The sequence below is a fragment of the Panicum virgatum genome, chromosome 6N (genome assembly GCF_016808335.1).
Source record: "Panicum virgatum strain AP13 chromosome 6N, P.virgatum_v5, whole genome shotgun sequence".
NCBI lineage: Eukaryota > Viridiplantae > Streptophyta > Magnoliopsida > Poales > Poaceae > Panicum > Panicum virgatum.
The window spans coordinates 38,822,809-38,962,189 of record NC_053150.1 but is presented as its reverse complement, the minus strand read 5'-3'; the positions used below and the strand labels follow the sequence as shown (position 1 = coordinate 38,962,189).

Here is a 139,381-nt window from a genome sequence, read left to right as displayed (position 1 = left end):
GATCAAATCCGAGCAGGCTGTGCTGTTCTTCACCGATATAATCTTCAGATTCGGGGTTCCGAACTCGATCATCACTGACAATGGCACTCAGTTCACAGGCAAGAAATTCTTAGCGTTCTGCGACAACTATCACATACGTGTGGATTGGTCAGCTGTGGCACACCCACAAACAAATGGCCAAGTGGAGCATTCTAATGGCATGATACTACAAGGCCTGAAGCCAAGGATCTTCAACAAGCTAAACAAGTTTGGCCGGAGGTGGCTCACAGAGCTACCCTCGGTTATCTGGAGCTTGAGGATGACCCCAAGCAGAGCCACGGGCTTCACCCCATTCTTCCTCGTCTATGGCGCCGAGGCCATCCTCCCCACGGACTTGGAGTACGGATCGCCAAGGCTCAAGGCTTACCAGGAGCAGCAAAACAAGCAAGTCCGCGAGGACTCGCTAGACCAAGTCGACGAGGCTCGAGACGTGGTGCTCCTTCACTCAGCACATTATCAGCAGTCCCTGCAAAGATATCGAGCGTGGAGAGTTCGACGCCGAGACCTCAACAAGGGCGACTTGGTACTAAGGCTTCGACAAGACAGTAGGGGATGCCACAAGCTCTCACCGCCATGGGAGGGCCCATATATCGTCGCTGAGGTGCTCAAGCCCGGCACGTACAAGCTGGCGAACAAGAACGGCGAAGTTTTCACCAATCCTTGGAACATTCAGCAGCTATGTTGCTTCTATCTTTGAATTTCCAAGCCACTTGTACATAGTTTGTACTTGCAATTAAATCTCCAAAAGCAATAAAGAGTATTCTTCACTTATTTATTTTTTGGGAACTTTTCGGACTCTCGGGGGCTTGGATGCGCATGAACACTGAAGTACGCTTAGCTTTACCCTCGGGGGCTACTACGGGGGGGGGGACCCCCAAACGTCCCCGAAAATGCCAACTTTTTTTTCGAAAAATTTCCATATCCAAGTTTCTCGTATACTTAGAAAGGTAGACGCAAGGCGCGAACGACTAAGGAACGGGATCGGCCAAGCCGCGGGACCGCCTAAGTCTCCGGGATACGGCATCCCCACTCACCTTCCTACGCCTAAGGCATTTGTGAATGCAAACCACCTCGCTGAAAACTATCTAAGACGCATACGAGAACACGGAAGTTAAGTAGGAAAAACAAGGGCTCGAACGCACAAGGCCTCGATCGGCCACACTATCAATATACATTAGCAAATTTCTTAATTCAAAGGTATGATTACGACAAGTACTAACTTATTTACAAGGGCTCCGAGGCCCAGATTCCCTACAGGTTGCCTTCTCACCCAAGTGGATCTTCAATGACATCAAATTCGGTAATGGGAGGGATGTCATCCTCGAGCTTCTTGGCCAAGATGGTGGTGAACTCCTCGATGGTGGCATCGGCGTCACTCATGGCAGCCGACGTGGCGTCCGCATCGAGACCAGACACAACGACGTACCCCGACGACACCAGCTTGAGGTCCATGTCGTAGTGCGTCGAGGCCATGGCGAGGGCTCGTTGAACGCCGAGACAGAAGGTGCTCTTGGCATGCTCAGCAACCCGACCGTCTAGCGCCCGCAGGCGGCTGGTCACCGAGCTACCAGATAAGGCCCCCTCCCCCTCGAGCTCTTGGCACACGGCCACAGCGGTCTGCTCCAGCTCTACGTGCTCGTCGTGCGCCGCCATGAGCGCGGGGTTGACAGCCTCCTTCGCCGCGGTCTCACTCGCCACCGCTTTCTTCAGCTCTGAATGAGGGAACAAAGATAAGTTGCAGCAAACTATAATCAAACAAAAACAAAATCTCGGATGCTTACCCGCGATAAACTCTTGTGCCTCTTCCTGCTGGGCCAGCGCGGCTTCCTGGAGCGCGGACAAGGAGTCCTCCTTCTCTGTAAGGGCAGCCTCTGCGTTCCGGATCGTGGTGAGCGTGGCGACAGTCGCCTTCTCGCATTGGAGTTCGGTCTCCTTGCGCTGGAGCTCGGACTTCTTCGCCTCGAGGGCTTGTTCCTTCTGCTCAAGCGCCGCTCTAGCTCGCTGAAGGACCCTCGAAACGCCATCACATCAAGCACAGGGGACGGTACCCTCTACAGGAGCCACCATGCCACCCGCTGGAGTTGCCAGGACGCCGGCGTGATCTCCGCAAGACCAAGGACGACTCCTAGGACAACCGCCACACCCGGCACCATGCTCTTCAGTGCCCCACAGTGTACTTTTTACAGTAGTCACCCATTGCGCGCGCCCGATTCAGGGAGAAGACGACGACTTTAGATCTCCCCGTACATGTACCCCGCCCCTCCTTGTGTCTATAAAAGGGGGAGGCAGGCACCATCTTCTAGAGGACGATCTCATCATTTGCACACACGTAACTCGCAGAACACACACACCCACTCTCTTGAGCCCCGATATTGGCACTTGCCTCAATCATCTTCTCCTCCAGCAGAGACATGGTGTAACATCCAGTATTTTTATGGAATGTTATATAGTGCAAAAATGTGATATTTCAAAAACTTTTTGTGTGCATGTGCTAATAGGTGGAAACAACATAAGGTTGAACTCTCCTCCATCTTAAATTCCTAGTAAATTAAAAGCAAAACAAATATAAGGATATAAATGCTAGTGTGCTATATTTGGAGTTGGGTTTTATTTGAATCTCCCTTGTTTAAAAATTTGGTTTGGTTTCCTTTTGTTTGAATTGTGTGGTATTTTATTTGAAAGGGCCATTCAAATAAAATACAAAAGCTAAAAAACCCTAACCCTAGCTGGACCCAAACCTTCTAACCTGACCAACCCAGCCGGCCCACACGGCCCGCACGACCGGCCTGTTTCGGCCTAACTTCCACGCGACTCAACCCACTCGCCCGGCCTGCCCCGCCAGCCTCGCTCGGCCCAGCGCGTCGCACAGCCCAGCACACGCCACCCTCACCTCTCCTTGATGCGCGCCACGTACCCCCGCGCTGCGGCCGTCCCATCCTAGCCCTCGGCATCCGTGCCGCCGTGGAGCACAAACCCTAGCTCCAGAGCTCCTATAGAACCCCCCCCCCCCAATCGGTTGCTGCAAACCCTAGACGCCTCCCCCTTCTCCCCAATCGGCACCGCCGCCGCCACCATCGATAAACAGAGGAGGCACTCCAAGCCAAGGAAGAGGGGGAGAAACCAGGAGGAGAAACAAGGAAGGGAAGGAGGAGCTTGAAGCCACCGTCACGCCAAGCAAGGAGGATCCGGCACCACGCACACGAAGAAGAGGAAGGAGCTCGACCGCCGCCACGCCAAGGGAGAAATCGAGGAGGAAGAGCACCACGACGCTGCGCCATCGCCACGGACCTCCACCACGCCGGCGCCCCCGTATGACTCCGTCGGCCAAACAACGCTGCATGGCACTGCTTCGAATCGTCGCGGCTGCACCTCGCCACGGCCCCGAGCCCTTCCTCCACGAGCCCGTCGGTGAGCCATCATCGCGCTGCCCTTTCTCCGCCTCTGTTCTGCTGTCTGGCCGCTGTACGCCGCCGATGAGCCTCCGTAGTAGCCCAGGTGCCCCGTCCCACCTTCGTGTTCTTGCAGGCCGCGCGAACACGCCACCCGCCGCGAGCCCTTGCCCAGTCCTGCCCGGCCTTGCCTCGCCGCCACCTCGCCATGCCCTCGCCGCGCGCGGACACCGCAGCCAACACCGCGACATCGCGTGCGCGACGCACCCCAGCCTCCCTTAGCCGTGGCCCGATCCAGCAAACTGAGCCGGCCCGACGAGCCGTGGACCAAGACGGACCGAGAAGCTGAGCCGAGCTTCTTGGGCCAACCCGAGCCGGCCTTTTCCTCTTTCAGCCCAGTAGACCAAGCCGCCACTCCCTTTTTCCTTTTTACCCAAAAGACACGCGGGTCCCACGCGTCAGCCTCAGGGTGAGGCTGACAGGTGGGACCACTGACACGTGGACCCTGCGGACCTGGACGTCGACGTTGACCAGTCAACGCTGACGTCATGGTGATGTCAGCAAGACACATGGCATTCTCCCGTCGTGCCACATGTCGGCCCTGTGTGTTTTCTTTTTCTGAAAATCATTTGTTATTTTTAGAAATAGATTTAGGCTTAAAAAATTGATAATAAATTAACCAGAGCTCCGAAAATTATGAAACCAGTTTCATAATTTTTCGAAAATCATGATCTACCCGTTAGAGTAGGTTTTGGTGTGATTTGGATCTTATTTGGATACTTTTGTGCACTTTTGCACTTTGGCCCCCTTAGTAATTTGTAACTGCGAATATGCCCTTAGCGAGGAGGAGCTGATCGACGCCCCAGATGACCAGAGGACCCAGGAGGACGTCCCGGACAATGGGAAGACTCTGAAGACCTAAGACAACTATGAGAAGTCTCAGGTTCACGCCTATCTATTATTTGATTACCTATTAGGCATTGCTTGCTAGAACTTTTATCGCTTTATTACTGTTATGAGATGAACCTGCATAGCCAATTATGTGCCCTTATTCCTTGAACTCCTAATATAAACCATGTTTGAATGGTTGATATGCTTGCATGTGTATGTGTGGGATTTCCTCGTGATATGATAGTCTTGGCGTGAGTGGAGATCCACCATATTTGGAGTTGGTGACTAGGGCTTTTAGCAGGGGGCAAGCAAGTTGACTTTGCTGGGGGTGTGTGTTGGGCACACCCTGCGAGCACCTATTGCGGGTGCATGTTTGTGTCGTTGGACACGGTTGGACTTTTGAGGTGTTTTGTGGGCCTTACCTGTAATGGGTGCCAGTCGCAGACCACTGTGGCGGATACGCATGAGGACGGAGATGCTCGCCCCGGCATATAAGGAACCAGTTGGTGTAACTATGATTAGTGGGACTTTGTGAGCGTGCACACCACTTATCCACTATGCGGGTGGATCCAGTCCAAGGCTAGTAAGCATGGAGCCAAGCCTGTAGGTGGATGTAGTATCGGTGCAGGGGGAGCAGGTGTGGACCTGACGTTCCCCGATTCGCGGGATTCATGGGAATCCTATTCTAGATGGCTTCACAGTCCCGGGGCGACCTCTTGCGAGAGAACGTGCCCAAACCCAGGAAAGCAGGATGGTGCCATGGCTGCTAGTTCTTGTTCTTAGTAGATCGGTGTCTCGATGTCAGTCGGCTGGCCTCCGGCTGGCAGCGATTCGAGTGGGTACAGGTGTACAACCCCTGCAGGGTGAAAACTATACGTATAGCCGTGTACTCGGTCATGTACATTCCTACTCTTCTGTTACTACCATTAGTTAGTGTGACTTGATACTTTTCTACCTCCCTCTAGTCTACTTTACTTCTTGGATAGCAGCTGAGGTGCGAGGAGAGGGAGTTCTCGCACCGACTTGGTTATCAGGGACTTGGGTGAGTCTCGGAGGTGTGAGTTGACCGGGAGTCCGGGATGCCGGAATGGCCAGCGTCAGGTGACTTGGCAGATGCTATACTTTGTAGATGCTACGCATAGTAAACCCTAGCCTTGTCCTTTGACTATTTCTTATACCTTAATGCATCCACTTAAAGCTTGCATACGGATGGTGACTTGAACCTATCCCGTCCTTGGGGATAGTTTGGTAGATGCAGGATCTGACTCGAAGATCGACGATGACTTTGAAGGAAGGACTAAGGATGACTCGTGCTTCGCTCAAGTTTGCCTGTGGATGAAAGAAGACGTCAAGATGAAGGATGCCCCAGAAGTCTAGCTACCGCTTTCATTTTTTGGTTGTTCCCTTTTAGCCCAATGGGCTTGTATCAGATGTTTTCGTACCACAATCCGCTGGATTATGTAATAATTAAGCCTTTGTCGTGTTTTATCGCGAAGTATGACTGTGATATGTAATTGAAATGAGTTTTGTATGTGATAGCTACTGATCCAGGGACTATCACGACGATACAGGGAGTCGGGTTGTCCGTTCGACATCCCAGTTCGTTTCAGTTGGTATCAGAGCCATACTTGACCGTAGCACGAGCCATAGCAATGGTCGTTAGATTTAGGACTCTCTAAACGCTTCCATCTACTTTATATACCCCCTTGAACTATAAATTCTATCTTTTTGATACTTTTCCTCTCTTCTGACTCATTCTCTTACCTGCGCTTATCGAATTTCTCACGAAGCCCTTAGGATGAGATCGAGACGATCTTGTCGACAGATAAGTAACCCTGAGTTCCTTAAAGTAGAGACTACCCTTTCAAAGAGTCCGTGCACTAATACCTGTGCGAAATAGTCTTCATAGGATGTTTGATTGTTTGAGTGCCTGATTCTTGATTGGATTTTGTCTGTTTCTATGGTTCTTACTACTGAGTGTAGGTTTTAGAATGTGTGCTCTTTTTGGTGAGTGACATACGTTAAATAGTACATCCTTTCATCTATCCTTCGCAGAAGATGTCAGATCAAAGAATCAGCCGCTTGATGGCACATTTCGAGGAAACCGCTCAAGAGGAAGCTAACGCCGCAGCACCCAGACGTGCTCAGGTACCTATTCCACCCCCGGAGCAAAGTAGGGGCACAGACCTGTCTGCTGGAGCTCCTAACAGTCCTAATGGACAGGTGGACGAAAGAGAAGACGAGGAAGGAGTCAACATGGAGATCAACGCAGATCCACCACCGCCACCGGACATCACTGAGAGCATAGTTGCACAGACTCAGTTACTTCGGCGCCTGACCGAGGTGACCGAGCAGCAGATCAATGTGGATCATCACCCAGACCTACAAGCAGAGAGTCTACCTCGCAAGATCGAGACGTTTATTCGTCTGAAGCCACCGACCTTCAGCTACTCTCAGGATCCTATGGATGCCAACGATTGGCTAAGAGTGATTGAGTCCAAGCTGGATTTGACTGACTGCACTGACGAGGTGTGTGTTGCACTAGCAGTACACCAACTCGAAGGGACCGCTAGATCTTGGTGGGATAGTTACTGTAACTCTCACGCCAACCCAACGAGCATCACTTGGGAGGAGTTTGCCAGGGCATTTCGTGACCATCACGTGCCCCGACAACTTCTCATTCGGAAGGCTAAAGAGTTTCGCACCATGACCCAAGGAACGATGAAGGTTCAGGAGTATGAACGCCACTTCACTAAGATGATGAGATACGCCCTCGAGGATGTGAACACCGATGAGAAGAAGCAGTTCTGGTTTCACCGCGGTCTACACCACGTGATTCGTCAGATTTTGGCAGGAAGCATCCATCAGTCGTATCACGATCTAGTCAACTGCGCTATCGCCGTGGAGACTGAAAGGTTAGCATGGGAGGATCGCAAGCGCAAGAAGAAGAGAAAGGCCGATCACCAGCCTCGCAACCGAATTCTTCAGAAGCCCAGAAGTGTACCACCACTCCCACCAAGGAACAGTTTCCGCTTTGGCCCCATCCAGCCGAGCAGGAACATCAGTGAAGGAGGTAACCAGCTCACCGACGACAGAGATCATTTAGAACAAACCCAAGATGGTGAAGACCACAACCAACCGCTGATGCAAGAAACTAATGCTGAAACTCCGACAGTCATTTGTTTCACTTGCAACCAACCCGGGCACAAGTCCTACAAGTGCCCCGAGAAGAAGACGCAGACCAAAGTTCAAGCTTCCGACTCTACAAGCAAGACACCATGCACCACTGATCGTGCTCGTCTCGCACACATCACAGAAGAAGAAGCTCGTGATGCACCTGATGTTGTGACAGGTAAGTATCTTATCAATGGCTCTAACGCCTTGGTTTTGTTTGACTCAGGAGCTACTGGCTCCTATGTTTCTACTAAGTTTGTTGCATAGGATGCACTCCCGATGACTCTCAGAAGTCGTCCCATTATCACTAGCTCCCCGTTGGGAGATCTCCGATGCACTCATGCTTGCAAAGGAGTGAAGATCATGATACATGGGTTACCATTCCTAGCTGATTTGACAGTGCTGAAATCAGATGGGATAGATGTCATTTTGGGTATGGACTGGTTGACTGCACACAAAGGGGTGATTTCGTGTTCACCCAGACTGGTGACTCTAGAACACCCCAGTGGGAAGAAGAAATAAGTAGAGCCTTCGAAGTCACAAGATGTACCTCAGGTGTGCAATTTGAGCAACCTGAAGGGGAGGACACCCTCAGGTGTGCAATTTGAGCAACCTGAAGGGGAGGACACCCTTTGATGTACCAGTAGTGTGTGAGTACCCGGATGTGTTTCCGGAAGAGTTGCCAGGACTACCGCCTGACAGGGACATCGAGTTTGTGATCGACCTAGTACCAGGTACAGCTCCGATCGCTAAACGGCCCTATCGGATGTCGGTGGAAGAACTGGTAGAACTAAAGAAGTAGCTGAAGGATTTGCTAGATAAGTGTTATATCCGACCTAGTGCTTCACCATGGGGATCACCAGTTTTGTTCGTGAAGAAGAAAGACGGATCTATGAGACTCTGTATCGACTACCGTTCTTTGAACGCAGTAACCATCAAGAACAAGTACACTTTGCCTAGAATCGATGACTTACTACTATACCAATTAAGGAAGGCCAAATTTTTCAGCAAGATTGACTTGAGATCTGGCTATCATCAGATGAAGATTCGACCGAGTGACATCCCGAAGACAGCTTTTGTGACAAGATATGGGCAGTATGAGTTCACAGTTGTGTCATTTGGACTGACCAATGCACCTGCATACTTCATGAATATGATGAACAAGGTGGTCATGGAAGAGTTAGACAAGTTTGTCGTGGTTTTCATCGACGATATCTTGATCTACTCCGAGACTGCTGAAGAACATGACGAGCATTTGAGGATTGTTCTCCAGAAGCTGAGGCACAACCAATTGTATGCAAAGTTCAACAAGTGTGAGTTCTGGCTAGAGAAGGTTGCCTTTCTAGGACATGTGTTGACAGCTGATGGAGTTGCAGTGGATCCAGCAAAGATCGAAGCCGTATCAGAATGGCAGCAGCCGAAGAACGTCACTGACATCAGAAGTTTCTTGGGATTGGCAGGATATTACAGGCGTTTCATCGAGAATTTCTCCAAGATTGCTAAGCCAATGACTGAACTGCTCAAGAATGGAGTACTGTTTGTTTGGTCAGCAAAGTGTGAAGCAAGCTTCCAAGAGCTCAAGTCCAAACTCACCACCACCCCAATTTTCACACTTCCAGACATCCGAAAAGATTTCGTGGTATATTGTGAAGCTTCTCGTCAAGGACTTGGATGTGTACTGATGCAAGAAGGCAAAGTTGTTGCATATGCTTCTCGATAGTTGAGGAAGCACGAAGAGAACTACCCTACTCATGACCTCGAGCTAGCGCAGTTGTGCATGCCTTGAAGATTTGGAGGCACTACTTGATTGGCAACAAGTGCGATATCTACACCGACCACAAGAGTCTCAAGTACTTCTTCACTCAGGCAGAGTTGAACATGAGACAAAGAAGATGGCTAGAGCAGATCAAGGATTATGACTTGAACATCCAGTATCACCCCGGGAAGGCCAACGTAGTGGCAGATGCCTTGAGCAGGAGAAGCTATTGCAGCAATTTGATGGTTCGCAAAGAACAACCTGAGTTGTGTGACGAAATGGAGAAGCTGAAGCTTGAGATTGTTGAGCAACGACAGCTGAATGAACTGATGATCAAGTACAATCTTGAAGATCGAATCAGACAGGCTCAGATGCAGTGCCCAGAAAATCGGAAATTGAGAAGGTTAATGAGAAACGGAAAGGCCCCCGACTACCGAGTCGACGACCAAGGTACCACCTGGCTAAACAACCGTATATGTGTACCCCGAGATCAGAAGATTCGAATGGAGATCCTGAATGAGGCCCATAACTCCAAGTACTCGATACACCCAGGATGTACGAAGATGTACCATGATCTAAAGGATCATTTTTGGAGGAGAGACATGAGAAAGGACATAGCCGAGTATGTGGCTAAATGCGACATTTGTAGGAGAATCAAGGCTGAACACCAGCGCCCTGCGGGATTATTGAAGCCGTTGGATATACCCGTTTGGAAATGGGATGAGATTAGCATGGATTTCATCTTGGGGTTACCCCGAACTCAGGAAGGACATGATGCTATTTGGGTGATCGTCGATCATTTGCCCAAAGTTGCTCATTTCATACCAGTCAAGACAACTTTCACAGTGAGTAAGCTAGCAGAGCTTTATATAGATAATATCCTGAAGCTTCACGGAGCTCCGCGAAGTATTATTTCAGATCGAGGACCACAGTTCACTGCTAAATTCTGGCAGAGTTTGCAAAAGTCCATTGGGACTAATCTTGAGTACAGCTCTGCTTATCACCCTCAGACAGATGGTCAGACTGAAAGAGTGAACCAGATATTAGAAGATTTGTTGAGAGCATGTGTACTGACCTATGGATCTGACTGGGAGAAAAGTCTATCATATGCCGAGTTCACGTACAACAACAGCTTTCAGGCCAGCTTGAAGATGTCACCGTTTGAAGCTCTTTACGGCAGAAAGTGCAGAACACCGCTAATGTGGTCAGAAACTGGAGAAAGGTTGTATTTCGGACCAGATGCCATTATTGAAGCCGAGGAGAATGTGGCCAAGATCAGAGAGAACTTAAAAATCGCCTAGAGCAGGTAGAAGAGCTACGCCGACAAAGGAAGAAGAGAACTCTCGTTTAGAGTTGGAGATCATGTGTATTTGAAGGTATCACCACTCCGAGGTACCAAGAGGTTTCATGTGAAGGGGAAGCTTGCCCCTAGGTACATTGGACCGTATCCAATCATTCAGAGAATCGGGAAATTGGCATACAAGCTGAAGCTACCTGAAGAACTTGCTGGAGTGCACCCTGTTTTCCACGTGTCTCAGTTACGCAAGTGCTTGCGAGTACCAGCAAAGATAGTTCCGACTGAGGCAGTAGATTTGCAAGAAACTCTTGAATATGTGGAATATCCTGTGAAGATACTGGACCGAGCAGTGAAAGAAACTAAAAGGACCACCATTCCGTACTGCAAGGTATTATGGAGTAATCACACAGAACGAGAAGCCACTTGGGAGAAGGAAGCTGATCAGAAGGAGAAGTACCCTCACCTCTTCGAAACCCAGGTAAACTTTTAATCTCGGGGATGAGATTCTTGTGAGGGGGGTAGACTATAACATCCCGTATTTTTACGGAATGTTATATAGTGCAAAAATGTGGTATTTCAAAAACTTTTTGTGTGCATGTGGTAATAGGTTTTTTTGAACTCTCCTCCATCTTAAATTCCTAGTAAATTAAAAGCAAAAAAAATATAAGGATATAAATGCTAGTGTGCTACATTTGGAGTTTGGTTTTATTTGAATCTCCCTTGTTTAAAAATTTGGTTTGGTTTCCTTTTGTTTGAATTATGTGGCATTTTATTTGAAAGGGCCCTTCAAATAAAATACAAAAGCTAACAAACCCCTAACCCTAGCTGGACCCAAACCTTCTAACCTGACCAACCCAGCCGGCCCACACGGCCCGCACAACCAGCCTATTTCGGCCTGACTTCCACGCGACTCAACCCACTCGATCGGCCTGCCCCGCCAGCCTCGCCCGCCCCAGCGCGTCGCACAGCCCAGCACACGCCACCCTCACCTATCCTTTCCTCCCGTGCCACTGACACCCCGGGCCCACACGTCAGCGCGTCCTGTACCTTTTTCCCCTTCCTCCCGACGCCTCTGCTTTTCGCGGACAACGCCGCTCGCCCCGCGCTCCCCACCTGCTCCCGCGCAGCCGCCCCCGCTCCGCGACAACCGAGCGAAACTGCCTCGCTCGCGTCGTCCGCCGGCCTCACCTGCCCTGTCCCCCTCTTGCTTGCGCGCGAAGCCCCCACCGCGGACCTCCTTGATGCGCGCCACGTACCCCCGCGCCACGGCCGTCCCATCCTAGCCATCGGTATTCGTGCCGTCGTGGAGAACAAGCCCTAGCTCCAGAGCTCCTATATAAGCCCCCAATCAGTTGCTGCAAACCCTAGATGCCTCCCCCTTCTCCCCAATCGGCTCCGCCGCCACCACCATCGAGAAACAGAGGAGGCACTCCAAGCCAAGGAAGAGGGGGAGAAGCTAGGAGGAGAAACAAGGAAGGGAAGGAGGAGCTTGAAGCCGCCGTCACGCCAAGCAAGGAGGATCCGGCACCACGCACACGAAGAAGAGGACGGAGCTCGACCGCCACCGCGCCAAGGAAGAAATCGAGGAGGAAGAGTGCCACGACGCCGCGCCATTGCCACGGACCTCCACCACGCCGGCGCCCCCGTACGACTCCGTCGGCGAAGCAGCTCTGCACGGCACTGCTTCGAGTCGTCGCGGCTGCACCTCGCCACGGCAGCGAGCCCTTCCTCCACGAGCCCGCCGGTGAGCCATCATCGCGCTGCCCTTTCTTCGCCTCTGTTCTGCTGTCCGGCCGCCGTACGCCGCCGATGAGCCTCCGTAGTAGCCCAGGTGCCCCGTCCCACCTTCGTGTTCTTGCAGGAGCCCAATGCGCCGAGCCTCGATCGTGCCACCCGTGCCCGGCCACGTCGTCGCCTAGATGCCCCGTTCCGCCGCGCCGTGGCCACGCCACGATGCGCACGACCGTATTGCACGAACCCGAACCTTGCCGTGGCCCCGTCCGCGAGGACACGCCACCCGCCGCGAGCCTTTGCCCAGTCCTGCCCGGCCTTGCCTCGCCGCCACCTCGCCACGCCCTCGCCGCGCGCGGACACCGCGGCCAACACCGCGACGTCGCGTGCGCGACGCACCCCAGCCTCCCTTAGCCGGCCTCAAACACACACACGGCCACACAGCTCTGCAGCCACACCGGATCCGGTCCTGCCACACTGGATCCGCCGCCTCACTAACGGGCGGGCCCCGCCTGTCAGTGGAAGGCGCTGAACCGCCCCGCGGGCCCAGCCTGTAAGAGAGCGAGAGTGAGAGGCAGCCGATGGGCCGTGGCCCAATCCAACAAACTGAACCGGCCCGACGAGTCATGGACCAAGCCGGACCGAGAAGCCGAGCCGAGCTTCTTGGGCCAACCCAAGCCGGCCTTTTCCTCTTTCAGCCCAGTAGACCAAGCCGCCACTCCCTTTTTCCTTTTTACCCAACTGACACGCGGGTCCCACGCGTCAGCCTCAGGTTGAGGCTGACAGGTGGGACCACTGACACGTGGACCCCGCGGACCTGGACGTTGACCGTTGACTGGTCAACGTTGACCAGTCAACGCTGACGTCAGCTTTGACCCCGCTGACGTCAGCAGGAACCGACCCTGCGCTGACGTCATGGTGACATCAGCAAGCCACGTGGCATTCCCTCGTCCTGCCACGTGTCGGCCCTGTGTGTTTTCTTTTTTCGAAAATCATTTGTTATTTTCAGAAATAGATTTAGGCTTCAAAAATTGATAATAAATTAACCGGAGCTCCGAAAATTATGAAACCAGTTTCATAATTTTTCTAAAATCATGATCTACCCGTTAGAGTAGGTTTTGGTGTGATTTGGATCTTATTTGGATACTTTTGTGCACTTTTGCACTTTGGCCCCCTTAGTAATTCGTAATTGCGAATAGGCCCTTAGCGAGGAGGAGCTGATCGACGCCCCGGACGACCAGAGGACCCAGGAGGACATCCCGGACAACGGGAAGACTCTAAAGACCTAGGACGACTACGAGAAGTCTCAGGTTCACGCCCATCTATGATTTGATTACCTATTAGGCATTGCTTGCTAGAACTGCTATCGCTTTAGTACTGCTATGAGATGAACCTGCATAGACAATTGTGTGCCCTTATTCCTTGAACTCCTAATATAAACCATGTTTGAATGGTTGCTATGCTTGCATGTGTATGTGTGGGATTTCCTTGTGATATGATAGTCTTGGTGTGAGTGGAGATCCACCATATCAGGAGTTGGTGACTAGGACTTTTAGCAGGGGGCGAGCAAGTTGACTTTGCTGGGGGTGTGTGTTGGGCACACCCTGCGAGCACCTGTTGCGGGTGCATGTTTGTGTCGTTTGACACGGTTGGACTTTTGAGGTGTTTTGTGGGCCTTACCTGTAATGGTGCCAGTCGCGGACCACTGTGGCGGATACGCATGAGGACGGAGATGCTCGCCCCGGCATATAAGGAACCGGTTGGTGTAACTATGATTAGTGGGACTTTGTGAGCGTGCACTCCATTTATCCACTATGCGGGTGGATCCGGTCCGAGGCTAGTAAGCGTGGTGCCAAGCCTGTAGGTGGATGTACTATCGGTGCAGGGGGAGCAGGTGGGGACCTGACGTTCCCCGATTCGCAGGATTCATGGGAATCCTATTCTAGATGGCTTCACAGTCCCGGGGCGACCTCTTGTGAGAGAACGCACCCAAACCCGAGAAAGCAGGATGGTGCCATGGCTGCTAGTTCTTGTTCTCGGTAGACCGGTGTCTCGATGTCAGTTGGCTGGCCTCCGGCTGGCAGCGATTCGAGTGGGTACATGTGTACAACCCCTGCAGGGTGAAAACTATATGTATAGCCGCGTACTCGGTCATGTACATTCCTACTCTTCTGTTACTACCATTAGTTAGTGTGACTTGATACTTTTCTACCTCCCTCTAGTCTACTTTCTTGCTTGGATAGCAGCTGAGGTGCGAGGAGAGTGAGTTCTCGCACCGACTTGGTTATCAGGGACTTGGGTGAGTCTCGGTGGTGTGAGTTGACCGGGAGTCCGGGATGCCAGAATGGCCCGCGTCAAGTGACTTGGCAGATGCTATACTTTGTTGATGCTACGCATAGAAAACCCAAGCCTTGTCCTTTGACTATTTCTTATACCTTAATGCATCCACTTAAAGCTTGCATACGGATGGTGACTTGAACCTATCCCATCCTTGGGGATAGTTTGGTAGATGCAGGATCCGACTCGAAGATAGACGATGACTTTGAAGGAAGGACTAAGGACGACTCGTGCTTCGCTCAAGTTTGCCTGTGGATGAAAGAAGACGTCAAGATGAAGGATGCCCCAGAAGTCTAGCTACCGCTTTCGTTTTCTGGTTGTTCCCTTTTAGCCCAATGGGCTTGTATCAGATGTTTTCGTACCACAATCCGCTGGATTATGTAATAATTAAACATTTGTCATGTTTTATCGCGAAGTATGACTGTGATATGTAATTGAAATGAGTTTTGTATGTGATAGCTACGGATCCAGGGACTACCACGACGATACAGGGAGTGGGGTTGTCTGTTCGACAACCCGGTTCGTTTCACTTGGGAGCTTCCCTCCCTCTCTCGCCTCACTTGTACCCCTACTACAAGCACCCCCGGTGCGGAATAGTGCAGTGCACTCGCACACCCATGCTGGACGTACGGCCCCGCAGCTGGAACCAGAATAAATCTGTGTGTTCCTGTATTACCTTCCGCATCAACCATTTAGGAAGAGAGGTCACGCAGCATCTTACTAGTTGGTGCCGGACTGCCCGGTCTGGACACCGACAAGTACAAAGGAAACTACCTGATTGTGTTGTAGAGGGATTCCAACTGTACTCGGTTAGGACTTTCCATGTAATGCTGTCTCTCCGGATATATAAGGGCGGGCAGGGACCCCCTCAAAACAATCAACACTTAAGGTAATACAAACAACCACACAGGACGTAGGGTATTACGCAACTCGCGGCCCGAACCTGTCTAAATCTTTGTGTTCCTTGCACCATCGAGTTCCAGAGCAGTCGATCCCTACCTACAAACTTTACTGCTAAGGGTATCTCTGAGCAGGCTTGGCGGTAAACACCGACACTCTACAAATGATTTTTTGTAGTAGTGAGTAATGCAATAAAAGAGATATCTAGCTAGCTTTTCCACAAATACCAATTCAACCAAAAAATGACAGTCAACAGCAATCACGGAGTGATTTTTCTAGTAGGAGATCGGAGATAGAAAGAAGGCAATTTACAACGTTGATCTTCTCCAACGTGATCCTAGCTGGATATACGGCCTTCTTGCTAAAGGACTACTGTCATCATATTGTCTGAGCCGACCCACCACTTTGCACATTTCAATTAAAAATGGTGAAAAAGTCCTATCATAATATATTTTATTTTGGGAATAAAAAACACACTTTTCGTAGTTCTATTTTTTTTAAGAATCAGCATTAGTTATTTCAATTAAAAATAGCTCACATTCCGAAATTATAGGACGCATTAGAAATCCATATCTTAACTCACCATTAAGAGGTACCTAATTCCTTAAAAGAAATGCCCCAACCTACCTTTAAGTTCTGAGTTATCCATTTATTTCAGGTGGTCATTTTAGACTTGATTTAATGAGGGATACATGCGTCTTCTTCTACCCTCCTTAATCTATCCTAGAATGCTTACGATCTCCTATATTCCAAATATACGCACCTCCTAAAAAGGATTTACTAATGTTGATTCTCGCTCTGCTCCCCTGGCTCAACCCCCCATCATGTACACAGTTAGCACTATACCACAGCCCCAAGATAGATAGATATTGCTAATAATTAGCATGTACGACTTGCCCCCAAATTATCCTATTACCAGTGCATAAACATGCATCACAAGATACTTTAGAAATAGAAAAATAGACATCTCGAATCATTCAAAATCAGCATGCACAAACATTGATATTATTAAGTCATCTATACATGATCTAGTCCAATGTAATGTCACATAGATCACTAAAACAAACTGACCTAGCTCACAGCCATAAAGTTTGCAGATGGCCAAGGAATCCACATTTCTACGTCTATCATTGTGAGCAAGATATCAAACACTTAAGACCAAAATATCACGGTTCACTACAACCAATGCAAGCTCGCAGCAGCCCATAAGGTTGTGGGCAAAAGATTTCATATCTAGGAAGTAGGAAGTTCAAAACAAAACAAACACATATGCTTCAACGAACATTGTGATCATCTTGCAACTATCTTCATCAACCGTCCCACCTGACACTTCTCCCTGAAAGTCAATTTGAACATGTGAGTAATAATTTTCAGCAATTTCAGGAAAGGGAATGGCAAAACAAACACATAACATGCTGCTATTGTAAAATATTATTGGATGGCAAAACTAGCTATCTGGTATAGTGTTGTTTTTCACTTATAGGTACACAGTACACTAATATGTTTAATAATTAGAGCATGCAGCAACTAACTTAGCACTAGGCATGCATTTGAGCAAACAAAACAATTACCATTTTGTCCACATGCTCATCTTGAGTTCGTATGCTAAATAAATGACTTTTTGAATAAGCAATAAAACTTTAAAGATATAATTTACCATTTATTACCTGCTGTTTTTCTTGATCATTATTCCTGTACTTTAGTTTGCAAACAAAACTGTGCCTACCTCATACTATACTATTACCCAAAGTAAACCGAATTTAAAAAAAAACATGTTGACAGTGACATGTTTTGCTCCCTTGTTTGCTTGAAATTAAGCAATAATCTTCCATTTTTAGTTTTTTTTGAAGAAATACTTCCATATACAGTACACACCGCTAGATGGTGTACTGATCCCTGAATCTTAGTCGTCAGCTAACACGCCTACATGCATGTGTAAAACAAGAGTACTACTCATGTAATGCCTGCATGAACGAGCGTGCACTGGGTACATTATTACACATACGCTGCCTCTGACTAACAAAACCTCGCAAAAAAAAACGAAAAAAAAAGAGATCACATGGCAGGTACATCTCCTATGCATGCACGCACGCATTGGCAGTATCGGGGCGACGCGACTTGCTTTCCAGCCCTCCTTTTTTTAGGTCGCATCGCATGGCCGCCTGCCTCTCGATCAGCTAGCTGCCTGCGTCGTCGACCGGTTCGATCGTCGATCCGTGACAGTTCCTCCTCCCCTCTCCTGCAGGCAGGTCCTTGACAATGCCTTCTCACGCACCTGACGGATGCGTCTCGACGCGGCAGCGAGGAGGCCTCTCCAGTCGCCAGTCACGTAGCACAGCAGCACCACATAGCAGTAGAGTAGTATATTGCTAGCCAGCTACCCCCTGCCAATAATCTTGCTCTAGGGCTGAGCACTAGGACAGACCTTTGAGCTAGGCACATACTCATTCTGTCCCTATTTAACGTCACCATCGGTGTGCGTGTCACAAATTTAACTCAATTTATAAAAAAAACATAAAACATTTATATCTCCAAATAAATTTATTAAAAAACTGAATTAAAAGATCTAATGATATTAATTATGTATCATAAAAATTAATATTTTTTAATATAAAATTAATTAAAGTTATTTTTTGAAAAACGGAAGCGACAGTTATTTAGGGACGAAGAAAGAAGTATACATCCATAATATATATATCTATATAAATATAAAAGTTACACATATATGAATATATATAATAAGTAGGACACAGGCGTGTGTGCATCCTACGCAGAAGTATGCAAGAAAGAGACAGGGGCCCGGGCAGCTAAGCGCCTGAGCGGCGTCGGCTCAGCGTCACGTCGGCGCGCTCCCCTGCCCCTGCCCCTGCCCCGCCGCACGCACGCCCGCGCAGACGACGACGCGACGGGCGCCGGGCGCGTCGGAACTCGGAACAATCCCGCGTGTGATTGCGTGTCGCTTTTCCTCATTCAGGGCCCCCGCGGGGCACCACCTCCGCTGCCGGCCGGCCGGCTTTGCTCCTGTACTTCGAGTTCAGATGAGGCGCACGCCGAGTGTCCGCCGTGCAAGCCAGTGCTCCCTGGGCGGGCAATAGGGTGGGTCGATCGCCCCCTCCGCCCAACGTTGTCAAGGGCATATAAATGGATGGATGGAGCCTCGGGCTACCGGATAGCTAATACTAACCTCCGTTCACAAATAATTGATAACTTTGACTTTATTATTTAAAGTTTGATCTTTAATTTTTTCATAAATTCATTGTTATGCCATTTTAAACATATGTCATACTTAAATTATTCTTGACATAAAATACAATGATACTCTAAGTGTTCTCATTAACTAGATATTTTTTAAATAATTAGTGATCAAAATAACAATGGTAAAAGTGAAAATTGAGGAGTATTCGTAAATAGAGGTTAGTACTAGCTAGCTAGGCCGTAGTACAGGAGCTCGCTGTACATCTGGCAGCAAAGCAAAGCCCAAGGCCGGGTAGACTGGTGGCTAGAAGCCTAGAACCAGCGAGCTTTGCTTGCTAGGCCGTCCAATCCGACGGACACAGTGCGTGAAGGGACAGGCAGTTTTGGATTCGTTCCAACAGCCATCCGATCATCCAAGGGACACTCTGTTCCTAAGGAAACTCCTTCCCCCTATTTTTCAACAAGATCAAAACACACAAATCAGTGTAGTTTAATCACTTGGTTTAATTTCTCTTCTTTCTTTCGATTTATACTGTTAAAGTTCATTCTCTTATAGAGCACTATTGAATCAGTCGAAATCATCTGACTTATCCAACCAGCCCAACAGAGTGAATAAGATTACCAACCCCAGAGCAGCTAATCAAAACACACATCGGCTAGTAGTAGCTCAACCGTGCATGCTGGATGAAAAACACTCCGTCTCCGTGCTCCTCATATGGAAACATGGAAACCGAGTAGCGGGCTCTCTTTTGGCACAGTTCGGGCCGGCCAGGCGGCCACCGCTGGCGCTGCCTTGCTGGCCGCTGGCGGCGAACGCGCGTGCCCGCCGGTCCGTGGGATGCGCGTGCGTACGCGCTCTGGCGCCGGGCGGCTGCGGCCCGGCTGCTGCAGCTCAAGCTGCGTGCCCACGATCGACGACGACCGCGCGCGCACGTACGTGACGTGCGGTGCGCGTGGAGCCGTGCCAGGTGCTGTCGTACACGCGCGCGCGGGTGAAACAGAAAAGGTTCAGTTACGTGCTGGCGGACATGCACGCAGTCACGCAGGCTGTACTAGTGTACTCCTCCGTCTTTATCGTTCTCGCTTTCTAGGAAATAACTTTAATTAATTTATTAAAAATATTAATATTGTCGTGGTGCTGCAAACCACAGCCGGGTGGCGGAAGGCACCCACTCTAGCCCAAAGGGTGTGTACTCGGGGTTAGCTAGTCCTATTTAGATCTCACTCAAGAACACGATGAACACAGCAAGATTTAGAGTGGTTCGGGCCGCCGGAGCGTAATACCCTACGTCCACTGTGTGTTGTATTGCCTTCCCACGAGAGTGAGAGAGTTCGCGAGAGCTTGTGTGTCTGGAGCGAGTCCGAGGATCTGTGTTCTAGCGGGCGTGCTCTCCCTTTTATATGTCTAAGGGGAGCACGTACACTGAGCGGGGCCCCGACATGTGGACCCGGCGATGTATTATAAACTACACTTTGGCCTTCAATGCCTCAGATTCGGAGATCTTGTCGTTGGCTTCCGTGCGTAGCTTCTGACCAGGGATGGTCTTGAGCTGTCCTGTCAGAGTAGAGTTTAGCCTCTGCAGCCGCGCGTCGATGTCATGATGAAGCGCCGAACTACCGACTCAGTCCACTATAGCAGTGTGCACTGTTGCTCCAGTCAGTAGCTGGTCATCATGACTCGTCGCCCATGCGCACGGCGCTGAGTCTTTAATGCTTGTCTTGGTAAATGACGAGCCGCCTCGGTAACTGGCGATCCATAGTGTGTGGCGATCCATAGTGTGGACTGACAAAAGCTGCCCCGTGCCCAGAGGCAGCAGAGCCTGCCTCAACCACTCGCACTTAATGCGGATGGGTGAGGGAGCTTCCAGCGGAAGGCTGGCGCCCACGCCCGCGTCTGTGTGACACATGGCGGCTCCGGACCCCTCCCGAGCAGCTAGCTGAGCCGAGAGCTCACGGGGTCCGGATAGTCACGTGGAGGTCCAGGACCCATCTGCGGGAGTCCGGATGGCACGTGGAGGTCCCGGACCCACCTGCGGGGGTCCGGGTCCGCGGCCACAGGTACTGAGCATTTCCACCTCTAGGACACGTGGTGACACCGAATCCGTCCCCGAGCAGGAAGCGGGTCCGGGACCGTTGGTCCGGTGAGATGGAGTCAGACCCCAGGGGTTCGGCTGCTCAGCTCCTTAGGGCGTAGTTACGGATAACTACGCGAGTCTTGGCACAGTAGGAGTGGGTACCCCAGTTACAGGGTACCGACAAATATGTATAACACATAGTAATTGATACCATTAGGTAGATTTTTTAATCTAATTTTTTTAATAAATTTATTTGAAGAGATAAATGTTGTATATATTTTCTACAAATCTAGTAAGAATTGGAGCACGAAAATAAAATATGACAATTAATAAAATACACCGGGAGTAGCACTTTGTTTCACCTTGCAACGGCTGCAACAGCTTAGGTCAGTCTCAATAGAGTTTCATGGAGAAATTTCATGATATTAAATATCATCAATTTTGCTGACACGGCAAGAAGAAAAAATGATGGAGTTTTATGGGATGTGATGTGAGGAGAGTTTCATCACGATGAAATTCAATCGGCCCAATTGACTAGTTCTCAGCCTAGCTAACTATGTCATCAAATTGTGCACTAGAATTAACCTAACCTACCCACCTAGCTATAACACCCCGGTGTTAATTTTTATGCTAATATCGTGCTTAATCGCTAATCGAGACTAATCACCGTCGTTAGCGCTAATCGAGTTTGCATAGTAACTTTCGACTTAGCTACGTTCGACCCCGTTTTTCTCAATGATCCGAGCTTCGAATCAACTTTCGCCCAAAACAAAAGTTGTATATCTTCTTTTTCTCTACAATTTCTATTTTTACCAAATTTCAAGTTGTTATATAAAATTTGGAGTTTCAACTAGTCAAAATCGTTCAAACGTGTATTGTTCCTCCCCTGTTCGGCACTGTGCACGCCCGACGCCCATACCGGCGCCTGGACGCCGGCGAGTTCCTCCACACGTCGTTCATCCCGGTGATCCTCGTTCTCCGTGCGCCGCCCTTATCCTCGCGCAGGCACGGGAAACTATTCCTCCCTTCCATCCCTTCTCCTTCCTTACGCTCGTGTCGTGCAGAGCTCGAGCAAGCCGCCGCCGAGCCTTGCACCGGCCATCTCCTCGCCGCCCCGCTTGAATCCTTCGTGCGAGAGCCTCCCTCGTCTCGCCCTTTGCCTTCTCCACTCGTTCCCGAGCTCGGCCATGCCCAAACCCGCCGGAATCGGGCCCACAGACCGCCGGCCGCCATTGCCGCCACCGGAGCTCCGCCCCTCTCCGTTGAGCCCCCTCTCCCGGCCCTCCTCTGCCCGAATCGAGCCCTCGGTGAGCTTCCCCACAACCCCCTCGACCTTCTCGAACCCTTTCCCTCCCGAATCCAGCGCCGCAGTCGCCGGAGCGCCGTCGCGTCGCCACCGCTGCACGCACGCCGAGGGTCTGCCCTGCGCAAGCGTGCGGGCCACCGCCGCGTGCCCCGAGGCCGCCGAGGCTCCCTCAATGTCGTGCTGCTCCCTCCTGCGGCTGCCCTGCTCCGCGACGGCCAGAACGGTCCGGCCACTGCCGCTCTGGCCTTACGCGCTGCTAAAAATTTGGTTTGTGCTTAATCTTGTTTATTTAATACCGGTTGTTCAGTTGCTCTAAAAATTATGAAATTTATTCAGTAGATTACTCTTTGTATGTGTAGTGCACTGAAAAATTTTCAGGTGCATGGCCTATGTGCATGTTTGTAGATCTATTGTTGTTTGATTTTCTTTGCTAGGGTTAAAGTAAATACTTTTCTATATCAATAAATGTTGGTAATTTATTTATGCACTCCTTATCAGTAGTTTTTCATGATAGAAAAGTTGTGCTACTAGATCCTTGTGGCGTGTTAAGTTTTGATCTTTAATTAGTTCCTAGCTTCGGTTTTTATCCCCGATTCTCGTGGTTAGTTAAATTTTAAGTCCGTAGTTTATGTTTTCCTTGTGCTCTAGAGGTGCGATTAGTCGTCCTAAGTAAGTTTAATAGCTTTGCTTGATAGGAAACACTTGAGGCCAAACTAAGTTGGAAATTAAACTTGCCTAGCAGCGCCAAGTCGTTTCCTTTATTGCTTAGTTTCTTTGTTGTTCGTTAAAGGGTTGCCAGTCATGTCATCTTTTAATCGCATTGCATTGCATCTTGGCTGCCATGCATCGTTTAAGTTAGTGTATGACATTCTTTTTCATATGTGTAGACGCCACGAACGAAGCCGTCTATGAGCTGGCTGCTGAGCTGATCCCGGAGCCGCAAGCAGGGGAACCGCAAGCTGAAGCAACCGCCGAGCCAGATCCAGAAGACCTCGTTAACCCTGCTGACCTACAAGGCAAGCCCAGGAGCATAACCCTAATTTAAGTATTCAATGTTTAATTAAGTAATTGTGCATTTATGTTCTAGGAGTTGTATGGAAATCTAGTATGCATGTTCTCCCTAGGTACCCGAGGGTCAATACTAGTATGCAGATGTCGATAGAAATGCTTTGCTAAGTAGGATCTCGGTAGAAGTCGAGTGTTTCCTGTCGCTCGCAAGATTTAGGATCTTGTTGCTTGTGGCAATGTGGTTTGAGAGTGAATCAAAGAGGAAAAAGAAATGGAGACCGGGCGGAGATGAAATGGGTTCTGGATATAAAATGGATGGAATTTAGCCTCCGCCTGTGTCGATTGAGGACCGTACTGTTGTTGGCATTGTTGATCGAGGATTGAACAGTACTAACGACATGACGGAAGTAGGAGGTAGTCGAAACCGGTAAGCTGTGTACCGCTTTACAACGATAGTTTGAATTCCGACCAGCTACGCTGGGCGTGGGAGTTGGCGGGTGTTGGATAGGATGCCGCCTTCGGGTTCTCTGGGAGTTCACCGGGAGGGGCCCATCACCTGGGTTTTAGCAGGCGTGGTTCAGATGTCGTGGTAATGATGGAAACAGTTGACGCGCGTGGCTCGACGGGGCTTACATGTGTCATGTTGGTTAGGTCCACCTTGCAAGGTTAAATCGGATCGATTCGCCGTGACTCGCGGATATGAGAGCCTTGGTCACTGTGTCACATAAGAAAGTGGAATGAGAACGGAATGGAAAAGGTTGGTTTGTGAGTTACTGAAGGATAACCTGATCTACCATGTGTGCTCTAGATACTTAAGCGAATTTAGTTAATACTTGCTATACTAAATGGAGCTAAAATATTGAAAGTAAGGATTCACTGCTACCAGACTTTCTGCAAAAGAACTCCAGAGCCAAAAAGCTTTGCATGTCTAGGTAATGGGCTAAGTATACCCAGAGTCGGGTAAGCCTTGCTGAGTATTAGTATACTCAGGGTTGTTGTTGTAACCCTTCTGAGCAGATTGTGTTCCCACTGACTTCAAGGAGGTATGTGCGTCCTGGATTGGACAACCGCTTCCTCCAGGTTGGACCGTCGAGTGGGCCCCGTCTTCCCTGTGAAGATCGGGCAGGTTGGCATCACATCGGTGGGCGGGATGTGGAGCTCACCTTGTATCGTCGTCGTGGTTACCGTATTGTATTTCGAACTCGGGTTTTAAACTTCCGCTGTGTTTTTGAACTCTGTCGTTTGTATTTAAACCTTTTATGTAAAACTCGTGTTGTAAATTAATTTGAGGTTTTCTGTATGCTTGTATCACCTGTGCTCGTCTTCGTACGGGTCTACTAGTGCAATTGTGATCCTGGAGTACAGTAGTTAATCGGGATTTACCCGACAGCCTGTCAGATTACACTGTTTTAAGTGCACAGTAACTTAATTAAGTATTAAGATGATGGTTAGTGCATTTAAGCCGGTCTAATTTAGGCGGTGCTGCTACACTAGCACAATGCACAAGATTCACATGCCCCCTCATGCCCCCTGAGGCATGGATTTCAGGGTTTTGTTTTAAACACAGCACAAATATGCTTCCATGAAGAGAAGCGTGCAAATGGAAAAAAAAAGAATGGTCATTCAAACTAGCCGGAGATCAATGCAAACGCTTAGAGAAATGACTCGATTTTTTTTCACTCTTCGAAATACATGTACGTACGTACGCATACGCATCCTTAGAACCCTTAGTGTATTATACAGTATATAACCCTACCTCTATAATTATCTCTTGAAAACCGGATGAATAGATTTTAAGATCAACAAAATTATATTATCGAAGACACCTTTATGGAGCACAACTGACACAGTCAGTGAGGCAGAAAACCTTGTTCTATGCCAACCTTTTTCTGAAGAAAAAGTGGCCTTTGCTCTCTTTTAGATGGAAAAAAACAAAGCTCCAGGACCAGATAAAATTCCAATTGAATTCTACCAAGAATGTTGGGATATTATCAAGAAAGATGTTTTGGATCTCTTTGATGCATTTCATAAAGGGGAACTGGCTGTATGCAGATTGAACTATGGGGTGATCACCCTTCTACCCAAAGTACAAGATGCCACAAGGATTCATCAGTTTAGACCTATTTGCCTCTTGAATTGTCTTTTACAAGTGGATTACCAAAACCCTAACTTTGAGGCTTGAGAAATTGGCTAACAAACTGATCTTGCAGACTCAGTCAGCCTTTCTCAAGGGGAGAAATATCATGAATGGTGTTCTGGCTTTGCATGAAGTCCTTCATGAGACAAAAAGAAAGAGAGATATTGGTGTAGTTCTTGAAATTGATTTTGAAAAAGCATATGATAAAGTCAACTGGAATTACCTTTTTGACTGTCTCAAATTATGGGGCTTTTGTGAGACATGGGTTAACTGGATCAAGGCAGTGGTTACTGGTGGAACAGTGTGTGTTAAATTGAATAATGTGGAGGGCCCATACTTTGTGAGTCACAAAGGGGTCAGACAGGGAGACTCTGTTTCTCCAATTCTATTTAACTTTGTGGTTGACTGTCTAGCTAGAATGGTCAGGAAAGCTCAAGAGAATGGTTTGATTTGTGGGCTGGCAGATAATCTGATTCAGAATGGCATTGCCATTCTACAGTACGCTGATGATACCATTATCTGTCTCAAAGATGATATTGAGGTAGCTAGAAATATGAAACTCTTGTTATATCTTTATGAGATCATGTCAGGACTCAAAATTAATTTTGCCAAGAGTGAAGTTTACATGATTAATGGAGATAATGAGAAACACATAGTTTATGCTGAGCTTTTTAACTGTCAAACTGGCATGTTCCCTATCAAATACTTGGGGGTTCCAGTTAGCCCTGGAAGATTGCATGTTAAGGACTGGACTCCCTTGATAGAGAAGAACAAAAAAAACTCTATTCATGGAAAGGAAATTCCTTATCCATAGCAGGAAGAATAATTCTGATAAACTCCAGTCTTTCTAGTACTTTCATTTATCATATGTCTATGTATCAGCTTCCCAAAAATATAACTGATGCTCTTGACAAACAAAGAAGAATCTTTTTGTGGCAAAGCAATGGTCCCAAAAAGAAATACCATTTGATCAAGTGGACTGTGGTTTGCAAAACAAAATGTAGAGGTGGTTTGGGCATCAAAAATATCAGGAAGATGAATATTAGCCTGCTATGTAAATGGTGGTGGAAATTAGAACACGAGGTTGGTTTATGGCAAACAATTGTTAAAGCTAAATATATGGGTGGGAACAGTCTTATTGCTTCCATTAAAAACAGAATTGATGATTCCCCTATTTGGTCTGATCTTCACAAAGTTAGACACATTTATTTGAGAGGAAGATCCACAAAAGTAAAGAATGGTAAATGTACTTGGTTTTGGGAGGAAGCATGGTTTAAACAAAAACCTTTGTGTACCTTGCATCCAGTTCTCTATGATCTCTGTTTAGATAAGCACATAACTGTCCATCATTTTGTGCTGAAACATGCCCAGCTGCAATTTTCGAGGTGGTTACCCCCACTCCTGTTCTCTTCTTGGATCTCTCTGGTGGGTGAGATTTATTCTTATCCATTTGAAAACGAAAATGATGTTATTTTCTGGAAATTAAGTAGAAATGGCAAGTTTTCTACTAGATCAATCTATGATTTGTTAACCAGTGGTGACTCGGGCTTCTCTTTTACATCTATTTGGAAAGCTAGAATACCTCACAGAATAAAGGTTTTCCTATGGCTATTAGAGAATGGAGTTGTTTTGACTAAGGATCATTTGTTGAAAAGAAACTGAACGGGTGATCCATCTTGTTACTTTTGCTCCTCTAATGAATGTATTGACCACTTGTTCTTCCTCTGCCCAGTTGCAAAAGTTACCTGGGGCTTGATTGCTCTTTGCATAGGAGCTAACAATATCCTTGGAAACATCACACAATACAAATCCTGGATTGAACATTGGCTTCCAGGAGGACAAGCTGTTTACACCATGTAATGAACATGGCACCATTTAGGCCATTGTTTGTGATTTTGGTGATTGAGTAACAACATAATCAATGGGACTAATGAGTTTATGAGATCACACTTGTAGGAGTTTTTAGGTCCCATGGATATGAGTCAACCTGTCTAATTCATCGTCAAGACACAATGTCCAAATCTATCGTCGAGACGCCAAGTCCAATCCACCATCAAGATGACAGGTCCAATTGATCGCTGCGATGCATTGGACGAATTCGGCAGAAAACAGAGGCACCGGTTTAACCGATGCATGAGCATCGGTGCATCCGATAGTTGTCGGAAGATCCGATGCCCTGTCATCAGTGCAAGTCTGAGCGCCTCTGGAGATCAAGAAAAGATCAACTGAAGAAAGAGTGTAGCACCAGTTGAACCGACAGTCCATTCAGAGGCATCGGTGCAATCGATATACCAAGTTCCAGAGACGATGTCAAGCGCGCAGGAGGCAAGTCTTCAGCACCGGTTGAACCGGTGATGCATCGGAGCATAGCACCGGTGTAATGACGTCAGCAGAAGAGGGAGGCCCAACGGCTAGTCCAGTTGCTGTGTGTGACCGGTTGAACCGACACCCTAAGCATCGGTTCAACCGATGGTCCCTGGAACTGCTGCAACTGTGTCAGAGAAGCCAACGGCTACTTCGGGTCTGAGAGTGACCAGATGAACCGACGGTACCCCATGCAGAGACATCGGTTCATCTGATGGTACGCAGATTTTTGCTGACCGTTGGAGCAACGGCTCCACGACTTGGAGGCCTATATATATGGCATCCCCCTGCCATTTGAAGTTTGCTGGAGTTGCTAGAAGTCACACACACACACCCAAGATCATCTCCAAGCCATACAAGAGCTCATTGATCATATCCTTAGCCTTTAGCACTAGCCTTGTAAAGTGTGAGTGCTAGATTAGCTCTTAGTGAGTGAGATTGCAAGGCCTTGAGCCTTTGTGCTGTGGTTCTTTAGTAAACCAAAAGAAGAGCTTGGTGCGCCGGCCCCTTGGAGCTGTGAAGCTCGCCGGCAACGTCATCGACCCTCCGACTTAGTGTGGAGCGGCGACGACACTTTGTGCGGGGGATGTGGAGACCCCATCCTTTGTGGAGAAGCTCCTTAGTGAAACCCGGGGTCAAGGTGACCGTGATTGTGTTTACGGAAGAGACTTGGTGGCCGAGTAGCAATACTCTTAGTGAGTGCTACAACAACGTGGATGTAGGTGTGCCTTTATGGCTAACCGAACCACGGGATAAACACCCGCGTCAAGAGTTTGCTATCTCCTATCCCGCTCATTAAGCTTCCGCATTTTATACTAGTAATTTGTATGCCTTTACTTTCATAGAGTAGTTTCTTGATAGGAAAGGCTATAGGTTGCTAAACTCTTTTGGGATAGGGGTTTCACACTAGAACAACCATAGTTGCACATCTAGATAGCTTGTTTTAGTTTAAGTTTTGTGCAAACTAGTTGGAGCCATAGGTCAAAGTTTTTTTGAATGCCTAATTCACCCCCTCACCCTCTTAGGCTAGAGCACCTGATCCTTTCACACCTTTTGAGCCCGTTTAGTTACCAACAATTTTGACCCAAAATTTTTTGCCTCACCTTTAGACACATGCATGGAGCATTAAATATAGTTAAAAAATAAAATTAATTACACAGTTTAGATGTACACGACGAGACGAATCTTTTGAGTCTATTTAGTGCATGATTAGTCATAAGTGCTACATTAACTCATATGTGCTAATTATGCGGTCAAAGGCCTCAAAAGATTCGTTTCGCGGTTTCCAAGCTAGTTCTGAAATTAGTTTTTTAATTAGTGCCCGAAAATCACTCCCGACATCTGATCAAACATTTGATGTGACCTTTGTACCAAAAATTTTCATCTAACTAAACACCCCCGCAGCTGTTTGCTGGGTCATCTGGAAAGGGCGGAATGAGGCTTGCTTTGACCAAAAAATCATCCTACTGATGTCCTGCTATTTGCTTGTGCGCTCATGTCTTTCTGGACAAGTTTGTATGGGGGCAGACATGCAGGGTGAGATCCTGGAAGGTGCGAAGATCCTTGCTTCGTGTGTCCACAAAGTGATGGCCCATCAGAGGCACTCACCAAACCGCCTGCTGTTGGAAGACGCTGCTGGCGCCCAGGATACAGCTGATCCTACATCTGATGAAGAAGCCTGATTCTGTGTTTGTCTTTTGAGTAGCTCTAGTTTTAAACTGTTGTCTCGGATGCTGTTTTTACCTTGTCCTAAACTTCCCTGGGTTTCCTAGCTCTTGAACCTCGTTTTGTAGCTGGTCTGAGAATGAATGTCATTCTCCAGATCTATTTCCCCCATTTTTGTAATCTGGGCTCTTGTGACGCACTTGTCCTAACTGGTATTTCTGTTTGTTAATGGAAATGGGGTTATCCTCGATTCAAAAAAAATATTATCGAAGACACAGATACTTATCGTCGGGTGCGTTCTCTGTCAGTGAAAAAAATACCATCCTCTGTCACCGAAAAAAATAGCACCGTTAACCTCTAGAATATAGATTCATAAAAGTGTGAACAAGCATACGGAACTGCGAGCTCAACGGTCGCCGTGGAGGGGTTTCACTTTCAACCCAGCAGAATCCGGGAGTAGCAGCGGTGTCCTAGCCAAGGTTTTTTTTCCGACCGGTTAACTCAAACCGCCGGCCACCGGTTCCGGTTTACTGGACCGGTTGGACCGGTAACCGGTGGGAACCGGTTGTATTCAAATCCAAATTCAAAAGCTCCCGTGCAACCGGTTCCGGCCGGTTAGACCGGTTTATCGGCCGGTTTGGCCCGGTATACCGGTGACTTGGATGGTCCGGTTCCTAGCGGTATACCAGCCGATTATTCCGGTTTACCGGCCGGTTTGGCCGGTATACCGGTAGTTTCGAGCAGTTTTCCGACGCTTAAAAAATGGATCTCCAGTGTGAAATAAAAGGAAATTTCGGCATTAGCTATGCACGTTTTAATGTAAATGACCTTACCAAAGCAATAATTTATAATCATTCATACAAATACAATAGTAATAAGCGTGCATACAAATACGGAGTCATACACATATACACATGAAATGAAAGTTCAACGTAGGAATGGGAAGACCCCCATTTGGGACGCAGTTTGGTATTCGGCGGGGGACATCAAAGCGATACCTCGCACTCTAAGCAGCTCAGCCTTGTAGTGTTGCCAAGTTTGGCCCGTCCACGCCGATGTTGTCTGCCATTCCTGAACTAACATAGTATAAAAATGGGGGTCTTCCCATTCGTACACCCATCTCGTCGGTGGCTGCATGCTGATGTCAGGAATGGGGTAGTGAAAAGATTGCCTGGAATCGCTGTAGGAGGAAGAAGAGTGCTGTGGACTGTTATAGTCCGTCGGTCCACCTGTTCTCCTCTGCGAGTGCGGTACTCCATGGTCGGTGTCCTGAGTAGCATGTGTGAACTGAGTCTTCCCTGCAATCAACCAAATTTCATAATTAGTAGTCAATACTCATAGTCAGAAATATGTGTATATTTATATGTGCAATGTATACCTGTGAAACGAACACCACGAGCACCACCACTACCACCAGCAGCAGCATGAGCACCACTACCACCACCTCCAGCATCAGGATCAGCACCGTCACCATCATCACCATCATCGGCCGAGCTGCTATCCTCGGACTCCTGATACGGAGGACTACGCTCACCTTCACCATCATCAGTCTCGGTGTCGCTGCTCACTGGTTTTGCTATTTCTTTGCCTTTTCGACGCTTCAGGTCACCCTTCTTAGGCCCCTTCTGCAACTTTCTCTTCCCTAGGTGAGTGTCACCTATATTTTGACGTGCCCAATCGCTGATGGAATCATTCCCCGTAGCCTCACGTAGATCTGACACGTTTATTTGATCTCTGACAATATGCGACGGGAGAGGGATGTCGCCGTCATCATCATCCTCGTCCAGAATTGGAGCCCGGTTAGATCTACTATATTCCATCCATTCCTGCACCGGATTATTCCTCTTCTCCCACCAGCTGCCAAGTTATAGTCCTCCACCACAGGATTCTCCCTCTGCGAAGTGAACCTTCAAAACATCCTCTACATAACATTCTCCCTCGTCGAACCACTACCCCCTCCACGCTCATATGCACCTCCTCTCTGTTCAACCCCCTGTCGGAACTCTGCTTCCGCTCTCGATAGATCCATGGCACGCTGCACCTGAGCCTCCTCATCTTCTTCATTAGCGGGATAGTTTCCCTCCGCTGCAGCCTTCTCCCGTCTCAACCTCTCTCGGGCCCGGTCAGCAGTTGCCTTCTTTGCCCTATCCAACTCACGCTGAAAGAAGTCCCGCACATTAGGTGGCACATTCCTGCAATGGACCACCTCCGCCCCGCGGTGAGCTAAATGTTGCTTCAATCTTGTTGCACCACCTCCTCCTTTCTGCGTACGACAATAGTTGCATCACCATCCGGGATAAAGATTTTCACCATGTTCCCACACAACATCTGTATCTCTCCCAGACATTTTCTACCTGCATAAATGGACAACAAAAACATCTCAATCAGATAAATAGAATCATAAATCCTACACCTAAATCTTACCTAAATCCTAAATTAGTACACCTAAATCTTACCTAAAACCTATAACTTTTCAGCCATACACCTAAATGTAACCTAAATCCTAAAACAAATCATCTAATATTCTAAATCATACACCTAAATATGCCCTAACCAAGCATTCTACTCAAAAATTTTGAGCTCTTACCTTCTCTCCCGGTCGGGTCGGTAACCGGCGACACCGACCGGTAAACCGCTCCGCCCGGACGGTAAGCCGGCCACGCGCACCGGTATGCGCCGGATCCGGGGGGGCGCCGGTAAGCCGGCCAAACCGGGCGGCCAACCGGGCGCGTAGCACGGCTAACCGGCCGCGGGCGCCAGTCGCCACCTGGGGGACAGGCGGGGTGGCGGACAGAGAGCGGCTGCGGGCAGGGGCGGAGACAGGGGGGCGGGCAGGGGCCTGGCCCCCTATCATCCCCAAATTTCCATTGTAAATTTAAATTTTGATTAAATTTGTATGGTTGGCCCCTCCTAACAATGAAAAAATTGCCATCCTGGCTCCGCCCCTGGCTGCGGGCGGATAGGGAGCGTACGACGCGGATAGGGAGTGAGTGTGGGGCGCGACCCCCTGGTGACACCGAACCCTATCTAAGCATGCAGACCACCATGGGTCTTATTGGGCCTTGGTGTTTTTTCTTTTTCTTTTTTGAATTTACTTCAAAATTCCTCAAACTAGGCTAAATGAACGAATTTTTGAGAAAGTTTTACATCATTAGATTCTTCGCACCGTGTAGTATTTTTAGGAATTTTCTGAAATTTTTTCATTTTTTAAAATTCAAATTTGAATTTTGAATTATGACCGGTTTCATGCCAGCCGGTTCACAAACCGGGCCGGTCTGGTTTGATCGGTTCCCAACGGTTTCGCAAACCCTGGTCCTGGCCAGGATGGGATTTGGGGTCCGGACGACGAGACGAATCCGAGCGTGCGTGCGCGCGCGCGTGGCCGCTGGCCCGGGTCACAGGCCGGGCCAGGGCGCACAGTGCGCGCGGGGCCGGGCCCCCTAGCTCTGTCCCTGCCCTGCGCTGCCCCCCGTGTGCAGTTGACAAGAAAGGTGCCTGTAGCGGCCGCAGGGGCTCATTCAGGAGGAGGAGGAGGGCATGCATGTTCTGCCACGCCATCAGGGGCACTCGGCCAGGGAGGTCGATCCATCGATCGCCTGGAGTAGCTAGCTGCATGCATGGCCAAGCCGGCCTGCTCACTGTTGGCATCGTACGAGCACCCAGCTGCAGCTAGCTCCATCAACCGGCCGGCCTTAGTAGTATTTTTGTCATCAGAAAAAATCCTTTGGCGAACCGGAAACCGGCGTCTGGGTGGTTCTGGCCTCCCCCTACCACTTGGCGATCGTACTTGCGAGAGATCCCTGCGAGGAGATCGCGATCTCCTTTAAAAAAAGCTCGATGAGCGCGTACTTTGGCCTGGTACAGTGCAGTGCAGAAATATCTGTTCAGTGGTCAATGGGAAAAGGCGGCACAAGTGTTCCTGTTCCTGTTTGTGTTCAAGGAAGCGTGTACGTTTTTTCCCTAGTATGAACAGTGGCTCGGTTACTTCTGGGTCCGGACTTGACTTCTGGTACGCTGAGGGCTGGATTCAGCTCACCATGTACTTAGGTTAGGATCGAGATTCAGCGATCAACGTACGCGCTTAGGATGGTTGGGATTCAGGCAACAGCACTGCAGCAGACACCGCCTCCCTCCTTCCTGCTAGTCCTCTCTTTCAAGTGCGGTGTCTCCGTGGCGGTCAAGACGATCAACCACTTGCTTAACTTTTCGTACAGCTTCTGGAAAGCTCAAAGCTTAAAAAAATTAATATATCAAGTTTAGTTCGTGAAATTGTTTTGATTTGGATACTGTAGTGCTTTTGTTGTTATTTGGTAATTAATGTCTAATCATAAGCTTAGGCTTAAAAGATTTGCCTCGTCATTTACAATTGAACTGTGTAATTAATTATTTTTTCAACTATATTTAATGTGTTTGAAAATTCGATGTGATAGAAAAATTTTGGAAACTAAAGGACTAAGTGAAACCATCGTCTTCGATATCAGATCTCCCTGAAAATAGCATAAGAGGAGGTAGATCGAGCTACCATCTTCTAATATACTCCCCTCTGTTCTAGAATATATATGTACTATCTAAAAAAACTAAAACGAGTAATAATTTAATGAGGTAGGACGTTAGTTTTTTAGACTAGATCTACTTCGTAAAACGGAATAGATCATCCGTTATCTTCTAAAAATGCACTATGGTAAAGCTCTTGCCGTCCTCTGTGGAGAGAGTTGGTAACAGAGCGCCGTGCGAGAAGCCTGGGACGTACCACTGTTGGGCGCATGTACGCCTACATTCGGACGTACTCGTACCGATCCACTGTGGTCTGTGGAGAGTGAGGAATGCATGAGAGAGAAGCAGCCTGTCCTCGCAAAGCCACACACATGTGGTGAGATGACACCTACACGTGCGGTGGGGCCGCCCGGTAGTGTGTGCTTTGCTAAACTCGGTGAAAGAAAGGAAAAGCCACGGGCGGTGGCAGCAGCGGCCGTGCCGCGGTGGCCGGCCGGCCGGCGGACAGGACAGGCTGGGACAGTGACAAGCCTTGCGTGCAGTGCGGTAAGATCTCCTGCGCCGCACCTCCCTCGCCAGTTTTACCGCGCGCGCCCCGGCAACTCCGTTTCCCTTGCCGTCTTGCCGTTGCCAATCGATCCGTCGGACCAGGTTTGCCGCGAAGATGAGAGGGTACGGCGGCGTCCCGGCCCCACCGCACGCCGGGCCGGCCGGCGCGCCCCCACAGCGCGACGTCGCCCTCCGTGGCGCCGAGCCCTGGTGATCCCCGACCCGGAGCAGCCACCACCGCCGCGCATAAATGGGTGCCGGCGACCCGCGAGCCAGCGGCGCAGACGGTCCCCTCCTCTCCCCCTCCTCTCGGCCTCTCTCCCAGTCCCCAGCGGCGGCTAGCCTATCCAACAGTGAAAAGCGCACGCGCTCCCGCCGCCCGGCCGGGCTTCCTTCCTTCCTCCTCGGTCTTTAGCGGCAGGGAGCGCGTGCGGGTGCGGCCGAGCTGAGCAAGTGAGGAGTGATCCGTTTGTCGAGAGACTAGGGAGGGTGACCGAGCGACCGTCTGCTTTGGCCCGGGGCGTACGACGACGGCGATGCCGTGCTCTTCGCCGGCGCCGACGTGGCTGCTGCGCGTGGGGCCCGCGACCGACCAGGCCTCGTCCTACTCCTCGTCCAAGGGCGGCGGCCGCGTGCTCACGGCCGGCACCAGCACCATGGACACGGGCACCACCGCGGGGGCGGCCCGGTGCGGAGGCGGCGGCGGCGGCAATGCGCACGCGTCCGACCACCAGGAGAGCAGCAGCAGCGGGCAGTCCCGGCTCGCGGCGCGCGGCCACTGGCGCCCCGCCGAGGACGCCAAGCTCCGGGAGCTCGTCGCGCTCTACGGGCCCCAGAACTGGAACCTCATCGCCGAGAAGCTCGACGGCAGATCCGGTACGGTACATCCATCTTACTCGCTAGCTAGCTCGAGCGATCGGACGGTGAGCAAGAAGAAGGTTACCTGACTGACTGACGCGTGCGGCTTGATGCGCATGCAGGGAAGAGCTGCCGGCTCCGGTGGTTCAACCAGCTGGACCCGCGGATCAGCAAGCGCCCCTTCAGCGACGAGGAGGAGGAGCGCCTCATGGCGGCGCACCGCTTCTACGGAAACAAGTGGGCCATGATCGCGCGCCTCTTCCCCGGCCGCACCGACAACGCCGTCAAGAACCACTGGCACGTCATCATGGCGCGCAAGTACCGCGAGCAGTCCACCGCCTACCGCCGCCGCAAGCTCAACCAGGTCGTCCAGCGCAAGCTCGAGGCCGCCACCGCCGCCGTCGCGGCAATGCCGCCGGCCGCCGGCCCCGGCGGGGACGCCGGACACCACCACCACCACCTCCTGGCCGCGGCGCACGACGCCGCCTACGGCTTTGCCGACCCCTACGGCTTCAGCTTCCGCCATTACTGCAGCTACCCGTTCCCGCCAGGCGCCGCCGCGGCGGCCGAGGACCCGCCGCCGCCGCCTCCCTTCTGCTTCTTCCCCGGTGAGCGCCAACCCCTCAACTCCGCCGCCGCCGCCGCCATTACCGTTGCCATTTCCTTGCACGGCATCGCGTTCTTCGCAGACCGCAGACCCTGGCAGGCAGGCTAGCTAGTAGCTAGCTCGCGTCGCACTCCGGCTGATGTTCCTGTCCCCACGCGCGCGGCGGCTGGCGGACGAGCCCCATCGGAGCTCGCTGCTCGCCGGCGCCCACCTGTCAGCGAGTGTCACGGAACTGTTCTCTTCTCCCAGCCGGCCGGCCGGCCGGGCGCAGGGAGTGAATCATGAGGCGTGGATTTTTACTGTGCCTAGCCAGGTCTCGTTACAGTGCCCGTGTGACGGGACGAGACCTCTCGATCCACTGAGAGGGACTGGTACGGTTGGGGCAGCAGCGCCTCCACTGTGGAGGACGGACGGAGGAGGAGGCGGGCACGGCTCGGCACACAGTACATTCAGGCATGCAGGCGCACAGCATCGAAGCGCCATGATTCCATGATAGGCACCACACACGCGCACGAGAAGGCGAATCAATGGGGTCCGGGCGGCCGGCCGATCCGGAGCGCATGGCGCTTGCTAGCGGGCGGCGCACGACGCCGCCTACGGCTTTGCCGACCCCTACGGCTTCAGCTTCCGCCATTACTGCAGCTACCCGTTCCCGCCAGGCGCCGCCGCGGCGGCCGAGGACCCGCCGCCGCCGCCTCCCTTCTGCTTCTTCCCCGGTGAGCGCCAACCCCTCAACTCCGCCGCCGCCGCCGCCATTACCGTTGCCATCGCGTTCTTCGCAGACCGCAGACCCTGGCAGGCAGGCTAGCTAGTAGCTAGCTCGCGTCGCACTCCGGCTGATTGTTCCTGTTCCCCCACCGCGCGCGGCGGCTGGCGGACGAGCCCCATCGGAGCTCGCTGCTCGCCGGCGCCCACCTGTCAGCGAGTGTCACGGAACTGTTCTCTTCTCCCAGCCGGCCGGCCGGCCGGGCGCAGGGAGTGAATCATGAGGCGTGGATTTTTACTGTGCCCTAGCCAGGTCTCGTTACAGTGCCCGTGTGACGGGACGAGACCTCTCGATCCACCTGAGAGGGACTGGTACGGTTGGGGCAGCAGCGCCTCCACTGTGGAGGACGGACGGAGGAGGAGGCGGGCACGGCTCGGCACACAGTACATTCAGGCAGGCAGGCGCACAGCATCGAAGCGCCATGATTCCATGATAGGCACCACACACGCGCACGAGAAGGCGAATCAATGGGGTCCGGGCGGCCGGCCGATCCGGAGCGCACTGGCGCTTGCTAGCGGCCGTGCGCCGGGCCACCGGTGGCGTAAATGCCATGGCCTGGCTTTGCTCGAAATAGGAAGCGCGGCGGCGGCCAGCGGCGCCTGGCGGGGATCCCGGCCGGCCGTCGGCATCGGAGACCAGGCAGGCACTGGCCGGCCGGCTGGGACGGGACCGACTTGGACTTTGAAGCGCGGCGAAACAGTGACGCGCACTGCATGTCGCAGTGGCGCGCACACGGGAGCAGGGAGGGAGGGAGGGAGAGAGGGACAGGGAGTCGCACAGCGGCAGCGAGCAGGGAGAGGCTCTGGAGGCGACGTGCCAAGGCGATGCCGCCCCGCCATCAATGCTTCCTGCTTCTCCTGTTCACCACACACATCGCTCTTTCTCGTGGCCCTTTCGTTGTTTGTTTCTGTTCCTTTTCTGTCCTGATGGAGCTGTGCATCTCTAATGCTTTCTTGATTGCGGCTTGCGCCATGGCGACGACGACGTCGCTTTCCGGTCCCCTAACTCCGAGCTTCCCTGACGCGCAGCGCAACCGCTTCGGTTAAATCGGTCGATCGATCGCTAGCACGCTGCAGTACGTCCTGCCTCTCACGCGAGCTGCGAATAATCTGTGTGTTTTGATCCGTGAGCAGGGCCCGGCGGCGCGGCGGCGCACGCCGACATGCGCCTCCCCTGGGTGCCGTCGTCGGACGGCGCCGGCGGCGGCGGTCGGAACGGGGAGCCGCCGCCGCTCCTGCTGCCCGTTCCGGGCGGCGGCTGGGTCGAGGGCGTCGGCGTCGGGGGCGCCGCGGCTGCGTTCCAAGCCACGGCGACAAGACAGGGCGGCGGCGGCGCTCACTTCGACGCCGCCGCGGCGCCGTCACCGGCATTCATAGACTTCCTCGGGGTCGGAGCCACATGAATGCATGCACGAACGGTCGGTTTGAGCATGCAGTTTGCTTGGGAGTTGCAATTGCAGTTGCAGGTGGATCAAGGACGACTAGCTCGAGCTCTCTAGCCTCTAGCTTTGCCTGCCATATAGGAGTATATGAGTACATGCATCCATGGCTTAGCTTATGTAGTAGCACCATGTAATCTGCTAGCTAGCTAGGAAGTGGTCAGGCGATTCTCTTGAGCTCATTTCCATGGGGGCTTTGTAGAGGTGGGGAAGAAGGATGATGCTTGGACTTTGATCATTTGGGGATTCAGGTTACTTGATTAGCCCCCGGCCACATGAATGTATGCAGCGCACAGCGCAGGCAAGGAGACACTGATGATGGGGAAGTGGAGAGCGAGCTTACTCTGCCAGTGATTCTTTGATTAGCCGAGTGTAGATGAGGGAGGGGGGTACTGAAAGCCTAGCTAGATGGAGTAGCCAAGTATGGTATAGTTTTGTTTTTGTTACTTTGTCCTTGTACTGCAACACTATACTACCTATATGCATGTTTTTAGTCGTCCCACCAGTTGAGTTGACATTGGTTCATCTTAATTATTTTGTTGTCCTAATAATGCATTGGACATCTTATGTTCTATATGAAAGGTAATGCCTCTTCGTAGGTGGACAAAAATTGGAAGACATGAAAGTTGGGTTCTCCGTTATTTACCGTTTTTAGTAGTAGAGAAGATGACATTTGGTCGTTATTGCAACTCCTTAATACTACAAAATCAAGAATACATGAGGACCCAACCCTGTAAATTCAATATATACTTGGGAGTTTAAGACAAGAATTATTCTTAATATTTTGTTTTGTGATATTATTGGTACAAGTTTTTTGGATATAAATCGAATGGCATCAAATTTGTGTCACAAGGGTGGGTACTATGTTAAGGCCGTGTTTAGTTCCAACGCAAAAAAAATTTGCGATGGAATCTTACTAATTTGAAGTACTAAATGAAGTCTATTTACAAAATTTTTTGCACAGATGGGTTGTAAATCGCGAGACAAATCTAATGATGCTAATTAATTCATAATTAGTGGATGTTTACTGTAGTATCACTGTTGCAAATCATGGATTAAGTAGGCTTATTAGATTCGTCTCGCGATTTACAGCCCATCCATGCAAAAAGTTTTGTAAATAGACTTCATTTAGTACTCCATGTATGTGTTAAAATATTCGATGTGACATTTTTTTTGCGTTTACGGGGTTTAAGGGTAAAGATCTAAATAGAGCCTAAATGGAGAAACTGTTGATCAAAGACTTGTACAAACGAAAATGAACAGAGGGAGTGTACCCTAGCTAGTCTAGTAGGGTATTGAACTTTCATGGAGCTATGCAGATGTAGATCGATGGCCAAAGCAGAACTCATTAAGGAGCAGTACCAGCTACATTAGTTAGCCGGAGGACCGGTTCAATACGCCCCTTGTTCACCTAGCTCACTGTCTCATGATGAGTAACACAATTAATCTCTCCTAATGAGCTAGGGCTGGCCAGCATCTTCTAGTACCGCCACAACTACAACTACACAGTGTTGTAAAGGTAAGAGTAAAAATTGTTTTAAAAAAATAATTGTGTCACTAGAAGATGCTGGGTAGTACGGTTAAATCAATTGCCAAAGCAGAACTCATTAAGGGTACGGCTGGGTTTGTCTACACGTGCTGCTAATAGTTTCAGAGCAAGAATTATAACAGATTGTAAACAGACTGAATGATGGGATAAAGAGGAGATATAGAGACTAAGCCGCGAACTATAAACTTACAGCAGGCTTCTACTAGTACAGACCAGACCATGAGTGGGCTTAGAGATGCGTTCGTTACAGCAGCCGGGCTGCTCAAAGCCGCTTGTCCGTCCACCCTCCACACACAGTGATCGAGTGAAGGCAATCAGCGAGAGCGAAGGTAGCTTGCCAGCAGGCAGGCACATAGTAACTGGGAGGAAAGGGACTGGTCGGTCGAGTCAGTTGAGACGTCCTACGTCTCAGATCGCACTTTGGTCCTCCGCGGCGTAAATGCCCTTGTCTCTCCGGCCATGAACGCAGAGAGGGGAGCACGCGCCGTGCTAGGCCTTTACTTTGTTTTTTTTTTCCGGCGCTGACTGTGCGCGCGCGTGCTGTTCCAACTGATTCCATGTTATTTTGGAGTGCTTGGCTCGGTTTGATTTAGCAGCGCCTGTAGCTAATTTTGACCATTAATTACGAGTATTAAATAAAGACAGTTTACAAAACTGACTTCACAATTCCTGCGCTATTTTGCGAGACGAATTTAATGAAACCTTTGACGCACGATAGAGGATGATTACTGTAGCATTAATGTAGCTAACAATGCATTAATTAGGCTCATTAGATTCGTTGCAAAAAATTACACACATCCATAAAAAGATTTTACAAATAAATTTTGTTTAATACTCCATACATGCAAGAGTCTCTTTTCGCGCTAGGTAGTGCTTGAGAACCAAACAAGGCTCGGTACAGTTCAAACCTTTTTCTTTGCAATATGTGTGAAACACGTACCTCCGGAGTCGCATTAGTCTAGGTAAACTTGATCAAATTAAGATAGTTTGACTTAGAACAAAATTATAATATTTTTTATGATAGACAGATAATTAAAGGTAAGAGTAAAAATTGTTTAAAAAAAATAATGGCACTTGACCATTAAGATAAATTGTTACCAACAAAGAGCTGCAATAATGTACAACTTTGATTTACAAGTATTACAAAAATATGTTGTTATTAAACAGAAAATCTAAAGTTTGCTTAGGAATTTTTACCCTCCCACACCTGAGTTTCTGGCTTTCGGATCTTGCTTTGAGATTCATGTTTTTGACTGGCCAACTATCTTTGGAAGCAAATTTCGGGTGCGCCTACTAAGGTATCTACTCCTAAATTTGTAATATAGTCAGTTTATAAAGGGGTAAATTCTTTGTATGGACTTAAAAAATAGCAGTTGTTTCTTTGGTCCTCAAAAGTTCAAATGCCCTTCTTTGACCCCGTGAAGGATCGAGGCCCGAGAAAAGGGGGTTGAATTGGGACTTTTTCGAATTTCTATCGAGTCCTTAACCTAGACTAGTGTTGCCCAATCTACAAGTTTGATTCTTATCAACTAGAGGACACTAGCATCATCAAACTAGGTAGGAAAACACACTAACATGTCCATCATCTTTAAGAAAGATCACACTAACAAATATGCAACCTAGTCAAGAGAGCAAACTAGCAAGTAGAAAATCTAGGCAATGAGCAACCAAGCAAGCACAAAAACAAGCTCTAGAGATATGAAATGCTAGTAAGGGAAATGAGAGGGACACGGGACAACCAGATTTTTTTTCCCGTGGTATCGAGGAGTTTACGCTCCCCCCTAATCCACGTTGGAGCACCCACTAAGGGTATCGCTCCCTTGCATCACCAAGAAGCAAATTTTCACTAAGAATGCTCTTTCTCCATCTCCGAAATGGCGAGCTTCACACCATGTACAATCTCCTTCTCTTTGGGCTCCCACAAACCCCAAGATCTCACCAAGAATCACCCGATCACCAAGATTGTCTAGGTGCCATCAAACACTAAGAGTAACAAGCTCTCAAGGCTTCACTTGACCCTCACTAAGATGGCCCTAAGCACTAGCACACTTGCTACTCAAGGAATGGTTGATTTCTTCTTGTTTGAATCACCTGCAATCACTAGATCTTCATTCAATGGCTCCAAACACTTCTCTTCTCTTCTCTAGGGTGGCCTCAGGTATTCAATGCGTCAAAAGCATCATAAATAAGCCAGGGGGTCGACTTATATAGAGTGGAGAAGCACCCCTAGCCGTTGGAAAGAAACTACCCAGAAAGTCGTAGGCACCGGATAGACCGTTGAGGTAGCACCGGTGCAACCGGTCACACTAAAACCAAATAGTAGCCGTTGACAATTTGACACTGTGACAGTCTGACAGAAATACATCGATGCATGCTCCTAAGAGGCACCGGTGTAACCGGTGTTGAAGAGTTTCTTGAATTCCAACTGCATAGTCTCTGATCAATACCACTGTGAATGCACCGGTGGTCCAAATTCAAGGCACCGGTGTAACCGGTGAAGTAGGGAATTTCTCACGCCCGAAAACATGCCCTCTAAAGGATAACATGGTGAATAGACCGGTGCTTGGTCATGGGGGAACCGGTGCAACTAATATTTTTCACTCTGGTCCTTGTAGCACTGTCCGAATGAACCGGAGCTAAGGCACCGGTGTAACCGGTCGCCTTCGGATGCACCGGTGCTTTAGAAGCGGTGTAACCGGTGCAACTAAATTTGCCTGTTTTCAGCTGAGTTGATTTGGAGTTGTTTCTTTCTTCGATCTTTTGTTCTTCCAAGTATTTTTCTTGAGTTCTTTTGAGTTGTCTTGGACTGAGTTGAGCACGTGTGCATCATTTTTAAGGCCAAATCGATACGAGTCAAACTACTAACCCGACAACCCCTCTTAATAGTACGATCACTAACTTAAGTCTGTAAAACTCAAACTAAATCAAGTGTCCTTCATCTTCTTATGACACTTGAATCTAGAATAGTCTTTGGTCTTGAAAAATTGAGTCTGTGAATCGTTTGATCATGATTTTTGAGGGGTCTCCTTTCATATTTCATATGAGACTTAACTTATAAAGATTATTTCCTTCAAAACACACGTTAGTCGCATACGGTCGTCATTAATCACCGAAACTTACCGAAAACATCTACGGGCCTAGATGCGCTTCACCCTGTTTTAATCTTCCATCTCTTCTTTGGCCCTAACGCCAAGTGTGTCAGCTAACTCACATGAACAGTAACCTTATGGTTTTCACCCCTCTTTTCTTGACCAAAATGACCTCCAAATCACCTCCATAATTTATATGACTTTCTACAGTGACACAACCAATGCAGATGAATCCATTTTTGCAAAAAAAACAAATTTATCATTGACGATCTAAAAACTAAAATTCACAAAATTAGAACCACCTTTTAAGATTATCTTATTGTTATGGTACAGAACTACTAATCAAAGATTGAGAATAATAATAATATTACTAAGATGATATTTTAATTTATAAAATTATTTTGTATCATATGTTACTTAGAGAATTTTGAGGTTCTACAAAAAAAATATTTTTGATAGAAAAGTTTAATTTTGTTTTGTTAAAGAATTTAAAAATTATGTAAGTAACATATAGTGTAAAATAATTTTATAAATTAATAAATTTTATCTTATACATATTAGGTATTTTCTTTCAGATTTTGAACAATAATTTTGTGCCATAAAACATCAGACAATCTTAAAGTAGCCTAATTTGGTGAACTTTAATTTTAAGATCATAAATGCTACATATGTTTTTTTTTTGCAAAATAGGTTCAGCTCCATCATTAGTATCACTGTAAAAAGTTTTATGCATTGTGGAGGTGATTTGGAGGTTGTTTTAGTCAAGAAATTAGGGGTGAAAACCACAGTTACTGTTTGTGGGAGTTAACTGACACACTCGACGGTAGGGCCAAAGAAGGGATAGGAGATAAAAATAGGGTCAAAGAAGAGAGTTTGAACTTTTTAGGGCCAAAGAAGAGCCAACATGTAGTTACAATGACTTTTTTTGTAAAATGTAGGCAAAATTGGAGTGACAAAAAATTTGGGCATAGATCTCATCTAAAACACCTGAATTTTACTCCTTGGATCTGGATGTGAAACTCTCCTAAAAAAGAAGAAAATCACAGCGAAGTTTCAAGTATATATGCTCACAAACTTCGAGTGTGGCTAGTACACCCAATACTTGAGTGACCAGTTTTCATGATAAATTCATGAAAATAAATCTTATTTTGTCAATACCGTACCATGTCGGCATTACCATGTCAATACCATACCCAACCCTAGCTTTCTTCTCCACCATGCCATCTCCCTTTGGTCTCTTAGCTGGCCAGTTTTTCCACTGACGGCGTATAGATGGTGCTCGTGCGCCCGCCATGTTCAGCCATGTTCGGTCACCTTGTTGGCGCGCTTGTGGTCATGGTGCCCATGAACTGCCAATGACCCTTCTTTGGTCCCGGTCACCCATAGATGGTGCTCGTGCGCCCGCCATGTTCGGTCACCTTGTTGGCACGCTTGTGGTCATGGTGCCCATGAACTGCCAATGACCCTTCTTTGGTCCCGGTCACCCGAAATTTTTTTGCGCTAAGTGGGAGTTGAACCCAAGACGTCTTGCGTCCCGCACATATTCCTTACCACCTCACCTATGTATGACATATGGCTCTATATGAGATTCCTTCATTTTATACAAACCTGTATAGACCCCTTTGGTCTGGGTTGGTATCATCAACCGAGCCCAAATGGTCCTTTAGTCCCGGGTGGTACCACCAACCGGGACCAAAGGGGTACCCTTTGGTCCGAGTTGGTGGTATCATCCGGGGCAAAAGAGTTGGACCTTTTGTCTCGGTTGGAGCCACCAACCGGGACCAAAGAAGAGTCTTCAGTTCCGGTTGGTGGCTCCAACCGGGATAAAAGACCCCTGTACTCCCCGCCTACCCGGCTAGCCATTGGACCCGGGACAAAAGCCTCTACTGGTCCTGGGTCCAACGGCAATCGAGACAAATATAGGGATCAAAGGTCTGTTCTGTAGTAGTGAATGTACATTCGGAGTTGACAGATCTACATGACACACCCTCATAAATTTAGACACCTTTGACGTATTTTACTCTTGTTTTTCTATAATGCAGATGTACAAAAGCGTTGTGACTTTGTAACCGGAGAAATTAAAAAAGACCCGTTTTGTTGGGTCTTAGGACAAAATTTGCTCTATCCACTTTCATGTTGTCCTAAAAAAAAGTAGAAATCAAAGCTAAGGTTCAAATCCTAACAGAAAACAGAAGAAAACAGTTCCATTAAATTCTGAAAATAATAAAGGAAAAACAGAGGACAAGTTCGCAACTCATGTAAATACACGTACTTTTAAAGCAACATAAGATTCTCTCACAAGAAAAGCATTGAATATTCAGTTACGCCCGATCGCATTCCAGTTGGATCGATATATACCATCAACTTGTTCTGTCGGGGCTCGTAGCGTCCACCTCCCGGCTGCTAGCTCTCCGCCGGACACACGGCCGCCACTTCGCCACCGGCATGATGAGCGGCTGTCACCGCCGATTGGACCTGTCGGCCACATGCGCGCGCGCGCGCACATCGTACCGGCCGGCGGCATGCCGGCGGCCAATTCGCACGATCAGCGCGCGCCCGGCCAGCCGGCCGAGCACGCGTACACGGCGGAGCAAAGGCGACGACGTTGATCTCTAAGCTCTAGCTGCTATACGTGTGTATCGGTAGTTAGGACGTAGTCGTACGTAGCAGGGGCACGTAGCATTCATTCATTCACAACTGCTGCATGCATGGGTATAAATTAAATGTATATGTATACGTCGCTCGTGCACCGGTGAGGGTGCTCGTCCGGGGGTCGCCTCGTCGGCGCCGGTGGTGGTGGGTTGCCGACGGCGACGGGCTCTGTGCCGCGTCCGGCCGGGGGAGTCAGGTCTTTGCTCCGACCGTTCACGCTCAAAGACCACCGTTTGATGGGCCGCCAGGATCTTGGGCTGGAACAAGCCAGTGTTCGAGCCCGAACTTGGGAGCGTCTACTGCATCCATTGGTGAAGACAATGAGCAACTGAGCATGCTTTCCTCGAAGCTTGCTAGAAGAGCTGTGATTCCTCATAAAAAAAGGAGGGGGGTCATATACGGGCTGTCACGGGTTCTGTACTAGTTACAAAATCAGTTGGGCTAACATTTTTTCAGTAAGATTCGTATATTTCTTCTCAACAACAGTAACAAAGATCCAACACTATTACCATCAAATTAATTTTACCATATCATATAGATATAGTATCTAAGAACTATCCTCATCCAACTTTATGTTTGTCCCGAAACCGAGCCTTGGTACTGCTTTACTCATTCAGCACTCGACGCCTACATCCATTTTGGAAATGATGATCCGGATCTGCACACGGTACAAGGTAGCTAGTGTCATTCTCTGCTCTCAGGTGCAACCCTCAGTGTCAGGTGCATTCTGTTCGCTTGGCTGTGACAGGTGGTTGATACTAATTTGTTATGAAAAAAAATTCTGCTGGTTGACTGGTGGCTAGTGCTGATTTGGTGTGAGAAAAAAAACTACCGGTTGGTTGGCTGACTAGGCAAGTGAATAGAGTGAATGGAGACGTGTCCATCCAGGCTGCGCCATTTCATGAGCGTTGAGGTCCGTGCACGCCGGCGTACGCGGCCGTGGCCGAGGCTCCGAGCGACCGGCCGTCCGTCGATCCCCATCGCGCAACTAGATCAAATGCCCACACCTAGCAACATGGGACGGGGATCAGAGGAACGACGCGACGCGAGAACGACGGGTGCCGCCGGCCTCTGCCGGCCGGGAGGGTCGCCGGAGTCTGGGCCGCTCCTACTCGAACAGTTGTTTCGCGGTCGTCGTCGTCGTTCGTACCACCCGGCCAGCCCTGCTTCCCCTCCGCCCAGCTCGGTCCAGACATGACCTTGTAGCATCGTGGGGCGCCAACTTGATTTTTTTGAATATATAAGCCGGATTCCTTTATATAATTCTGTACTTCCTCCAACACTAATTAAGATAGATTAATTATAAAACTAATTACTAAGATGGACGGGAAAATCGCGAATCTATTAAGTCTAATTAATCTGTTATTAGATATTGTTTACATAATTAGATTCATTAGATCTGTTTCGTGATTTCACCCGAGGGTTATGGAATGAGTTTTATCGGTTATCAATATTTAATACTCATAATTAGTAGTCAAACGTTCGAAGTTGCTGTAGCGTATAAAAAATTTTAGGAACTAAACGGGTCTAAGAAAAATAACTATCGCTCGGGACGCATGTTTAAGCGACAATTAGCGACCCTTCCTCGGCATAGACGATAACTAGCGGGTCATGTCGCGATCCGTACTCCCTCCATCTCAAAATAAATACATTTCTAGAGTTCAAAATTTCATCTAAAATAAATGCACCTTTATAATAGGACAAACTAGTGCTAATTGTCTTTTATACTTTCTTTTCTTTCAAGATGCAATGAGTATATTTTTGTATATGGGTATATATTTCTCACTAATATTTATCTCTGTATCCATATTTTAAAAATGCACTTATTAAGAGTTTCCACACCGCCCCCGCGTCGCCCCCCTCCCTCCCCAGGCAACTCGGGAGGCGAATCCTAGCGCCGCCACCCCCCCTCCCCTTCCCTCCTCTACCTCGCTGCTGCCAGAGGGGCCGTCGCCGGAAGCTCGTGCGAGCCCCGAGAAAGCCGGCGGTGGGGTTTTCCCCTGGAGCTCGCGGATCTCGTGCGGGTGGCGAGGTCTTCAGACCGGGTGGCGCCACAGGTTGGGTGAGGCGGCGGCGGCCGTGCGGACCTGGGCGTGGTGAGGTGGGCGGCAACATGGTGGGGCTGTGGACGAGATGCCCGGTAGGTGGAAGGGGATGGCGAGCGGCGGCAGGCCTCCTTCGGCAGCGGCGACGGCGAGATCTGGTAGTGCGGCAGCGCCGCTGGGTCTCGTCGGGAAGGTGTTTGGGGCGCCAGATCCGTCGCCCAGGTGGGCAGATCTAGTGCCCCCGATGAAGCGCCCCGACCCAAAGATCAAGGCTAAACCATATATTAATTATCGAATAAGGTCTCCGGCATAATACATGTTACATCAAGTGGAATCCAGAGTCATACATAGCTTTATTTAACACATACACGAGGAGTAAAGTGACAACACAAAACTACACAGAACAACCATAGGATAACAACTAGCATAGCGACATGCAGGACTAGCTCTTCATCCATCACGGCTCCGCTCGATCAGCTTGGGTGCGGACACGATCTACTCGTAGTCTTCTGACACAAAGTCAGGATCATCTGGAGAAAAATCAACAGGGGTGAGTACAAAAGTACTCAGCAAGCTCCACCTCGCCCTACGGGAGGGGAAATGACATGCACGACGCACATTGAGCACAATGCATTAGCAATGCAACTAATGGTATGCAACTCTTCCCGACACACCCACAGTAGGTAGCTCACTAGTTGTCAGGACCACACCGTAGCCTGCCCATACCGTGGGCACGGACCATTCGAATCGATTATACACTCTGCAGAGGTCGTACACTGTACCCACACGCTCGACTGCCCGAACGGACAACCGACATAGCCGACACCCAGCCGTGGTCACGCCCCAGCCCGGCCGCACAAACCCTCGGGCCCTGACCCCAATGGTCTATACCCGTAAAACATCCATGCGACCGTCAGGCTAACCAGTGGGATTAGGCTAAGTCCGACCCATACCGGAACCTGTGGTCGTACTAAAGTAAGCTAGGTGAGAAGTCAAAACAACTCGGTCCTTATGGTTCACCAGGGTAGCAACCATCCCTCAACATATCAACTCGAGCCTACCACCACGGTAGCACTCACCTGCCAGTCTACCACCACGGTAGCGCCGGCTCCAGCATACCCAGATGCCATGGTCTCAGTCAGATCCCTTCGTATCCTATTCTCAGCTCTGGATATGCATGACTACTCAGATGCAAGCATGAGCACACTCAATCACTCAAGTACTGGTATATGTAATCGATCCTAGACCCAGGCTACAGCTAAACGTCCTCACATGGATGCAACCGCTCACGTAGGGGTCGATGAAACTTGCCTTCGCTTGCGTACGCGTCGGCGGCAGCGGCTTCCTGCTCGTGGTACGGGTCTTCTGGCTCTTTGGCAGGCTCCTCCTCGGTCACTCCGTGATCTACGGGTGAAAACGGCACAACCGGCAAACAAACACAAGCAAGCAATAAAATAAGCTCAAATGGAGATGAAAATAGGAGGAATAGATAGTATATGATTTGAGGAGAGTTAAGGAAAAAGAGTTACGTGAAAATGAGTTGATATGAAGGGGATATTGAGTTTACAGTATTGATTGGTAGAATGATTTGGATTAAGTGCTCACGGTCTGGTGGGTGTTTTGGGCCTTTATTAGTGTTGTGGAGTTAATGGTCGGGGGAGCTGCCTGCCATCTCACCTTGGTGCGGAACAGCTCGAGGAAGAGGGCCAATTGTTGGAGCTTCGTCTTGTGAGTGAGCTGGTCTCGGGAGGAGTGGTTCAGCTAGCGGAGCGAAGCGGCTCGGTGTGCTTGGGCTGGTGACGGGGCTCGTCACAGCCTTTCTCCTTTTATAGGCGAGGAGAGCAGCAGTGGCGTCGCGCAGGGACGGCGACGGCGTGGGCTGCGGCAGCTCGTCGTCAACGCGAATAGTGGCAGCACTGAAGGCGCGAGCGCCGAGGCGGCAAAGCCGGCGAGGGCGCTACAGCGGTGTGGGCGAGGTAGGGACGTGGGGTGGGCGGCACGGCGTGGTGCCGGAGGCAGTGCGCGGTCCCGTCGTGGGGCCGGCGTGTCGCGCGTGCGCGAGCGAGAGCGAGCAGGTGAGGCGGTTCGGCGGAAAAAATCTCGGCCGGCACTGTGCGTGGTGACCCCGATTTATAGCGAGGTGGGTGCTGCCATGATGGGTCATTTCAAGGTCAATGGTGTGGGTACTCTATGATGAAGTTATGGCAAAGGAGGTAGGCGCTGTCATGATTGTCTGGGAATTATGGCATGGTACGGTGACTCGAGAGGCTTTTATGGAGACGAGATGATTTTTGTCGTAGGTGCAAGCATGCGTATGCTGGTTGCTGGAGGGAACGAATGTACTAACGCAAGGCAAGAGTATAAAATAGTTTGCCTAGTAATTATGTAATACCTCATATGACGTTAGTATTATTTGACGTTACTAGTTTAATTGCAACATAAGTTTTATTTTAGTGATTGTTGGAAATTGAGGTGGCCCTACTAAGTTGAGGATCTACACCAACTCACTTCAGAGTCGGTCAGCTTCTAGTTACTTAGTGTACCGGGTCCTTTTTGACGGCAGAGCCGCCTTTTGCTTCCGGGAGGCGGAGCCTACCAACAGATGAAGCTGGCTTCCGGGTGGCAGAGCCAACCTTCGATGAAGCCCAGACCCTTTTGTGATCCCGGGTGACAGAGCCAACCTTCGATGGATCAAAACTTATACACTAAGTACTAAGGTTAACCGGAAGACTAACACTTATAAAGACACTTATCTTATTGGAGCAACAAAGTTACAAAGGAACACACACCTTGTGGTGGCTAACCTTGCACACCCTACCTATGCTCACTTCTACCATGCCCTTGGATGTATGTGGGATGGAGTGGAGTAGTATGGCATGGCAAGGGGTGGCACCCTCCTCCTTATATAGGCACCCATACCCTCTTGGATGAGTGACACATGTCACACTCTAAGAAGTTCCCTACAAATATCTAAGTTCCCTACAAATATCTAAGTTCTCTACAAATATCTATTTCTAGAAAATTCTAAATTTTACCATGACAAGAAAATATCCAAGCTTCATGTCTTCTTATGATTCTTGTGGAACATTCTAGAACCTTGTCATGGTGAACAAAATTATGCCATTGGTTTATCCTTATTTTTATAGAACCCTCTAGAAGTTTGCATTATATATTTCAACACTCCCCCTTAATCGTGATGAAAACTGGGATGTTACACCCGAGCACCGATCTGCGTGTGTAGGCTGCGGTGGCTTGCGGCATCAGCGCGGCGGATGGCGGGCGGGGGGTGGTGGGGGAAGGCCGGGCGGTGCTGCAACACTAGTGCCCCCCATTTTTCACTTCTTGTCTTCCTCGGTGCTGCTGGTGCAGCGGCCACGGCCGGTGGCGCGGCGGCGGGGACACCGGGGTTTCGACGGCGGAGGCTTGGGGTGCTAGATCCGCCGCCCAGGTCGGCAGATCTGGTGCCCGCGAGCCCCGATCTATGCGTTCCGACTGTGCTCCGGCCAGGCTGCGGCGGCGGCACAACAGGCAGCGGGTCTCCAGCTGTTGTTCGGCTCCGCCATGGTGGTGGGGCAAGGGTGAACTGGCTACACTCCGAGGCACCATGGCGGTGCCTGTCGCCGGCTTCGTCCGCCGGCTCGCTGCCGCAGCGGGCTAATTTGTGGTGCTGGCTGGGGTGTGCTCCGGGCAAAAGCCATGGTGACGCCGCCCTCAGGCGTTGTTCTCCCCGTTGGGGGCGCCAGTGGAGCCACTCCACCTGTTGCATGAGAGATTTCTGGGTGGAAACCTTATCCACTTGTGGATGAGCGTCGACGGCGTTATTGGCGTTGCTTCCTTCTGGAAGGCGTCGCTTCTTGAGACCGGGTCTGGACTTACGGCAGTGCTTCACCAATGGTGGGGGATGGCGGCTTTGGGTGGGTGTGGTCCGGTGGGTGGTGGTGGCTCGTTCGTGGTTGTGTTGGGAGGTGTTGAAGGCCCATTGTTGCTGTTGACTGTGGGTTTTGTGGTGCGGTGGTGATCCTGGTGGTGGCAAATTTATTTTTAAGCCATAGTGGCTTAGTAAATCTTGGCAAAGAAGTGTCCAGTGGCGGTGTGTCGCTTCAAGGTGGTTGCTTCTGTGTTGCGAGGAGGTGGATGTGGCGAGGCCCCCACGAGTTTGAGGAGTTGAGGTGTCTTGGAGGGTCAAGATTTGGTTTTGCTTAGCGGTGGTGGCCGGGAGATCGATGAATATGGGCGTGTGGCTTCGGGTTGACAGCGCTATGGTGGAGGAGTTGTGAGTCTCAACTCAAGCTTGCAGCGGATTGTGTCAGTTTTGGCGTTGAATAGTATTGCATGACGGCGCTTGTTTTGGTAGATTCTTGTTGGGTCCTTTCCTAAGGTGTGATGGTGTGGCATCGTGTTGAATTTTCGCTCAGTTTTCCATAATTAACTGAGCAATATATAGTTTGGCATCGTTTATATTTTTTCTATAATATTAGACATTTTCTTATATGACATGGTATTGCTCCTGTTTTTATTTTTTTTTAAAATGCACTCTTGGGAACGGAGGAAGTAGCCAGATAGGCCATCGATTCCGGCCGCGACTCGGCTGGTCCTGCCCGCACGGCGTCCGCGGCGGCGGAGGCGGCCATGAGACGTCCTCATCCAGCTCCCGGCGACCCTGCCTCGCGTCGCGCCACGCCCTGCACGAGGATTATTCGACCTTGCGCGTGCAGCTCGCGGCACACCACCTGCCGCGTGGAGCCATGCGTGCGTCGCCGTCGCGGCCGCGTGCTACCTCTTGCCGGCCGGCCGGGCCGGGAGGGCCGCCGCGCGGTCGGGGTCCTGGTACAGTGGTTTCGTGTATCCCGTGGTCGCCCCGCCGGCGCCGGCGCCGGCAAGGTATCTATGCTAGCCGGGCGTGACCGCGACGGCACATGTCCCTCGGTCGGACCACTCGTCCGTGCGCCAACAGGAACCTGGTCCGGGTCGGTCCCCCGCCCGGCGCCGGCAAGGTATCTATGCTAGCCGGGCGTGACCGCGACGGCACATGTCCCTCGGTCGGACCACTCGTCCGTGCGCCAACAGGAACCTGGTCCGGGTCGGTCCCCCGCCTCTGGAGGTCGACCTGCTTTGCTCGTGCGCGCTCCGAACGTGTGCGCACGGCGCGACGGCCGCCGGCGATGGAGCTGCGTGGCGCGTGGCGCGCGGCAGCGACGGGCGACACGTCCGACCCTTTTCTTTCCTGCGCGGGCGTCGCGCGGTCGCACGTGGCGGCGATCGAAGCGAACGGCGGGCTCGCTGTGGGTGGCAGTGGCAGCCGGCCGGCGCGAGGCACGAGCAGCTCAGCGGCAACCGGCAGGCAGTGGAGATCTGGCAGAGGATTCTCCCGTCTCATCCCTCGTGCAGCTCACCCGCACGCACGCAGGCGCAGGCCACCACATTGCCGGCGCTGGCTGCCAGGCGCCCGCCAGCCCTGGTGTCCGGCGAGGCGGACGTGACGGGCGCCGCGGGGCCCGCCCCGCCGCAGCGCCTGTCGGGCGTCCGGGATCCTCTACGGCCGTCGCCGGCGCCGTGCGCGCCCCCGCCGCCGCTGTAGCCGCGTTCGTGCATGACGCCTGGTCCTGGCCCGGCAGGTGCGGCGCGGCGCGGCGCGGCGGTGCCAGTCACCCGCGCACCACGCACGCAACACGCCACTGTGCCGGCGTCATGGTAGTACGGGAGGACGGAGACGGTGGTGCCATGCCTCCTCGTGGGGGAACGGGGTTGTCGGCACCAGTTCAGTTTCCAGAATCGATTGCTCGGGCACTCCGTTATCTACCAGTGAATACAACAATGTTTCCAGGAGCGTGTTCTCATAGGTAAGGTAAGGTAAGGTAAGGTAGAGTAGCACGTACAAGAAACAAATCAAGCTACTACTACAAACGGTGGATCACTGACAAGGGCACAAATTTGTCCTGGTTTACCGTTCCAATATAGCTTCCAATCACAGCAAATAAATGCGCAAAATTGCTCGGAATAAGCTGTAGCAAAGTCAGTGGTTCCGTGTGCCACTCACCGACGATCGCTTCCAGATTTCACAGCAGAAAAGAGTTCACTGTAATCATGATCATGCCTCTTCGGCTTTCTGTACTCTAAGGGAGGATTCTTTGGAGGAAACAATTTCCTCTAGGTCTTGTTCAGACAAGAGCTTTGTTGAAGGCGAGAAATCTTCGACGGTAGAAAGCGCTGTTTCCAAGTCTGTGGGTTGGACTGAGAAGTGTTCTCCCAGGGCCGTGATGACCCCGTCGGTGAAGACTGACCGCGAAGGCAGATACTCCTTCATGCGGCACAGGAAATCTGTGTGGTTTCTTGCCTGAAAAGAGAATGAGAGATGCACACTAAGTTGAGAATTGCCAATTGTAAACCTAATCTGTAGAAAATGAGTGGCTCATTCAAGTGTAAATCATACACAACCAGGAACATGTGTGATACTGTTTCTGAAATGGGTACAGTTCTTAAAAGGGATTGTTCAACAGCTTGAGACCAAACCTACACAGGCAGAGTTCAACATTTTTAAAAACCAAATTCAGCTCATTCCCAGCCAAAATCCATGGACATCGCACCATTTCCATGTAAATACAGGTGCAAGAATCAAGACAGTCAACAAACAGTGGTGAAACCAATATCAGTTTGCAGTATATTACCACCTGGTTCTCAGCAACTTGATTACAGTTCACATGTGCTCAGAAAATTCTTATAGCGAATGAGCTCTACTTCTTCAGGTATGGTAATGGAAGTTACATGATAAAACAGTACTGCTGGACTCTGGTATAGACCCAAGCACAATAGTGAAGCTAAGTCGCTATTTGAAACAGCTTGGCTTTATTGCACTATTTTGGGCAATGCTATATCCTCGCATCAAGTAATTGATAAAAGGCCAGTTTACTTTATTTCTACCCAGTGCTTTGCTTGACATCGAGATCATTGTTCAAGTACAACAATAGAGCATTTCCAGTAGAACTCATCAAACTTTCCATGTTTCAGTATTAGTACTGCTAAACCCTTTGGTCTAGCAATCACTCTAGAAACTTTTGCTTACACAATACAAATGGATGATTCTTTTTAGTCGAGTAATCACTAATGTTGGTAAAATAAGCCATGATTAATCAACTACCACCAGTTCTTGGACCTTATCAGATCAAGGATTGCAACAACTACTGGCAGTTCACACCAATTAGGGCCAAAAGTTCACTTCAGGTGGTTTTGGAAACAAAATTAACATAGACTTGTACAAGCTGTTCAGTGTTTTACAGCTCAATGTACGATACTCATGAAGTGAATAACCAGTCAACATGATAGCATGTGCGCTACTCATGTACGAGTTTCCTACCCAGTTATATCTGCGCGGATATAAATGAAAACTAAAGATGCTCAAATTTGATAATCTGATTGGAGATGTCAATAGCTGAACATTATTCTCAATTTCAATATGCAAGGATGCTGCAAATCAGATCAAGGCATAAGCAGTTAGAGTCATACCAGTCGATATTCAGGTGCACGCTTCGGGATTTTGAGATAATCCATATTTTTTACATCATAATCCCACAAGAATGATGTGTGATGAACCCAACGATTTTTTGTTATTGACTGAGCATTTCCGCCAAACTTGCGATGACTAAATGCATAGTCTGAAAAACAAATGCATAACAAGTTAATCTCTTGGACAGTATTGCAGATATTGAACATAGCAAATCAGTTATTTGGGATACATATTGGTGCCAAGGTAATTTTGTAACAAAGTGAATTCAAATTTAGAAGGACATTACGTTAATTGGAGGATAATACTTAATATAATGAAAAATGCCTACAATTCTGATCCATAAAAAATACACAATAATACACTGCAATAAAACCTGGCATTTTTGCTCGCTACAAGCAGTTCACTGTTAAGCTCGAAAAAAGGTGAAATTTTGTGCTGATCTTCCATACCATTCTCACGCAGATGAAATTCACCAAATCTGTCAAACACTTTGCCATATAACTGTCCACTCCATGACATGATGTCCCTCGGGAAGGGTTGCAACCCTTCGACGGCACTCCTGTTGCATATGAATGTCACAAACACCGTCCCCTGATCAACAATGACGGTGCCACCTCCACTGAACCTCCTGACGACAGGCACCCGGTCCCGGAGGACCGGTTCTATCTCGACAAGCTCCGAGACTCTCCTGCCATCACGACAACCGCATTAGCAACTCGACAGAGGTCACAAGGGGGCGAAATGCTGGACAGGATCCATCCTTCCTAGAACAATTCGAGAGGAAGTTATTTTTTTTTTACCCGGAGACACCCATGACGATGGTGGGGGGCGCCGTGCCGTCGTTGATGACGCACCAGTTGTCCTCCGTGCAGCGCAGTAGCCGCTCCTCCAGGTGCAGCTGCCGCAGGATCGGCGCGCCGCTCATGGTGACCAACCGCATGAGCGGACGAGCCGCGCCGCGCCCTGCGGCAGACCCGGTAACGGACATTGCTGGCTGAACCGACAGGATACGTGTCTCAGCGACGCATTCCGTCGAACAGGCGGGGTACGGCTCCTCCCGAACGAGCTTTCAGGCTTCGACGGCAGGGGAGGCGGAGGCGGCGCTATTTGGGTGCTACCCGGAGTCCGTAGGCGCGACGGAGACGGCCGCGCGGGGCGGGCGCTGGGCGGCGGCGGAACGATTCGGCGGCGTCAGGGGAGGGAGGACGACGAGGAGCTTTGACTTTGGTAGACTTCCTTCTATTCTGGCCTTGTTTGGTTCTTTGTAGCACAAGTAGTACAAAAATTTTGATTAATAATTAGGGTTACTAACTTCACGAGGAAATTTATAGAACTAACTCCACAACCCTGCGCTACTTCGCGAGACGAACCTAATGAGGCTTTTGACCGCACGATTAGAGGATGGTTACTATAGCCAATCATTAATTAATTATTGTTATTAGATTCGTCGTGAAAAGTTACACCCATCAGTGAAAATGTTTTACAAATAAACTTCGTTTAGTACTCTATACATTTGAGATTTTTTTTCTCGAGAATGATGTGCGCTACTGGTGCTATGGAAACAAACAGGGCCTCTACTAGTATCTCGCTGGGAGAGTGCAAACAAACAGGGCCTCTACTAGTATCTCGCTGGGAGAGTGCAAGTCCCAGCCTCCCAGGGTCGCATACTCGCATTCTTTTGAGCCGAACAGGGAAGGGTCCGCTGGCCCACACTGTCGAAGGAGGCAGGCCGAATAACATGTGCGAGAAAACGAGCCAGACGATGTTCTGTATGGGCCTAATGAATATATAGGCTGGCAGGCCGAGCCCAGTTAGTGCTACGGGAGTGAAAGGCCTTTCCTCTCAGCACTCTGGCCCGTTTGGATCCTCTCAGTTAATTCATTAATCAATTCGTCCTGAAATATAAGTTATTTTAGTTTATTCCAAACCAAAATAATCTAAGTTATATAAAATTTATAGAAAAATGTGTTCTATAATAGCTTTAATTCTTCTTATTTGGTATTCAAAATATTATTACTATTTTCTATAAATTTAGTTAAACTTAGAACAGTTCGACTTAGAACAAACTGAAATACCTTATATTCACAATGGAGGGATTAGCTGTAATTATCTAGGTTGAACAGCTAATTGGATATTTGCTATTTAGAAAAGGTTTATCTGCGCATTAGCTGATCCCATTTGGATCCACCATCGCTAAAATTAGCTACCTACCAATTAGCTGGTGGATCTAAAGAGGCTCCACAAGTAAGTCAATTAAGACATCGACATGATTCCCTTCCAATATGACCTTGAATATATTATGTTTACAAGGTTCTTGTAACTATAAATGTGCTTCATCACCAACGAATGTTGAACTTTTTTCTCTTTTATTGTGATTTTTGGCACTGTTGCGACGTTAATATGTATTGTATGTATCTGTTTAATTCCACACAGAATTAAGCACTTACGGACAAGCAAATAATAAAAGGCACAGAACGGATATATACTGATCAAACAATCTCTACCCTTAACCTCCCCTGTCATTAATGTACATACCAATCACTCCTCACACTCTCCTCCTCACCATGCGTACACATCATTACAACACGCCCTGAATTCTCCTCTCCAGACTGAACACTGCACACATCACATACTGATGATCGATCCACAGGAAGGAACTCACATCGATCGACTCGACCGCGTCTCAATGTTTGTCTCCCAATCGATCCCCATCAGCTAGCACCACCGCCAAATTGACGATCGCTCTCCGTCATCGACTCAACCGGAGATGTTTTGGATGATGGTGTTGTGCCATGGGTCGGACAGGTGCTGCAGCAGGTTGTCGAAGGGCCCCTTGCCGGTGACGTTGTGCTGGATCAGGAACGCCAGGAACGCCAGCATCGCCAGCCTCCCTGCAACACGCGCACATGCACGGCAGAGCCGCCCGGGATGCGGTTAGTAGCATGCATTTCGCCAGGGTGAGAAGGTGCCGGAATTAGTTCGCCGGCGGGCGGCGGCGGCGCTATGGTACGGCACTCACCGTTGGCGAGCTCCTTCTCCTTGGCCTCGAGCGTGGGGGCGAAGTTGAGGGGGTTGAAGACGCTGCCGGGGTAGCCGCACTCGTGGGGCGGCAGGCTGTAGCTCTTGAAGATGGGGTCCTGGTTGACGCTGCCGGGGTTCTTGATGTCCTGCCACCGCCGGATCTCGACGTAGTGGAAGAGGATGAACTCGATGACGAACAGCGTGGACGACGACGCGAAGTACTCCGACTTGCCGGCGTCGTACCACTGCGGCGCGTTGATGAGCCCAGCCTTGGTCAGCACCTCCGGGATCAGCATCCCGGCCACGCCCAGCATCGCCCACCGCCCGTTCACCAGCTCCGCCTGCACGAACCACCGCAGGTTCTCCGGGTCCTCCGCCAGGCCCAGCGGGTCGAACCCATTGTCGCCCGGCAGGCTGCACGCGCGCAACCACCAGTCAGCAGCCGTCGCCGGCCGGAGCTAGCTAGAAAGGTTTTAATTTGCCACGCGTTGTCGGAAGATCGAACACTGACCTGCCGTCGAGGTAGGCGGGTGAGGGGAGGCCGGGGAGCCACTCGCCCTTGGCCTCGGCCTTGAGGCTGCGCCTCGTCGACGACGCCGCGGCGGCGCGGCCGAGGCGGCTGGAGTGGCCGAGGAAGGCCGACGACGACCTGAGCGACGCCGACGACGGGCGCAGGGCCGCGACCGGGGCGCGGGCGGTGACGGACGCCATGCTTCGCAGCTTTCCCGGGGTGGAGTGGCAGAGGGGGAAGAGAGCACGTTCGTTTTAGCCAGCCGGCAGGAGCAGCCTGGTTTGTATTAAGGGTACTGCCGGGCCGGGGCTCCCCGGCGGTTGTGGCCAGGAGGCGCCGGCTGCTCCGGACGGCGGCGATCGGCCGCGCGCCAGGATCGGACGGGCGGGACGCCGCCGGGGATGGGTGTGGCCAATGAGGAGCCGCGCCTCTTATCCAGCGTTATCCGGATGCCGGGATACGGGGGAATCAAACGGTGTGTTGCCATTGGATGCCAGTGTGAGCCATGGCTGGTGCTGGCTGCCACGTCGGACGGCCAGGCGTGCCGACTGGCTGGTGCAGATCGTTTGACGTTTGGTGCCTAGATTTTATGGTTACTCATCAGTCGTGACTGCGCTGTGGCGCCGTAGGGAAAAAAAAATCTAGATGACACTTGAGGGACCGACAGAAAGTGTCTTCTTGCACGATGTAAGTTTTGGATTAGTGGGTTGACTTGAAGCACGACAATAGCCTGTTCACATTCAGTACAAACTGTGAAAAGATTCTACTTCACATTTAACATTCAGATTTATGGTTAGAAAAATTAGTACTCATGTTAATGTTTCCATAGTGTTTGTCGAAAAGTTTTGACTAGATTCTAGAGAGACAAAAAAAAAAAGAATCCACGTCCAATCGATCAATGTTTACTGGAGACGGAAACAACAGGGTAACCATCTTGTTCTCAGCACTGCGCACAAACATCAGCATCTGCCTCCAACAAATCGCTTACTAGCGAGGCATAAAAATAACTCGAGGTTGAGCTTAACAATACACAATGCAGGCTTATAGATTAACATTTCTATTTTTGGTGGGCAGTTTTACAGACACAACCAGCGCAGAGGTATGTATACTTGCGATGCGTGATCGCAAGTTACAAAGAGCTACATGAAGAGTTACAATGCACTTCCAAAATTTCAAAGGGGCATATGCAGACCACAAATGGCTGCAGGTAGCACGCAATTGCTCCCTAAATATCGTCGAATGGAACGGCCTTATTTCGGGAAGTACATTGGCTGGCCAGCTGGTGGTGCATGCGGCGGAGCACCACCAGGGGGGATGCCGTACTGGGGCATCTGCTGTGATGCCTGAAATGGTGCCGGTGGGGCGCCTGAGCTGGTTCCAATAGCAGGATAGTGAGGCATGGAGTTTGCCATCATTGGTTGGCTCGGGTACGGGGCGGATGCAGATGCAAAAGCCCCTGCCTGCATGTTAGGATTCCAAGCAGGCACTTGTCCAACTCCAGCAGGAGTTGATGCTGCTGGGCTTGCATAAAACGGAGCAGCTGGTGCAGCGGTGTTCTGCCATGCCACTCCTGGAGTGCTTAGAGCTGGTGGTTGTGCAGCAGCTTGCAGTTGAGCATTAGGGTCTGAAAGAGTGTAATCCCTGCTTCTCTCATCATGCGCCTGAATGCAAACAAATAGGCCACCAGTTAGAACAGGGTGAAAGCAGGAAACAGGAACAAGGAAAACAATGTTGAGAAAGCGTACTTTGTCAAATTGAATGCACAGCAATAGGTATTTTGTTTTACTAATTGAGTCAAATTCATCATTATTAGCCCACAAGGGTATTTAATTCAATCAATTGTTTGCTAATTTACACAGCCTGAAACTACTATTTATACCTTTACATTGAGATCAGTATGACGAGAGTATGACAGATGAAGCTTACAGTAACCACCATCATATATGCAGTGTCCCTCCAGGGCTTGTTTAGCAACTGCTGCAGTTGTTATATCTGCAAATTTAGCTATTTTCATTCAATGAATCTATGTATATATATTAAATAAATATTAATGCTATTGTGTCAAGGCAAGGGGGGAAACAGATTTATAGCAATTCAATGCAAACAAGAAAGAATTTACAGTTTGCTCAGGATCCAAGGACATGATGTCAAAAGTGTGCGCAGAAGGGTATTTAAACCTTCTTTTTGTTCCAAAGCAGTTCAATTACAACTATAGACCACTAAATAGTGCAAACAGTACCGAGCACTCAATGTCATTTCAATTGCCACACTTCTAAAAATGTGTCTTGATAAGTTAGAGAAAAGGACCACAAATCAGATGGGAAGACTATTTTCAACAGCAGAAGCGCTGCTCAGACATGTTGACAACAGACGTGCTGACTACTATAATCCCCAAAAGGTAAACAGGCAACGCGTCTAAAGCGGGACAGCTCTTGAGGAAAGTGTAATGATGACAGAACGAAAGTTGTAGCAAGCCTCTGGTAAGAAAGAGAGTATGCTTACAGCAAAAGGTAAAACATGATCAAGAAATTACTAAAGGCAACTTTATAGCTGTGGAAAGCTGCAGATGTCCATTCTATGCCTTCACGAACTCCGACACCTCTCTGCTGAAGTTCCGAAACTTAGAAACTTATGATGCAAAAAGGGAGAGAATAACAGTGTGACTGGTTACTCATAAATGCTACGAGGGAAAGAGTAAGAGGATATAAATCAGGGAAAAACTGAAAAAATCGTCATAAAATTTGCATACACACGATATATTTTGGAACAAGTTTGAAAAAACTCCAGGCCTCAATACTTTCAAACAGAGGGTTCCATGAAGCATGACTATATACACAATTTATAACTACATGCCAATGCAATAATTACAGCCAAACATTTATCTCAGGGTTCACCAAGACTAGAGCATATATCTTGTTGGGTGCAATTGAGTTAGCACATACCTGGATATTGAATTAAAGCCTGCATTCCACCATTCTTCTCAAACATTGCAATTTTTTGAACAGTACCAAAAGCAGAAAACACCTGAAATTATTGCATTATTGTAATTATACAGCCTGCCTTCAAATAAGTCCTTTATGTTGAATAAACACAGGATTATTCTTACAGTGTGCAGAACATCGACTGTCACAGCATATTGCATGTTCTCAATTGATGCTAAAAGTACATTGCTCTCAGGCTCCTTTATCTTTCCATCAGGGCCTACTGTGGGCTGCAAATTTACCTTTGTGTCAGGAACAATGTAAAAAGGGCAAAAGAAACGAGATATAATGAGATTAGTAAATGAAACAAACCTGCACAATCCCCTCAATTGCAGTTTGATTCACAGGAAGGTAAGGATTAGTGTAATCCCTGCTCAACCAACAAAATCATGTCAAAAGGGGGCTAGACGATTAATAAACAGCATAGCACTAAAGCAGGTAGTAATGTTTTTTAAAACATTATCAACAGGACATGGCAAGCCTTCGCTTTTGTGGCCATTTTTATTCAGGAAAGGATCAAGACAAGCAAGTGCCCGTCATACAAATAGGAACAGGGAGAGGGAAAAGAAAAGCACCAGACTTGCATAAAGTACATGCCATATATTTAAGAACGAGATTGCCAAAACTCTATGCCTTTAAAATTGATATGGAGGGAGTACACAATATACAAAAGAGAATTTTAGATTAGATTGACAGTTTATGCCACTTTCTTGTACCTGCTGCGGTGTGACTGAAACTTGATATTCAAATCCTTGTGCGCAGAAAAGGTTATGCGCATGTGGCAGGCACTGATATGTTCTGGAAGTAAATATCTGAAAGAGAAAAATAACATTAGTAAAAACTTTGTATGGAAGCTCTGTAATCAACAATATCAACTGGGAAAATTGTAAAGCTCATTACTTTGGTATGCTTCTTCCATCCAATGAGTTTTTAGCTTCAAGAGCAGTTGGGGCATCAGTATACTGGATAAGTGCCTGTGAAAAGTCCAACTGTTAAGCTAAATGTAGGGATGGCAACGGGTCGGGTAAGGTGCGGGTAGAGCAAATATCCGCCCACGACAATACCCGAAACTATAAGGCATACCCGTACCCGCGAAGTCTAGCGGGTAAAATTTTATACCCGTACCCATACCCACCGGGTACGGGTCGGGTTTCGGGTACCCATCAGGTATTTTAATAATAGCATATGTAACATATCATTTGGTCGTATTGACTAGCATATTTTGAATTTATCATTCATATAAGCGAACGCAAAGCATTAGTAGAAGTAAACGGATCATCTTGCACCAATTTTTTTTTGTTTTCAACATCTATTTTGTAGTTGTATGTAAGTATATGCGTTCAATTCTAGTTATGTATTTCATCTAAAAAATGTAACAATGATCATATGCTTCATTACAAATAATAAGCAAAATGTCAATATCATTATCACATCTATTAGTTCATACAATCTCACTATCCATCTATTTAGTTCATACAATCACAACAAAATGAGACATAAAATTTGTGAATGATAAGAGTTCACTAGATTATTTTTTGTATTTCGGGTACCCATCGGGTACCCGCGGGTAAAAATATTTACCCGCGCTCTACCCGCGGGTGAAATTTTATACCCATACTCATACTCGCGGGTAAAATTTCATATCCATACCCTCACCCGTCGGGTCGGATACCCACGGGTAAAATTGCCATCCCTAGCTAAATGTCCAATGGAGATGTGTAGGCAACTTGACAGAACAACTACCTTACCTGGAAACCAGCTGCTTTCTCAAAAGTAGCTATCTTGTGAACAAATCCAAATGCTGAAAATACCTAAATTATCGGCACTAACAATTGTTAGCAAGCTTGAGAATAGTAGCCTAACAAAATGGCAGAATAGCAAGCACAAAGTTAAGCAGAGAATAGGTTGAGGACATCCGTGAATCATACTGGAGGCTCATTCACAAGGTAGCTACTATACATCATTAAATATGTCATAGACAGAGGAGTCCTACACTAAAGAAGCAGAATTTGACGAATATTGAACATATTAGAAACAGAAGTAATTTTCTGAATCTATTGACTTTTGTAATTTAACAGAGTATGATTAACAGAAATGTTGAACACTTGAATGCAGAATTCACTGAGCTTGTCAACCAACAGGAAGATATCATAAGTCATATTAAGCCCAGACAAGCTGATGCAGAAAGTTCAATAAGAAACAGCTCAATTGATGCAGAAACTGCTCTAGCAGCTAAGTGAATACATACAAACATAAATATACTTACCAAATGAATGACTTCGATGGTAACATCATTAGGCTGAACACCTTCAAAAGTGACAAGCAGGACATTGCCAGTAGAATCACCAGTGCCTTTATTGTTGGTAATTTCTTGCCGGTTTGAATATTGGATATATACAGTTTTACCACGAACTTGAGCAGGCTCTGAAGATGAAGCATAATAGGAAACCATTGAAATTGCCTGGTTTTGATCCGCCTGAAAATGAAGTTCAAGGGTAAACAATAAGGAACCCATTGATAAAGCTGGAAATTTCCTATTATATACAACAAAATCTACCAGTCCACAACTTCAAATCTTCTCATAAAACAATTTTTGAAAAATAAATTCTGCAACTACAGAAGTATTTCCATGGTGTTGACTTTTGCATAAAATCAAATACATCAATATGAGCTGCCTTTTCCTGAGGCCCCTTGCCCTGTTATTAAAACGACGTTTTCACGACGTGAAAACGACGTTTTCACGAGAAAACGTTCTTGTGAAACGGACGTTTAAACGTTAAAACGTCCGTTTAAACGTTAAAACGTCCAACGTTTCATTAAAATCTACCCTCCATTCGTTTCGTCGTTTTATCGTTTTAATAAGCCTGGCCCCTTGAGAAATTCAACAAATCTTACATCGAACCATCTTAAAACTAAACTCTCAGAAAAGAGAGTTTCCATTTGCTAGTAGTTACCCTAACAGTTGATGCTGCAAAATACATATATCAACGAGACAGTCATGTCATCCCTGATTCCAGACAACCATACCCATGTACAGGACGATGAACAAAAATCACTTAGCAATTACAACCCTTTCCAGACCATATAATTGTGTTGTGAAGCAAGCGGGAACTTCAGATAAAAAGGTTTCTTAGCAGAGATTGTAACCATCCAAGTCCCATCCACTCCGCTTTACTTCACGTCACTCATGGCGCGATACGATAGCTATGCACAACTTGACTACTCACAGGGAGAAATGCTAAAACAGCTATCATCACCACACTGTGTATGCAATTGATTATGTTAACGAACAAAATCAATTTTTCCTATAAAATATCAACATATCATGTGTTCCATGGGGCATGATTCTGTCAATTACAATGAGCAGAGAAAACACCAAAAGAGCTTACATTCTATTGGACAGACTATAATTATTGAAAATCCATGTGACATTATCATACTAAACCACATCAAACGAAAACAAGGCTGCATGGACCTTTTTCAACCTCTAGTAAGAACAAACAGGAATCATAAAGCTGGTGCATCTCATCCACTAGTAGTGTGTCATTCTGGACATAAGTACTCCCTTGCAGTGCAGCAGAAAGCACAAGACGAGCTAGTCCCTTAAATCATAATTTAGCACATGTTCCACAAAAAATCCAGTACCCAACCAGCTAAATACCATAGAGCAGTCTCACCACTAGATTCTGCATGTATAACCGCTAAATCGCTCTGATAATCGCTAAATCCTCCTAATCCCAATCATCCCTGCAACAGCCATGGGGCGCGAATTGGTACCGCACTACCGCCCCACCGAGATCGCAACCTTATACGAGAGAGTAGAGCAGGGGAGGAGGGGCTTACAAACTCGACGAAGGCCTGGTTGCGGTTGGCGCCGACGTTGCACATGGTGTTGACGACCCTGCCGAAGGGCTTGCAGAGCTCGACGAGCTCCTCCTCGGTGCACTCCCACGGCATGTTCCGCAGGTGCAGCACCTTGGACGGCGTCTGCGTGTAGCGGAACTGCGTCGCCGACCCCGACGGCATCCTCGCGCGCTGGCTCGGGACCCTCCGGCGGGCGGTGGCGCCGCAGCTAGGGTTAGGGTTTGGTGGGTTTTCTTGTCGCGCCGCGCCGCGGGGGCGGGGTGGAGCCGAGTCGAGTCGAGAGGGGGAGGAACCGCGCGCCGCTGTTGAGAGAGGGGAGAGGCTTTCTGGCTTTGGTTGATGGGATTGCGACTGGTCTGGCTGGCTGGCTGGCTGGGCTTTGATTGGGTGGTTCAAGGAGACGATGCGGATTGAGGAGGCAGGCGCGATCCGGCGAACGGGTTGTGGCGTGTGGAGCAGGCCCGCATGTGGACCCAGCTCCTGGTCATAAGATCTGCTCCAAATATGTCATAAGATATGCTTCAAATATTATGCTGTCCGTACTCGTCGTACTCTATTTCCATCATCTAAAAAGAATATTTCTTCCTAGTTATCAAAATTCCCTCCTCTATATCCAGTTTTTCCACGTCCGTTTTAGTAAAACAGTTTTACTCTATATGCATCATCTATTCCAACTATCGCGTGAGGCCCACATGTCAGAATACCCCTCCTCCGGCCCTCTCTCCCACGATCTCTCTGCCTCGCTCCCTCCGCCTCCTCCACCCTCGCCGGGCCCGAGCGCTGCCTCTCCTCCCTCGCCGGCCCTCCGCTGGGGCCCGGAGCAGCGCGCGTCGGCCGAAGGCCAAGCCGTGGCCGGCACGCGGAGGTCCAGATGCGGACGGAGTGCGGCCGGCACGGTAGGTCCAAGCGCGGCGCGGCAGAGCCCTGTCGGGCCGGCCGGCCTCGAGCGGATTCGGCGGTGGCAGAGCTCAGCCGGCCTCGAGCTCGGCCGGCCTGGGCGGATCCGCGCATGGCGGAGTTAGCTTGGCCGGCCTCGAGCTCGGCCGGCCATGGCGGATCCGCGCGCGACAGAGCTCCGGCCATGGCGGTTGGATCCGGCTCCCCCTCTCTCGGCCGGCGCGAGGGAGGAGTTGGGGCTTGGACCGGCCGGCAGCGGAGGGGCTAGGGCCTGGACCGGCCGGCGGTGAAGGAGCTGGGGGCGCAAGGCCGGCGGCGGAGGAGCTTGGGCCACGAGGCCGGCGGCTGAAGGTCGGAGCGGCGGGGCGGGACGGACTAGGACGGCGCGAGGCTGGCCGCGGCGGGTCGGAGTCGAGCTCGACCTCTTCCCTGCGCCGCTAGGTCGGTCGGCCTTGACCTCGGCGGCATGGAGCTCCACCACGCCGAGCTCGACGTCCTCCCTGCGCCGCGAGCTCGGTCTGCCTAGATCTTGGCAGCTCTCAGCGGCGGCTGTGGCCCGGGCAGCGCGGCGGTGGAGCAAGAGCAGGGGAAGGAGTTCAAGAAGAAGCAGGGGCGAACGCTGAGCAAGCGCGGTGGCCGGCGGCGCTGCTCTGCCCACGGGGGCCGGCGACACTGCCCCCTTCCATTCCGAGGACCGGCGCGAAGGCAGGGTCGTTGGGAGCGGCGATGGGGGTAGGCCGACGTGGCGTGTACTGTCCATCCGCTCCCTCCCAAGTATTTGCCGTTCATGTGCCCAAACGCCAAAGTCTAGTACCATTTAGCGTCCCCCGCTGCAGGGAAAAAATACTAAACGTGTACTGGAGCACCGGGTACCGGATGGTTTCCAGTACCCGGTGCAGACAGCCTTAGACTTTTACAGTAACTCTAACAAATTAGCAGTAATCTTAACTAAGAGTCAGTGTGGTTCATAAAATTTTTGTATAAGTCCCTGGGACTTTAGGGGCTAAAGAACCAAACAGGAGGGATTTTGGGGGCTAAAATGTTGTTTGGGGTTAAAAAATGAGAAATTGCTCTTGAGGAGTTTTTTTGGGACTTTTAGCTTACATGATACCTACTATTCCACCCCTACCCACGATCCCCACCTCTTGAATGCTTGCAGATTAGAGGTAATATGGTACTTTGTGCACTAATTTAATAACCTCTAGTCCCTTTTAATCCTTAAAACCAAACAGATGGGACTAAAGTTTTTAATCAATGGACTAAAATTAGTCTAGAGACTTTTTGCAACTAAACACCACCTAAAATTAGCTAGTTAAGATCTATTGAAAAATAGAAAGATTCAAAGAGAGAAAACCAACATACTAGGTACAATCTGGACTTCATTTACTTACTAAAATACATCAACATCATCTTCTCAGTCCTCCCTCCCCACTCCTATTATCCTGAGCACGCACGGCCCATCCCCTCCTAATCCCCGTCGCTGCCGGCAGACATCCACAGCGGCGCTGGCCAGTCCATCCCCCACCCCTGTCGCCTCCCTCGACCCTCACCGCCTCCATCCGTCTTCAACGCCGCCAAATCTATCTGGATATATTCTTTAATGTACACTTTATTGGTATTCAAATTAGTTTTATTTTCTTTTGTATCTGGTACTATTTTTGCAACGGCTGTAAGTTGAGTGATTTAAATCGCAACGGATATGTCCAATGGTTGTGTTGCAAACAGCACTAAGCAACGACTCAACTCTAGCAACCAAATATTTGAATCAGCATCCAGCATCCAAAATACAGCAAATAAATCAAAGAAACTAGCATCACGTACTCGCCTCCATCCATTGACAGCAGCAAAGGGAGAGTGGGGAATAGCAACATTTGCTAGGGGACTGGTTGACCGGTCAACGGAATTGTGGTGAGACGGACAGAACAAAAAGTGTTATAAAATAAACGCGTGCAGAATTCTCAAAGCGGTCTATTAGCTCAGTTGGTTAGAGCGTCGTGCTAATACTGACTTCAGCAGCGCGATGCAAAGCCATTTTTGCATCTCGGCGGGCACTGTGCCGCACGAAACTCATCTCTAACAGATAAGGCATCGCAGCATGCATTTTGCATTGTGAGGAGAGAGGTGAGGTAAAAATGGATTCCCTCTCTCCTCCAACGCAAATCCGGAGGCGCCGCGGCTGCTCTGGCGCGCGGGACGGAGGCAGAGGCGGAGGCGTGGCGAGCGGCGGACCGACGAACGGAGGCGGCCGGCGAGGAGGAAGACTGGAGAGAGAGAGGGCCGCCGCACCGTAGCAGGAAGGGAGAGAGAGAGGGCCTGCCGGATCTCTGCTCGAGCCGCCGCCGCCGCCGGACCTCCATGGCCTAAGGTTGAGCCGCCGCACTCCGCCCCTGATTTGGCCGTGGCCCGCGCGGATCCGGCCGGGAGGGAGCTCCGGGGCCGCGGCCTCTGCTCCGCCATGGCCCCGCGCGGCCTCCACACAGGGGCACGCGAGCGCCGCCGTGCAAAGGGCCGCCGTCCCAGGCGTCCGCCGCCGTGCAGAGGGCCACCGGGGAGGGAGCCATCGGGTGGAGGGAACCGCCGGTGGGGAGGGAGCCGCCAGTGGGGAGGGAACCGCCGTGCAGAGACCGCCGGTGGGGAGTTGCCGTGGCCCGCGGGGGAGCAGCGGAGGCCGTCGGGGAGGAGGGACGCGGTGGCGGAGGGAGAGAGGAGCGAGGGAGGCCAGAGATGGGGCGCACTGGCGAGGGAGCTCGAGCTCAAGCTGGGCTGCGCGCCATGGCCGGAGCTCGAGGGCCGCGCACCCGCCGCCGTGCCGCGCGACCGCCCCTGGAGCTCGATATCGATCCTGTTCGAATCAATCGGCTGGACTCCGGAGCCAATCGGTCTCCGCCAATGCCACTGTTGGGTTGACCATGACCACTTCAACCCAAACCGAGGCAATAGTGCTCGCGAAGAATATGTTCACACGAGCAGCCACAGTTCGGAGTGCAACGGCACGGCGTGAAATGGGCAGGACCAGTCGATGACGCCGCGTTAACGCGACGCGACGCGCCATTGTGACAGAACCGCCAAATTAAATGGCTTAATTAAGCATAATGGCCATCATCTGAATACATCAGGCGCATTAGCTTAATTAAGTGTAACATGACAGTCTGTTTCCAACCCATAGGCCGATCGAAACATCACCAGTAGTCTCGCATGATGACGAGCGCAGACAGTACCAGCATGATATAATTTCACAAATATAGATAACAACATAAAAATTTACAAAAATATCTACAAATTTAGAATTTATTTACAATAATTGAGAGCAGGGGAAGTGAATACAACCTGAGAGAAGGGAGTTTGACTGAGAACTAGTAAAACAAAACGACAACTACGAAAACGTGAGGACGTCACATCGAACCCACCGATGTTAATTCTGGTTAGCTTCTATATCTGAAACAGGGTAAACAACAAACCCTGAGTATACTAATATTCAGTAAGACTTATCCGACTATGGGTATACTTAGCCCACATATTTAGACATACAAGAATTTTGGCTGTTGGTTTGCTTTGCGGAAAAACAGCTAAAAGTGAGTCCTTATTTTCAATATTTTAGCTCAAAATTATCTTTAATCTAACCATCAGCTAACATTTGCATAACAATTAGAGCAAACATGGTGGAGCATTAAATAATAATTCAAAATAATCATCATCATATATCTTTTATATTCCATCTCATTACTACGAGGCGACAAAGAGACCAAGACCCTTGTATCCGCGAGACACGGCGAATCGATCCGATTTAACCTTGCAAGGTGGACCTAACCAACACGACACGTATTGGCCCCGTCGGACTATACGAGCCAACCATTCCCCTCCGCGCCTCGAACTACAGAACCGCCCCACTTGCGTATAGTCAGCCAAGCCCTACGAGAGACCACCAAAAATAAACACATGCATCCCAATTCTCCGCGGCCACTCGACTGCCCTAAGGGGTGGGTAGAAGTTCTGTACTTTCGACGTGGGGTAGTACTCGGCTTACCAGTTTCGACTACCTCCTACTCCCGGCATGCGGTTAGTACAGTTCAATCCCCGATCAGCACTGCCGACAACGACCGGTCCTTAATTGACACAGACGGACTAAGACACACAGAAACTCTGTCCTGCTGCCATACCTATATATCATCATCATTCTCCGTTCGGTCTCAAGTTTCCATCATTTCCATATTTGCATTCCATATCTCAAATACTGAAGTATAAAGATAATTATACGTCTCGCGAGTAACCGGCAATTACTCGACTTCTATAATATCTTATATCTCGCGAGTGACAAGAAATCACTCGGCTTCTACTGAGACCTATTAAGCATGGCATCGCTATCGACCTATACATACTAGTATAAACTCAAGAAAACCTAGGGATCATGCAACTAGGGTTCCAAATAATTTCTAAAACGTAATGCACAAGTAGTAAATAAACATATATATAGTGAGTCATAATTTAAAATAATAGGACATGCACCGGGGCTTGCCTTCGGGTTGCTGCTCTGCACTGGGGTGCTCTGGGTCTTGGGCCGGGGTCTCACGCCTCTCCTCCTGCTGGGCCTGCTCTAGCGGCTCCTGTGGCTCCGCAACCACCTCATACACCACCTCCTCTGCCGCGGCTGCTACACGTGTGCATATGCTATGAGAAAATGCATATATGATTTGTAGTTTAAAATAGTGGTTGACCGAGTATACTACTAATGACCTATACAAACTGCTTTCATTCCATAAAAATTGCCCAAAACCCAGAGTATCTGGACAGATACCCAGAGTATCTGGACCACAACACCCGGAGTATCCAGATGCATGGCCGGAGTCTCTGGACAGAACAAACCAGTGGCACCGGATTACTAAAACCGGCGGTACCGGTTTTGGCACCGGCCCGGCTAAAACCGGTGGCACTGGTTTCAGGCACCGGTCAAACCAAAACCAGTGGTACTGGTTTTCCAAAATCGGTGGCACCGGTTTCGTCATGCGGCGCACAACTTGGCGCGCTGCGCCCAGATCGGAAGAAGGGAGGGCTCGGGAAGGTCGAGGGGGATGCCGTGATGCTTACCCCATGCTCAGTTGGTGCGGCAAAGACCGGAGAATGGAGATCGACGCGTGAGGCGGAGCTTCATGCGGTGGCGGCCGTGGGGGAGCCGATTTTGGCCGGTGAACCGCTCAAATGGGCTCATGGATGGGTGGAGGATGTGGTGTGGCAGGTGCTCGTGGGAGGAATTGAAGAACAGCGGCCGGAGACAGTCGGGGCGGCGGTGGGGGCGGCTTAGCTCGCCAGGGCACGGGAGGAAGAAGAAGAAGAAAAAGGCAAATCGAGGACGACGGCGCATGGGGATAAGGAAGGCGAGGGAGGGCGAACGGGGCCCAACCCAGCACAGGCAGCTCGCCGGCACCGGCGCTCGACGCGCGGACGCCAAGATGCGTGCCATGCACTGCAGACCGGCAGTGAAATCCGGTGGCACCGGATTTCAAAACCGGTGGCACCGGTTTTGGCCGGGTGAAGCCAATTTTGACAAAATTTTCGGTTACACTTGAATTTCCCAAATTGGTTCAGTGATTGATGATCATATATTTGTTCAAAGGTTTTTTTGCGAATTCAAATTTCTATATTTACTTACAAACCATAGTGTTTTTAAAATAGAATTTATCGATATATAGGTTAAAAATACTTGAAACATTTAGTTGATGGTTTATTCATGCAAACTTAATGCTAATGACCTTATTAATTATATAGTTAATTTTAATTGCAAGGGATTAACACTTGTGTGTTACAGCCATCTTCTACTCTAGCCATACGATTCACCCCGTACGCCTACGCTAGGTAGCGAGCGGTTGCAAGTGCGGAGGGGCGCACTGCACCGACAGCGAGAGTACTAAGGGTGTGTTTGGTTGGAGAGTGATAGAATGGAGTGGCTCCATCCCTGATTCTAAGGATGGAATGGTTCCTATGCATCTGTTTGGTTGGAGGGATGGAGTTGTTCCATTTATTGTTTGGTGGGAGGGATGAGAAGTAATGGAATGACAGATTATTTCCACTCCGTTAGCCTTCGTTTATGGGTCCCGTATGTCAGCCACCCACCCAATGTCTTCTTCCCTGCAGCATTCTCGATTAGCCTCTCCCTCGTGCTCCTAGCGTGCCCATCTAAGATGGCCCTTGCTGGCACCATCCCCAGCTCCGGTCGCCCTTGTCCTCGTCGAGCTGCTACCACTTATGTCCCTCCGAGCTACAACACCCCCATCCATCCATCAATAGCTCCACCGCCGTACCCATGGCTCCCCACAGCCACAACCCTTGCTGCTCGTCCGCGAGCTCCAGCCTGCGAGCCGCCGCTCCGCGCCATGCCGCTCGCCTGGGGCCTCGAATCGATGGAGCTGCTGCGCCACGCCGCTTGTCCCGGGCATGATGAATCATTGGAGCGACTCACCCTTTGGTTTGAGTGGCCGCACTGCTGAGCTGCCGCTGCCTCACCGAGCAGCAACTGCCGCCGCAGTTTGGAGGTGTTGCCTACCGCCGTCGAGCTGCGCCACCTACGAGCACGTTGGAGCAAGGTAGAAGAGACGGAGAGTTGACGCCGTTCAAATGGGATGGATGCGTTCGGTCGGATTTTTTGGGATGGAGCGGTGCAGCATATTGGAGGAATATTCTTGCCTGGGAGCCGCTCCATTCTCACACTCTTCAACCAAACGAGTAACGGGACGGCTCTATCCCACTTGCCTCCTCAACCAAACACTACCTAAATGAAGATCCGCGCACATGTTCATGTGTTCACACGTACGATACGATCACAATTCGCAATTCACAAGAAACATCTTCTTAAACATAAGATGAAGTGATTCGTGACCTGGTTTACTCACCGGGTTCAACGTCACGTGAAAAGAAGAGCACCATCAGCCTCACGGGTCTCACGGGTTAAACATAAGATGTTCATTTTGAATATGTATGTATGGCTATATAAGTAATTTAGATGTCATGTGAAAACAATGCCGATCCGTTCGACGACTGACTTTAGGATTTGGCTCACTCGATTAAAAGAAGAGCACAATCAGCCTCACGGGTCTCACATCCGTCCGCCTCGCCGCCCCCCTCGATCCCAGATTTCCCGGAGCCCCGGCGCCCATGGGGGCCGCCACGGCGGCGCGCCGGCGCGGGGTGCTGGACCTGGAGGCGCAGTTCGCCTTCTTCCGGTCGCAGCACCGGCACCCCGTGAACGCGGCGGCGCACGCGCTGCTCACCTGGCCCATCCTCTTCACCAACCTCCTCATCCTCCGCTTCCTGCCGCTGCCGCCGCCGCCGCCGCTCGACCCCGCGCTCGCGCTCGCCCTCGCCTACGCCGCCGCCTACCTCGCCGTCGACCGCCGCGCCGGCGCGCTCGCGGGGCTGCTCTTCCTCGCCGCCTGGGCCGCCAGCCGCGCCCTCGCCGCCCGCCTCGGCTTCGCAGCCTCCTGGAGGCTCGTCCTCGCCACGCAGCTCTTCTGCTGGACCTGGCAGTTCCTCGGCCACGGCCTCTTCGAGGTACGGTCGGGAACACACACGATCCGACACCTCTCCCTCGCCGCCATCCCCACCCGTTCCCTGTCATTAAGCTCTCGCGAATCTAGACGACGCCTCCGCTGCTGTGTGATCTGGTATCCTGCTTGTTTAATTTCTCTCGTACATTTTTTTTTTGTTGCAGAAGAAGGGGCCGACCGTGAGTGAGCTCCCTGAGGTGTTCTTGATGGAGCCATTCCTCATCTTCCTGCAGGCAAGCACAACCACAATTCGCATGCGCTAATCCTTAAGTCATCTGCATGCGTTGAACTGAAATTGCTTCGAGCTATGCTAACTCTTCAGTCTCTGCTGGTTCTTTGTGTGCACAGATACTGAACAAGCTGTTTGGCTACGAGCCATACCCTGGGTTCTGCAAGAACGTGGACAAGAAGATGGAGGCGGATCTCAGGGAGAGCAGAGAGCTCGAGCAAAGGAAGATCAACTGATTGATCATAATTTGGTCTTGATCGACCGGGTTCTGCGCCCGAGTTGTATCATCTATACATGTAGCATGGTGGTGCTTAGCATCTGTGTTTTTTTTTTGAACAATTAGCATCTGTGTTGTTGTCTACTTGTCTGTCATACCATTGTAGAATGGTAAACACTAAACAGGGCATAGCAGCCATGTGCGTTGTGTTCATTTTACATATTGGCTTGAAGAAGATACATAGTGGCTTTAGATGCTCTGCGTATTCGTCCAAGAATCTTTGCCAGGCATTTCATTGAACATATTGTGAACAATCAAACCCAATTTGGCTGCTGTGGTTGCTGGTTTTAGGTCGAGTTGATGGTCTATTGTCTTTTTTTTGAGTTGTACATGATCCGGATCCAGCACCAACCCTGCTCCAATCGTGTGAAGTTAGGGAGTGAATCCAATCCTTATTCAAGTATATAATCCCCAATTGGTTTGTTGTATCCAATCCAATCCATGCTAACCCAGCCTTGATCTTGTTGGAACCCACTGGTCAATCCATTTACATTAAACAATCACAACCCGCAGGTTGTCACTACTCACTTCTACAACTACAAGTTCGCAAGCAAGCATAACCTTGCTGGTGTTCCAACAATGAAGCCAGGCGGCTACCGCCCATCAGACAGTTCACAGTCCACACCCGTCAGATAGATGACAGTTCATCGATAACACTAACGGATTAAAATGTGTAAATAAGAGCAACTCCAGCAATGATCCCTACTTAAAGCCCATAATTTGTCAAGTATGAACTCCTCCTACTTAGGGACTTTCAGTTTTACACTCAACTCCAGCTGTAGCTACTGTTTCTCAGCACCTACTTCTCATTGATATATAGGGCCCACATGTCATTGTCTTATCATTTTTCCTTTCTCTTTTTTTTTCATTCTTGCACACCTCTATATCTCCTTTCTCCAGCACCGCTAGTCTGCTCCTGCTCTTCCGCCGCTGCGCGCTCTCCAACTCGCCCACCACCGCACACTCCTCCAACTCGCCCACCGATGCGCTTCCCGGCTCGCTGCTGCGCACTCCTCCAGCTCACCCGCCAAAGCACTCCTCCAAGTCGCCCGCTGCGCGTGCTCCTCCAAGATCCGCCGCTCTCTCTCTCCCCCACCTCACTCCTCTGCCACAGCCCAAGATCCGCCGCGTAGGGGTGCTGCTCTGACCGAGCAGGCGGGCAGGAGCTCCGCCGCGTGCGCGTGCGGCTCCGGCCAGCGGCGTGGGCAGGAGCTCCGCCGCGGGCGCACGGGCGGGAGCTCCGCCGCGGGCGCGGACGGCTCCGGCCGGTCGGCCGGCGGGAGCTCTGCCACAAGCGCGGGCGGATCCGGCCGAGCGCGTCGGAGCTTCGCCTCGTGCGGGCAGGAGCTCCTCCACGGGCACGGGCAGATCGGGCCAGCTGGGCAGGCAGGAGCTCCACCACCGGCGAGACGAGGTGCGCATGGGAGGCTGCCAGGCGGCGCACCAGAGAGGAAAAGCTGCGGATCCTCTGGCGGCCACGCAGACACGGCGGTAGCGCTGCCAACCCGGCCCTCAGCAGACGCGCGGAGGGGCAAGGGTGGCGCCGCCGGTCCCGTCCCCTGGCGGCTCCACGGAGCATCAGGGCGCCGCCAGTCCTCGTCGTTGCCGCCATCACGGCCCCTGCTGCGCCGGTCCTCTACGCGGGTCTTTGTCGTCTTCCTCTGCGCGATCCTCGTCTCCACGGAGTTCCTCGCCAGATCCGCCCTCGCGCAGGCCCGAGCTCGCCACCATGGCGCAAGGACCAGGGCGACACCTCGAGCCTGGCCTGTGGCGGCAGCGCGGAGGAGCGAGAACAACGCTGCGAGCCTGGTCGACGGAGGCGGTGTGGAGCTAGGATGGTGCTGTTGGCCTAGTCGGCGGCGGCGGTGCGCAGGAGCAGTGGCAGCGGCGGCGGCGGCGGCGTGTGCACGGGAGGGATGGGAGGCTGGATCGGACCCTCCTATTCCTAGGGACTTGGATGGTAATTTGAGAGCCCATTTAAAATAGCAGCTCATTTAGAATTCCTGTTGGAGTTTATTTTCTCTCTAGACTCTCAAAATTTAGAGTAGAGGCCCAAATAAGAGTCTGGGCTGGAGATGTTCTAAGAAATTGGAAATTACATCGACCAAGTTTTCACTGCTAGGAAAAAATTGTCATTTTTTCTTGAGATACAGCGAAGATGACCATGATCTACGCTTGAGGTTGACAGCAGGTTGTTGCAAACGGTTGGAGCCTCCAGAGTTAGTTTCCCTGAGAAACATTGGAGACTTCACTCAAACTTTGCAGTGGCCATACCCTACTGAAATATTCGCCAAAGCAGCTGATCAGATTAGGAAAAACAAAAATCTTTACTGGAATTCAACCTGCTAATGGTGTGAGATCCGGACCATAACCACATCAAATTATTTATTACTTTGTTCACTGATCCAACACCACCACTCCAAACTACATGCCTCAAAAACTGAGCCAAACCAAATTGTTTGTTGTTTCAAACCAAACCTAAACCGAGCCATATATATTAGCTGGTTCCAACACTACACAGCTACACTGCCAGCAAACACTTGCACACCGAAGCCTCGTCAGTTTGGGTCTGCGAGTGGCTGCCAAACACTCTGCGCTGCCACTGGTCGCCGACCTCATCCTCCTTATCGACAGGCTACGCCTTTGCGCCGACCACCTGCACACCGGGAAGGGTCGGTGTGAGAAACACTCAATTTGCACTCGGTTTAGGTGAAACTATTGATTATTTTTTCAAGAAGAGGGCTAGCACGTGTCCGTCTCTCGACACGCCACGTGCTAATCCACACCTTAGAGGCACTTAATCAACACAATTCATCTAGAACGAGAGCAAACCCGAAAATCCCGGTACGTGTTTGCCACATGCACAGGATTAAGCACACGTACCGTTATACAAGCACGTACATTGCCGATGATCCACAAAGAGCAATTTTACACACTTAATATTACAAGTTCGATATAGGAGGGTTCAACTAACTTCTATTACAAGCCTTGGGCTCACGAAAGTCATATTAAACAGAAACATAAAGTTTATTGCATTTACATGCTCTCACGAAGCTCGATTACGATAAATACATACTAAAATAATGATGCCTTGCTCAAGGACATCATCACAGCCACAACGACCTACTCCCACCGCATTTGGATCGGCAGGGTAGAAGTGGCCGAACACCACTTCCGGCTCACCTGCAACTAGGTTTAGAAAGCAACCTGAGTACAAAAGGTACTCACAAGACATACACGATTGAATAAACAAGGATCATGCAATGGCTCAAGTAAAAACTTTAAGGTTAAGTAATTATTGCATCAGCACTAGCTCTCTACACTATCACCTATCACAATTAATTAATATTGCCCAAACCCCCATTAAATTTTAGTTAGTTACGAGTATAACATATAAAGTGACACAGAGGTGTCATGAACCATTTCCACCGTAACCGAATTTCTACGAGGAGTTCATGGGATAATGAGCTTGCTCATAACCGAGAGCGCGGCAATTCGAATTGATTATAACCTTGCAAGGGTGTACTACTTTACCCACACGACGCAAGGACCATGCGACTCACCCAACCCGCTAAAGTTGGATAAGAGAGTACTCGCGTCAATCGTTCCCAACAAGGCTCAACCGTTGAGGGTACGCCCAGCTTGCGCGTGGAGACTTAGTTCCACCGGGAACATCTCTAAACTTTTCTACACATAGTTCCACCCGGGGACACACTAAGCCTCCCTGCATAGCCCTTGGCCACATATCTGGGACCGGGCCCTAATGATCAAGTCAAAGAAGTTAATTGGCTCATCCGTACCATTATATTGGATATGTGGTGGCACGGAAAGGTGCTCAAAACCGATGTCGTCCACTCGGTCCTTAATTGATCCAAGCGGACTATGCCCATGTGACTTCATTCTCTAGGCTCTACCATTCCGCTCGAATCTCGATACTACCAAACCCTTACCACTAAACCGAACCAGTGCGATCAAGGGTAACCGGTAAGTGTCATACTCCAACTATCCTTTGTAGTAAGCGAAAAGATTATTCTAAGCATAGCTCAGCATCTAGTCAAGTTAAGTGAGTAACTGACTAATGTGTGGCAAGGACATGATTGAACAATTCAAGGAAGGATAGTGCATCAAAGTAGGTACAAGAATGTAATACATACATAATATATATAACCCAACATTACCCAAGTGAGATAACTAAGCTAGTCAAATTAGATAGGTGCAAGGAATTATGCTTAGCTGTTTGCCTGGGTTAACTTCAGACTCGACCACGAACTGGACTCCGGGTACAGGCTCAACGGACTCGGTGGGCTCCACGGGTTCGACCTCCGACGGCTCGGTCACTATAATGCATGAATGCGATGCAAGAATCAAGAAATGAACATATACAGCAAGCATAAATCACCATTTAAAATGAACATGCAGAGAACGTTACAAGGAACTCAAAAAAATTGGATTTGCAGTAAAAGGATTTTTCTATAATTAATCATAAATAGATCAATTTTCAGCCACTCTAAGCAAGTAAATTCAGAAAAGGCTTGCAAACTTAACTAAACAAAACTAAGAAAATTATCATAGAAACTAGGCATGAACTCAAGGCTAACAAAACTGGTTTTTGCCATTTTATCACTTTCTAGCAAGAAGTTCTACCCTAAACCATTTTCAGATAGATTAAACGGAAACAGACTAAAACCCTAACAAATAGCAGTGAAACATACAAAACAACATTTTTCCTAAGTATATCTCAGCTAGAGGAATCCAACAAAATAAGTTTCATATTTTTCTAAGCTACACACGAATTTCTATGGATTTTACAAGATTGCAGACAAATAAAACCTAACGAAACCCTAGCAAAATTGCTAGGTGCACCCGGATCCGGCCACACCCGTCAGGCCAGAGGCCGACCGGTGGGCCCCATGGGCAGGCGCCCTACCCAGGCCGGGTCAAGGCAAGGTCGGGCCTTGACCGCGGCGTGGACGCGGCCACAGCACGCGTGGCGCGTCGCGCGCGCGCACGCCGTGCGCGACGACGGCGGCGCCGGCGAAGCGGAGCCAGAGCGGGGCAAGGGGCAGGGGCATGGCGTGTTCTAGGGCGAGGCATAGCTCACCTCGCAAGCGGACGGCGAGGAAAAGCGACGGGAAGGCGGCGCGACGGCAGCGGGCGGCGGCGGACGGCGAGCTCCGCCGGGGAGGCCCTGCGGAAGGGGAGGGAGCCGGGTGAAGAGGGGAATGGGTCGAGGACGACGAGGGGGTGCTCCCCATGCAAGGAATCGACGAGAAGCTTCACCGGAACGGGCGAATCGATGGCGGCCGACGAAGCTCCTCGCGGCGGCGTCAATGGCGGCCGGCCGTTGCGAGATGGATTCCGGCCGGGGTAGGGCTCGGCCGGGCTTGAGGAGGAATGGCAGGGGTGGAGGAAGAGGAAAGGAACGCTTGGGCGCGAGGAATCGGAGAGAGGCGCGGCCAGGGACAGACGGGGCGGCGGCGGCACGACTGCTCGGCTCGAGATCGAGGAAGAAGAAAAGGCGAAGAGGAACATGGCACTCCACCGGGAATAAGGCCGGCGGCGAGATAGCGGATAAGGACGTCTGCAGAGTGAGGATGGCCGGCACGTGGAACGAGGATTGCCGGCGGCAATGTCTGACACGAGGCACGCCGCGATGCGGGCACTGCACGCCGGAGCAGAGCACCGGGCAGACCATCCGGGCCTAGAACCGGACCGTCCGATAAATTTGGGGTCGTGACAGTCGGAGCGACATGGGAGAAGCAGAGAAGGGGAGGAGGAGCCATGAGAGAAGGGGAGGAGTACCTCGCGGATCATGGACAACCAGACGGGGGTGCAACGATGCGAGCACCCAGGTGCCAGCGTCGCCGATCGAGCCCCCATGAGCGAACGACAGAAGCTGCTGCTGCGTCGCCATCGCCGCCGCTGATGACGAGCGGAGCGGATAAGGGCGACCGGGATCCACGACAAACCAGACCAACCCAAACCGACCCACCTAAATTGCCAATCCCAACCAAACCAGCCCACAAGATATCTGAGCCCGATTATCACCAAACCAAGTCAGCCCAAACAGAAAAAAAACAAACCACAAAGACTGGTTTCGGCCCATACCACTAGCAGATTGAACTGGAATCAGTTGAGTAGAGCTCACAGGAAAAAGAAACAGACAAGGAAAAGAAGCATGCTGATGATATGTGCCGTGTTAGCCATGGTGAGTTGGTGGATTTCATGTTTACAAGGCCATATGATATGAGGCACCCATTGTGCGATGGACTGATGAGAATTTATTTGAACTCATCAGTGCTAATTGGCAGTTAACTAATTTTTAACTGTAGTGGATCCAAACGAGATTTAGCTAATAATGCTTAGCTAAGTCTTTCTATGTACCTGATAGTAACTATCCAATTAACTGGCTCAGCCCAACTAATTTGAGCTAGCCAGCTAATGGATTAGCTAGGTGGATCCAAACATGCCCTAAATTGGTTGGTAATGTGCAAGCCAATGCTTATCCAATATTCTTAACTGACATTTTTCTTCTAAGCAATTTGAAAAATAGACTCATAGTATTTTGAGTCATGTCCAAGAGTGCAGATAGTGTGCTGTGTGCACTCAGACTGGCTACTGGCAACATCATGAGTCAAGCAATGATATGAGAAAAGAAAGTGAAAGTTGTGATAAAATTTCCTAACCTAAACTACTAAGCAATGCGACAAAACTGATGTTCGAGATTGAGGAGTCAAAGATTGCGGAGTCCGAGATGCTCCGATGGCGTATTTTGTGGAGTCCGCTATCAGAGGCCGAAGGCGCCTAGTGCCAACCGAAACGATGCACGAGGTTGAAGGTTCCAACTTCCAAGCGGCAAAGCGTCCCACCCAAAGCCCTCCTACTCCTGCAACGCGGCACGGCTTCACCCCGCCCGCCAATCGCCATGCTCCCCGCCGCCCTCGTCCCCTCGCCGCCGGGCCGCCTGCTCGCCCCCGGCCCTCTCCGCTGCCACGCCCCGACCCAGCACACCTCCGCCGCCGCCGCCGGGGCCGCGGCCCGCGGCCTCCTCCTCCGCGGCGCGGGCTCCCCCGTCGTCAAGCGCGCCCCAGACGGCGGCGGGTGGCTCCTCTGGCACCAGTCCGGCGCGCGCGTGGCGCTCGCCACCTCCCAGGACGGGCTCCGCTGGAGCGCTCCCGTCTCCCCGGACCCGCTGCTGCCCTCCGAGGACTGGTGGGCGTTCGACACCGCCGCCGTCCGCCCCTCCGACGTCCTCCTCATCTCCGGCCCCGCCGCGTCCTCGCGCCGCTTCCCGTCCTCCGCGGTCTACTGGCTCTACTACGCGGGCTCCACCGACGGGCGGTTCGGCTCCGCGTTCCCCGCCGCGGACGTCCCCGTGCTGCCCGGGCTCGCCATCAGCCAGGACGGCCGCAACTGGGCGCGCATCGAGGGGGCCCACCACACCGGCGCGCTGCTCGGCGTCGGGGAGGAGGGGGTGGAACCCCGCGGGTGGGAGGCGCGCTGCATTGCCGCGCCCAAGGTGGTGATGCACGCAGACGGGGACCTGCGGATGTACTACCACTCGTTCGATGAAATGTCGCAGCAGCACGCGATCGGTCTGGCGAGATCCAGGGATGGCATCCGGTGGACCAAGATGGGGAAGGTGCTCGAGGGGGGCCGTGCTGGATCGTTTGATGAGTGCGGGGTGCGGCACGGACACGTTGTCCGTGACCGTGCCGCCGGGCGGTATGTCATGGTGTATGAGGGTGTTGATGCGGATGGGAGGGTGAGCATTGGAATGGCCGTGTCGGAGGACGGCTTGAAAGGCTGGAGGCGGTCCAGCGAGATGCCAGTGCTGTGCCCGTCTGAGGAGGACGAAGGGTGGGATGGTGCTGGGGTTGGTTCACCGTACTTGGTGCAAATGGATGGGGCCTATGACTGGAGACTGTATTACATGGGTGTTGGGGGGGATGGCGAGGCTTCGATCGGGATGGCGTATTCAGAGGGCCAGGCTCTTCAGAAATTCGAGAAGTGTGATGCTGTTCTCATGTAAGGTGAGGTCGAGGGATGTACATGTGGAGCTGTTCTGGCCCTTCTGGGGGTGTTCAATTCACTTCAGACAAAATTTTGTTAGATTAGAAACTCCCACCTTGGGTTGTGCATGAATGATTTCCATAACAGCATTGACTTTATTCAACAGGTTGTACCCTTAGTTTCTGCTGGCTCTTTTGCACCAGATGCAATAGCTCGTAGCTGATGTTTTTTCACATTAATGGTGACGTTCCACCTTGAAAGCCTGAAAAAGAAAAGGAATTTTTACATCATGTGAACTTGTAGCATATGCAAGCAGTGTGGTTGAAGCGCTCGCGGATTTCTGGCGACTACTACTATGGGTAGTAGTTAGTTCAACTGAAAGTGTCTTAATCTGTACCCACAGTTTTTCGTATATAAGGTACGGTTTTTGTGGCAGCTAAAATTAGTGCACCAACTTCTAGTTTCTAATGTTATTTTTTTCCTCGTGCACTAACCATACTCCTATTTTGGTAGAAAAACTAACATCATTTGGTTGTGTGCATTGTGGTATTCACCATGAGCTAGGTGTCTGTTGTCACTTTTCACCTTATGTACCTTTTTCTTAAGTCTTTTTTGGCTATTTAGTTTATTTGATTATGTCTTCTATTTTCCATGGACGATTAGCAAAGAATTTAGATGTAAGCCGGGTGTATTTTCTTTTTAAAAAAAAGGTGAATTACATTCTATGCAACTGATCGATTGTAGGTACTTTTGCGTTTTGATTTTTCTTAACATATAAGTTGGTATAGTGCTGTCCTGCTGTTTTGAACACTGTAGGACATGTACTTCCAAATTCATGCAAAATTACCACTTAATACTTTTCATACAATTGCTAGTTAATCTTCATGCCTCTATAAAATTGCTCACATGAACAAAGCAATAGACATGCAGAGTGTCTGGTTGATCATAGAAGACCTGCACTATACTGAATTTCACATCACATGTAATTTCATTGTGTTCACATCAGTATTTCTCGCTTTCTTCAAATTACAGATGGTCAGTTCGTAAAAGTAGAAGCACATTTGAAACAAAAAATTATCACAATCAAAAGTATTGATTGAAATCTGCAATATGGAATTCTAATTGCAGTGGTTCTTGAGGCAAAAGGGCAATTTTGTAGAATTATGATGACTACTAAGTGTTTTCAGGGATCCAATGAAGCTGTTGAACAAAGTGGTACAGTCTTCCTCTGGCTCAAGAGGTTGATCTGTTTTGAGAGGCCATGTGCAGAGGGAAGGACCTGTACTGTAGTCTCAATAATGCAATGTTGCATAGTTATTTCAACTGGGTCATGGTTGTCCTTTCTTCCTTCGTTGCGAGGTCAGTGTTTTGTCTTTTGCCTTCATGTTCAGTCGGTGTGTCTACATGTTTCCAGTTTTACATAACCCCATAACAAATCAACAGGGGCAATATATCACAATGTTTATTCTCAATCTCCCACGAAACAGTTTAAATATCTCTCTTTTCTTGCCCCTGCACTTTAGCTGAGGCACTTCTGTGTCCTTATTTACTGAAATTGCTTGTAACTCCACTTTTGAACTAAGGTGATACTCTAACTTATGGTAATAGTGCTGGTTTAATCATTCTAGTTTGGATTCCAAAGAGGGGGAGACAAGACAACTTGGGCGTTGAACTAACAACTGTAAAGTCCGTGGGTCATTAATATAGTGTCCCTGCTGGGGTCCTGGTGGCTATCATACAGTTATTTCCAGCACTAGGCCAACAAAAGATAAACTGACATAAAGTACTATAATTTATTTACTGCATCCACACAATGGCTAATTATTTCACTTTCACATGCATGGAGAAAAAACTTCATTCTGTTGCAGCAGTTGTAGCATTTATTTGTAGCGCTCTTTCTGCGTCCCTTTTGACTTTTGATGATCCAATAGGTGTTGCTCAGAAGCCCTTGAAAAAAAACTGGAGGTGACTATTCTAGACCAATGGGGGCGACTGGGGTGGCAGCTCTGAGTTCACCATCCCGAGGACGCCATTCCAATAATTCTTGTCATCCTCATCTGATGCTTGGTTGCTGTGATCAGTTTGGCCATTGCTGGACTCACCCCAGCATTCTGATGCGTCATGCTCATTGGATCCATCAAGCAGCATGCCTGTGAAGCCAGCTCCAACCCCAGCCATTCCTGTGAACCACGCCTCCTCACAGCCGATGAAGTCCTCTTCCTTCTCCTTGCCTTCCAGTCCCAGCACTTGCTGGTGCTTGCTGAAGAACTGCCAATCGCTTTCTTCACCCTCAAGCTCATCACTCCTCTGCCACATTGCAGACTTGCTTTCCGATACCTCTAGTCTGTTGGTCCTGGGGGTTGGCAGCATGCCACTATTGCTCCCTGTAAACGTCAGTGTGGAGGTAGGTGAATCCAGGTCTACCTTTGCAACTTGCCATGCATGCAACACGTCAAGGCATGGAGAAGCAGTGGAGGCAGGGACATTTGTTTGCTGCGAATGGAGTGAGGTTGGTGTCGGTGCTGCAATTCGCATCTTCGATTCTCGAGCCAGCCGTGCCTCAGCCTCGAGGCGGGCGCTCTCCCACTGAGCCATGTGGCTGAGGCTTGCTGCTGCCTTAGCTGATTTGTCATCTGCGGTGCTGGTGAGAGTGCCACTGATGGATTTGTGGGTGACAGGGTCGATCCCCATCTTGGCCAGCCTCTTCTTGAGGTGTGTGTTCCAGTAGTTCTTGATCTCATTGTCTGTGCGCTTTGGTAGATGTGTTGCAATGGCCGACCATCTGAACAGTTCCAGAAAACAAAACAAAATTGTGATTTAAAATTGATATTTTGTTTTCATCTATCGCATATGCCGACATTCTTTACTAGAGTACATAAATTAAGAGGTTTATGAATATGTAAAAACTGATGGAAGGGGACATGAGGTGACATAAATAGTACAGATGCCATGGCATAACTTGGTACATGCAGCAGAATAAGTTGGTGCACTCAGATGCTGCACACAGAAAATGCACTAGAAAGGAAGATCTTTATTAAGTTAAAACGATAGCATTCAGAATTCAGAATTTTCTTGTTTTAAATGCCAAAATCTGGATTGTGCCTTTATTTCATTGACCATCACTTTCTAATTCAATATGGTTGATGTGTATGCTTTGTTAATTGTCTCTAAATGGCAGGCAGCAGTCTGACAAGAACAGACAGTGCACTTCATCTTGGCAGAAAGAAGTCACAGAAGATACTTATGGTGTTGCAGCAAAAGGATCGCTAATACTCTGAACACTTCAGAGGATATCATCTACTGCAACAATCTGGAGCTGACTAATTTCATTGGTACTCACCTGTTACCAAGAAGAGCATGAAGTTGGATGATGGTCTGCTCTTCCTGCAAGCTGAACTTGCCCCTCTTGATGTCCGGCCTCAGGTAGTTTGTCCACCTCAATCTGCAGCTCTTCCCGCACCTCTGCAAGCCTGGAGGATGTTGGTGGAGTTCTCACTACCTTTGTTCATTTGGAAGATGGTGGGATTCAGGTTTATCCACACTCACCTGCCTTCGCAGGCAGTGATCGCCAGCTCCCATGGCCGTGCTCCTCAATGTAGACAAGCAGCTTCTGATCCTCCTCTGGCGTCCATGGACCTTTCTTCAGGCCAATCTTCTCACAGCATGGTGATCGCCCCATTAAAGCAGTGTGGTGTGTTATCGTTCTGAATTCAAGCTGACAGCTGAGCTGAGTGCAGAGGGGCTGGAGGATATATAGAGCAGGATGAGAAGAAGGCAAGATGCACTGCTACTACTATAAATCATTAGCATGATAGGAGGTATGACACTGAATTTTCCATGTCTTATCATGACATAAATGTCCTTATGTTGGTTTGCTTCAGTTTGGCTACGAGGTACATGTAGACGTACAGGTCCTTGTTGATCTACTTGAACGTAAGAATACAGTAACAAACAATTTCCTTCATTTGAGGGTCAGTTTAACACTGAGGTCCAGTTCACTATGGCCCATGAATTAATAATCGCAATGACTCCATGGTGATTGGGCCCCATATGTGACACCAAGTCCAGGTTGGTGTAGGGGTAAGGCAAAGAAATGATTCATTTCTTCGGGTGAGATGGGTCAAGGTTATGGTACATTGTTTGATTGAGAGGAACCTTAAAGTCGTTTGGACTTGGGCTTGGATGTTTCCTCACCCCAACCCTAATCGAACCTGCTCTGATTCCATGTTACCGTGGATGAAGATGACTGAAGATAGTGAAAGAAGAGTCTGGATGTGTATATGTACAGAGTCGAATATGGGTCATGGGCCTAATATAGACATGCTGCTTAACAAATATAATGGTAAAAACCAGTCATTTAATCTTGTGGAGAGGTAGTTATAGTTTGATTTATAGTCTGATGTGAACCAATACGATGATTATCTTGGAGTGCCTAAAAATGATTCGGAATGAGGATTTCATCATGGCGAGTCTCTATCACTATGCAGTTCTGGTGAGCAGCTATAATTGGAACCGAAGTATTTTTAGCTATGCAATCAGTCTGGTGCAGCTTTAGTTAGAATGGAAGTCGTTTTCAGTAATCCCATTTGCCTATATCATATATGATTGTTGTGACGGAACCACCAAATTAAAACTCTAATTAAGCGTAATGGCCGTCATTTGAACACATCGGGCTCATTAGCTTAACGGTTTAATTTGGCGATCCTTTCTCAACCCACGTCCCGATCGAAACATCACCGATAGTCCAACGCGAAGGTGGGCGCAGATGGTACAAGCACGACACATATTTGAAAATACAACAAAAATACATATGACTTTACCTTAAGTTTTACAAACCAAGTTTGAGTAAATACATAATTTACAAACTCTGCATCACTGAAATCCGGGTTCGTCTAGAGGGAAGGGGCCTACAACTACCAAAAGTGTGCCCTAGGGAGATCCCTAACTAAACGTCTGGCTCCACAACCTCCCATCCATCTGCGTCCCGACGAATGAACTTGACGCAGCAGGGACAGAAGTCTACGTCCGCGTGTCCTGAAATAATTGTGGCAACAAACCCTGAGTATACTAATACTCAGCAAGGCTTACCCGACCAGTGGGTATAACTTAACCCACATATCTAGACATGCAAAGCTTTTGGCTGGTAGTTATTTTGCAGAAAACAGCGACTAAGGTAATTCCTTACTTTCCTTATTTTAGCCAAGTTCTATATAATTAACCTAGTCTAATATTTGCATAACCAAATTAGAGCAAACATTGTGGAACAATAAATAATAATTCATAGGTTCATCAACATGGGTATAATCATTTTTTCCATCACAACACTACGCTGCGACGCAGAGACCAAGGTGCTCATATCCGAGAGCGACTGACGGCGAATCGATTCGATTTAACCTTGCAAGGTGGATCTAACCAACACGGCACGCGTATGCCCCGTCGGACCACACGCACCAACCCTTCCCCTCCCCGCCTCGAACTACAGAACTGCCCCACCTTCATATAGTCAGCCGAGCTCAACGAGAGACCACCAAAAGTAAACATATGCATCCCATTTCTCCGCGACTACTCGACTCGCCCTAAGGGGTGGTGATGAAGTTCTGTACTTTCGAAGAGAGACAGTACTAGGCTTACCGGTTTCGACTACCTCCTACTCCCGGCATGCGGTTAGTACAGTTCAAACATGATCAGCAGGGCCAACAACGGCTCGGTCCTTAACCGACACAGGCGGAACTACGCTTCTCCCGCCCGGTCTCATATTCTATTCTTTCTTTCATTCCAAAACTTTCACCCATAATTAGTAACTCTCATCTGGAAACGTAATACAATTCCTATATCTCGCGAGTAAACCAAGAATTACTCGACTTCTACCGAACCCTTTCTAGCATAGCATTTCTATCGTCCTATAGATACTAGTGCAACTTAAGGACACCTAGGGTTCATGCAACTAAGGTTTCAAACAACTCCTAAACGTAATGCATAAGTAATAACTACATATATAGGTGTCATAATTTAAATTAATAGGATGTGCACCGGGGCTTGCCTTCGGGCTACTGCACAGAACTGAGGTCAGACGGGCCTTGGGCCGGGTGCTCACACCTCTCCTCCTGGGCTTGTGCCGGCTGCTCCTGCAGTGCCGCAATCACCTCAAATATGGCGCCCTCAGCTGCGGATGCTACACGTATGCATATGAAATAAATGAGTGCAGCCCAAAATTGTAACGATTTTTCTTCAACTGGAATACCCTGCGGACTGTCCGCGCCCAAGTGGCGAACCGTCCGCCGTATTACTCTACCGACGCCAGAACTAAGTACCTCTCTGGACAAACTTCAACCTAAATGGCGGACTGTCCACTAACCCTTAGCGGACTGTCCGCAATACTCCTACGCCAACCCACCAGAGACAACAACGTCTCTGGAACAATTTCCAATCCTACCTGTGGACTGTCCGGCCCCCCTTGGTGGACCGTCCGCAGTTCACGTATCCAATTCACCAGAGACGGCAACGTCTCTGGACAAAATACTAAACTCTACTGCGGACTGTCCGCTCTCCAATAGCGGACCGTCCGCAGCTAAATTCTGCGAACCCCACCAGAGACATCGTCTCTGGACAAGTTTCAAGTTTCAACGGCGGACCGTCCGCCCTCCTATAGCGGACCGTCTGGAGTTCAGTCCCGCTAAACCACCAGAGACGACATCATCTCTGGACGAAATCTATCTGACCGGTGGACTGTCCGCACCTCCCAAGCGGACCGTCCGCGATACATAACTTCTGACCCGCGCCACAGGCGGCAGCAAGTGCGGCGGCGACGGCGGCGGCCGTTCACCGGCGCCGGCGACACACCACGGAAGGGGAAAGAGACCGGAAAGCACAAGGAACTCACCACGAATCCATTCCCGCGGTCGGTTCGAGCGGAGGATGACCGGAGAGGCGGATCGATGGTGGAGCAAAGCTTCGAGTAACTCCAATGGCGTCCGGCGGTGGCGGGGATGATTCCGGCCGTAAGAAGCCGGTCTAGGGGTTGGGGAAGGTGGAGGAGGTGCCGAGGAAGGTTCCCGCACGAGGAATCGAGGTTTGGTGGCCGGAGGAGGGAGATCGATGGAAAGGGGCGACGACGGCGCGAGCGCTCGAGCTCCGCTCGGCTCTGGACGAAGTGAGGAGGAAGAGAGAAATGACAAGTGGGTCCCACATCCATCCAGATAAATATCTGGGCGATGCCTGGCGGACTGTCCGCCGGCCCCGAGCGGACTGTCCGCGAGGCAGGTGTTACAATCGTACCCCCTAAAAGAAATCTCGCCCCGAGATTTAATGAACGGCAAAAAGGGAGAGTTAGAAATTGGCGTGTACCTCGATAGGCTTGTAGCAATTCCGGACATTTAGTCCGAACAAATTCTTCCGTCTCCCAAGTAGCTTCCCGCTCGGAGTGATTACTCCATTGCACCTTATAGAAGTCACTGGTCTGATTCCGAGTGACCCTGGTCTTGTGATCCACAATTTTGATTGGATACTCCGGATAGACAAGATCGGGCTCCAGTTGCAATTTTTCTATATCAATCACCTTTTCTGGAACACGGAGGCATTTCCGGAGCTGAGAGACATGGAAAATATTGTGAACCGCAGATATTTGGGCAGGAAGTTCCAGGCTATATGCTACTGGCCCACACCGCTCAATGATAGGAAAATGCCTAACATAGCGAGGGGCGAGCTTTCCCTTCACTCCGAATCGCTGGACTCCTTTCATTGGAGATACCCGCAAATATACATGGTCTCCCACTTGGAATGTGACGGATTGACGTTTCTTGTCCGCATAACTCTTCTGTCGAGACTGGACTATTTTCAAATTCTCCTGTATGAATCGGACTTGTTCTTCTGCCTCACTGACCATCTCAGGGCCGAACACACTTCTTTCTCCGGCTTCTGACCAATTCACTGGAGTTCTGCACCTTCGCCCATACAACGCCTCAAAAGGAGCAATTTTGATGCTTTCCTGATAACTGTTGTTATACGAGAATTCTGTTAGAGGTAGGCATTCATCCCATTTCTTGCTATAAGAGAGCACACAGGATCTAAGCATATCCTCCAGAATTTGATTGATTCGCTCAGTTTGGCCATCGGTCTGAGGATGATAGGCTGAGCTGCGAATAAGCTGAGTACCCAGAGATGCATGCAACTGTTCCCAGAAACGGGCAACAAACTGTGAGCCTCTGTCGGAAATAATTGTCTTGGGTACACCATGGAGATTCACAATCCGAGCCATATATATCTCAGCATATTGATGAGATGAATAACGTGTCTTGACTGGAAGAAAATGAGCGGACTTAGTCAGGCGGTCAACGATAACCCAAATAGAATCATATCCTTTTGATGTGGGAGGCAAACCAACAATGAAGTCCATACTAATATCCTCCCACTTCCACGAAGGAATATCCAAAGGCTGTAGCATACCAGCAGATTTGAGATGACTTGCCTTGACTCTTCGACAGACATCGCACTCGGACACATATTTGGCGACCTCACGTTTCATCCTGGTCCACCAGAACCGCTGCCTGAGATCTTGATACACTTTGTTACTGCCCGGGTGAATGGAATACCTTGAAAGGTGAGCCTCATCAAGAATTTATTTCCGGAGCTCAAAGTATTAGGCACTACTAACCGATCTTTAAACCAAAGAACCCCCTCACTATCTCGATGGAAGTATTGCACCTAAGGATCATCCTCACTGAGCCGTTGCCTAATCTTATCCATGCCCACATCATTTTTCTGAGCCTCCACAATTTGATCTCTGAGTGTAGGTGTGAGGGTAAGATTAGTAAGTGTGCCTTCAGATACAATAGCCAGATTTAATTTTTCCATTTCTTGGCACAAGATTTCATGCACCACTGAGGCTGAGGTGCAACTGCAACTTGTCTTACGACTCAGTGCATCCGCAACGACATTCGGCTTACCCGGGTGATAATGAATCTCCAAATCATAATCCTTTATCAACTCCAACCACCGCCTCTGGCGTAAATTGAGCTCACTCTGGGTAAAAATATACTTAAGACTCTTGTGGTCCGAGTATATGTGAACAGGATTGCCCAGAAGATAATGGCGCCAGATCTTTAATGCATGTACTACTGCTGCTAGCTCCAGATCATGAGTGGCATAATTCTCCTCATGTCGTCTGAGGGCTCTGGAGGCATAAGCAATCACTTGCTGGTCCTGCATAAGGACGCAGCCTAGGCCCGTACCTGATGCATTACAACAAGTATTAATGGCCGAATAATATCCGGCGAAAACAAACAGGGATGAGAACGTAGTCGGGATCCGTACCTGATGCATCACAGTACACATCAAAAGGCCGGATAATATCTGGCTGAGCGAGGATAGGGGCAGACGTCAGAAGCTTTATCAAAGTCTGGAAGGCTTGCTCGCATTTGTTGTCCCAACTAAATCTCACCCCTTTCTTGAGTAACTCAGTCATGGGCCTAGCAATTTTTGAGAACTCCGGTACAAACCGGCGATAATAGCCTGCTAGCCCAAGGAAACTCCGGATCTCTGAAATAGACTCTGGAGTCTTCCAATTCAGGACATCCTGAATCTTGTTAGGATCAACAGAAATCCCCTTGTCTGAGATGATGTGGCCCAAGAACTAGACTTCCTTGAGCCAGAAATCACATTTACTGAATTTGGCGTAAACCTTGTGCTCCCGCAGGCACTGAAGCACAATGCGGAGATGCTCCGCATGTTCTTCTTCATTCTTGGAAAATATCAGGATGTCGTCAATGAAAATCACGACGAACTTATCTAGCTCGGGCATGAACACCGAGTTCATGAGATACATGAAATGAGCAGGGGCATTCGTTAGCCCGAAAGACATGACCAGATATTCAAAAAGTCCGTATCTGGTGGAAAAAGTTGTCTTGGGAATATCCTCAGCTCTAATCTTTATCTGATAATAGCCAGAGCAGAGATCGATCTTGGAAAATACTTTGGCCCCGAATAGCTGATCAAACAGAATATCAATCCGGGGAAGGGGATATTTATTTTTGATTGTGACGGCATTCAGAAGTCTATAGTCCACACCCAACCTGAGGCTTTCATCTTTCTTTTTCACAAAGAGTGCAGGACAGCCCCAAGGTGACGTGCTAGGACGGATATAGCGCTTATCAAGCGATTCCTACAATTGTTTCTTTAACTCCGCCAGCTCATTGGGTGGCATACGATAGGGTCTTCTAGAGATGGGTGCCGTGCCCGGTTGCAACTCAATAGCAAACTCCACAGCACGGTCAGGTGGCATGCCCGGCAATTCATCCGAAAAAACATCCGGGTATTCACATACCACTGGTATATCCTCTACCTTCTTGTCCTTAACCTGATTCATCGTATGAGTCAACGGTGCGGGACTCATAAGACACAGGGTCATAGGACCATGAATAGGAGAATTTACGTGCACCGCACGTGATGAGGTGTCGAGAATAATCCCATGAAATTTCATCCAATTCATACCGAGAATGATATCCACTTTTTGGGTTGGCAACATGATCAGATGGGTCATAAAAATTTTCCCCTGAAGCCGTAGAGGCACTTGCTTGGTAGTCTGATTGGTTATCAATTGACCCCCGGGTGAATGAATATAATACAGCTTCGACATGGTTTCTATACCCAGCCCAAGTCTAGTAGCACACTCTTTACTAATAAAGGTGTGAGATGCCCCCGAGTCAAACAACACAGTAACGGGTTGATTATTTATGGAGAACATACCCGTCATCACTGGAGCTCCCTCAGAAATATCCTCAAGGGTGGTGTAGTGCACCTGCCCCGGCTTGAAGTGAGCCACTTGCTGCTTCTGGTTCTGCTGGCTCGACTGCTGGCCTTGCTTTGGTGGCATTGGGCAGTTACGGGCGAAGTGTCCCGATTGCCCACAGTTGTAACAAGGGAACAAATTGGGGCGCACCCCCGTCTACTGCACCCAGACCTTCTGCTCATTCTGCTGAGGGGCGGGAGGCCTGACTGTCCCCTGTGGCTAAGTGTACTGAGGGGGCTTGTATCCCCACTGCTGCGGTGGCTGGTGCTGAAAGGGGGCTCGCTGTGGGCCTGACTGCACCAAGCGAAACCCCTGAGGGGCACTGCTAGAAGATCCCGCTGCCGGCGCCTTTCTCTTCTTTTCTTCCTTGTGAGCTAGGTGGGCGTCCTCCTATATGATAGCCCCATTGACCTGCTCACTGAAACTGTCAAACTTGACCATTGCCAAGCGATCCTAGAGCTTACTACTGAGCCCCTGCCTGAAGCAAGCCTGCTTCTTCTCATCGGTGTCTACATCGTACCCCGCATATTGTGCCAGTGTGTTGAAGGCCTGGGAATACTGTAGCACACTGTTATTGCACTGCTTCAGGGCCAAGAACTCTGTGAGCTTCCTTCTAATCACCCCTGCTGGAATGTGACGTGCCCTGAAGGCTTCCCTGAACTGTGCCCAAGTGAACCAGGTGTCCGCGAGGAACATTGCCACATGATTGTCCCACCATGTGCGTGCTGGGCACCTAAGCTGCTGAGCGGCAAATCCTGCCTTGTCCCCATCATTGTACGGGTGCAGGGTGAATTTCGACTCGATAGTCCGAAGCCAGCTGTCTGCCTCCAGTGGTTCATCCGCCTTATGGAAGAGCAGTGGTTGAGTAGCCAGGAACTCTGGATATCCAGGAGCAGGCGGCTGGTGGTGATGCTCAGGCTGCGGCGCTCTGCCCTGCGCCACAAGCTCACGGAGGAGTGCCGTCTGCTCATCGCACCCAGTGAGCATGGCCGCGATGGCCTGGGCCAACTCAGGAGGGTTTGGTGGTTCTCCCATTCTGCATTCAACCATGATTGGGTTAGTTCCATCATTCAGATAAATTGAAACCAAAACTAATAGTAACTAATCCTTTCTATTCATGGCACAATGCAGAATGTAGAGCTTCAAAACAATTCTGTATGATGCTTGCAGGCGGGGGCGATCGATTGGCGCAACCAGTTGGTCTAACCGATCTGCCTTGGTCCAGCCGAAAATAGTATGGCGGACCGTCCGCAGTACATGGGCGGACCATTCGCTTTACCAAAATTAAAGCTGACCGGACCGTCCGCTGAGATTCTGCGGACCGTCCGCTGTACACAATGTCAACCCAACTCAGTTTCAACCGGTTCTGGAACATTTTCCTTAATGTCCGGCGGACCGTCCGCTTGTCACAACCGGACTGTCCGCGCAACACATTTGAACTGCCCGACAGTGTTCTCCGGTTCGACCGACACGCTTTCACAACCCATTCGCGCCGCGCCTATAAAACCTTACGACCCGAACGTCACCTACAATGGTCCTTAAGACCTTAAACTCACCCCCATCACTTCTATGGAAAAATCTCAAAAACACTATAAAACGAGATGCATGCTCGCCCTACGTTCTTTCTAATAAATTTTTTTAATACTTTTGAACAACTTTGAAACTAGTCATGCCCGTACCACCCTCAGTGCGTTTCGGCTCTGATACCAGCTGTGACGGAACCGCCAAATTAAAACTCTAATTAAGCGTAATGGCCGTCATTTGAACACATCGGGCTCATTAGCTTGACGGCTTAATTTGGCAATCCTTTCTCAACCCACGTCCCGATCGAAACATCACCGATAGTCCCACGCGAAGGTGAGCGCAGATGGTACAAGCACGACCCATATTTAAAAATACAACAAAAATACATATGACTTTACCTTAAGTTTTACAAACCAAGTTTGAGTAAATACATAATTTACAAACTCTGCATCACTGAAATCCGGGTTCGTCTAGAGGGAAGGGGCCTACAACTACAAAAAGTGTGCCCTAGGGAGATCCCTAACTAAACGTCTGGCTCCACAACCTCCCATCCATCTGCGTCCCGACGAATGAACTTGACGCAGCAAGGACAGAAGTCTACGTCCGCGTGTCCTGAAATAATTGTGGCAACAAACCCTGAGTATACTAATACTCAGCAAGGCTTACCCGACCAATGGGTATAACTTAGCCCACATATCTAGACATGCAAAGCTTTTGGCTGGTGGTTATTTTGCAGAAAACAGCGACTAAGGTAATTCCTTACTTTCCTTATTTTAGCCAAGTTCTATATAATTAACCTAGTCTAATATTTGCATAACCAAATCTAGAGCAAACATTGTGGAACAATAAATAATAATACATAGGTTCATCAACATGGGTATAATCATTTTTTCCATCACAACACTACGCTGCGACGCAGTGACCAAGGTGCTCATATCCGAGAGCGACTGACGGCGAATCAATTCGATTTAACCTTGCAAGGTAGACCTAACCAACACGGCACACGTATGCCCCGTCGGACCACACGCACCAACCCTTCCCCTCCCCGCCTCGAACTACAGAACCGCCCCACCTTCATATAGTCAGCCGAGCTCAATGAGAGACCACCAAAAGTAAATATATGCATCCCATTTCTCCGCGACTACTCGACTCGCCCTAAGGGGTGGTGATGAAGTTCTGTACTTTCGAAGAGAGACAGTACTAGGCTTACCGGTTTCGACTACCTCCTACTCCCGGCATGCGGTTAGTACAGTTCAAACATGATCAGCAGGGCCAACAACGGCTCGGTCCTTAACCGACACAGGCGGAACTACGCTTCTCCCGCCCGGTCTCATATTCTATTCTTTCTTTCATTCCAAGACTTTCACCCATAATTAGTAACTCTTATCTGGAAACAAAATACAATTCCTATATCTCGCGAGTAAACCAAGAATTACTCGACTTCTACCGAACCCTTTCTAGCATAGCATTTCTATCGTCCTATATATACTAGTGCAACTTAAGGACACATAGGGTTCATGCAACTAAGGTTTCAAACAACTCCTAAACGTAATGCATAAGTAATAAATACATATATAGGTGTCATAATTTAAATTAATAGGATGTGCACCGGGGCTTGCCTTCGGACTGCTGCACAGAACTGAGGTCAGACGGGCCTTGGGCCGGGTGCTCACACCTCTCCTCCTGGGCTTGCGCCGGCTGCTCCTGCGGTGCCGCAATCACCTCAAATACGGCGCCCTCAGCTGCGGATGCTACACGTATGCATATGAAATAAATGAGTGCAGCCCAAAATTGTAACAATTTTTCTTCAACTGGAATACCCTACGGACTGTCCGCGCCCAATTGGCGAACCGTCCGCCGTATTACTCTACCGACCCCAGAACTAAGTACCTCTCTGGACAAACTTCAACCTAAATGGCGGACTGTCCACTAACCCTTAGCGGACTGTCCGCAATACTCTTACGCCAACCCACCAGAGACAACAACGTCTCTGGAACAATTTCCAATCCTACCTGTGGACTGTCCGGCCCCCCTTGGTGGACCGTCCGCAGTTCACGTATCCAACTCACCAGAGACGGCAACGTCTCTGGACAAAATACTAAACTCTACTGCAGACTGTCCGCTCTCCAATAGCGGACCGTCCGCAGCTAAATTCTGCGAACCCCACCAGAGACATCGTCTCTGGACAAGTTTCAAGTTTCAACGGCGGACCGTCCGCCCTCCTATAGCGGACCGTCTGCAGTTCAGTCCCGCTAAACCACCAGAGACGACATCATCTCTGGACGAAATCTATCTGACCAGCGGACTGTCCGCACCTCCCAGGCGGACCGTCCGCGATACATAACTTCTGACCCGCGCCACAGGCGGCAGCAAGTGCGGCGGCGATGGCGGCGGCCGTTCACCGGCGCCGGCGACACACCACGGAAGGGGAAAGAGACCGGAAAGCACAAGGAACTCACCACGAATCCATTCCCGCGGTCGGTTCGAGCGGAGGACGACCGGAGAGGCGGATCGATGGTGGAGCAAAGCTTCGAGCAACTCCAATGGCTTCCGGCGGTGGCGGGGATGATTCCGGCCGTAAGAAGCCGGTCTAGGGGTTGGGGAAGGTGGAGGAGGTGCCGAGGAAGGTTCCCGCACGAGGAATCGAGGTTTGGTGGCCGGAGGAGGGAGATCGATGGAAAGGGGCGACGACGGCGCGAGCGCTCGCGCCCCGCTCGGCTCTGGACGAAGTGAGGAGGAAGAGAGAAATGACAAGTGGGTCCCACATCCATCCAGATAAATATCTGGGCGATGCCTGGCGGACTGTCCGCCGGCCCCGAGCGGACTGTCCGCGAGGCAGGTGTTACAATTGTCATCTTGGTAAGGCTGAGATTAAAGGACGAAATAACTGAACCTATAGAGTAGGGAACAACTTTAGAACTGTTGATGCCTAGCAGGGTACCAAAGTCATTGCTTCTTTGACATGTAGGAGGCCTGTCATTGCAGTGTCACTTTTCTGAAGAAAGGAAAGGAAAAGGGATGAATATGGTTGCAGCCTTTCCCAGTGAACTTTGCTATTGATACTGTTTGCAGGTAGCGTTCAACGGAGCAGTAAAAAAGGAGTTCTTGGCCATGTTTGGTTTAGGCGTGAAAATGTTTTCATGAGAGAGAAACGATGCTTTGACCACTAATTAGGGGTATTAAATAAAGTCTAATTACAAAATTACCTCCACAACTATGGCACTGTAGCACTTATTCTAACTAATGAGGTCTTTGACCGTACGATTAGTAAATAATTGAGCACGGTCACTGTAGCATCACTGTCGCTAATCAAGACGGAACTTGAGTCATTAGATTCGTCTCGAAAAGTTACACTCATCCCTAAAAAAGTTTTGCAAATAGACTTCATTTAGTACTCCATGCGGACATTCGTTTTTTTGTGAAATTGTGATGTGATGTGTAGCCAAACATGGCCCTTTCCAAAGTCCTAAACACGGGCACAAACAAAATTCAGAAATTGATACAGTAATTAAAATACTAGAACTTAGAATTACTTGTTCCCATCCCATGTCAGAAGACCAGTATTTGGTGGTGTGAGGAACTACTGTTAGGTCTCGTTACCTTGAGTTCTTAGGTCTGTCAGTGAGATGCGTTAAGGCCTTGGGAGTAATGGGTCTGTTTTGGTTTAGAGAAAATTCCCTGTAAGGCCCTGAGACAAATCACACTTCCTTCTATGGCCCTGGAAAGTTCAAACTCCCTTCTTTAGCCCTATTTTTATCTTGCATCCCTTATATGGCCCTGCCGTGAGATCTCTAGTTAAATCTCAGTTAAATGGCTGTGAAAAGACAAAAATACCCCTAACTCCCTCTGAAGCTACCGCGCCTCTCCCCCGCTGGTGGAGCTCCGGCCGGCCGCCGCGCTCTCCCCAGTTCTCCCCCGCGCCCTGCTCGCCCTGCTCTCCCCCACGCCGACTGCCACGGGCCCCTCCCTCTTCCCAGCGGCGGAGCTCCGGGGGCGTCCCGAGGCCGCCGGCGTTCAACCACTTATCCCCTTATCTCTCCCTTATCCCCTCACGTTCACACAAGAACAGGGGAGGAGGTAGCCGCATGGTTCCCGGGCGCTCGACGTCGACTGGAGCTCGGCACTCGCGCCGGCAGCTGCGCGCCTGGCCATGGGCGCACCGCGCGGGGCCTGTGGCCGGGGGCTTCCGCGGCGGTGGCCGAAGCTGCGCCTGTGGCGGAGCGGGCGGCGCTCCGCGCGGGGCCGACGGCCGGGGGCGCCAGAGGCGGTGGCCCGCGTGCCCGAGCGCCGCAGCCTGCAGAGCACGCGGTGGCGGCGCGGCGGCCTGCTCGCCCGCGGTCCGCAGCCGGGGGGGGGGGCGCCGGCAGCTGCGCCCGTGCCACGCCAGGGCGGAGGCCGGGGCCGGCGGCTGCGCCTACGCGGCAGGGCAGCGGCCCGATCTGTGCCGCGCGGGTGGCCTGCGCCGCATCAGCGGCCGGACTGGTGGCTGCGCCCTCGCCGGCGGACGGTGCCACCTGAACGCGAGCTGCCGCCATCAGCGCGTGTCTGCTCCAAGCGCGAGCCGCCGTCCGCGCTAGATCGGGGGCGCCGCTGTCCTGTTGTCTGCTCCGCCGCCGTGCGGGATCCGGACGGGCGATGTGGGGCCTGGGCGCTCGCGGGTGATGGGGGGCCTGCTGGCCTGGGGGCTCTGCTCGGGGTGTGCCCGTGGATTATAGGGGTTGGTGCTCTCCAATATCTGTTCTCCATGAGATCTTAATATCTGTTGTTTGTGCGCTAGGGGTACTATTGTCTTTTCACAGTCACTTAACTGGGAGTTAACTGCAGATGTAACGGCAGGGCCATGGAAGGGAAGGAAAATGAAATCAGGGTCAAATAAGGAAGTTGCAATTTTGCAGGGTCATAGAAGGAAGCGTGATTTGTTTGAGGGCCTTGCACGGAATTTCCCCTTTGGTTTATCATGACTTTCTGATTTGGTTTGTCATAACTTTTTGATATCCTTGTGTGCTCCCTATCTAATATATCAATTTTCTAGTTCTCCAGTATGTCCTATCAAAACATTCAGATGCGTCAGATTTGATTCGTAGATGTAAGGAACGAAATAAAGACCCAATCAAGCCATCAAGGAGAAGTGAATGCCCAAACTGTACCTGTTACCTTCCACTGAAAGGTTCCGAGATTGTTTGTTTACCAAGGCAGTGTTTAGATCCACCAAAAACCCCCACAAAAACATCACTTTCCATCACATCTCCATCACATCGAAACATTAAATGTAGCAAATGACCCATGCATGGAGTACTAAATGTAGGTAAATAAAAAAATAATTGCATAGTTTTGATGTACGTTGCGAGACGAATCTTTTGAGCCTAGTTAGATCATGGTAGGACAATATCTACCACAAACAAACGAAACGTGGTACAGTGTGCTACAGTTGTTTTTCCTGTCGCTACAGTGCTTTCCAGGGAAACTAAACACAGCCCAAGGTATGAAGTGGAGTGGAGAGTCAAAGGTCGTATTAACATATTTACCCCTCCCTCCGGATCTTACTTCAGAAAGCACAAGATTTTCTGAGATCACTCATCACTGCAGTGGGAGGCTATGGAAGAAGCAGGAATAAACTAACCAGCAGATATCTCAAAAGTCAAACTCATAGTATTGGCTGATAACATGTCCCGACTCCTGAGTGCTTACTGTGAACATGCACGGCCTATTAATGGCACCAAATCGTTTGTCTTTGTCTCCTCCAATTACCTTTTCTTGAGGTACGTCTTGTGCATCTCAGACAGCACTTTTAAGGCACTCATATGACTCTAGTCCTGTATTGAAAGCGGTCCAAACTACACAAGCTGTCAGCACCCCCCACTGATGAACTAGAAGTTAACCTACAGCTTCAGGGTCACTCCATTAGCACTGCAGCAAATATATTTTGATTTGTCCATGGATTGGAGCATGATGGTAGGTGAGAATATTCCCATAGTTGGATGAACAACCATAGGCAACCATAATGTGTGATTCTATCCATAGTCAAAGTACTTTCTTGATGATCAATTGGTTCACTTAAATTGTATATTTTGCCTTGACTTTTGTGTGATCGTGTGCAAAAATGCCTCCACCTGCAAGTTGCATTTCCTGATTGCTCTCTAGCTAGCTAGTCACACCATTCAATATCTTTGATTTGGTCTTTTGGTGAGCAGAGCTAATTCTTTCTTGTGCTACGCTTGCACCTTTCAAGTGATCTAAGCCCTCGTGTAGGTATATAATCAATTACTTATTCACCCTATATTAGGTATACAATAACCTTTCTTGAGTCTTCTGTACTAGGAATTCAAGGAAACAGAGGTTGGAGTCAAATGATCATATAGAGAGCATATAATAAAACCTGCACATGCAGCGATATCAGTTTAACCAGTACTGTTGTCAGGTATTATCAATCTGACATAACTGGAATTTCAGATCTTGACATTAGGTCTAATAATCTTAAGGCGTGACTCATTAAGCAACGTCTACAGGAAGTTTTGTCCACACCATTTTACTAAATTATTCTTACATACTGTTGGCAATAGGAGGTTTAAGAACATTTAATTACTCCATCACTGATTCACTGTTGACTGTTAGGCTTGTTTCACACATTTTTCCCTGACTTGTCTCACACATGATAAACTAAAGGTAGTTCTTTCGTGGAAGCTTTAGGCATTTGCTTAGTTTCTTTATGTCAATTGTCACGTACTTTTCCGAAACACAATATCAAGCACACATCAATGTTTTGCTGCCATTTTGGCAATGGAAGATGAAAGGCGTGAAATAGGACAGGTATAACTGTATGTCAGATTACTTCGTGTGTCTTATACAATTAGATTATTTTTCTGTGTGAAAATCATGATATTACCATTTTTTTCAAATTCATAGAGCATGTAAGAAGCAGTGATTTACCGAGACTAGAGGTAATCAATATTGGTTCTACTACGCTTTTGACTAGGGTTTGCCAATGCATGACGACCCATCAAACATATATGGCAATTTTTTATATTAAAACTGAACGCTGCCAAGTAGGCCAATTTTTTTTCGTTGATATTCAAATTGAATGACCAACTAAACCAAATCCTCAGTCATCTTGGCACATTGACTTGCTCTCTGGTTTATAATAAAGTGTGCCAATTAATTTAAGATCAAGATTACAAGGCAGGATATCCTTTTGTTTCTTTGTTGCAACTAGCCACTTCCGTACTGATGGCACATCAAAAGTTGGTCAGTAACCGGGCATGTCTACCTGACATCACTTTCCTTCGGTCATAAGTGTCCAAACGTCATTTTATTTTAACAACATAAGAGCTGTCCTTTTAGCTTCAGTTTATCAGGAACAGCTAGCCATCAATCATATGAGATGCTAAACTACTCGTGGTTGGCTGGTCATTTCGTTTTCTAACTTGATCCTTCTCCTCTTGTAGTGATGCAAGCTCCCAAGTAAGTGAAAGAGCTAATCTTGATAAACAATCTGGCTATCAATGATCGTATCACCATTAACAAGTCAATTAACAAGTCCTGGCCCGCTTATGCATGCACAAAGACAATTATCTTAGTAGATTGATGAACATTCCTGAGAAGTATTTACACAGCATGGAACGAGGTAATAGCTCATGGTATTTAGGGCACTCCCAACCCAGACTTCATCATAGAGTCTATCCCTATTAATTACACTGCCACGTAGATGTTTTGCTGATGTGGCAAGCAATTTAATGTGGAGAGAGATGCAAAAACGAAGAAACCGAGTCTAAGACGGACTCGACGTCTACGCTGGCTTCGATGCACAAGACTCTACCCTTTCTCCGCGTTGCGAAGTCAGCCATCGTTTCCATGGCCGGCGGACAGATCCCGTGCGGCACCTCCCCGCCCCACCCGCTCCTTCCCACATGAAATTTGCCACAGCTGATCCTTGTTTATTTGTGTTGCATACATGTGTTCATTAAATCCACATCCTTATAGAAACTACTTGTAAAATCTTGCACTGGGATGGATAGTTTCTAGTAATAGAGTCTTGAAGCTATGAAAACCGTGATACAGTCTAGCATTGGGACTGCCCTTACAAGCACTACTTTATTTCTGGTACAATCTATACTACTGCTTATTTGTGCCAACCCTAATGTTCTTTACACCCATCAACCTGCACTCAAAATGTCAACTCATACATTGTAAATGCTTTGGAGTATTGTTCAGAAGAAATCAGAATTTATGTCTAATGCACACACATATACCCTATTGAATCACAAGCATTGAATATGTTTGCTTTCAGAAACCAAAGTTCCAGTAGAGACAATCGAGGTGAAGTGGGTCAATGGCGGCGGAGGTGATCATCTCAGCATGTCGGGTCACTTCACCACCGGTGTCAAGCAACCCCGACCCAGCATCGTTCGGTAAGTCGTCACAGCCATCGGACTCCAGCAACGCCGGCAGGTAATAATCTGCATCGTCGGACTGCATCTGCATGACTGGCAACGCGGAGCAATGCGTTCCCAGCTGGTCATCATGGTTGAACAAGTCATCATGGTTGAACCAGGACGGCGAGGCGCCGCTCCAACCATGATGATCTATCATCAGCAACTCCTCATGGACCATTTGTTGTTGTTGTTGACGATGATCCTTCTCATTACCCTCCATGACATGGGCACCGGAGCGGCTGATCGTGTGCTGTGAGTCAGTGGCTGCAGCTGGTGGCGCCACCTCCTGCTCATGACCGTCGCAACCGTCCGGTACCGATACCATTGGAAGGAGATGGCCTGGAGTGGAGTCCTGATCATGCACTGTCTCCTCCGTTGTCACCTTCCTTTCGTTGCCCCTCGGATGCTTCCTCATGAACACCTTGCATATGACCCACTCACTCTGCATATGATGGCCAGAACAGATCGATCATAATCGGACATCACAGAAACATAGCTTCAACGTGTCAGAGAGCTCAAGATGGATCCTCCATGGAAGCACACATGCAAGTACCAAAGACAAAGAACAAAGAAAGTATAAGTCATCTTCATTTGGGGTTGGTGCGCACCTGTGCTCCTCCGAGGAGGGCGCTGCTGCTCCTCTCGCCCATTGCGTACTCGTGCATGGCCCAGCCGGTCTTCTCCCCTCTCGGTGCCCTGCCGCGGTAGAACACCAGCGTCTTCCTCCTCCCGACGAGGCGGCCGTCCCTGCCGTGCACGGCCTTGTCCTTCCCCGTCGACTTCCAGTACCCGCACCGCGTCGCGCGGCGGGCGCGCACGCCGGAGAGGTACTTGCTGCCCCTGGTGCAGAAGAAGTAGCCCTCCTGCAGGTCGCCTGGGAACATCAACTGACATCAATGAGCAGCTAGAGCTAACTTGCTTTGGATGCCTGGATGAATAGCAAGGCTCATACTGCTACGTACATGGCAGGTAATCCCACGGCTCGGACTTGTAGAGGTCGACGTCGCGGATGGCCGGCGAGGTGAAGCTGCCATCCATGGCCTTCCTAGCGAGGTAGCAGGTGATGAGTTCCTCGTCCGTCGGGAAGAAGCGGAAGCCCGCCGGCAGGAGCTGATCCATCCGCCGCCGCTCTGCTCCGCTGGCAACCGCGGCAAACAGATCGTGCTTAGCAACAAGGCTACCTAGTGAACGAAGGTGACTGACGCACACCAGCAGCGTAGACATGCCCCTCGCTCGTTTTATAGTGGCGAAGGGAACCGTGTGTTATGCAGTTTATTTGCCTAGATTGTGCAGCTGGTAGTTGGGGTTGACGTTGACGCCTACTGCCGCTGCGAACGTACTACGGATTTACAGAATCCGAGAGTGAGGTGCCCTACAGTAGTTAGGACAGCGGCAGGGGCATGCATCATGTTCAATTACAGACTCACTAGCTATTGCAGCAGCATATAGTTAGCTGAGAGGATCCAAACAGAGCCCCCCATTTCGATCTCCTATGAGAATTGTATGTACCCAGGGGCGGAGCTAGCCGCAACAGCCACCGGTGTCAGCTGGTGTCAGCTTCACTGGATATTGATGTCAGCTCACTGAATAAATAGTGCGAAACAGTGTTTCCTTACTGATTTTGGGGAGAGTCGTTGGTGTCAGCTGACAACGACAATTACATGTATCTCCCCCTGATGTACCAGTATTTTAATGAAATACCTATTACTTTTCCAATGCAATCATCTGCCCTCTTTTCCTATGGATGGCTATAATGTTTGATAACACCCATATAGTAGTTGCCATCTTATGATAAGATTCATAGTCAAGGTTGAATTTCTTTAGCTCACGATCACTCTTCTTAGGCGGTGCTCGATAATCCTCTCCCAGAGCTTCATCGTATGGCTCATCAGCTTAATCCCACGGTAGATGTTCAGAGTTGTACTAACTACCGTGAGATTAAGCTGATGAGCCACACGATGAAGCTCTGGGAGAGGGTTATCGAGCACCGCCTAAGAAGAGTGACAAGTGTGATCCAAAACCAGTTTGGGTTCATGCCTGGAAAGTCGACCATGGAGGCGATTTTCCTAATACGACAGTTGATGGAGAGATATAGGGAGCAGAAAAAAGACTTGCACATGGTCTTTATTGACCTCGAGAAGGTGTATGACAAAGTACCGAGAAATGTCATGTGGTGGGCCTTGGAGAAGCACAAAGTCCCAACTAAGTACATTACCCTCATCAAGGATATGTATAAGAATGCGATGACATTTGTCCGGACTTGTGGTGGCGACACCACTGACTTTCCTATTAACATAGGTCTATATCAGGGTCGGCATTGAGCCCTTATTTATTTGCTTTGGTGATGGATGAGGTTACAAGGGACATACAAGGTGATATCCCTTGGTATATGCTCTTTGTTGATGATGTGGTGCTAGTGGACGCGAGTAGAGCAGGGGTAAATAGGAAGTTAGAGCTGTAAAGACGCACATTAGAGTCAAAAGGGTCCAGACTTAGTAGGACCAAGACCGAGTACATGATGTGCGGTTTCAGCGCATCTAGGCATGAGGGAGGTGACGTTAGTCTCGATGGGCAAGTGGTGGCCCATAAGGACACTTTTTGGTATTTTGGTTCGATGCTACAAAAGAATAGCGACATTGATGAAGATGTTAGTCATAGAATCTCAGCTGGCTGGTTGAAATGGCGTCAAGCTTCTGGTGTCCTCTGTGACAGGAGGGTGCCACAAAAGCTAAAAGGCAAGTTCTATAGGATAGCGATTCGCCTGGCGATGTTATACGGTGCTGAATATTGGCCTACAAAAAGGCGACATGTCCAGCAACTGAGTGTAGCAGAGATGTGGATGCTACGGTGGTTTTGCGGGCACACAAGGAAGGATAGAGTCCGGAATGAGCTAAAGTGTGTTGATAAGGTAAAGAGGGGTAGAGGTAGACCTAAACTGACTTGGGACGAGTCGGTTAAGAGAGACTTTAAAGATTGGGATATCACTGAGGAGTTAGCTTTGGATAGGAGCACTTGGAGACTAGCTATCAACGTGCCTGAACTTTGACATTTGTGTTTTTTTGGATTTCATCTCTAGCCTACCTCAATTCACTTGGGACAAAAAAAACTATGTTGTTGTTGTAGTACTTAGATCTGAAGAGATTCTCCTATGATACTTTTACTCACCTCAATCACCATTCACGGTAAGCTATGCGCGCTTGCTTACAGCTAGGCTAAGGGACACTGTACGCCTCGTTTGTAACGAAGAAAAATGAAAACCATTCTTTTTTCCAAAACAAGGTCTCCCTAGAAAAAAAAATCCCTATGACGCTATTTGGAACAAATAAGGTCATTGTAAAAGTCCACTTAAAGTTACCATGGAGGAGAGTCATTTGATAGTAACTTTGAAGGAAAAAGGAACTTAAAGTTGCCATGGAACTTAAAGTTACCACTTACAGCCTCGTGATGTCTTTACACATATGGAACAAGAGAAATTTTACAATAATTGAAAAAAATAGGAATCGTTCATCTGATAAAATCCTAAGGTGGTGAAGATATAAAGTACATAGAAGTATCTAGGATAAAATACCTGGTACTTCCAAAATATGGGACCAAGTACCAAAAAGTGGGACCAAATACTAATTTTATTTAATTTTTATAAATATTTTTCATAGATCAACGGCTAGAAAAAAATTAAAGGTAAAAGTACATAATTTACCATCATTGTAAAAGAGCTCAAGGAACAAACTGAGGTCAGCGTAATAATTAAATGATGTCTCACCAGAAATAAATTCCTATGATGTCATTTGGAACAGATCAGGCCATCAGTGCATAAGTTCCCCAAAAGTTACGCCGTAGTGAGTCATTTGATAGCAACTCTGAAGGAAAACGAACAGGATTGTGATATGTCGCGGATTCCTAATCTTTTTTTTTCTCTATGCTCTCTATTTTCTTGTAGAAGTTTGTGTTCCCTATCTATCTACCTCTTGAACGGTCAAACTTATACGACTTCGAAATAGTGCGCGTGCAAGGTAGACATAAAGTTTTCAGCTGGCCTGTCCTCTTGCTCTCAGTGATACAAGGGGTGTCACTACTCAATTGCGTCAGCTGGCTCGTCTTAGCTCATGACGCAACGCCAAGCTAGCCGCCAACAATTCCGACAAATTAAGCACGTCGCTTAGTAGTATCAATGCACGCAAACACATGCTAATCATTGTTTACGCCAGTCATGACAAAGTCATGCAAGCAGAGCTTTCAACCAATTAGGCATGCTTTCACTCAACAGAACACCGAGCATGATTGATGTATTATTGACGTGGTCCTTGTTTAGTTATATGTTTTGGGATTAGCTAGCGGAGTTGTTTCTGTTTTGAAATGAGGTATTCAAGTGAGCATTCCACTGACTTTCAATTGGTTTATGTAGCACCGGAACATTTGAAGGTCTCTATATACACACACATCCAATTCCATAATAGGTTTGTTGCTGGCGCAGGAAAATGCAATATTATACAACAAAAATACAAGCATAAACTGATGCCCGGATCACCTAATTTCATATGTGCTACTCTGTCTAGAGGTGCTTCCATTTTGGGGCTCAATGTAGAACAATGCATATGTACCGAATGGCATACTTAATGTTGACATTTGGATAAAATCGCTATAAACTGCTTGTTGATGACAGCAGCGCCAGCTAGGTCAAAGGACGTCCTGTACTTGTTTCTGCATTGTCACTCAAGAAGCTTGTTGCAGGTGCTGACCCCCAGCGCTGCAGCTAGATGCCAAGCAGCATGGAGGTAAGAAGTTTGTGGGAAGACGTCATCAGCGATGAATAGGGCGCCACCCAGTAAAGACGACATCTTGTGTAGGTTATGCGCCATCTTGAGCTCTGGTTCCATCGATGCTCTTTTAGCAAATGAAACCTAAGGTGAGGGAAGGATGTTATAATTGGTCGACTCAACAGATAGAAAGATGGATATGGCAAGACTGACAAAACAATGATATAAATCAAACAAAATAGTATAAGCATATATGTATATAAGCATACAGAGAATCAGAATTGTTTATTGTGTTTCGAATAAGATGCCATGAGCTTTGAACTACTTGCCTCCATTATCCCAGTGTGGATGGCTGAAACCATCAAGGGTTGAAATGGTAGGAGTAATGTTGATGCTGCCATAAGAAACTTCGGGTTCTCGTCTCGAAGCGCTCTTGATAAGCACTGCATGAAAGGTGTTTTGTCAAAATGCCCAACACATCAAATATTTCATATAAACCATCCGAGTTTCTGTATTAGCACATCCCTAAAAAAGGGTTTAGTCAATGCAGCCATTGATAGTATACATAAGAACTTGCATGTGCATACCAATTTGAAACATGAAAGTAGTAATTGATATTGGTACATTCTGAAAGACAGCTATCTAGCAGACAAACCAAACCAAGTTGGTCACATGCTTTTCATGGTTCTTCCAGAATGGATACGCATTTCAGCAATCATCTTATGAGAATACTTCACTTACTAGTGTTGAAGTGGCAATCATTGTATAGTCTGCCCATCGCAAATATTTTCTGATTTCTCCTCGTGAAGTATGGTACAAGCTAGAAGCTATTCCAACTCCAATTAACGAGTTTGCATAAAGTGCAGTATTCAAGTTCTTTCTGCACAACTGGCACATAACCGTTAGTTGATACTTGGTAGCAACTGAGAAAGAAACCAGAAGGTAATCTTACAAAAAAAATAATAATAATGGCTCAGACGTGGGCTTGCCTTGAAGTTTGCAGTCCAAGAACGATGAAAGGAAGTGAGGTGACAACATTAGCAATAGTTTCACCAACATGTTTATCACCTGGATCAGAATAAGATTTGCACAATGGAGTCACCAAATGATCAGCTAGGAAACTTATACTCTACCAATGTGATAAATTACACATACATGAGAGGCTACAGTGGATCGGCTTCAAGCATGGGGGTCTCCGCTGCCATAGCCGCCTGTAAGTATAAAATAAATCATTAAGAAACACAATGTAATGAATTTCCAAACGGTGTTCATGTGTAGGTGCAAGAAACTTACCGGATTTGCAAACGCCGGCTTGAGCCAGCACCCTCCTGCAATTCACAAGTTGAAGAATCCATAATGCTAGTTTTGACTGCTTCGTCGTCGCTGTATAGCGACTGACCCGCAAATTGTACCCCGTAGAGGCCATTCAGGCCCCCAGAAGGCCTATGATCTTTTTGGACTCCCATTTATTTAACCTATTCGTATCTTGACCACTAAGCAGAACAGGTGGTATCCTGTTGCCAAAAATGAAATGTCAGTACGGAGCATGGTTCAGAAGCTCAGTCTACAAATCCACATGATCAGACAAATGACATACTGATAATGCAAGCACTAGACCATATGAAGCACTACGCGAAGGGAGCATTGGAAATGAAGTGAGCATATCTTATAGCTCCTGGTCCCTAGGTATGCAGAAATGAAATTCATGTTGGTTCAATGTGATTACGAGGATCTGTAATCGGCTGTTTGCTATCCTGACATTGCACACACGGAGTTACCCACAATTCCACAATGCTCGCGGAAGTGGATTTTCCACAGCTAGGACACGGCTACGAATTTCCCCACGCCCACCTAACAAAGGAGGGGAGCACAATGAAGTGGCTCGCTCAACACAGCTCATCACAAGAAACCAGCAAAGTAAAGCCGTGACTCCTTTCCATCCCCGTTTCTTGGCAACCATGAAACGAGAGATACACACGCCCGGCCAAGCAACCAGGCGCAGCAGCTCCTCGGCCCGATTCCCACCACAACCACGCCTGCTGCTCCGCTCGCGCGGGGCCTAACCACACGACAAATTCCGACGAAATCTCAACTGCTCCTGACTTGCTATCGCTTGGCACTGCGTTAAGGAGCTCGTTTAGCAGAAGAAACGCACCGATTCGGACCGCGGGAGGCGCTCGCTCCCCCTCCTCTCCTCCCGCTGCGGCCCGGCTCCCTCTCACCGCCTCCCGCAGCAATTGCTCCCCGCCTCCCTCGTCCCGCCGGGAGTGGAGGCGAGAGCCGGGAGCGGAGCTGTGGGTGGTGGAGCGAGGGAGATTGGAGGAGAAGGGAGGGGAGGATGCCTGATCCGGGAGCTTCCCCTCCCGCGCGGAAGCTAGCGGCGGAGGGAGGAGGCCCGGCTCTCGTTCTCGAGTCCTCCCCGGCTCCGTGGAATATTCGCACCTCCGCGTCCTCCACACGTGGCGTCTTTTTTATTTTTATATTTTTCAAAAATATTTTTTATAGAAATATATTTTCAATTTCACAATTTACAGTTTTATACCCCTACCGCCCGGAGCCTTGGCGGGAGGCCCTTGGCGGCGGGGGGCCTGCCGCCCGGCAGCGGGCGGCAGGCTCCCCCACAATGTATAAAGGCTTCTCTCCCCTCTCCTTCCTCATTTGCTTCCCACGACATCCACAGAGCGGGAGGGAGAGAGGAGGGGTGAGGGAGGGAATTGTAACGGCGAAGCCCTGCTGGATTTTGGATCGTAATCACAGGTAATAAATATTTCTCAACTTTGTCGATCTAAATTTTTTTATGTTTAATTTTATAAATAGTGTATGCAGTAGTAATAATATTTTAACGATTTAGGTAATGTTTTTAATATAATTTAGATAGAATTAAGATTAGTTTTTAGAAAAATCAATTAGGTTTACCAAAAAATTTCGAGAAATAGTAATAAATTGTAGAAAATGCTAGAAAAGTATATGAAACATTCAGATAAATTGTAGGAAATGCAGAAAAATTTAGAAAATGTTAGAAAAATATATTTATTAAAATATATTGTAAAAAAATTGTAAGAAATGCAAAAAAATGTTAGAAAAGTTTATGAAAATGTAAAATAAATTGTAGAAAATACAGAAAAATTTAGAAAATGTTAGAAAAATATATTTATTAAAATATATTGTAAAAAATTGTAGGAAATGCAAGAAAATGTTAGAAAAGTTTATGAAAATTTAAGATAAATTGTAGAAAAATGCAGAAAAATTATAGAAAATGCAGAAAACTTATATTTTTTTGTGTTAGGTATGGCCGAAGATACGCCAGCTCTACTTGACGGAGTTATAGACTCGTCGCACCGGTCCTTCCTTGTAGTGGTTCAGCGCGTGAAACTTAACGTGCTGCGTCCACATCCACCAGCGGAGTTTGTTTCTGTTGACCCACGATGGGTGCCCAGGTGATATGTCGTCGGATTATGTTTCTAAGAATAGGTTTGTTTCGTATACGTTTCGTACTTACCTTTGATCGTTCTATTTTTCAGGTTGAGTGAGACTGGTCTTCTTACTACAGGTCGTCTTGCTGAGAGTGGTTCAGTAAAGCTGGATAGGTCCCTACTGACGGCTCTGGTTGATAGATGGAGGCCTGAGACAAACACCTTCAATCTCCCTTGTGGGGAGATGACACCGACCCTACAGGACGTTGCGATGCTGCTGGGTCTTCCTATCAGTGGGGATGCCGTAGTGCCTCGCGTCGTCCCGCCTACGTGGTTGGACGATCTAGAAGAGCGTTTTGCAAATATTGACATTGCGATTGATGTAGAAGAGCACCCAAAAACAACAGGGCCTGCCAAGGCATGGATCCTGCAGTTCCAGGTACATACCTTGTTTTGTTACAATTAATGTTAGAGTTATGCTTTTGACTAGTGCAGTTATGGTTTTATTTTATAATTGATCTCGTACTCATAAATGTTCATTTTTTCTATGCAGCCCGACAATTTGGCACATGATGCTGATGATGATAGCGTCACTCGATCCCTTGAGGCATATCTGTTGTGGTTGTTTGGATACATAATGTTCAACAACTCACACGGAGTCTATGTGGATAGAGTGCTTGTGCCTTACGCACAGGAGATCGCAGAGACAGCTGTGGAGGAAATGCATCAATACAGTTGGGGTTCAGCGGTACTTGCAGCCACGTACCGTGGCCTCTGCAAGGCATCGGCGCAAAATAAGTACAATGCAATTCTTACAGGATGTCCGATTCTGCTACAGCTTTGGTCGTACGAGAGGATAGCAATTAGTCGCCTGCTTGTCGACCACTCACCGTATGAGCTGGATATGTACGGTGACACCGAGGACGATAGGCCCATCATGGGGACTCTCTGGTACGCTCGTCAGGTACGGAAATAACTGCTACTCGTACTATTCTATTGGCAATTCTGTTATTTTGTTTCACTCTCTTTGTATTTTTTATTTGTACATATTATTATTAATTTTGTGCAGAAGAGATGGGCCCACGTACAGTCTCGTCGGGCCTATCCTGAATTTGTGGCTGAGTTTGATCGGTTGACACCCGAAGACGTCGTGTGGGAGCCTTACTCCGAGTTGGCTATAAACACTCGTGCACCGATCGGGATATCTTCGGTTTGCTTTCAGGACCAGGCCTTTTGGATGACAACTACAGCATTGGTGTACGACGTTTACATTGAGGCTCACTGTCCGGATAGAGTCAGGAGACAGTTCGGTCAAAGGCAGTTGTATCCTGTGTCGTCAGCATTGGATCGGGTCAAACGCCATGACCACAGGTAACAATTCATATACTACTTCAGTGACTATGCATTGTATAGTTAACTAATCATATTTGACTAAATTGTTTTCAATATTTAGTTTGTCGAGGACTGGGCAACCCTTCTCCAATATGTGGGTGACAAGGGTGCAGCCTTGAGTTGATGACTGGGACCAAGCAGAGGAGAACGTGGCGCTTGCGACCCCTGCACACACGGAGGCTTCGTACAGGGCGTATCTGAGCTGGTACCAGCCTCAGACTCGTTGCCGCTGGATATATGCTTACATGCAACCACAGCCGCATGTTGCGACAGCACAGGATGGCTACGCACGACATAGGGATGAGGCATTAGCTGGGGCGGTGAGTCAAAGTTATCATCGCTTTTTAAATACTTTGGATTACAGTGTTAATGTCTTTCTTTTTCTTGCTTGCAGTTTGAAATGTGGAGGTTGATGGACGTAGATGCCAGGGCGAATTTGATGAGGATTCGAGCGGGATCTATGATGGATAGGAATGAGTAAGAGTCGGCCTGGACCCGAGTTTCACAAAGAGCCCATTCCATGCTTAAAGACTTTGGTAGCCGGACATCGTACGATGACTCGTACGGTTCGTCTCAAACCTCGACCTCGTTTCCTTGTGGTCCCACACAGCAGCAGCCTTCCCAAGCACCTTATTGGTCTCAGCAGCATTATTCAGGTACGTGAGGATAATTACTGACTTCCTACTTTGAAGCCAACAATTAATTCTCAGTCCATACAGGTGATGCACACCCACCTTATCAACCTCATGGAGGGACTCAGTTTAGTACCATGGCACCAGCTGCAGGGATGTCATTTCAACCAACACAGGCACCACCACGACCTTTCGGTAAACATATAGTCCATATCTTAATTTCAATTAATTGTGGTATGAAGTCTAATTCCTTTTGTATTTACATATAGGATCACAACAGTTATATGATGCGAGACCTTCTTCGTATTACTCTACGACGACAGCAGAAGGAACGCAAGGTAAATACCTAATCCGTAGGGCGAATTTATCATGTTCTTCTTATTTATATGAATATTTTAAATAATTTGAATGGTTTACAGGATCGCACCACCAGCTTCCTGATATGGGTCATTCATCGTATCCACCACCAATAGGTACTTATGATGAATATGTACCCAAATATATGACTTATAAGACGATGATTAAGATATCTTAATTGCTACTGTATAGGGCCCACACAGGATACCTTTGAGGCGAACTTCGAAAATTGGAGTCGGTTATTTTCTACACCTAACCCGCAGGCCGATCCTACCTTCTAGACACCTGTGGCCACCGGACGTCCAGGTAGAGACGTAGGGCCTCTAGAGCGACACACCTACTCTACAGACCACGTCCACGCTCAACGTAAAAGAGGTCGACATGGCTGGGGTGGCCGGGGTGGTTAGGAGGTGCTTCTAGCTGTTTCTGTATTTTTGTTATGGACATGTCATCATGTTATACTTATTTCGTTCTCATGCATCACCTATTTCGTTCTCATTTGCGTATGTATATGAATTGCTAGCTTATACTTTTCATATTCATGTACTTGACTAATGGTTTTTATTTGTATCCATATCTAAAACCACATCTAATGGCCCACTGCTGCAATTTTGCGGGGGAGCCTGCCGCCCGGCAGGGGGGCGGCAGGCTCCCGCCAAGGGCCTCTGCGCAAATAATTTTTTTATTTACATATAAATCCCTGCCGCCCTCTTGCCGGGCGGCAGATCCCCTACCGCCCCCTGCCGGGCGGTAGGGGTATGAAACTGTAAATTATGAAATTGAAAATATATTTCTATAAAAAATATTTTTGAAAAATATAAAAATAAAAAAGACGCCCACACGTGCCTTGCTCTAACGGGCTTCTCCGTTTGTTGCTTCACGGGCCCATAGGAACCCGTGTCCGCTTCAGCTTTTGTTGGGCTTGTGGCCTCAAGTAGCCCATGGGCCGTGGCTATTTCATTGTTGGGTCGCATCGGAAGAAAATATATATGTTCCTCCCACCGTTTGTTTCTCAGCATCTCTCATTGTCCGGTCAGTCTTTTATGCTTCCAGCTTGGCTGGATAATAATAATGGAACGATGAAGGAAAAAAAAAGGCTGCTGATGACGCATGAACTAATTTTATTGTCGTCGGTAGGGGATCGAGCATGTTCAATAAATATCATCCATGCTTGTTTTTTTTAAAAAAAAAGGCTCAGACCAATTTTATGCCGTGACTGTTCTTTTCCAGTTTTCCCCCCTTTTCACGGGGAAGTTTGCAAAAGCCAATATCTGTTATCTTACTTTTATATCGACAAAACACCCACACCTGCCGTGCCCAGAAAAGTCAAACCATGAGATTTGAATACCCTTTCATAGTCAATTATGGCACCTAAATAAAACAGGATTGGTTTAGCAGTCGACGCACTCATATGAGCTACATTCCAAGTACACACAACTAATAATAACGTATTCTTGGAACAAGAATTATAATTTTTTTTAAGAATCTTTATTGAAGATAAGGCAATGCAACAATGCAATCATTCATCTCCTCTACGAGTTTTATAGCACAAATCTAAAATATCATCAAAGTCAACACACATCTCCATGAGATATTTTGATGCACTTATTGTACGTATACACGTACGGTTATCTCCAAGTACACTTATTCTATTTTGATGTTTTCTTCAAGGATATACTTTTGACTTAATGTGAGGTCTCTAGCTGTAGCGTTAGTAAAGGAATGACGTCCACTTCAATAACCGGAGGAGTGCATTTGTTTTCGCTAGCTTATGTGTCACATATGTGTTGACATCGAGGCAACAGCACCTAATTGAGTATCCACACGTTTCTTTCGAAAACTGTCCTGCGTCATCCGTGCCCTAATCTAAATTAGCTCCTATCCCATTTTCAATGACAAATTAAAATATGGCACTAGGGTTGCTGACGATACTAGTACTACTAAGGGCGTGTTTAGTTTGCAAAATTTTTTTGAGTTCGGCTACTGTAGCATTTTCATTTTTATTTGATAATTAGTGTTCAATCATAGATTTATTAGGCTCAAAAGATTCATCTCATCATTCACAGCAAACTGTGCAATTACTTATTTTTTAAACTACATTTAATGTTCCATGTATATATCCAAAAATTCGATGTGACGGGAAATTTTGAAAAAAATTTAGAAACTAAACATGGCCAAACTACCATGGGTAATATTTTATTTACCACAGGGCATTGTTGGACACGACCCCTTTCGTGTCCTCTTGTTATCTTCCTCGATCTACATCAGGGAATATATCATCCAGGAACCTGGTAACTGGGATCCTTTTGCAAGGAACCCAGTTCAATTCCGGGCACCTTTAAATCACAGCCGTCCATCTATTACGGTGTGCAGATGGGGTCCAAGTGAGCATATAGACAGCTAGAAGTAGCCTACAAGGGCGAAAAGGAAGGTTATGCTTGCTCAAAGTGAGACTTGATCGTGGATGCTTCATCGGCATCACATTCTTGTGGATCTTTTGACATGTTACGAATCTTGGGTTGTTAAGGAGGGACAGGACAACGCCGGCGAAAAGGACCAAAATTCAGGATAGCTGGCCGGACTGGTGCTGATCGCATGCCAAAGACAATATCGGAGTAAAAAAACAAGTGCTTGTTACAAAATGGAAATCCATGTAGCTAGCATGACAAATCTGAATGCGAGTTCTCGCAATAATAAATTACATCTAGCACCGGCTGTTTGACGCCAGGCTAGTATACGTATACCTTCCCCTTCCTTTTTTTTATGGTGGCGGTACTCTATGATTCGTATCTAGCATGCTGTCTTGTTTAGATGCAAAAAGTAAAAAAATTTAGGTGTAATGTATTGTAGCATTTTTTGTTTGTATTTGATAATTATTGTCCTGCCATGGGTTAACTAGGCTCAAAAGATTCGTCTCGCAAATTATAGTCAAACTGTGTAATTAGTTATTTTGTTTAGCTATATTTAATACTCCATGCATGCGTTCAAAGATTAAATGTGATGGGAATCTTGTAAAATTTTAGAATTTTGAGTGTATTAAAAGAAACAAAATGAAGTAAGCTTCAAAAGTGCCGAGGTTAAAAAAAAGAAAAAAAAGGAAAGGGTGAAGAAGAAAAAGAAGGAAAGCAAGTCGACATCAGATGAGCCGGAGAAGGCCGCCACACCGTGCCAATCTCGTCCTCGCCCATCCCCCGCCGTATCCCACTCCCGGTCCCGCTCCCCCGGCCGCACGATCCGGCATCGACGGCTCCGGGACCCCCCACCCCCGCCCCGCGCCTCGCTCAGATGCCGCCGGCCTGGCACCACGAGCGCGCGCGCCGGCTGGCGGGTGGCGTCTCGCGCCCGGACCCACCAGCAGGCCAGGCCAGGCCAGGCCAGGCCGAGGCCCGATTCCCACCGCACCGGCCGCGGGCGCCTCCCCGCCTTTAAAAAACAGCCGCGGCACGCGACGCCGCCGCCGCCGCCCGTCCCGGATCCGACGGCCCCGCGCGCGCGCCGCGTCGGCGTCCGCACCCACCCCGGCCGCGCCGTCTCGTCTATTTACTGCTGACCCCGCCGCCGCTGCTGCGGCCGCCTCGCCTCGCATCTGCCCCCGCGGCCCGCGCCCACGCCCGCAGCGCCTCCGCTCTGCTCGCCCGCGCGCGCGCGCGCTCCACGCCCGCCGCGCGCCCCACCCGGGATCGGGATCGCTCGTCCGCCATGGCGCCGTCTCTGCTCGGGGTCACCACCCGCCACCCCCCTCCCGTTTCCGCCCTGCGCGTTTTGTTGAGCAGCGGAGGTGAACTTGACCTGTCTGTCTGTCGCTCATGGTGCGGTTCGTGCGTGCAGGGGTTCACCAAGTCGCTGGCCATGACGGTCCTCTCCGAGATCGGGGACAAGACCTTCTTCGCCGCCGCGGTACGCCGCCTGCCCCCAGCTCCTCCTCGCCATCTCCTCCTCGCCATCTCCTCCTCCCCTGCTCGTCCTCCTGTCCTGTGTCCTGTCGTTTTTTCTTGCCGTGTCCGCCTCTGCTCGCGTGCGCCGCGCGTCTGCGTGCCCGTGTCAGGTGCCCTTTCCCGCCAGGTGTTCGGCGGTGTGCCGCTCCCCCGGCGCGGCGGCGTGCCTTCCTGCACGGCGCTGGCTCGGCTCCGTGACGAGATCGCGGCAGATTCGCCGATGGAGCGGGCGGGCGGGACGCCTTTGGCGTCCAATTGTTGGCCGGAGTCGCTTGTCAGTTAGTACTGCGCAGCTGAGATTAGGAATTTTCTTATCACTAAGCAGTGACGAGCTAGTTGTAACTGTAGATTGGGAGCTCGGATTCGTTTATGCTCCTCTACCGAGGAAACCAGCTGGGGAACTGAACTGTGCACTTGGTTTGCTGCGGCCGCAAAAAACTTTACCCCATTTAGCTCAGTGCGCGTGGGTTCCACGCATGTGGGTGCGGACTGTGGGCCGCCATGCCTCGCGATTTGCTGGAGCTGTTGCACTTTGCCGAATTCGCTAACCTGCCGTATCGGTAGGGTCCTTCGTTTCTGTTCTGGTCTTCTGGAGAACAATAGTTCTGAAAGGATGCTTGTCCTTTTCCACAAGAATTGTTTCACCAGGGTAACCTCGGAGTAACGGAGTAACGGAAGCTGGAGGATTGGGTGTTGGCTTGAGAGGATGAGGGATTTGACTGGGTCTGGGCCTAGCAAGACAAATATACCCCTTTCTTGATAGGCTCATCAGCATTTTCCAATACCTGCTTTCAGACGCTTCATTTTTTATGGCCCTTGTTTCGAGTACTGGTTTACTCGTGTTTTATTTATCTTTATTTATTAGATCCTGGCCATGCGCCATCCAAGGAAGCTCGTCCTGGCAGGCTGTTTGACTGCATTGATAGTGAGTATATTTGAAATCTTATTACATGCTGTTCTGTGGTATCCTTTTCTTAATCTGTTTAATGTGTTCTCTTGGGACAAAATTAATTGATTTAGTCACTAATTTAGGTGATGACAGCTCTATCAGCCTGTCTGGGTTGGTCTGCACCAAATCTGGTAAGTCATTGCAACTGTTGGTGGAATTGTAGCTGCCTTGCACAACATTTTATTATGTCAAGAACACAAACGAATTTGTTTATTGTCTGTTTGCTTTTATATGCTATAAAGTTGGGTATATTTTGTGAGTTCTGCTCAGAAAGACTCAACCATATGGCGCCAACATCGACATGATTGCTAGTATCAAAAAGACAAAAATAAATATTTTGTGGAGATTTAGGCAAAAAATATGAGGTGTCGTGGTGAAGACGGGTGCCGTCGACTGGACGTAGGATGGGATTGGCGACGGCGATGGCGGCATGCTCAGCCTGTGGATCGGTACCGATGATGTCGTTGTAGATCCGTAGCCCGGAAGACCATACTGGCAACCAGGCGGCATGGTTGGCTGAGGAGGGGGCGGCGCCGGCTGGTAGGGCGCCGGGTGGAGGGCCGACAGATGGCCGTAGATGTCGCGGATGGCCAGCAACATGTCGGTGAGCACCTTGAGCAGGGGGTCCTGCGTTGGCCCCTGGGCGCCCATGGCTACGGCGGATATAGTGGCTGGCAGCGGCGGCTGTGGTGGTGGGAGGGTGGCAGGCGGCGGTGGCGCAGAGGTGGAGGATGTTGGGGGGGGGGGGGGAGCGGAGGTCGCAGGCGGGGGACCTGACATCGCTGATACCAGATTGGTAGAAGCTAGGGTTTCCCACCTGAGAGAGTTGCTGCGAGGAAGAAGGAGAGGGCGCAGGGAGAGAGAGAGCGGCGGCTAGGGCTTCCAAGAAGCCGGCAACAGATAATTGTTGCTGCTTAATTTCCATCGACCAAGTGTTTACAAATATATATATCTCTAGGACTCTCTCTCTAAACAATAAAGCCTGATAATTTCTATGGGCCCTGGGCCCTTTACTAAACGTGGCCTAGCCACCTCTATGGCGCCTGGCATATGTGATGCCGGTCATAACAGAGGCGTTATTAGTACATGTGCCTGTTTTTGTTTTGGTGATGGAGCCATAGTTGCAGTCCTGATTGTACTTTACTTCGTATCTAATCATTTTTTTACTAAAATGTGCAGCTGACTCCCTACAAATATTTAGCATAGTAACTAAAATGCATGCTCTCGTCAAATATAATGGTTAAAACAAAAGCAAGATCAGTACTCTTCTTTACACAAAGGGGTTTGCCTTAGTGTTAGCTCTTAGCACCTTTCCATCATTTTCTTGTGATGTTATTAGGAATTTTGTCGTTAACTTCTAGGTATATTGCCTAGCAAATGCTACTTAACTGACAGTATTATGTTGAACAGATATCACGTAAATGGACTCATCATGTGACCACTCTTCTGTTCTTTGGATTTGGCATTTGGTCATTGTGGGAAGGCTTCAAAGAAGATGGGTACTGATCTGCTTGCTGCCTTTCAGTTAACTCATGATCTGCTTTTTGTATTTGGTATTTTAGTGATTGATTTGACTAAGTGATGCAACTTTCATTTAGGGACTCGGAAGAATTGGCTGAAGTGGAAGCAGAGCTGGTTGGCATATTTCAGCATTTTGTTGTGTTGTTTATGGAATGCAGTTCAAATAACTTATTGCTGAGTTGTGCCTGATTTCAGGATGCTGCCTTTAAGAGTAACAAAGGTGAATCAAAAAATAAATCTGAGGTCAGTACACAAGTGATATGTTCCTTCTCATTTGTTGACCAGATTCTCTAGCAGAACATTTCTGCATGCATAGTTATATGATTATCCCTCTGAATGCTTTGAAAAATAGAAGTCATAAATGAGAAATAAAATGAATTTTCGTTTCTACTCTTTTCATCAGAATGTGTCTTCTCTCAGTAATCTCATCTGCCTTGCAAGTTTCTTATGTGTCTTCACATAAATGCACCGACAACTTTGATGTGTATCCAATTAGCTTATCATTTTCTTTGTATTGCATATTTTCACATATGAACATATATCTTCTCTTTTGTCATTGTTTGTTTGTAGAACAATTGCAATTTTTGAGGACAGAGGAAGTTATGAAAAGCTTGTTTGTTGGTGTTTACTTTCCATTAGCCATTATTTGTGTTGCAAGATTGATACTGAATTAATGCTATTTTAGATCTTCATCTAAAATCTGTATTGATGTTAGGCAAACGATGATATGAAGAAACAGCAAAGACCGTTTTTGATGCAATTCTTCTCACCAATATTTATAAAGGTACCAACTGCTGATTATATTCTTCTGTTTTGTCTGGATGATTAACATGTCCTTTTGATTTCTGTGCTGTAGGCATTTTCTATTACATTTTTCGGCGAGTGGGGTGACAAGAGCCAGGTAAGTTGTATGGAAGTATTATTCAAGTATTAAGGTTTGCAAAGGACATGTTAATGTCAGAAACAGATAATGTTTTTCCTGTACTGATGAATCTCTTGTCAGATTGCTACTATTGGCTTGGCTGCTGATGAAAACCCATTTGGCGTTGTGATCGGTGGAATCATGTACGAATTGCTTCTTTTATTGACCAGTATCCTCTGTTTAAATTGTTTATTCTTTGTCCCTAATAAACCCTCTCACTGTTCTTAGAGCGCAAGCACTCTGCACTACTGCTGCTGTTCTTGGCGGAAAGAGCCTAGCCACACAGATATCTGAGAAGATGGTAAGAACAGAACTAGTGTCGAATTCATTTTCCGTAATGGCATTAGTGCCTGTGTCCTGTGAAGTATGAAATACCCTGCATCTAACTCGACGCCTGTCTTGTCGTTAGGTGGAACTGTCAAGTGGAGTACTCTTCCTGCTATTCGGCATCATGTCATTGCTCTCAGGGCCAGAGGGAGAATTGTAATACCTCCTGGAAACCTTGTTCAGCATGGGTGATTCATTAGTTTAGACAACAAATTGTAAACATTTTCACTCGCCGTTCATAAATAACTACGACATGTTACTGAAATCTGAAGCAAATTGCATTCTGTTGTGCCTAGTGCTTGAAAATCTTCAGGAGATGCTGCTGACAACATCAAGTACGATGCCTTTGGTACTGAAATTTTGTTGTCTGTTAACTCTCGGTAAGTTTTTTTTTTTTGAAACTGTGGAGAGGTAAACGGCATGGCAGTTGCAGTATACTGAATGCTTTCTTTGCCTTTCTGTAATCAAAGTAGCATTGTTTTTTTTTTCTTTCAAAACACGCAACTTCTCACACTCGTATTCACATGGAAACTCATAAATGCACCGTGCATGTTTTTTTAAACAGAGACTAACCTGTGAGTCTGGAGTAAGAGTAACTAGTGTGTACTGTGAGTTTCTGAATGATATAGGAAACTGCTTTAGGAAGGCAAATAGGACCGTTAAGATGGGTAAAACCACCGTTGACGTCTTATATCCAGTCGTGACTGTGTACTACTGTACTGTGAGTTTCTGAAACTAGAGTGTGCAATGTGAGTTTCTGAATGATGCTGTGAACAGAATAGATCAAATGGGCCTTGCAATGTACTCTACGAGCAAGGAATGCGACCATGGGCTTGCGCTTCTGCGGGTCTGCGACCAGCAGGCCTTTCCTCTGTTTCTCCTGTTGGGTTCTTTTGCCCGTGAACTTCAAATGATGGGTTATGGCCCATTTCGGTAGCCGGAATAATTTCCCTACCAGATCGGTAAAAAAGGAAGTATGTGACATGTCCACGTCTCCTATCGGACTAGAAAAGCTGGGGCGCGGCGTTGCCGCGCCAGTTTGAGTTGGCCCAACAGAGTTATGCAGTTGTTTCAGTGTAGCATTTTGGCTGGTATTATCGCTGAGAAGCTTTAGAACCTGCATAAATCATTTTATCCAAATTCTAGAACCCTGGTGACAGAAAGATGACCCTTACTTGAGCCCTGCATCAGGTTTAGCATGTTTTGGATAAATTACCTAGTCATAGTGAAGAAGAAATGTAAAATTGTATTAGTATTTGGCAATATGCGGTTCATGATAAACAATTTTGGAGAATCCGTGCATGCATAAATATGGCACATAAAGCTATTCATTGATGTAGACCATGATTTCTGAATATTTTCCATTGGGCACTGGACAAATTTCCACCCACATTGTCTTCTCATATTGCACAACAACGCAGCAATCCACTCGCTTTTACCAGAATTCAATACTCCTGTTTTTTTTTTTTGCGAGAAAGAGATGCATATTATATTAAAACAGCACAGGAAGCAGTACATCTCGATCTTACAGTAAAGAACCTGAGTAAAACTAAAATTACAACATAGCCCCTACTGTATATCTTCTTCCTCAGGCTGAGGAGTCGCCGCGCCTTCTGAGCTCGGATGCCAGCGCCCAGGAGCTCCAAACTTCCCATCTCCCCGATACAAATCGACGGGCGGACACCAAGCATTGGTAAACCGCAAGAAATACTCGAGGGGAGGGCATCGGCCGTCGGCCCCGATGATTTGTCCCCGCATCCGCCATCTTCCACCATGGATGTGAACCATCCAGCGCCCAAAGCTCCAGAGCACCGCAACAGCAAGCACAGAAAGTAGACTAGCAGCACCCCCAAAGAGGAAACCGCAGGCCAAGAGACCCATCCGCAACCAGGCAGATGGACCCAAACCATCCTCCAAGAACCCATCGAGCAAGCAGAGAACTCACCCGACACATCCTTGAGGAACAAAATCCACCCTGCCTCGCCGCCGTCACCGACAACCGACAGGAGGAACCAAAGCCGCAAAAGAAGGAGAATCACCTCTTCAAGCTGACAACCAGCCGAATCGACGACCTCCATCCTCCGGCAAACCCTAGCCTCGCCGAACGAAGGCGCTGACGAGGAAGACCTAGACCTAGATAGACTACTATCTACCCTATCTATAGCCGCACGGCGTTTCCGCGGCCCACCCCTCCCTCCGACGCCGGTCTGGCCGCCGGAGGGAGGAGGGGCCGGCGGAAGCGCCGCCGGCAACTTATCCGCCTCGGTGTCGCCCCTTTCGCCCCTGAGCACTGTAGATGGGGATAAGAACGAGTCGAGCGGACACGTCGTCTATCTCCCCTTTAATTCAATACTCCTGATGTCAAGTCCCCATGCACAACCTAGAAAGGGTGATACAAATAGGACAATGTGGCACCTAGTGATTAATGAAAAACTATAATTACAATCCCCCCTATGCTCCATGGCTGTATAGGCCATCTATCGTGCTCACTAAAAATGCAAGTTATATTGTTTAGGTGATAGTTATGGTTCAGAAATAAATGGATGATGGTCTTCTCTTTGTTGAATTTAGATAGATAGGGTCAATAAAAGCAAACAGATTGCCAAATTCAAATTTAGCTAGCAGAGGACCTTCTGTGATGAGATAAACAAAAAAATTATACCCTTAAAATAAAGAAGAAGAAAGCCAACTTCTGATTAAAAGCGATCTTTCAACTTAAAGAATAAGGAATAATGAAATATTGAAATGCAACGTTTGCTTAAGAACTAACCTTGTAAAGATTTGTAAATGTAGGAAGTGGTGCAGTTCGCCTAGGTTCTCTGTGTCACTTAACTGCAATAACTTTAGGACTGGGAGATTAATCAAGTTTGTGAAGGAATGCAAAATGGTAATAAAAGAACTGAAGCAAACACCAGTCTTGTAGATGATTTCATTATATTCTTATGTAGCAGTGGATGCATTCTTTCTAAACTCAGTATTGAGAAGTCTCGTAACTGTACTAATATTGAAGTGGAAAAAGATCTATGGTTGAGATACTAAGTTAATAATCCTATATCTTGCTGTCAAGACAAATGCATTACTCACCAATTCCTGATAGAAGCGTATTTGTTCAATTAACATTGTCAATCGATTTCTTCTTCAGTAATTTTTTTTGCATACCTCTTTGCTTTTCTCCTCCTGGAGCTGATCCCCCATGGGTGGTGCTTTCAATCCGTGCTGGTCCGCTCAGGATCAGCTGCTCCCCACGGCCGCGCGCCCGTGCCACTAACTCGCCCCGCAGCTAACGCGTGTCAGCCGCTGCAGCTTGCCGCGCGTGGCTACTGTAGCCGCCCCCCTGAACCGCGCCGCCGCCGCTCCCTGTGCTATGCGTGCTCGCTCCCCATGCCGCACGCCTGCGCCGGCCCGTGCGCCCGCGCTCCCCTGCGCCGCAGCACCCCTGCAGGCAAGACAGCCGGGCTGCTCCTCGTGAGCCCTTGCAGGTGAGGCCGCCGCGGCTGCTCCCACGCTGCCGTTGTTGACGACCAAAATTGGCACTGGTCGAATAGACCGGTCTGACCGGTGCTTGAGAGCGGTCTGACCGGTCTGGACCATGTAGCCGGTCTGGCAACACCGACCGGTCTGACCGGTGGATCGGACCGGTTAGACCGGCCTACCTGGAATCCGAGTGCAACTAGAACTCTTTGTAGATTTAGATCTGTAATAGGATTTCTTGCAGGATAAGTCCACCCCACCCTATAAATATAAAGGGTCACGGCCGATTAGGGTATCCAATCGATCAAATCAATACAACTTTTATTTTTTTACTTTTCTTTTGCCCTAGCTTTTTCCAATCTACTATTTGCTGTTCCTCCGTCGTCTCTACGTCGATTGAGGGCGTTCTAGGTGGCCTGCCGACCCTAGAACAACCCTACGTGCGCCTACCCCGACGGGTCTTCCCGGGCTAACGTTCGTAGGCTTCGTCACCGATCTGCTCGGCGACAACCGGTCTGACCGGTATACCCAACCGGTCTGACTGGTCTAAGCATCGGCGCTGCATTGTGCCATCGCTCGCTGCGCGTTCAAGCGTTTTCATGTGTTGGCCCTAGTTCTGCGCCAACATATTTTGGCGACTCCGCTGGGGAAAAGAAAAAATAAATCAGTTGCCATGACCGGTATTCCTAAACCTGGTGAGGTTGATTCTGCCAATATCCGGAGGCCGAATGTTCAACAACTTCCGGCCGAGCATCAGAAGATTCTTGATGACATCCAGAAGAAGATCAGAGAAGAGAAGGAGAAGGAGATCTAGAAGCTAGAAGAAGAAGCCATGAACCAGTACATCTCGCACTTCTCCATCGATCGACAAGGGAAGGTCACTACGGATGCCGCCTTCGATGCTTCACAATTCGAGGTAAAATTCGATGAGAACAAGCAGTCTGTCCTTAATTCTGAAATAGCTAATGCTATAGATGATGCTGTTTCTTCTCATGTGAATAATAAGTTGGAATTTATTGGTCAAAATATGCATGATATGTTTGATGACCGTTTTAGCCGAATTGAAATACATCTTGGTATGAAGTCTGTCGGTAATAATGCATCTACATCTAATACCGACAAGACAATTCGTGGTTCGGCAATTCCAACTAATAATGCTATTGTGACTAATTCGGCTAATCAGCAAAGCCGAATTAATTATAATGCATCACCTCATGCCAATGTGCCATATGGGGCAGCAAGTTCGTTGCGACATTCCACACCGCCGAACTTTGCTCAACCTAGTAGTACACCGATCACAAATCGGCTTAACGCTGATGATGTTGGATCAGGTAGTATCAAAGAGGAGGTGATTAAGATATTTTGGCAAACTTTTGGTATAGAGCCTAAAGCCAAATGTCGATCTTATCAAAGGCCTTACCCTGAGAATTACGATTATGTTGCATATCCTCAAGGGTTTAAAATTCCTGAATTTGTTAAATTCACTGGTGATGATAGTAGAACTACATTGGAGCATATATGTCAATTTATTATACAATGTGGTGAAGCTAGCACTAATGATATTTACAAATTGAGGTTATTTCCTTTGTCTCTATCGGGTGCTGCATTTACATGGTTTATTTCATTGCCACCCAATTCAGTTTTCACTTTTGCTGATTTAGAGCAAAAATTTCATGATTATTTCTTTAGTGGTGAAACTGAATTGAAATTGTCACATCTCACATCGGTTAAGCAAAAGATACATAAAGGTGTTTCTGAGTATATTAGAAGATTTAGAGATACTAGAAACCGATGTTATAGTTTGACAATTTCTGATAGAGATTTAGCTGATCTAACTTTTGCTGGTTTACTTGATTTTCATAAAGCAAAGGTAGAGGGACAAGAATTTCTAGATGTTAGTCAAGTCTTACAAAAGGCTCTGGCTAATGAAAGCCGAGCTAAAGAAGCTAGAGATTCTCAAAAGTCCAATGAAAAACCTAATCGTCCTGTTTATGTGCTCAGGTGTGATTCCAATTGTTCGGACGATGAAGGTAAAGATGTTTATACTGCTGAATTTGTTTGGTCCTCTAATGATAAACTTTGCGTTTGCGGTTCTCTTAAGCCGATTCATAAAGATCGGCAAGAAAGATTTACTTTTGATGTATCCAAATGTGAGAGGATATTTGATGAATTATATAAGAATGGATACATCAAGATGTCGCATGTCATACCACCGCTTGAAGAATTAAAGCGGCGAGCTTATTGCAAATTTCATAATATTTTCTCTCATGCGACTAATGATTGCAATGTGCTTCGAAGGCAAATTCAATCGGCTGTTAATGAAGGCCGAATAATTGTTCCACAAATGCAGGTGGATCAGAATCCTTTCCCTGCGCATACACATGTGCTTGAATTGAGTAATCCTAAAGTGTTAATTCGGCCAAATCAAGCCGAATCAACAAAAGGAAAAAATATAATCATTGGTGAAGAAAGGTCCGAGCCTTCGAAATCTCATCAGGAAGCTCCAGCAAAGAAAGTCCCTGAAGATTCATTGAAGAATTCAACACTCGGGGGGCAAGAACATAAGAAGGGCGCCAGGTCTGCTCAGACCGGTCTGACCGGTCTGGAGACCGGTCTGACCGGTCGATCTGGAATTTCTGGAAAGAATTCCAGAGACAAGAAAGAAAAAGAAAGGCCGAGTTTTAAAGAACTCTTGGCCAAATATGAGAAGAAAGGAGTCATCCAGAGGCAGAGGGAACGGCCGGACAAAGTTAAAGATACAAATCCATCATCGGAGCATCGTGAGCAATCGGCTTCTCATGTTCAACAAGGTAATAATGCTTTTGCACCATATTCATTTGGTGGGCCGATTGCTCTATGTTTCTGGTCGTATCCTTACTATTACACACCTATGGATTATAGTAGAATGTATATGCATCCATATTTTATTCAATATTCTTCTATATATCCAAGTTATGGTGCCTCTCAAAGACCGATTGTTGCTAGCAATAATCTGGTCAAAAGCAAACCTGATTGCAGCGAGGAGGGTGAGAAAGACATAAAGCAAGACAACAAGTATTTACAGCCGAAGTGGTGCCCTTCAGGCTTGTCTCACACCCAAAAGAGAAGGCTGCAGCGGATGCGCAAGAAGGAGTCTATGGAACAGCAAGCGGAGGTTGTACCAGCAAGGTCGGCGACCATGAAGCAGGTATGGAGGCCTAAGCAAGTTGTTTCGTCATCAGCTTAAAAAAGAAGCAAGATATGGCCGATAGAATTTATCGCCCTTAGAATAAAATATGGCCGATGCATATTTATCATCGTCCTTAGACAATTTTGGTCCAGAGGCTTGTTTTTTGGCATGCTAGCATCACAAAAAAACAGGGGGACATATGTTGACGACCAAAATTGGCACTGGTCGAACAGACCGGTCTGACCGGTGCTTGAGAGCGGTCTGACCGGTCTGGACCATGTAGCCGGTCTGGCAACACCGACCGGTCTGACCGGTGGATCGGACCGGTCAGACCGGTCTACCTAGAATCCGAGTACAACTAGAACTCTTTGTAGATTTAGATCTGTAATAGGATTTCTTGCGGGATAAGTCCACCCCACCCTATAAATATAAAGGGTCACGACCGATTAGGGTATCCAATCGATCAAATCAATACAACTTTTATCTTTTTACTTTTCTTTTGCCCTAGCTTTTCCAATCTACTATTTGTTGTTCCTCCGTCGTCTCTACGTCGATTGAGGGCGTTCTAGGTGGCCTGCCGACCCTAGAACAACCCTACATGCGCCTGCCCCGACGGGTCTTCCCGGGCTAACGTTCGTAGGCTTCGTCACCGATCTGCTCGGCGACAACCGGTCTGACCGGTATACCCGACCGGTCTGACCGGTCTAAGCATCGGCGCTGCATTGTGCCGTCGCTCGCTGCGCGTTCAAGCGTTTTTGTGTGTTGGCCCTAGTTCTGCGCCAACAGCCGCCACGGCTGCTCCCACGCCGCCGCCGCTCCCTGCGAGCCCACGTCGCCGCCGCCGCTCCTCGCGAGCCCCTGCAGGTGAGGCCGCTGCGGCTGCTTCCACCGTCCCACGCCGATGCCGCTCCCTGCAAGCCCGCACCGTCGACGCCGCTCCTCGCGAGCCCACGCTGCTGCTCCCCGTGTAGGCCGCGCCGCAGCTCCCAGCGCGTTTCCACTGCTTGCGCTCGCTTCTCGCGCTCCCTGATGCCGCTAGCGCCACCGCAGCCTCGGCTGTTGCCAGCCCGCGCGCCGCCAATCCGAGAGGCCTCGCACTCGGCAAGCGTGCCGCCGGAGCCCGGTGCGCAGGGCGGAGGCTAACGGCCAATGGGAAGAGAGAGAGAGAGACACGCTAGGCGGAGAGACGAGGTGGCGCGGGTTCCAGAGTATTCGCGACCGTCCGGTTCATGGGTTAATGGGCAAGAGATCCGCGAGGATACCTATCCATTGCTTGATCCGATGGCTTATCCATTGCTTGATCCGATGGCTAGAGGGTTAGCGGGCGACGTGGTCTTATTGGGCGCCCCCGGTTTGGTCCAAGAATCGTATATAGAGATTTGAGATATTTTTGAATGATGTATGGAAATCTTGTAAAATCCATGCATTCAAAACTTTGCGAGCTTGCAGCATATGGTTGTAATGCACATATGCAAATCCCGTCTTACTTTGGAGATTATTCCTTTGAATCACCAGAAGAATTTTTTTTTGAGTGGACCAGAAGAAAACTTGAGTTTGAGAGAGAGAGAGAGATAAAAAGTTAACAAAAATTCACATGCTTTCAAAGCATTGTTCAGTTAATCCCGGATTGTAACAGATGAAGAGAATTGAAGGCGATTAATTTCTCAACAGACTTGTAGGGGAATTAATTCCTATGTACTGAGTAGCAAGAAGATATCAACAGAATTGTTGCTTTAGCAAGTTAGATCGTGCTAATTAATTTAATGATTCTATTTTTCATGTGCTCCTAAAAAATGTCTTTTTTTTACATCACAGTCTATAAAGTGCAACTTTGACTTCCTAGGTATGGGTATGTTTTGGATGCTCTCCCAAGCGCTGCCTTTATTTGACTGAGCAGTACTCCTATATTGGAGGTAGATCATTATTGGGTGCATAGCAAGCTTTTCTTGTTTTCCACCGGCACTATTTTTCTACAGGCAAGCAAATTTTCTTATATTTCTTCATCATGAAAAGAAAGAACAAAGTTTCGATCGCTGTGCTTAATTACTTGAAATTTAATTTGCAAGAGATCATCACTTTGCAACGTGGTTTTGGTACAATAGTATGGGCAATATGATTACAAAGTTACCACTCGCATCATATGAAACTACAACACAAAAGTTACTACACACATCATATGAAGCAGCAACACTTTGCACACTCATTACTGTTAACTCCTCCAAAGCACAACCAATTACTGATCAGCATGCATAACACAATCAATAGGATGCTGCACAACCTGCTAGCAGATAACAAAAGCAATCAAACATGTCAAGAGCAGATGTGATGCGTTTTAGCATTAGGTCTAGTTAACCTTTTACAACCTTTTGGAGCCATGCCCTGCCAGCGCGCACACATTTTAGCAGGATCTACTGAATGCTTGCATGCATGCTGCTGCTGCAACTGCTTTTCACATACTATGCTGGAACAAAAAAAAAAGGAATGAATGCTGGTTCCCATAAGTGAGCAAGCATAATGAGAAAGGGTGCCCCGCCCTTTTCTGACCTGTGTGTTCTTTAAACTAAAGAAGGGCTCCTTTCCTTGCCGTACAAGGGAGAGGATGAATTTAGCATTCAGGAGATCCAGCAGTCCGAGAGAATGCTAACAAAGCAATTTTGTCTTGTTTACACTGCCTTTTGCGAGACCAGGCAACTTATTCTGGTATTAAAAAGAAAATTGGCACATGAATCAAGTCAAAGATGGGTATCCGGGTGAACAACCACACCTTAACGAACTAAGCTTTTTAGTCTTAGTTAAGCTTTTTAGTCTTAGTTCTAATGCTGAAACCTGAGCGTTTATCCACGCAGTCACCAATGAAATGTTGCCCGATCATTACCTCCTTATTATGCTTCAATTCATTTGGAACTGGATTTGGAGGGAATGGTAGAGAAATTAATTCATTTTCCACTCTAATAAAAAATGTATTGGAGATGAATAGTTTCATTCCAAACAATACATTATTAAGTTACCATTCATTGTTAACGTGCCAATGAATGAAAAATGACATGCAATTTCAAATTATAAGTCATTTTGGTATTTTTAGGTGCGTAGCAAAAAAAAGTTATGCACCTAAATATGCTAAAACGACCTTTAATTTAGAATGTAGGGAGCAGTACCCAACCATTTCTCAAACTAAAGGACTACATAGACGGATCTGCAGAGCAATGTGATACAGGTGGATATCCATTGGTGTTTTATTTTGTGGTATCATCACGCCTAGTTCGCTCGCAACTCACTGCTACAAAAATAATTTTTAGAGGTGGGTAAAAACACCATTTGTAGGGGCAGATGCGGTACTAGCTCCTATTTTTCGCAGCTAAAAATAGCTGTTTGCAGGAGCAAGTTACGTTGTCACTCGCCACCGAAAATTTATTTGGAGGGGCGGTTAGAGCATGATCCGCCTTCCAAATCAATTTCTAGTAAATAAAAAATTGGAATAATTAAAACTAGCAAAATAAAAAAATTCAGCCACCACCACAAGCCCCTCTACTTTAGAGGTACAATTTTTTTCATGAAATATGCGCACTTGTGTCAACCAGAGTTCGAACCGCTTATCTAAGTCTCGCCCATAACATTATCTCCACAACACTACACAGTCACTTGTGACTTTACGAGGTATTATATTATTTTATATTAACTCTAAAATCGATTTATAAGAGCAGTGAAGCCATCACCCACCCATAGAAATCCATTTTCATGGACCGGTGACACCACCACCCACTCTTGAAAATATTTTTTCTATTTTACTCTAAAAATTCATTTAAATCTTTACGTATAACAAAATAAATAAAAAATGAAACATCTACACTATGGTTATTACGAACTGTACATACATAAAAAATGTACCAAGTATATTTCAATGTAGGTAAAGCTTAAGATTGTGGAAACCTTAAAGTATGACTTGAGTTGTTTGAGATAGCATATAGTCATAGCCGTGTGTAGGGCACAACTATAAGTTAGAACTTATAATTCTAAATAGTCTTAAATGAATAATATATAAAACTACTTTGATATGGAACTACTCTACATCCGAGGTTGTTTGGGAAAAAAAATCAAAACTTATAATAATTTTTTGGACTATTAAATGACCTTAAATGAAAAAGGTACATAATTTTATATCTCTTCAACCTTTAGAATTTTAGTATAAAGTTTGACTTCATCCACAACCAAATGAAAAAGTTATAAATATATTTGCATGGTACCAATTGTAGGAGCGGGTCAAACTCATACCATCACCGTCCTTGAAAATTATTTTTAGAAGTGGACCATGTCATCATCCATCCCTAGAGATGGCTACCATTTTTAAGGGTGGATTGTGGCGTCACCGCCCCTAGAAATGGTATTTTTAGGGGCATACACGCGCCCCTGAAAATGATGGTTATTTCTAGAGGTGGATAACATTATCACCCACAATACCAATGTATTTTCAGACACCATCTGATGCTTTCATAGGAGCGGATTACCGGGCCGTTCTTAAAAAAAATAGGACGTTCCTACAAATTACATTTGCAGTATTTGTAGTAGTGACTCTCAACCATCGATCATCAACAACTATCTCGACACAAGACGTTTGCTTGCTACTTGTATAGGCTAATAAGATCGAGCGGCAAAAGGTTGGAGATGATGGGAAAGGCAGTTCCCGAGCAAAAGGCTCCCTCTTTTGTTCCGGAGGAGTGAAGCAAAAGAGCAAGGGAGAAGGCACCACCAAGGCGACCGATGATCGAGTGCGCCGCTACAACCAAAGCCGAGCGCTGAGCTCCGCCCCGCCAACGTCATGATGGCGTGGCGATGATATCAAGAGCACGCGGGCCCCTACTGGTAATATCATGGGTGCCGGTGGTGCCATCGCCGTCATCATCACGTCCGGCCGCGGCCGCGCCATGCGATTCCCTTTCGCGCGTCCACATCCATCCACCCCGGCCGGCCGGTGCGCGTCGTCACCGCGCGCGCGCCACGGCCATTGGCGCGCGCATGCGCTCCGCACTCCGGCCGGTTAGCTAGCCCGCTGCCGGCGGCGCTAAGGATAGCAGCACACGTCGCCCGCCGCTAATCTAAGCGCGCGCGCGCGCGCCTCGGGGGTCGCGCCCGCGATCGAGAGCTAGCTAGCGCGCGCCCGGCCTGCCGGTGGCGGTGGGGGTCAGCCGCCCGGATCGATCACGCCGAGGCGCCGGCGCCGGCGCCGGCCTGCAAGAGGGCTGGGTCGGGACTCGGGAGTGATCGAGGCACGCGTCCTGATCGACGCGGACGGGCATCGGCCGCAGATCGAAGGGCACAATCATTCGGTCGTTCTCGAGCCGAGGGAGAGCGAGAGCTAGCGCTCCGACAAAAGCGGCACACCCCCTCCTGTCCCACGCGAAACAGAGAGAGAGAGAGAGAGAGAGAGAGAGGGACAAAACACGCGTGGTTTCTTGATCAGATGGAGCCTTTTCCGCGGCTGCCCCTCCTCCTCCCTCTGCTGTTCGTGATCAATGTCGCCTCGTTTTCCCCCTCTCTGCCTAGCTATCTAGCTAGTCGTCGGCCCTGCCGGAGGGGGGGAACGCCCTTTGCCGGGTGGCCTAGCTTGCTCCCTCGAGCCTTTCGGCAGGGCCGGTCGGCTCGGTGGGGGCTTCCTCTGGCTGCCTGCCCTTGGGTCGGCCGTGATCGTCAACGCCGGCCGCCGGCACCCGGCCGGCCGACTCCGACCCCTGTGCATGCCCGCATTGTGGATTCTCAGCGGAATGGTCCCTGTCGCGCTACTGATCCAAATATCAAATATGGAATAATGCCCCCAAACCAAATCTAAATCTTGGAGGACTAGTTTGGATAAAGAGGCTGATTGGTTGGATGCTAAATGTGTCCGGTTAAAATATGGGCGACCACATAAATTTCGAGATTCGTTTGGTTGAATTTCAAAGAAAAAAAATAGCATGACTGAAATCGGCAACGTTCAGCTCATCCATATTTTGGCACTTATGGCGTCAAAACAACTGATGGTCAAAATTTTAACTATCACATTTTGGCACCCAACTAATTGATATTCTTGCCGACATTTTGGCAAATAAATTTGGCATGCCCATTGTTTCGTAGGGCAAATTTTGAAACCTAAGCAATCAGGACTCAAAGTATTTGGAGCGTAGTGAAAAAAATATAATAATAGCCATCTATCCCAATACTATGTATTGGATTGATTTGTTTCTAATAGACCTAGAGATGTTTGTGTTAAACTCGATCGACTAGTCCAGCAATTCATGCTCCTGTACTAGAAAAATACTTATATTTAGAAGTGGGAATTTATGATATTCTTTGCATCGACAAAAACAATTGATATATATATGTGAATTTAGGGGTTACTTTTAACAAATAACGAAAATATTGTGGAAGCAACTAATAAGCATGGGGGTCATATGCCCGTCCTCAGTGTCAGTTGGATTTGGCACCACATAGGGCTGAAATTAATCCACATAACCTCTTGGCAGAAGTGACGTGGATCAGTCTCATCCTTTCATTGCCTATCCAACAACTCAAGATCTGACACATCATAATATGGTACTGATCGTGTGGCTGTAAATCCGCACTCAGTAATGGGACATGCGAGGAACATAAATGCAAATTCATGGTATTGTTTGAATTATTTTTCATGATGGTGTAGGTGGCTGATTTAGATCATTATACATAGGGTTGCATTAGATTATAGTGACAAAGATGGATAATTTATATAGGAACTGGGTTATTTTGGACATTGTATACAATGATATAGGTGTGCAATTTTTTATAGAATTAAAAGATCCAATGAATATAACTATATGAGCTCTTTTACAATGATTGTAAAGTACCAACGGTTACTTTTAGGTACTTTTACCTCAAACCTTTTTCTAGCCATTGATCTATGAAAGTATTTATAAAAATTAAATTAAATTAGCATTCAGTCCCACTTTTTGGTACTTGATCCCATATTTGGAAGTACCAGGTACTTTATCCTAAGTACTATCGTAGAATTTTGTCAGATGGACGGCTCTTATTTTTTAATCATTATAACATTTCTCTAATTAACATAGAAATAATATTTAACTATTGCTATTTTATGAGAAATTTAGTATTTAACACATTTTATAGTGTGTCGTGTGAGGATTAATATGAAGAGTCCAAAATTGTTTTTGATCGGTAATAGTGAAATAAGTGTTTGTTGAAGTTTGTGGTGCTGTTAATATAGTACGAAGTTCAGATCTATTAATTAAATTCAACTCCTAGTTAATGTCATTAAATTAAACAACTGATGCCTATTCCTATTACCTGTATCTGGATCTTGACAGAATATTCCCATGATGGGAGTGTTGAAGTAGGAGTTTATTACATACCTTTTCCTACCATATTAGGGCATGTTCAAAGGTCCAGACAGTTGCTGTCTGTTTATCATATACAAACAGCTAAACAGACAGCTTGTACAACGAGTTGTCTGTTTAGCTGTCTACTAGGTATTTAATTCACTTTTTGACACATGTATCATGATGATCTAGTGCAAATATGATCTTTGTAGCCATCGTATTGCATACATGAGAGAATACACAATATATCAAATAATAACCATACAAGTACTAGTCTTTTCATTTCACACGAACAAACATACAAGTAAATAGCCATACTTGAATGTAAATAGCCACCCCACATGAATACATGCAGCCATTTCACAAATAAATTTTTAGTTGACACTTGAACCTGACAGTCTGTAACAGGTGTAATAAAGGAGACTGCATTTCGACCAACAAAAATGACATGTGATGAGACATTTTGTAGAAGGGAATATAATTGGTGTAATGGATGGATGGTTGTATTGCATTGAGGCTTCGGCCGGTATATATAAGAGTACATGACTTGGGGGGCAAGACTCCCCGGGATACATATGGCAGTCTGGATACAATATCTAAACTACCAAATATACTCTAACATCCCCCCGCAGTCACAGCGGGAGCACTGCAGACGGTGAGATTGGAGGAGAAGCCGAAGGTAGGAACCGACGGACTGACATCCCCTCGCAGTTGTAGCGTCGGCGCAATGCGGATGCTGCGACTGGAGAGAACCGGCGAGAAACTCATGCGGATGGTAGCCCTTTGTGCTGATGTCGAGATAGCCGAGCTGAAGGAGCCATGGTCGAAGATGCCGTGCGTAGAGTAGCTGTGGTCGACGTAGAGCTGTCGAAGTTGCCGAAGACGAGGTAGCTGCACATGAAGCCGCGGGCGCACGAGGAGGCGCCATGGTGGTGGCGTAATGGGGAAGACGCCGGAGACGAAGATGGCGACGCGTCGGGGTAGTCGTAGAGGGAGCGATGCCAAAGTCGATGCAGTCAGGCCATCGGGCGACACATGCCTGAGTTTGCTAGGCTCGGGAACGCATCGGGGACGATGGGCACGCACCGGTATTGCCAATACCGGACGTGCAAGGGAGGATGCACAACCAGACGCCGTCGCTGAGGGACCAACAGAGAAGGCCTCCATGGCGGTCGCAGGCGAGGTAGAAGACGCCAACGCCTGCTGCTGCTGGAGTAGACGAAGTAGTCGGGGACGAGATGGCGACGCTGGCGACGTGGTTGTGATAGACGAAGCGATAAGGGGAATCCAGACTTTCTAGCACAAGGCCGAGTGATCCGGATGACGCGGCGGCGGTGCTCGAAGAAGACGGCGAAGAACTCGTACAGCTTGACGAAGACCATGCGCGAAAGACGCGCACCGATAGAGTCGACAGCATGTAGATGCAACGGCGAGGACGACGATAGGCGGCGACGCTGCTGCCCGAGGAGGCGACGCAGCAGCAGCCCTCTTGCTTGGCGAAGCATCGCGCGATAGACGACAAACGTCTCAGGAGGGTGGTTCGCGCGATCAGTTGATCAGGCCGACGGCGTGCGAGGCGAAGACAACGATGGCGAAGGCGATGTCGAAGGTGGAGCCTCCCGATCGGTGGTGGCGAAGACGAGCCGACATAGGTCGACGTGCAGACGAGGGGGCGCGGCACAGGCAGGCGTTCCGGTTACGCCGCAGGCCACGCCGGCAACACAGTCGAAGGAGAAGAGAAAGTCGGTGTTGTCGAAGCCGATGTCGATGATGCGCGAGTCGACTGCGGTGGGCGATGGGGACGCAAACCCGATCACAGATCGGGAAAAAGAAAACAACAACAGCAACCGATCGGGAAGGCGACACGGCGTTGGTCCGTGGGCGGACGACAGGGTGGCGCGGATCAGGCAAAGCGACGGTGGAGCGACGCGGATAGGACGGAGCGACGGCCACCGGCGAAGAGGACCCGTCCAGGCCTCCTCCACCACGACTAAGGGTGCGGCCACCACCACGGTGGCGCGCTGCATCGGCGGCGAGGAGTGTAGCCGCCACCACGACGGCTGCGCGGAAGGGAGGGCCCAGCCGGCGGCGTGAAGGAGGGGTGTGACCGGCGGGACAGCGATGAGGTCTTCGATCTGCTAGAGCTTGACAACATGACGACAGGCGGTGGGATCAGATGGATCCACTGCAAACTCGAGGACGATGACGAACACAGCGGTCAGAGGGACCGGCCGCGCATCTAGAAGGGCGCTGCCCCCGGCGGAGATGGATCTCCCCGGGGGGCGCGGCGGTGGCGGCGGCGGCGGAAGCTAGGTCTAGGATTAGGAACCCTAGTCTCGTGATACCATGTAGAAGGGAATAGAATTGGTGTAATGGATGGATGGTTGTATTGCATTGAGGCTTCGGCCGGTATATATAAGAGTACATGACTTGGGAGGCAAGACTCCCCGGGATACATATGGCAGTCTGGATACAATATCTAAACTACTAAATATACTCTAACACATTTGCATCACAAAGAAATGAACCGTAATCAATCTAAATTCATAAGTAGCATGGGCAGATCATGTTCCTTGATTCATCTCTTGACTGCAATTGGAAGATCTGATACAAACATAGGCACATAGCATACCAATATTAGTAAGTGCATACCAATATCAGTAAGTGTGAGTCCCAAAATCAGTACAAGTCCCAAATTCAGATAGTAGCACTTACCAGCTCAATTCAGAGGGAACAGCAGAATACTAACCTCAATTATCAGCACAAAATTTCTTCTTTGACATCAGCCCTGCAAGCAAAAAAAATTTGACACACTTGCTAGTCAGGTATTGTGACTAGGCAGAATTGGAATATACAAGTAAGCATCACTTGCAACTCAGGTTATATACAACTGACAAGTGACCAAATTATTTTCAGAAATGCAGTGAGTCAAAAGCTGGTTCAGGAAACTAACCTCAATTTTCAGGAAAGGAACATACATTACAGAGGCACTAGTTCAGAGTCCAAACACATTGAAATTCAGAGCACTAGTATAGAGCACACATATACTGAAATTAAGAGTCCAGACACACTAAAATTCAGAGCACTAGTTCAATGTTAATATTCCCAAATAAGATATGCAGCTTGGGATTTCAGATAACCTACCATCTCCAAAATGAAAAGCAACATACAGTGCAGCCTTCCTTTTCTTTATCTGAATGTAGTCAAAATAGACTACTTCTCTGAAAACAATTGTATGCAAAATAAGATTTATACATAATGAGCGACTACAGACTAGAACAGCAAATCCAAACAATCACCAGGAGTTCACAGCCACCACAAGTGCAAATTGCAATGAAAAGAAACTAGAAGGAAAATGTTACCTTGCAAGATGTGTGGCCGTCGGCTTCAGCCCCCTTTGGTGTTGTTGATGGCAGCCTGGCCACGAACCTGGCGTCGGCTTCGATCACAGGTGGCTGTTGTACCTAGTATAGCGCAGGCGCTTGGCCACGAATTGCAGCGCGCAGCACCGGCCACCGGCAGCCTCCTGCTCCTGAGGACGAGCGTTGGCTTCGGACTTCGGAGGGCGGTCGGAGACAGGATGGCCGGCGGGGAGGACCGGCGTCGCGTCGGTTCGCGGCCTACTCGGTGGTGACGGCGGGAGGACGGGCGTGGTGGTCGGGAAGGAAGGACGCCGTTTGCTCGCAGATCCAACCGCGGAGAGGCTAGATCCGGCGCGGAGGCGACACACTCGGGCACGCGACGGAGGAAGCGGCAGCGGGAGCTCGAGCGAAGGCGCAGCGCACGCTCCCGCCCGCGCATCCGATCCTTGCGGCCGGCGACGACTCGCCTCAGCTCCTGCAGCGGTCGCTCGGAGCTGTCGATTCCATCGGAGCACGCGCCCCCGCAGTCGACGAAGGAGGCGACGACGCCTCTCTCTCTTCGTTGAAGCAGCTGACGGAAGACGTATTTTGTTTGGTTCGAGACAAGTCGACGGCATCGGCTCGCCGTTGTACATGCATGTTCAAGTTGAATTGGCTGGTTCATACACATCTCTGATCTCCTTCCTACAGGTAGACTGAAATCTTCCCTTCACCCCAGAGGCCCAGAGGTGGACCCAGATAAATAAACCACTAGGGTCGGCTCCATTATGCACCGATGTGAACAGTATTTTCCATATGTAGCTTATTTTTGTTCCCTGAAACATCCTTTTGCTGTCAGGGTCACAGCAAAAGTTCTAAAGCATTTATATTTATGAGACCATGAATGTTTGTCAAAAATCATGTTTCAAAGCACGCTTTCTAGTTATGCCCCGTTTAGTTCTCAAAATTTTTCACACACTAT

The 139,381-nt window shown here is 48.5% G+C and overlaps 11 protein-coding genes and 3 long non-coding RNA genes across 24 annotated transcripts; 4 read left to right on the top strand and 10 right to left on the bottom strand.

Moving 5' to 3' along the window:
• The first annotated feature begins 34,501 nt into the window (after window positions 1-34,501).
• On the top strand, window positions 34,502-38,550 carry LOC120678740 (transcription factor CSA-like). The gene is made up of 3 exons (XM_039960060.1): window positions 34,502-35,183; window positions 35,288-35,773; window positions 37,672-38,550. The coding sequence occupies exons 1-3, from the start codon at window positions 34,844-34,846 to the stop codon at window positions 37,938-37,940; spliced, it is 1,095 nt and encodes a 364-aa protein (XP_039815994.1). The 5' UTR covers window positions 34,502-34,843; the 3' UTR covers window positions 37,941-38,550.
• Window positions 38,551-53,114: 14,564 nt separating this feature from the next.
• Window positions 53,115-56,076, bottom strand: LOC120678739 (lipoate-protein ligase LplJ-like). 2 transcript variants are annotated; one of them, XM_039960058.1, is made up of 5 exons: window positions 55,613-56,076; window positions 55,262-55,500; window positions 54,812-54,960; window positions 53,747-53,821; window positions 53,115-53,645 (listed from the first exon to the last, which is right to left on the bottom strand). In XM_039960058.1, the coding sequence occupies exons 1-5, from the start codon at window positions 55,798-55,800 to the stop codon at window positions 53,400-53,402; spliced, it is 897 nt and encodes a 298-aa protein (XP_039815992.1). In that variant the 5' UTR covers window positions 55,801-56,076; the 3' UTR covers window positions 53,115-53,399. The 2 variants fall into 2 exon arrangements, with proteins under 2 accessions (XP_039815992.1, XP_039815993.1); XM_039960059.1 differs by lacking the exon at window positions 53,747-53,821 and having other exon boundaries at window positions 55,613-56,074.
• Window positions 56,077-57,270: 1,194 nt separating this feature from the next.
• LOC120678738 (chlorophyll a-b binding protein P4, chloroplastic-like) lies at window positions 57,271-58,871 on the bottom strand. The gene is made up of 3 exons (XM_039960057.1): window positions 58,345-58,871; window positions 57,832-58,247; window positions 57,271-57,703 (listed from the first exon to the last, which is right to left on the bottom strand). Exons 1-3 carry the CDS (start codon window positions 58,542-58,544, stop codon window positions 57,570-57,572), a joined length of 750 nt encoding a protein of 249 aa, XP_039815991.1. The 5' UTR covers window positions 58,545-58,871; the 3' UTR covers window positions 57,271-57,569.
• Window positions 58,872-59,315: 444 nt separating this feature from the next.
• Window positions 59,316-65,554, bottom strand: LOC120678736 (polypyrimidine tract-binding protein homolog 1-like). 4 transcript variants are annotated; one of them, XM_039960054.1, is made up of 10 exons: window positions 65,169-65,554; window positions 63,592-63,801; window positions 63,074-63,136; window positions 62,226-62,299; window positions 62,042-62,137; window positions 61,638-61,695; window positions 61,451-61,555; window positions 61,287-61,368; window positions 60,271-60,336; window positions 59,316-60,005 (listed from the first exon to the last, which is right to left on the bottom strand). In XM_039960054.1, the coding sequence occupies exons 1-10, from the start codon at window positions 65,349-65,351 to the stop codon at window positions 59,998-60,000; spliced, it is 945 nt and encodes a 314-aa protein (XP_039815988.1). In that variant the 5' UTR covers window positions 65,352-65,554; the 3' UTR covers window positions 59,316-59,997. The 4 variants fall into 4 exon arrangements, 3 of the variants coding, with proteins under 3 accessions (XP_039815988.1, XP_039815987.1, XP_039815989.1); XM_039960053.1 differs by having other exon boundaries at window positions 59,343-60,005; window positions 60,224-60,336; XR_005676719.1 differs by lacking the exon at window positions 59,316-60,005 and adding an exon at window positions 60,878-60,947 and having other exon boundaries at window positions 60,224-60,336.
• A 7,536-nt stretch (window positions 65,555-73,090) lies between these two features.
• On the top strand, window positions 73,091-74,423 carry LOC120678737 (2-hydroxy-palmitic acid dioxygenase MPO1-like). Of its 2 annotated transcripts, XR_005676720.1 has the most exons (4): window positions 73,091-73,625; window positions 73,786-73,854; window positions 73,970-74,158; window positions 74,190-74,423. XR_005676720.1 is itself a non-coding variant. In XM_039960056.1 (3 exons), exons 1-3 carry the CDS (start codon window positions 73,230-73,232, stop codon window positions 74,084-74,086), a joined length of 582 nt encoding a protein of 193 aa, XP_039815990.1. In that variant the 5' UTR covers window positions 73,091-73,229; the 3' UTR covers window positions 74,087-74,423. The 2 variants fall into 2 exon arrangements, 1 of the variants encoding a protein (XP_039815990.1); XM_039960056.1 differs by having other exon boundaries at window positions 73,970-74,423.
• A 2,058-nt stretch (window positions 74,424-76,481) lies between these two features.
• On the bottom strand, window positions 76,482-80,089 carry LOC120678735. 2 transcript variants are annotated; one of them, XR_005676717.1, is made up of 2 exons: window positions 79,930-80,089; window positions 76,482-76,783 (listed from the first exon to the last, which is right to left on the bottom strand). It is a non-coding gene; the product is annotated as an uncharacterized LOC120678735 (long non-coding RNA). The 2 variants fall into 2 exon arrangements; XR_005676718.1 differs by lacking the exon at window positions 76,482-76,783 and adding an exon at window positions 76,951-77,310 and having other exon boundaries at window positions 79,930-80,079.
• A 921-nt stretch (window positions 80,090-81,010) lies between these two features.
• LOC120678732 lies at window positions 81,011-86,133 on the top strand. 3 transcript variants are annotated; one of them, XR_005676716.1, is made up of 5 exons: window positions 81,011-82,160; window positions 82,307-82,558; window positions 83,328-83,499; window positions 85,319-85,563; window positions 85,699-86,133. XR_005676716.1 is itself a non-coding variant. In XM_039960048.1 (1 exon), the coding sequence occupies exon 1, from the start codon at window positions 81,053-81,055 to the stop codon at window positions 82,157-82,159; it is 1,107 nt and encodes a 368-aa protein (XP_039815982.1). In that variant the 5' UTR covers window positions 81,016-81,052; the 3' UTR covers window positions 82,160-82,373. The 3 variants fall into 3 exon arrangements, 1 of the variants encoding a protein (XP_039815982.1); XR_005676715.1 differs by lacking the exon at window positions 82,307-82,558 and having other exon boundaries at window positions 81,012-82,160; XM_039960048.1 differs by lacking the exons at window positions 83,328-83,499; window positions 85,319-85,563; window positions 85,699-86,133 and having other exon boundaries at window positions 81,016-82,373.
• On the bottom strand, window positions 83,808-85,861 carry LOC120678733 (transcription factor MYB106-like). Of its 2 annotated transcripts, none has more exons than XM_039960049.1 (3): window positions 85,687-85,861; window positions 85,481-85,610; window positions 83,808-84,922 (listed from the first exon to the last, which is right to left on the bottom strand). In XM_039960049.1, exons 1-3 carry the CDS (start codon window positions 85,817-85,819, stop codon window positions 84,115-84,117), a joined length of 1,071 nt encoding a protein of 356 aa, XP_039815983.1. In that variant the 5' UTR covers window positions 85,820-85,861; the 3' UTR covers window positions 83,808-84,114. The 2 variants fall into 2 exon arrangements, with proteins under 2 accessions (XP_039815983.1, XP_039815985.1); XM_039960051.1 differs by having other exon boundaries at window positions 85,481-85,602; window positions 85,687-85,834.
• A 16,449-nt stretch (window positions 86,134-102,582) lies between the features above and the next one.
• LOC120678734 lies at window positions 102,583-103,390 on the bottom strand. Its single transcript, XM_039960052.1, has one exon. It carries the CDS (start codon window positions 103,322-103,324, stop codon window positions 102,728-102,730), a length of 597 nt encoding a protein of 198 aa, XP_039815986.1. The 5' UTR covers window positions 103,325-103,390; the 3' UTR covers window positions 102,583-102,727.
• A 73-nt stretch (window positions 103,391-103,463) lies between these two features.
• On the bottom strand, window positions 103,464-104,100 carry LOC120678146 (NAC domain-containing protein 100-like). Its single transcript, XM_039959300.1, has 2 exons — window positions 103,839-104,100; window positions 103,464-103,750 (listed from the first exon to the last, which is right to left on the bottom strand). Exons 1-2 carry the CDS (start codon window positions 104,098-104,100, stop codon window positions 103,464-103,466), a joined length of 549 nt encoding a protein of 182 aa, XP_039815234.1.
• Window positions 104,101-107,275: 3,175 nt separating this feature from the next.
• LOC120678730 lies at window positions 107,276-110,086 on the bottom strand. Its single transcript, XM_039960047.1, has 7 exons — window positions 109,786-110,086; window positions 108,924-109,144; window positions 108,786-108,841; window positions 108,620-108,698; window positions 108,372-108,510; window positions 107,960-108,073; window positions 107,276-107,774 (listed from the first exon to the last, which is right to left on the bottom strand). The coding sequence occupies exons 2-7, from the start codon at window positions 109,094-109,096 to the stop codon at window positions 107,583-107,585; spliced, it is 753 nt and encodes a 250-aa protein (XP_039815981.1). The 5' UTR covers window positions 109,097-109,144; window positions 109,786-110,086; the 3' UTR covers window positions 107,276-107,582.
• A 6,899-nt stretch (window positions 110,087-116,985) lies between these two features.
• Window positions 116,986-121,384, top strand: LOC120678729 (GDT1-like protein 5). The gene is made up of 12 exons (XM_039960046.1): window positions 116,986-117,144; window positions 117,253-117,321; window positions 118,225-118,284; window positions 118,392-118,439; window positions 119,719-119,807; window positions 119,907-119,943; window positions 120,025-120,072; window positions 120,545-120,613; window positions 120,686-120,730; window positions 120,833-120,894; window positions 120,980-121,052; window positions 121,161-121,384. The coding sequence occupies exons 1-12, from the start codon at window positions 117,124-117,126 to the stop codon at window positions 121,236-121,238; spliced, it is 699 nt and encodes a 232-aa protein (XP_039815980.1). The 5' UTR covers window positions 116,986-117,123; the 3' UTR covers window positions 121,239-121,384.
• An 8,366-nt stretch (window positions 121,385-129,750) lies between these two features.
• Window positions 129,751-130,403, bottom strand: LOC120678728. 2 transcript variants are annotated; one of them, XR_005676714.1, is made up of 3 exons: window positions 130,263-130,403; window positions 130,082-130,179; window positions 129,751-129,996 (listed from the first exon to the last, which is right to left on the bottom strand). It is a non-coding gene; the product is annotated as an uncharacterized LOC120678728 (long non-coding RNA). The 2 variants fall into 2 exon arrangements; XR_005676713.1 differs by having other exon boundaries at window positions 129,751-130,179.
• Window positions 130,404-137,559: 7,156 nt separating this feature from the next.
• On the bottom strand, window positions 137,560-139,086 carry LOC120678727. Its single transcript, XR_005676712.1, has 3 exons — window positions 138,421-139,086; window positions 137,774-138,279; window positions 137,560-137,662 (listed from the first exon to the last, which is right to left on the bottom strand). It is a non-coding gene; the product is annotated as an uncharacterized LOC120678727 (long non-coding RNA).
• Window positions 139,087-139,381: the final 295 nt, after the last annotated feature.

Bases quoted from the DNA above. Each gene is read 5' to 3' on its own strand.
- LOC120678736 (XM_039960053.1), bottom strand. From the start codon at position 65,351: ATGCCGTCGGGGTCGGCGACGCAGTTCCGCTACACGCAGACGCCGTCC. The intron at 62,300-63,073 runs GTAAGGTAGTTG...GACTTTTCACAG, and splicing joins AGAAAGCAGCTGGTTTCCAG to GCACTTATCCAGTATACTGA. The intron at 60,006-60,223 runs GTATAAATAGTA...GTTTGCATTCAG, and splicing joins ATACTGATCTCAATGTAAAG to GCGCATGATGAGAGAAGCAG.
- LOC120678146 (XM_039959300.1), bottom strand. From the start codon at position 104,100: ATGTCTACGCTGCTGGTGTGCGTCAGTCACCTTCGTTCACTAGGTAGC. The intron at 103,751-103,838 runs GTACGTAGCAGT...TGATGTTCCCAG, and splicing joins GCCGTGGGATTACCTGCCAT to GCGACCTGCAGGAGGGCTAC.
- LOC120678733 (XM_039960049.1), bottom strand. From the start codon at position 85,819: ATGGGGCGATCACCATGCTGTGAGAAGATTGGCCTGAAGAAAGGTCCA. The intron at 85,611-85,686 runs GTGAGTGTGGAT...AACATCCTCCAG, and splicing joins ATCACTGCCTGCGAAGGCAG to GCTTGCAGAGGTGCGGGAAG. The intron at 84,923-85,480 runs GTGAGTACCAAT...GGAACTGTTCAG, and splicing joins CATGCTCTTCTTGGTAACAG to ATGGTCGGCCATTGCAACAC.
- LOC120678734 (XM_039960052.1), bottom strand. From the start codon at position 103,324: ATGCAGAGTGAGTGGGTCATATGCAAGGTGTTCATGAGGAAGCATCCG.
- LOC120678738 (XM_039960057.1), bottom strand. From the start codon at position 58,544: ATGGCGTCCGTCACCGCCCGCGCCCCGGTCGCGGCCCTGCGCCCGTCG. The intron at 58,248-58,344 runs GTCAGTGTTCGA...GCGCGCGTGCAG, and splicing joins CCCGCCTACCTCGACGGCAG to CCTGCCGGGCGACAATGGGT. The intron at 57,704-57,831 runs GTGAGTGCCGTA...CGCGTGTTGCAG, and splicing joins GGAGAAGGAGCTCGCCAACG to GGAGGCTGGCGATGCTGGCG.
- LOC120678739 (XM_039960058.1), bottom strand. From the start codon at position 55,800: ATGTCCGTTACCGGGTCTGCCGCAGGGCGCGGCGCGGCTCGTCCGCTC. The intron at 54,961-55,261 runs GTATGGAAGATC...TTTGTTTTTCAG, and splicing joins ATTTCATCTGCGTGAGAATG to ACTATGCATTTAGTCATCGC. The intron at 53,822-54,811 runs GTATGACTCTAA...CTGCCTGTGTAG, and splicing joins GTGCACCTGAATATCGACTG to GTTTGGTCTCAAGCTGTTGA.
- LOC120678730 (XM_039960047.1), bottom strand. From the start codon at position 109,096: ATGGGAGTCCAAAAAGATCATAGGCCTTCTGGGGGCCTGAATGGCCTC. The intron at 108,842-108,923 runs GTAAGTTTCTTG...TTATACTTACAG, and splicing joins AGCCGGCGTTTGCAAATCCG to GCGGCTATGGCAGCGGAGAC. The intron at 108,699-108,785 runs GTATGTGTAATT...ATTCTGATCCAG, and splicing joins GATCCACTGTAGCCTCTCAT to GTGATAAACATGTTGGTGAA.
- LOC120678729 (XM_039960046.1), top strand. From the start codon at position 117,124: ATGGCGCCGTCTCTGCTCGGG. The intron at 117,145-117,252 runs GTCACCACCCGC...TCGTGCGTGCAG, and splicing joins TGGCGCCGTCTCTGCTCGGG to GGGTTCACCAAGTCGCTGGC. The intron at 120,895-120,979 runs GTACGAATTGCT...CACTGTTCTTAG, and splicing joins GTTGTGATCGGTGGAATCAT to AGCGCAAGCACTCTGCACTA.
- LOC120678740 (XM_039960060.1), top strand. From the start codon at position 34,844: ATGCCGTGCTCTTCGCCGGCGCCGACGTGGCTGCTGCGCGTGGGGCCC. The intron at 35,184-35,287 runs GTACGGTACATC...ATGCGCATGCAG, and splicing joins GAAGCTCGACGGCAGATCCG to GGAAGAGCTGCCGGCTCCGG. The intron at 35,774-37,671 runs GTGAGCGCCAAC...ATCCGTGAGCAG, and splicing joins TCCCTTCTGCTTCTTCCCCG to GGCCCGGCGGCGCGGCGGCG.
- LOC120678732 (XM_039960048.1), top strand. From the start codon at position 81,053: ATGCTCCCCGCCGCCCTCGTCCCCTCGCCGCCGGGCCGCCTGCTCGCC.
- LOC120678737 (XM_039960056.1), top strand. From the start codon at position 73,230: ATGGGGGCCGCCACGGCGGCGCGCCGGCGCGGGGTGCTGGACCTGGAG. The intron at 73,626-73,785 runs GTACGGTCGGGA...TTTTTGTTGCAG, and splicing joins TCGGCCACGGCCTCTTCGAG to AAGAAGGGGCCGACCGTGAG. The intron at 73,855-73,969 runs GCAAGCACAACC...TTGTGTGCACAG, and splicing joins CATTCCTCATCTTCCTGCAG to ATACTGAACAAGCTGTTTGG.